The sequence below is a fragment of the Carex rostrata genome, chromosome 1, assembly GCF_964058835.1.
Source record: "Carex rostrata chromosome 1, lpCarRost1.2, whole genome shotgun sequence".
NCBI classification, from domain to species: Eukaryota; Viridiplantae; Streptophyta; class Magnoliopsida; order Poales; family Cyperaceae; genus Carex; species Carex rostrata.
Genome location: NC_135918.1, coordinates 19,240,360 through 19,364,682, shown reverse-complemented (window position 1 = coordinate 19,364,682; position 124,323 = coordinate 19,240,360). Strand labels below are relative to the sequence as shown.

The window sequence follows — 124,323 nt, the reverse complement described above, 5'->3', positions numbered from 1 at the left end:
GCAAAAGTCTATCCCGGCGCTTCCAGATGCCTTTACCGGCGTTTGCCAAACGCCACCCGAAATCACCATTCCCGGCGTTTGAAGGCGCCTGCAATTCTTTTGCCGGCGTTCAGGCAGTCTTTACCGGCGCTTGGCAAACGCCACCCGAAATGATCCTTTCCCGGCGTTTGGTTGTTTTACCGGCGTTTAGTTTAAGCGTTACCGGCGTTTGGGAGTGTCGCCAGATGCCTTTACCGGCGCTTGGTAAACGCCGCCCTAAATGATCCTTTCCCGGCGTTTGGGCATTTTACCGTCGTTTAGAGTAAGCTTTACCGGCGTTTGAGAGCGTCACCTATAGCCTTTCCCGGCGCTTACAAATGCCTTTACCGGCGCTTTGGAGCGCCGCCAATACCTTTGACAGTTTTTTACATGCCCTTTGCCGGCGTTTGAGAGCGCCGCTAAAATATATACCATTTTTCTTTCAGTTTAATAATTAGCGACATTTTTCTTTGGGAGACGTTTTTTCAGACAATATATAACATGCATATATACAGTGAGCGAGCTAATTATGTAAGACATATCTATATATATATAATACAATATAAAAATAGCTATAATTACAAAAACACAATTTAAGTACTCTAAGAATTCTGAAGTTTAAACATATATTTGTTTGTGGCACATACAAAGTATTAAAAAATCTTAAAGCATGCAAAACTTAACATATGTCTATAGCAACTCAAGTAGCACACAATTTAATTATAAATTAAATGATTCCTTAGTTCAACATCAAAACCTCATGATCTTCATTCGCTGGTCTCAACTGATAGCATCTAACTCATCTTTTTTAACTGCAAGCAAAAAAAAATATGTAAATACATGGAACTATAAGGATTTTCATGTACATATACTCATGTTTCTATATATCAGGTAGGCATGTTTAAACAAATATAAAAATAGCCTAAGGTGAAAAATTCAAGTCACTGTCAACACTGGCCCTAATGCATGGATGAAACTGAGGATGCTATGGATCAAGATTATGGGTTAAAAACCTTAATTTTAGTGCATTCTGTGAATTTCTAAAAGGTCAGGGTCATATGTGTAAATTTCTCATAAGGGCACTGTCAGAGTTCTAAAAATGATATAACAATATGGCATGATAGGATAAGGTATATATTAAATTTACTGCATTTTGTAACATAGATCACTGATTCATGGCTGATAAATGCTCACTGTACCAGTGGTACTGTCACACCCCGAAATCTCTAGTAAAAATAGAAGTGAAGAGAGAGAGAAATGGTTCAGGATAATTTGGAAGCGGTGGATGTGAAAATACATATATAATAAAATATGAAAGTTTAAATAAAAATGAAGGTTTACAATTGACCACACATGTCAGAATTGATATTTTGAGATATACCTAATTAAGTCCTTCATATTCATAATATTTAATTCCCTAAATTCCAATATTCAAAAGTTTCTAACTGTTTAAAATTTTCCATACTAGTGTTATAATAATTTGTATTAAATTTCTACTAGTAGCTTAGTTAAAATTTCTCAATTATGTGTTTATGAAAATCCTAGTACAGATACCACCAAAAAAAAAAAAAACATTATTGAGGGCAAATTAAGGTTTCAAAAGGATGAAAATGAAAAATGCATAAAAATTCATATAGCTCATACAGGATATATTAAAGAATGCATACATGCATGCATTTGGACAGTCTCTAGAATTAAAGTAATCAATGATGATCGAGTTCATCTTTTGAAATATTGATGGAAAGTCAACTATGGTCAACTATGGTACACAGAAGCCTAATTGAGATTGAATTGCAGAAATGCATGGTAACCCAAGCTAATTTAGGTTGTTTAGGCAGTACATATTTTTCTCTAGCTAGTTGGAAGAAAGTGAAGCTCGTGGCTTACAGACTTAAAGGGTGTGCTTCTAAAAGGATAACTTATTACATAATTTTGAGCTTACCAAGGATTTTGGCCATGCAATATATGTCCCATCAACCTGATCCATAACTTCGTACGTTCCATAGGGGCGTATCAACGGTTCGTCTGGAACTATCACTTTATCAATAAGAACTTCAACGTATTGTGTCCCAAGTTTTTGTCCACCAATTGTAAAGTCTGGATCATCCATAATAATCCACCCTTCAGCGACAACACTCTTCCTCGTAATCGAATACAGGCGGTACCTTGCCAAATCCTATCAATTCAAAGACCAATTGAAGTATATTGCTACTACACAATTTTGAAATGTAACAAGCTATAAAGCCTATGAAAGCATATATTGGTATCTCATTAAGTCAGAATTTTGTATAAGCTAGCTCTTTTGACAGTTTTGCCCACTCTAAACAGCTGACTTTCAAAAAATTATTGTGGGCAATTGGCTTAACCAAAATTTTGGTTCTTTACATCGAAATCATGGTCAGCTCATGTAGTATATGCTCAAAAAGTTTAAAAAATTATAAAAGTCAGGAGCTATGTTGGATTCTCTGATTTGTGAGAGACAGAACCTATACCAATTTGCTATTTCACACATTATTTTTTTTTTCTATCAGCTAAGATTCAACAATTGACTTATATATAGTTAAAATCCTAAAAATGGTAAATTTGGTACAAGAGCACTTGTCAGATCATGTTCTAACTGTGTATGCAATATCAAATAATTACGTGACCAATAGCTAGGTTCAATTCCCTATCAAAACTCATGTTCAATAGAAAAAATGAGGGTTCAATTCGCTGACAGAAAGTCAAGTTCGAAAGTGCAATTTAGACCTTAGTGTTGTTTTATTTTATTTGCAATTTAGACCAATGTGTGCCTAACCTGATTTACAACATGTTTCACCCTTTTATCAGCATCCTGCTTCCCCACATGTGCCTCCCTTTTACGAGCCTGTTTCAAAAGAAAAACAAATATTAGAAGGTATTGAAAAAGAAAATATAGTATTCACAAATTTATATGAAAAAAACTAGAAAACTAGAAAAGAATGCAGACTTTTTCTGCTTCAAGATTTCTGTTTTTTTTTTTGTAGGTATTGAAAAAGAAAAATGCAAACATGAATTATTGGAGTATGATTGTACCTCTCCTTTTTTTCTTAGAGTTGATTGTACCTCTCCTTTGTCAGTCCTAGGAATAGGACGACGATTTTTTTGATAACCATCACCATGATTCTCCTGTCGATCCACATATCGATAATAAAACAAAGTAGAATAATGACCAACTCTTTAATAGATAAAAATGAAAAGTAAAACCAAAGTGTGCCCAACCTGCTTCAAAACAGGACTCTCCCTTTTACGAGCCTGTTTACAAAAAAATAAATTAGAAAGTATTGAAAAAGATCCAAATATTATATTCACATATTTATGTAGTACGATGCATGAATAATTAATAATGAAAACTACCATGCTGAGGAGTTTCTCTCTTCTGAGGAGTTTACCGGCGCTTGGTAAACGCCGCCCTAAATGATCCTTTCCCGGCGTTTGGGCATTTTACCGTCGTTTAGAGTAAGCTTTACCGGCGTTTGAGAGCGTCACCTATAGCCTTTCCCGGCGCTTACAAATGCCTTTACCGGCGCTTTGGAGCGCCGCCAATACCTTTGACAGTTTTTTACATGCCCTTTGCCGGCGTTTGAGAGCGCCGCTAAAATATATACCATTTTTCTTTCAGTTTAATAATTAGCGACATTTTTCTTTGGGAGACGTTTTTTCAGACAATATATAACATGCATATATACAGTGAGCGAGCTAATTATGTAAGACATATCTATATATATATAATACAATATAAAAATAGCTATAATTACAAAAACACAATTTAAGTACTCTAAGAATTCTGAAGTTTAAACATATATTTGTTTGTGGCACATACAAAGTATTAAAAAATCTTAAAGCATGCAAAACTTAACATATGTCTATAGCAACTCAAGTAGCACACAATTTAATTATAAATTAAATGATTCCTTAGTTCAACATCAAAACCTCATGATCTTCATTCGCTGGTCTCAACTGATAGCATCTAACTCATCTTTTTTAACTGCAAGCAAAAAAAAATATGTAAATACATGGAACTATAAGGATTTTCATGTACATATACTCATGTTTCTATATATCAGGTAGGCATGTTTAAACAAATATAAAAATAGCCTAAGGTGAAAAATTCAAGTCACTGTCAACACTGGCCCTAATGCATGGATGAAACTGAGGATGCTATGGATCAAGATTATGGGTTAAAAACCTTAATTTTAGTGCATTCTGTGAATTTCTAAAAGGTCAGGGTCATATGTGTAAATTTCTCATAAGGGCACTGTCAGAGTTCTAAAAATGATATAACAATATGGCATGATAGGATAAGGTATATATTAAATTTACTGCATTTTGTAACAGAGATCACTGATTCATGGCTGATAAATGCTCACTGTACCAGTGGTACTGTCACACCCCGAAATCTCTAGTAAAAATAGAAGTGAAGAGAGAGAGAAATGGTTCAGGATAATTTGGAAGCGGTGGATGTGAAAATACATATATAATAAAATATGAAAGTTTAAATAAAAATGAAGGTTTACAATTGACCACACATGTCAGAATTGATATTTTGAGATATACCTAATTAAGTCCTTCATATTCATAATATTTAATTCCCTAAATTCCAATATTCAAAAGTTTCTAACTGTTTAAAATTTTCCATACTAGTGTTATAATAATTTGTATTAAATTTCTACTAGTAGCTTAGTTAAAATTTCTCAATTATGTGTTTATGAAAATCCTAGTACAGATACCACCAAAAAAAAAAAAAACATTATTGAGGGCAAATTAAGGTTTCAAAAGGATGAAAATGAAAAATGCATAAAAATTCATATAGCTCATACAGGATATATTAAAGAATGCATACATGCATGCATTTGGACAGTCTCTAGAATTAAAGTAATCAATGATGATCGAGTTCATCTTTTGAAATATTGATGGAAAGTCAACTATGGTCAACTATGGTACACAGAAGCCTAATTGAGATTGAATTGCAGAAATGCATGGTAACCCAAGCTAATTTAGGTTGTTTAGGCAGTACATTTTTTTCTCTAGCTAGTTGGAAGAAAGTGAAGCTCGTGGCTTACAGACTTAAAGGGTGTGCTTCTAAAAGGATAACTTATTACATAATTTTGAGCTTACCAAGGATTTTGGCCATGCAATATATGTCCCATCAACCTGATCCATAACTTCGTACGTTCCATAGGGGCGTATCAACGGTTCGTCTGGAACTATCACTTTATCAATAAGAACTTCAACGTATTGTGTCCCAAGTTTTTGTCCACCAATTGTAAAGTCTGGATCATCCATAATAATCCACCCTTCAGCGACAACACTCTTCCTCGTAATCGAATACAGGCGGTACCTTGCCAAATCCTATCAATTCAAAGACCAATTGAAGTATATTGCTACTACACAATTTTGAAATGTAACAAGCTATAAAGCCTATGAAAGCATATATTGGTATCTCATTAAGTCAGAATTTTGTATAAGCTAGCTCTTTTGACAGTTTTGCCCACTCTAAACAGCTGACTTTCAAAAAATTATTGTGGGCAATTGGCTTAACCAAAATTTTGGTTCTTTACATCGAAATCATGGTCAGCTCATGTAGTATATGCTCAAAAAGTTTAAAAAATTATAAAAGTCAGGAGCTATGTTGGATTCTCTGATTTGTGAGAGACAGAACCTATACCAATTTGCTATTTCACACATTATTTTTTTTTTCTATCAGCTAAGATTCAACAATTGACTTATATATAGTTAAAATCCTAAAAATGGTAAATTTGGTACAAGAGCACTTGTCAGATCATGTTCTAACTGTGTATGCAATATCAAATAATTACGTGACCAATAGCTAGGTTCAATTCCCTATCAAAACTCATGTTCAATAGAAAAAATGAGGGTTCAATTCGCTGACAGAAAGTCAAGTTCGAAAGTGCAATTTAGACCTTAGTGTTGTTTTATTTTATTTGCAATTTAGACCAATGTGTGCCTAACCTGATTTACAACATGTTTCACCCTTTTATCAGCATCCTGCTTCCCCACATGTGCCTCCCTTTTACGAGCCTGTTTCAAAAGAAAAAAAAATATTAGAAGGTATTGAAAAAGAAAATATAGTATTCACAAATTTATATGAAAAAAACTAGAAAACTAGAAAAGAATGCAGACTTTTTCTGCTTCAAGATTTCTGTTTTTTTTTTTGTAGGTATTGAAAAAGAAAAATGCAAACATGAATTATTGGAGTATGATTGTACCTCTCCTTTTTTTCTTAGAGTTGATTGTACCTCTCCTTTGTCAGTCCTAGGAATAGGACGACGATTTTTTTGATAACCATCACCATGATTCTCCTGTCGATCCACATATCGATAATAAAACAAAGTAGAATAATGACCAACTCTTTAATAGATAAAAATGAAAAGTAAAACCAAAGTGTGCCCAACCTGCTTCAAAACAGGACTCTCCCTTTTACGAGCCTGTTTACAAAAAAATAAATTAGAAAGTATTGAAAAAGATCCAAATATTATATTCACATATTTATGTAGTACGATGCATGAATAATTAATAATGAAAACTACCATGCTGAGGAGTTTCTCTCTTCTGATCCTAATTGAATCCTACAAATGTAAAAGGACAAACACATAAATGTAATGAATAAGTATTAAACTAGAATTATTCACAGTTGCACACATCATTTTCCATACAAAATAGAAATCAGCACAACTAAACTAGAATTATACAAATAGAACCATGTAAGTATTCACAATTGCACACATATTGTACATGAGAATTATCCTGACATGCAAACGATTTGGAAGGAAATTGAAATCAGCTCGGGTCACTTCAATTCTTCAAATGGAAAATTAATCTGACACCTGCAAAAGAAACACTATAAAATTAACAATCAATCATAATGAAACACTCGTACCAGTAACCAAACTGATTTGTTCACAAAGAAAAGTACAAACTGACTTGGACAATGGTTATTTTGATAATCTTGATAAATAATTTGTAAAAATAAAATAGAGTAATAATTACAATTAAGGTGGTTCGACATTCATCACATCTTCCACATCTTCCTTTTCTTTGAGCAACTTCTTCAAAGGAGTATCAATAGTTCTTCCTTGTATATCGCTCCTTGTCAAATTCAGATCTTCATCTTCATTCACACTAAATTCTGTCATTGTTGGGACTTCATCCAATCCATCTGCAATATGTTCTTCTGTCTCATCTTCACAATTTTGTGCAGACATATCAAAAAAATCCCTTGGTGTTGTGGGAACTACAAAATGCCAGCTTGTATCTATAGGGTCTTGCACATAGAAAACTTGACGGACTTGTGATGCAAAAACAAACGGTTCATCTGATAAATTGCCATTGTACATTAGCTCACTAAAATTTACCAATGTGGAGCCAAATTGATCCTTTTTTGTTCCTCTACCAATACGCTTCACATCAGCCCAATCACATTTAAACAACACAAATTTCTCTCTTCCACCATAATTCAACTCGAGTATTTCTTTCAACACTCCATAGTATACGACATCACCTCTCATGGGGTTGTTATCCTTCGAACTGGAGAAACTAGAAGTACTTGCAATTACCATGACGCCGCTACTTTGTGTAGTTCTGCCTTCCTCTACATCTTTTATGTGAAATCTACAACCATTGATCAGATAGCCCTTAAAACTCTTGCAATCCCATGTCGGTCCACTTGCCAATAACTTGATATCTTCAGAAATAGTTTCTCCTTTCTCAACCAACATCAAAACCTAGCATATGCACAAGGAAAAAAACAACAATAGCCTTTTAACTAAATTGCAAATATGAGGATTGAACATTCAAAAGGGATGAAGTACTTCATACATAGTCTTTCAACCAATGATGGAATGTCTCATTGTGAGTTCGCTCAATATCTTTCGGTCGAGCCCGACGATTTTTGCTACGGAGTTCTCTAAGATGCTTACTGTAAAAGAATGTCAATTACTCACAATCCAGAGATACAAGAGTCAAAAGAATTACAATTAAAGTAAAAGAATGTCAATTATTGTAAAAGATGCTTACTCAATATAATAGTCAAGAGAACCACAATTAAACAATACATGTCTGTGTGCTTGCGCGTAGCTCGTGTAATCTAAATTGACTGATGTTACACCACCCAAAGGACGTCCGGCTTGTGGAAAGATGCATTCATGCTGCTGGAGTTCATTGCCATCATCATTTCGTCTCAAACGATTTAACTTTGTATCAACTCCTGTCAAATACCGCGAGCAAAACGTCAAGGTCTCTTCAATTAAGTAGCCTTTAGCAATTGAACCTTCTGGTCGAGTCATATTTCGCACATACGACTTGAGAATCATTTGGAACCTATCAAAGGATAAATTCATATATTTTGTTAATTATAAGTAATGGCAGATAGAAGATAATAAGTCAAAAAAATATATGAAGGATGTCATACCTTTCAGGGGGATACATCCATCGAAAATGGACTGGCCCAGCAATTTTAGCCTCTGTGGCGAGATGAATTGGCAAATGGATCATAATATCAAAGAATGATGGCGGAAATATTCGCTCAAGTTGACACAAAGTCAATGCCACTCTTTTCTCCAAATCTTTCAAGTCTGATACACGAAGTACCTTAGAACACAATTCTCTAAAGAAATTACTGATTTCAATAATCGGTCTACTGACAATTGTTGGTGTAATCTTTCTTATTACGAGCGGCAACAAGTACTGTAGCAGAATGTGCCAATCATGAGTTTTAAGACTCAAAATCTTCTTTTCTTTAACACGAACACGACTAGATATATTAGAAGCATATCCATCAGGAAATTTCACACTCCCAAGGAATTCACATAATAAAACCTTTTCCTCCGGACTCAAAGTGAAGCAAGCTGGTGGAAGATATGTTTTACCTTCTTTATCCACTGCCTGAAGTTCCTTTCCAACACCCATTGCTACAAGATCCAAACGGGATTTTGTATTGTCTTTTGACTTAGCCATACCCAAAAATGTATACACCAAGCTCTCAGCAAAATGTCCCTCGATATGCATTGGGTCCAGGTTGTGGCGTAACAAATTGGTCTCCCAGTATGGCAACTCAAAAAAGATGCTCTTCTTTGTCCAGTTAGACAACAACTCCCTTTTTTTCCCTCTTTCGCGCAAGTCTGGTTGCAACTTCCCAAATGTAACATTCAAATGTCTTACTTGCTCCAAAACATCTGATCCGGTGAGCAGTTTGGGTGCTTCTCGAAACTCTTGCGTACCATCAAATGTTCTGGCATCTTGTCTGAATCTATGGGTCCTTTCAAGAAATCTACGATGTCCTCTATAAACTGTCTTATGGCTGTATTTCAAATATTCTGAATGAGTGTTGCCAGCACAATCAGGACACCCATGTTTTCCTTTTGTCATGTAGCCAGATAGTGATGCATAACCAGGAAAATCACTTATGGTCCACAAAAGGGCAGCATGCAGTTGAAACATCTCACCTTTGGATGCATCATAGGTTCTTACTCCATCGGTCCACAGTTCATTCAACTCGTCAATCAGAGGCTGGAGATAGACATCGATGTTATTTCCAGGCGAAGTCTTACCAGGAATGATCATGGACAAAATGAAGTTGGATGACTTCATGCACAACCAAGGAGGGAGGTTATATGGAATTAAAACAACAGGCCATATGGAATATGGTACCATCATACCATAAGGGTTAAATCCGTCACTTGCCAAACCAAGTCTTACATTGCGTGAATCTGATGAAAATTGGGGATGATTCAAATCAAAATCCTTCCATGCTAGGGAGTCCGCAGGATGTCTCAACAACCCATCTTTAGTGCGACCATCCTTGTGCCATCTCATGTTAGCTGCTGTTTTTGAAGACATGAACAACCTTTGTAGTCGTGATTTCAAAGGAAAATACCTCAATATCTTAGCGGGTATCTTTTTTCCCAACTTGAGCTTGCATCTTCCAACTGATTTTTTCCTTTTGATCACCTTGTACCTAGATGCACCGCACACATGACATGTGGTATCATTAGCAAATTCTTTTCGATATAACATGCAATCATTAGGGCATGCATGAATCTCTTCGTATCCTAGGCCTAGATCTTTAACAATTTTATCAGCTTCATAAAAACTGTTCGGAAGGGTATCCAGGTCAGGTAATGCAGTCTTAATTAATTCAAGCAATTGTTCAAAAACTTTGTTGCTTATGCCCCCCATACATTTCAGCTGCATAAGTCTTAATAAAAATGACAACTTCGTGAATTTCTTGCATCCTGGGTATAGTTCTTTATCACCATCTTCACAAAGTCGATAAAATTTCCTCACTTCCTCATCAGGAATCTCATCATAGTCATTGACTCCGAATTCTGATTCAGTGCCTATAGGGTGCATCCCAAATGCATCATGCAACATACTATCGATATGATCACCTTCTGACGGCTCATTTTGAACATTACTACTGGACATATTTTGTGGAATTGAAATGTTTTCACCGTGAAAAACCCAATTGGTGTACTCTTTCGTAAATCCGTTGCATATAATGTGATCACGAATTGCAGTTCTATCCAACCAACAAGTATTCACACAAAAATTGCAAGGACAAAGTATCATATTATCTCTAGATTTGTTTCTAAATGCAAACTCAATAAATTGTTCACACCCGGATTGGTACTCAGATGTAACCCTGCATGTTTGGATTTATTGTATTAAAGAATTACCTAATTAGTGAACCACAAGTAATTATCGAAGTGATTAACAAATACAAAGGAACTATATATATGTTTCATACCTTGGCAGTTTTATCCAAGTCTTGTCCATTAGAAGTGTTTGTGTTTGTGTGTATTTACTTCCAAACAAGTGTAGAACGATTTGGGGGCTGCCTGTTCAAGCTGCTCAAAATTACACCACTTGAACCTACACATTGAAGCAATATGGTACAAGACAATATGGTAACAGTGAAGCAATTATTCATTATTCTCATACTGAATGTAAAAGTATATGAGGGTAAATAGAAAATTGACCCTTCTATTTAATGCTATTCTATTCTTTACTAAGTTTACCAAGAGAGTAGAGACACTTAAAAAAAAAAAAAAAAGCTTTACATTTGATCACTTGGACTTCTAGTATTACCCCTTACCTGCGTACCCTTGAACAGACTTAGCAACCCCAGTTATTTACTTTGTATAAACTTTGATGTAGAAAATACTAAACATGTCTTCCTAATTTCTGTTGCATATGTTAGAAAATTATTCAACAGAAACATGAAAATAAAACCTTAATTGACAAAATTTTGTGTTAGCTGCCTGTCACAATTTTATATAATACTTTAATTAAATTGGGTCATAAATAGGTAATAATAATTTGTTATGCACGTAAATCATTCTCGATTCAAAATCTATTTAATTAGACATTAGTATTGGTATCGTGTTGCATGGCAAGCTGGTAACAAAACCAAAAAGTAACAGTATCAAATGAGGTAAACAAAGAATACAGAGGCAAAATGAGGCCAAAATTATTTCTACATACAAGTTCTATATTGAAATTTGCAATGACTTTAAAACTAATTATAACTTGGAAAATTGAGGCATGCATTGCCAGTATTCAGTTTCAGTTTCACAGAACAGTATTCCTTGTAGTAGTCAGTAAGAACTTTGGTATGGTACTAATGTACCAATTATAAGTATACACTGGTACTGGACCTTCATGCTTGATTCAAAGAAAAATACAGCGACCCCTTTACTTAATATGCTTTAATTTTCTTCATTATTTACTTGATCGAAATGATTGGTACCAAAATATTGTTAATTCTTTCATGAAAAATGGCAAACAATTTCAGGATTTTATTGGCACAATACGATTTGAGAAACTGTGAATAAGGTTGCAATCGAAAGAGCAATTTCCTAGCTAACGAAGACAAAGAATGATTTAATTGAGAAAATATTGCATACCAGAAAATCAGCCTCATTCTAATTAGTTACCTCCTAATGAGCACCTTTTGGTTTTATTGCCAATCAAAGTACAATAATTATGGCAGGCACTAGTTTAACTTGAGGCTTACATGAAACTAACAAGGTCATATGGACATAGTTGCAAACTTTATTTATATTGAAAAGAACATTTCTCTATTATTTTCTGAAATGAATCTTGACGAATCTTGGCGAGTACCCAAACGGTCTATATGCCCATCGGACCAGACTTGGTCTGATGGGCATCGGAATGCCTAACAAATTGCAAAATTGAGAATTAAGAAATACATACCTGTGCTCAGAAGTTGTTCTTCTACCAGCGTTGATTTGTTTAACTTCACCACACACCTAACAAATTCGGCCACGCAATAGAAATCATTCAAACATAGGATCAAATGAACTAGCAATTTCAATAAAAAAAATCAGCTAAGCCGAGTTGATTAAGTGAAGCTTGACTTTCAATTAGAGTATAATAGTAAATTAATTTGAAGGTGTAGAAAGACCTCTCATCTACCTTCCAAGGTTTTCTCGATTAATTGCTCAAATTAGGATGAACAGAGAGAAGAGATTGGGGTAAAATTGAGAAATACTTGGCTCCAAGAAAAAATTGAGCATAAATCCTAATTTCTCGTTGAATAAGCTGGCAGAGAGGCATAGTTTAGAAATGAAATTGACTTAATTACTAGCAAAAGTACCTTTTACCTTTTATCTCGTTGAATAAGTATTGTACTTTGATTGGCAATAAAACCAATATATATGAAACAAGCGGATATATATTGCGGAGAACCTATCGCGCTGGAATTAGATCGCCCAAATTAGATGGAGAGATAATAGATTGCTCAAATTAGATGGATATATACTGCAGATCGCCCAAATTAGATGAAGAGAAATATTAATTAAGAGATCGCCCAAATTAGATCGACGCTAGAGACATGTACCTATGGCGCCGGTAATTTTTATTGACGGACAAATTACAGCGATCGATTTAGACGGCGATTTCATTCGCGCCGCGAAAACCTAAGCAGGCGCTCTCTATCGCGCCGAAGTACTAGCGCCGGCCGATCTAATACATATACCGGCGTTTTCTATCGCGCCGACCGTCTTAGCGCCGTTAATTGCCTAATTTGTTGTAGTGTGGGTTGATAATTAACAGTTTAAATGAGGTGCAAACTATATATGTGCATCACTTTGGTATATACAGAGCTGCATTAACTCAAAAGATCAATTACACGAAACCTTAATTACTGTGAACAATTTCCATTAAATACATAATGAATAATATAGACGGTATGTGTAATGCATCAAATTAAGGAGATGTTTTAATTAGTTGATGCAGCTCTATTTTCATACCTAATAGATTTCTTACAGCAGTTCATTTCACATAATGGGTGCGGATCTGTTGCATGAGTTGAAAAGAAGAGGCTTTTCGCCGGACATGTACGTGTATGATTCTCTTATTAATGAAAATTCTGACATGGGTTTTTTTGACAAGGCCACTGGGTTGTTAGAAGAGATGTTGCAGGTGGGAATTAAGCCTAATTAATTGGTTTTGAAAAGTTTTGTCAGTGGAGGAAAGTACGCAAGGTGCTTGATGAAATGTCACAGAGAGGAATTTCTCCTGAGATGTTTGCGGTTATCTACCGAAGCTTAATTAATGGGCTATGCAAGCAATTAAGGTATGTTTGAAGAAGCTACAAATTAAGGTGTAGGATAAATGGTAGAGAGATATACGGAGCTGAGGAAGTCTCTTCATCGTAAACATAAATGGATTTGAGGAATAACTGAAAACATATTGTAACACGGGTTTAATGCAAGGGCATAACTGTACTTCTATTTTTTTAATTAATATAATTAAGATATGGGTATATTTATAATATAGTTATATTTAGATGGAGAAATAACTAATTTTGATGTTTTGATGGGGAAATATCTAACTAAAGAAGTTATGATGAGTATATATCTAAATTTAAGAGAACGAGAATATATATATGCATAGTACTCCAAATTTTATTGTACCCGACTTTTTTTTTGGTTGTTTTTAAAAGGAAAAATCAAAATTTTGTACCGCTCTCTAAGAGTAATTAACAAAGAATAACCCAACTAGACTGCTTTTCTTATACTCAATCATTGAAATATTAATAAAAGATTTGAAGTTTAAGACAACAATAGTTTTCTATCATTGTAATAAGAAACTAATACAACAACATTTTTTCCTTCCTTGACTATCTAAAGAGTTCAATCTTCTATAAGATCATAAAAATTGTCAAAACCAAATTAAGTGCCAGTGTTGGTCTAAACTTTCTCCATCTTCAAAATAAATTTAGCCTATTTTGCTTGACATTTTGATACCAAATAGCCACATGCTTATCAATGACAAAACTAGACTTAGTATACACATATTTTGATTTTCAGGCATTTTCTAAAATTTTTTTTTTTCTTTTCTAAAGTATAGTTTTTTTTTTCTTTTTTAAGAAAAAATATAGCTTTTTTCCCATTGTGATTCTGGGGCATGTAATACCAATTAACTGTTGATTTTGTACAACCCCCTGTTGAACCATGATTTTCTTTCTATAATGATCTTTTTATTTTTTTTGATGTGCAATTTCAATTTTGACATTTTAGTCTTATATATATATATATATATATATATATATATATACTTATCAACCACAGTGACTCACAAAACCACCAACTGCGGAGCCCACTCTTTTACAATCAGGCCCCTATCTCTGGTTTTGTCTAAGAACCCTTCTGGCAACAATATATCGAGATCCGGCTCAGTAGTTGGTGCGAAGATCATAGCCAGATATTGTGATTTGGTGGGCTCCGCACAACCCACAGGAATCTCTGGCCACTATTTTCTAACCCAATTGCTATCTCTTTGGGTTGCTATATAGCTAGGGAAACAACCCATGCTGCCAAAGCAGAGAAATATGTACCATGCTTTTCTTCAGTTGAGCATCTAGCCATGATAGATATGGATGTTGCTGCTCTTCTTTATTATCTCGACCGGAAATTAGTGGGGGAAGCAGTGGCGTTTTAGCAAGTGCAGAAGACGTGAAGCACACAGATTGCCTTTTCTTTTTTCTTAGTGGACCACATTTGAAAATCACACCGTACGTACTCCAACACCAACAGTAATAAAAAAAAAGGCAGGAATCCTTATCGAATTCAGATTAACAGTCTGTAGTTCTCAGTGAATTACAGAATTCCGATCCCAACTGTTGGTATTTCTCAGGATGCATGTATGAAAATTTACTTTTTTTCAGATCTGCACATAAAAAAGTTTGAACGGTTCATATTGGGATTTAACGATCCTGTAATTCCTCTCGGAACTATATATAGCAGATTCTGACTCTTTTGGATATTAATGGAAATTTCGGCTATCTTTATATATATTCCAATAACATGTTAATAAGTTCGTTTCCAGCTTGTCAAACTTACATTATTATCTTATGAACTTAAAAGAATATGGTACAAATATACTTGAAACATTTTTCAGAAAAATCTTATTATTTCAATAGATGAGATATCATCATGTATGCATGTATTAAAGAAATGTTGTTAGAAATCACAATCTTATCTTATATATATTATATACAATGTCAAAGGTGCAATTAACAAAGAATTAATTAAGCTGCCCATTACATTACAGATCACATGATATTTATATACTAATACATCACATTACAACCGACGAATTAGATTAGATTCTTCTTTTATTATAGTTACTTTTACAAAACAAACCCAAAACAAATAAGAGATGCTCCAAGGCTCCAACTCTTTATACAGTCCATACCAAAATATGGTACTAAACCAAACCAAGATTTTAAGCTCTTGTCAACCAAGGAAGATGAAGAGCAAGAAGGTGGTTTTGTGTGCATGCTCCATGGGTGTAAGCGACCTAGCTTGTGCATGCCTATGGTAGAACTAGCCAAGCAATTTATTAGCCGTGGCATCTCCGTAAGGACCGTAACAATACTGGTGATTAATGTTGGTCCAGCTGTAGATTTCGTCTCAGAAATTTTGTAATTCCGATATTATTCCAAAAGTATAGCTTTTATTCCATTGTGATTCTGGGGCATGTAATACCAATTAACTGTTGATTTTGTACAACCCTGTTGAACCATGATTTTTCTTGTTATAATCATCTTTATTTTTTGATTTGCAATTCAAATTTTTGACATTTAATTTTAGTCCTATATATATACTTATCAATAACAAAACTAGACTTAATTAGCATACACATATGTTTGCTTTTCAGGCATTTTCTAAACTTAATTAATTCTTAACCGATAGGTTCTATATATAGCTTTCTTTTCATTGTGATTCTGTGGCATGTAGAATTTACCAATTAACTGTTGCTTTTACAAAACACTGATAAATTCATGACTCACTAGTTATAATAAATTTGCTTTTTTGTTGTGCAATTCCAATTGGGCCATTTTGTGAAGGTTCATCACAGAGACTTTCCTGATGATGTGAAAAATAAAAAAAATTAATTATCAGCAGCTGGAATTTAGTCAACAGATTATGAACAAAATATGATTTCCTTAGCAACAAGCCAACAACTAGAGGCACAAAATATATATGTTGCTAATTGTGCCACCATGACTCAAAATGTCAGTTAATAGACAATTATCAGCAAGAGAGGATACCAGAAGCAACATATATTATATTTCACTTCACCAAATACTAAAATATAACTGTTTATTTTCACACATATGTATATATTCTTAGTTCAAACATTCTATGAACTCAGCAAAAGCATTGAAAGATGACCCCCCTTCTTTCATGGCCTTAATTGCACTCTCCTTCACCTTCATCATTCGATTCCGGAGTTCCGCACCCCCTTCCGACCCAATGATCCATTTCACTTTAGCTTCTAATTCATCCGCCTGCACGAAACCTTCGTCATACCCCTTTAATTCGATGCCAATCTTCATTTCTTCTACCAAAAACACCTTATTTATCTTCTGATCTACACACAACGGCCAACAAATCATGGGTACACCAAAACTCACCGCCTCCAGTGTCGAGTTCCAACCACAGTGACTCACAAAACCACCAACTGCCTCATGTTTTAGAACCTCAACCAGTGGAGCCCACTGTTTTACAATCAGACCCCGATCTCCGGTTTTGTCTAAGAACCCTTCTGGCAACAATATATCGAGATCCAGCTCAGCAGTTGGTGCAAAGATCATTGCCGGATCGTGATTCACAAAACCACAGTGACTCACAAAACCACCAACTGCGGAGCCCACTCTTTTACAATCAGGCCCCTATCTCTGGTTTTGTCTAAGAACCCTTCTGACAACAATATATCGAGATCCGGCTCAGTAGTTGGTGCGAAGATCATAGCCAGATATTGTGATTTGGTGGGCTCCGCACAACCCACAGGAATCTCTGGCCACTATTTTCTAACCCAATTGCTATCTCTTTGGGTTGCTATATAGCTAGGGAAACAACCCATGCTGCCAAAGCAGAGAAATATGTACCATGCTTTTCTTCAGTTGAGCATCTAGCCATGATAGATATGGATGTTGCTGCTCTTCTTTATTATCTCGACCGGAAATTAGTGGGGGAAGCAGTGGCGTTTTAGCAAGTGCAGAAGACGTGAAGCACACAGATTGCCTTTTCTTTTTTCTTAGTGGACCACATTTGAAAATCACACCGTACGTACTCCAACACCAACAGTAATAAAAAAAAAAGGCAGGAATCCTTATCGAATTCAGATTAACAGTCTGTAGTTCTCAGTGAATTACAGAATTCCGATCCCAACTGTTGGTATTTCTCAGGATGCATGTATGAAAATTTACTTTTTTTCAGATCTGCACATAAAAAAGTTTGAACGTACGGTTGATATTGGGATTTAACGATCCTGTAATTCCTCTCGGAACTATATATAGCAGATTCCGACTCTTTTGGATCAGTACCATCTGATTTGAATCTGCGACAATTCATTCCGAAGTGGAGTGTACACATTCCAAACAACCGATTTGAATCCCGAAACAATCATGTGCGACGGATTCAAATCATACGGATCAGATCCAAAACTCAAAAATTGAGTTACTTTAGGGGATCCGGACACATCCTTAGTCCACCCGTGATTAGGGGTGAGTAATGAGCGAGTTAAAGCGAGCGAATAAATGAGCGAGTCGGAAATGAGCAAGTTTTAAATGAGCGAGTTATGAGCGGCTTATGAATTATGAGTACTAAAATTTAATAAATTGTCATAATTCAATTAAATAAAATAATAACAAAAAATCAACAGTATTAAAAAATAGAATAATAACAACATAAACTAACAATAGCACACTAATAAAAATCCAAGAAGTTATGAGTACTAAGAAAATGAATGTATAAACTATGAGGCGTCTGTTTAAAAAAATAAATAAATGTATAAACTATGAATATTTGGGATTGAATGTGGCGGCGGGATTAGATGTAGCAAATTTTAAATGAGCGAGTTGGAGCATGCTCATACTCGCTCATTTAATAAATAAGCGAGTTGTTAATGAGCGAGTTTAAGTGAGCATTTAGTGAGCGAGTTATGAGCAATTTACTCAGCCCTACCCGTGATATGTAGTACCTTTATTTCTTTAGACTAGATTTTTGAAACTTTGAAAATTTGATTAAAGTGAAGTTAAAAGACTGTGCATCCGTGATTCTTGTTTTTTGGTTTCTTTTTCTGATTTGACTAAAAGTAAAAAACATACTATTATGTGATTTATTATGTGATTTGTTAAAAGACTGCATCCGTGATTCTTTTTTTGGTTTCTTTTTCTGATTTGACTAAAAGTAAAAAAAAACATACTATTATGTGATTTACTAATTTATGTAGCGCATAGTAAGCAGACGCGATAATTAGGTATATAATTATCGTCTATAAAATGATAAGAGAATTAACATTCTAACTTCAAACAAAAAAAACTAACATTCTAAATCAAAGCGAGGAGAAATTTGTTGTAAAAAAATTGTATGATCTGATCATTTCACTTTTGGTGCACCGTGAGCTGTGAACTGCGCGTAGACCAGTTAATTGAGCAAAAATTGGTACCAACTGCAGGACTCGAGAACCTGGGAATTGTGGTTAATGCAACAACCCCTTAACCACTACACCACCTTAATTTTGTTGTTACAATGCAACAGCTATTATATTAAACTTATACAAAATACTTTAATTATTCAGGATTTTTAATATTTAATTTATATAGTAATCAATAATATAATTAAAATAATAAAAAATGACATATAATTGATGTATCGTATCTGAGATTTTTGAAAATTGTTGTATTGTTGTATTACCGTATTTGTATCGTATCTGATACGATACTCGTACCTGTACTCGTCTTTATCATGGATCTCATTCAAAAGTGAAAATTGAGTATAAAACATTCGTAGTTATATATTAACGATTGTCAGAAAAATAGACGAGAATGGTCGAAGGAAAACAAATTAATTAGTGAAATGAATTTTTCTTTTTTTTAGCTTAGAGATAAATTGAGAGAAAAAATAGTTAGGAGATGAACTAGTTAGATTTGAAATTTAAAGGCTTGCTAGTATTACTTTAAAAGATTGGACATGACACTGGATATAGATATATATATAGTTCGGGGATGTTTCAAAGATTAGGTTTGGAGGTAGTTAGTTTGTCCTTTTAAAAAACATAGACCTCACATTTCGGGTAAATTTCGCTGTAGGTCACTAAACTTTGGTATTTGTCACGAATTGGTCACTCAAGTTTGATTTGTTCCTTTTGAGTCACTCAACTTTGTTATTTGTTCCAATCAAGTCCCTCTGTTCTTTTCCATCCAAAATTTTAACAGAATGTTCCTATTCCGTCCAAAAAAATAACGGAATATACCCATTTCATCCAAAATATTAACGGAATGAGCATATTCCATCCAAAATACTAACGGAATTAGCATATTCCGTTAAAATTTTGGATGGAAAATGATAGAGGGACTTGATTGGGACAAATAACAAAGTTAAGTGACTCAAAATGGACAAATCAAACTTGAGTGACCAATTCGTGACAAACACTAGTGGAGAACTTGGAATTAGTGTCGGCTGTTTATGGGTATTAGTGTCGGACATTAGGCGACACTAATCGGGCTGATACTAATACTTTGTAAATAGCCGACACTAAAAGTAAGGCATTAGTGTCGGCTATTTATTAAAAAGCCGACACTAATACTTATTAGTGTCGGCTTTTTAATAAATACCCGACACTAATGTTTTTTTTTTTTTTTTTAAATAAATTTCAAAAATTCACTATAAATCATAGAAAATTCTAAAAATGAAAATTTTTGTTCTGGAATGCTCATATATTTTTGCTGAACTATATATAAAACAAAGATATCAAATAATTCATCATAATTTACAAATAACACTCACTAAATAAAATATCATCCAAATTGCTCATTTATTATTATTCTTATAAATGGTTTGTGCAAACCCTAAAACAGAAAATACATAAAAGACATGACGTCTGTTTAAATACAAATCCGAAAACAGAAAATACATAAAAGATACATAAAAGACCCTAAAAACTCTAAAATTATAAAGAAAGGTCCAAAAGTCCATGAAGGAAGACTCGGATCGCGAATCTGAGCCCACAAAATGGTGAAACAAATCTTCGATTGGTTTCAGATTCGATTTTGGGCTGTGGAGTTCCTGTCAAAATTTCAACCCGATCCGACGGACGGATCAAAAGTTACGCCCCTTTTCGTGAAGCATGCGCAAGACCATATTGCATCACATCTTCTGGTATTCGCCTAGAAGAAGCGGCTAGGTTTGAGAAGATCAGATCGGAGAGAAGCGTGAAGCGAAGTGAAGGCTATGTTTTAAACCCTAGGCGTGTGTTTGAAAGAGGTGCGCGGGACTTAAAATGAAATTTTTTTAGCTTTAGTGTCGGCTGTTTATAAATAGGCGACACTAATAACTGAGAATTAGTGTCGGCTATTTATAAAAAGGCGACACTAATGTATTAGTGTCGGCTGTTTATAAATAGCCGACACTAATTGTTAAGTATTAGTGTCGGTTGTTTATAAATAGCCGACACTAATACATTAGTGTCGCCTTTTTATAAACAACCGACACTAATTCTCAGTTATTAGTATCGCCTACATATAAATAGCCGACACTAATATTATTAGTGTCGGTTTTTTGTAAACAACCGATACTAAAGTATTAGTGTCGGTTTTTTAAGGCGACACTAATTGTATGTTCTCCACTAGTGAAATACCAAAGTTTAGTGACCTACAATGAAATTTACCCTCACATTTCTTTAGGAAAGAATTTTAGTATCAGCATTTTGATAATATGATTAATGGTTGATTATTATAAAAAGTTTAATAATATGATTAATGGTTGATTGTTATACAAAAGTTTAATAATCATTGCAGTAAAAAATTCATAACTCTAGCTTTATTGAAATTGTATGCATGACTTTAATTTCAGTATATCATTAACTAATTTATTGGTTTCCTTTAATCTCTACCAATGACTAAATGCAATTAAGAGTCTCCAACACCATTTATAGTCCTTAGACCTCTCATGAAATGTAAAATAGTACTCCAACTTAAAAAAAAAAAAAACTTAAAACCAGAATTTATTTTCCGGTTTTGGAATTTCAAAACCAAAACCGGTGAATAAATATGTGGTAATTTAGCCTAAAATTGAGAATTTTAATCTCTGGTTTGAACAGATTTCGAAATTCCTTTACATAGAGTGTAGATTTTAAAATTTAATATTTTTTTGGATATTAATAAAAATTTCGGCTATCTTTATATATATACCAATAACATGTTAATAAGTTCGTTTCCAGCTTGTCAAACTTACATTATTATCTTATGAACTTAAAAGAATATGGTACAAATATACTTGAAACATTTTTCAGAAAAATCTTATTATTTCAATAGATGAGATATCATCATGTATGCATGTATTAAAGAAATGTTGTTAGAAATCACAATCTTATATTATTTACAATCTTATCTTATATATATTATATACAATGTCAAAGGTGCAATTAACAAAGAATTAATTAAGCTGCCCATTACATTACAGATCACATGATATTTATATACTAATACATCACATTACAACCGACGAATTAGATTAGATTCTTCTTTTATTATACTTACTTTTACAAAACAAACCCAAAACAAATAAGAGATGCTCCAAGGCTCCAACTCTTTATACAGTCCATACCAAAATATGGTACTAAACCAAACCAAGATTTTAAGCTCTTGTCAACCAAGGAAGATGAAGAGCAAGAAGGTGGTTTTGTGTGCATGCTCCATGGGTGTAAGCGACCTAGCTTGTGCATGCCTATGGTAGAACTAGCCAAGCAATTTATTAGCCGTGGCATCTCCGTAAGGACCGTAACAATACTGGTGATTAATGTTGGTCCAGCTGTAGATTTCGTCTCAGAAATTTTGTAATTCCGATATTATTCCAAAAGTATAGCTTTTATTCCATTGTGATTCTGGGGCATGTAATACCAATTAACTGTTGATTTTGTACAACCCTGTTGAACCATGATTTTTCTTGTTATAATCATCTTTATTTTTTGATTTGCAATTCAAATTTTTGACATTTAATTTTAGTCCTATATATATACTTATCAATAACAAAACTAGACTTAATTAGCATACACATATGTTTGCTTTTCAGGCATTTTCTAAACTTAATTAATTCTTAACCGATAGGTTCTATATATAGCTTTCTTTTCATTGTGATTCTGTGGCATGTAGAATTTACCAATTAACTGTTGCTTTTACAAAACACTGATAAATTCATGACTCACTAGTTATAATAAATTTGCTTTTTTGTTGTGCAATTCCAATTGGGCCATTTTGTGAAGGTTCATCACAGAGACTTTCCTGATGATGTGAAAAATAAAAAAAATTAATTATCAGCAGCTGGAATTTAGTCAACAGATTATGAACAAAATATGATTTCCTTAGCAACAAGCCAACAACTAGAGGCACAAAATATATATGTTGCTAATTGTGCCACCATGACTCAAAATGTCAGTTAATAGACAATTATCAGCAAGAGAGGATACCAGAAGCAACATATATTATATTTCACTTCACCAAATACTAAAATATAACTGTTTATTTTCACACATATGTATATATTCTTAGTTCAAACATTCTATGAACTCAGCAAAAGCATTGAAAGATGACCCCCCTTCTTTCATGGCCTTAATTGCACTCTCCTTCACCTTCATCATTCGATTCCGGAGTTCCGCACCCCCTTCCGACCCAATGATCCATTTCACTTTAGCTTCTAATTCATCCGCCTGCACGAAACCTTCGTCATACCCCTTTAATTCGATGCCGATCTTCATTTCTTCTACCAAAAACACCTTATTTATCTTCTGATCTACACACAACGGCCAACAAATCATGGGTACACCAAAACTCACCGCCTCCAGTGTCGAGTTCCAACCACAGTGACTCACAAAACCACCAACTGCCTCATGTTTTAGAACCTCAACCAGTGGAGCCCACTGTTTTACAATCAGACCCCGATCTCCGGTTTTGTCTAAGAACCCTTCTGGCAACAATATATCGAGATCCAGCTCAGCAGTTGGTGCAAAGATCATTGCCGGATCGTGATTTGGTGGGCTCCGCACAACCCACAGGAATCTCTGGCCACTTTTTTCTAACCCAATTGCAATCTCTTTGAGTTGCTCTATAGGGAAAGAACCCATGCTACCAAAGCAGAGAAATACAACACTTTCCTTCGGTTGAGCATCCAGCCATGACAGACACGGATGCTGTTGCTCTTCTTTATTTTCTCGACCGGCAACTAGAGGGCCGATGCAGTAAATAGATGGTGTGGAACGGTTTGACAAACAAAGCCCATCTTTTAGAGCCATGACAGCTCGAGTCTCCAATGACTCAAATGAGTTAACAAGTATTCCTTTTCCCTCTGGCAATCGATCGAAGATGTTCATGAGAAGTTTATATTGCTCTTTTTCAGGGTCAAAAACTTCGTTTGGGAAATGGTGGAGATGCGATGCTGTTAATGGTGGAACACCATGGAAGAGTAGCGGGGTTTTACCAATGTCCTTTAGAGAGCGCATGGCAAAATAAGTTGTAAGTTGGAAATTTACAGCCAAGTTTGAAGCACAAGATGGCATGAAAAAATAGGCAGGAATGCCTAGTTCAGAAATCACATCTAGTGCATTGACACAAAGAATGTCGAGAACTACACCGGAGATCGGTGATGTCTCAGATTGCTCTATGAGAAAGGAACGGAGACTATCATTGTTGAGTTTCATCATGTTGAATAAGTTAACAATCGGTACCGGGTGTGGATTTAAAGGAGGAACAGTCTCAGGGAGGATGTGGAACGAGATGTTTGGATGATGGGATTTGCAGAAAATTTCTGAGACCAAGTCTGGAGCTGATCCGACATCCATCACCGGTATAGTGACGGTGATGCCGTGACCAACAAAGTGCTTGGCTAGTTCTACCATTGGTACAATGTGGCCTACAAAGACAGAGGGATACAAAATGACCTTCCTGCTCTTCATCATCTTGGTTTGGTACCGAAATTTGATATGGAGTTAGAGGCTCTCTTAATTCAAGCCGAGTTACACCGAGTTGAGCCGATTCTCACTAACCTGGACCGAGTCTCAGCCGGCGGCTGTGCTGTCGTAGGTCGAGAAGTGATTGAAGCTGTGCTGTCGCAGGAGAAGTGATTGAAGAAGGCGCAAGCGCAGGAGAAGGAGAAGGAATTTTAATTGGCAGTGAAGAAGGTGCGGAGCAGGCACTGTAAGAGAAAGAGAGGGACGGAGCGGGGTGGACTGGAGAGGAAAGTGAAAGAGAGCTGGACCCGAATTTTTTATTAAATAGAGTTAATTCCCTTCCCTCCTTGCTCAATCGAATGGATCAAATGGTTCCAATTTTCGTGCTAGATGCATATCCAACGGATGAAACAATTCCAGAATATTATAGAGGTTCTAATTGATATGAATTGGGTGAGTTAATTGGATTTCAATTGAAATTGATTTGAAAATTCGTTAAGAACTATTTGAACTTTATCATTTTAATTTATAATCCGATTAATTTAATATTAAATTATATATATCTAATTAATTATTTATTAATCAATCTAACCGACTAAATTTGAAATTAATTATTTTATAATACGAACTTTTGCGAATGATCTGTGTGAATATTCTAAATTATAGTTCTTTTTATAACTCGTAAAATTCTAATTAGAATCACATCATAATAATTCATCATTTAATTATAGATTTAATATTTGTTTCAAACACATGTTTCGATCCTATTTAGAAATTGTTTTTTAAAAAAAAATTTGTGATGTATACTTAGTTAGTACATTGATCAATTATTATCTAATTAATAAAATTTTAATTAGTCGTAATTTGCAAATCAATCGTTAATTATATGTTTAAATTTTTCGGGTTATAACAGTATTTATTTTAATAGGTCGTAATTTGCAAATCGCTCGTTAATTGGGGGTCTCAATCGGCGCAAGCGCAGGAGAAGGAATTTTAATTGGCGTAGGAGTCCCATTTGAATTTTACAATCCGCCCCTCCTCGTGTTTGCTAAATGTTTTACTCAATTTTACTATTTTATTTGAGTGTAATATTTTGTCAGCTTTTTTACAAATTATTTTTATCAATTTTTTCTTATTTGTTGGCTACAAAACAAGACTTCTACCAAAAATATCCGAGTTACCGATCCGATTCTTCCGATTCCAGCTGATTCATTCGATTTTGACTCGGCGGTCAAAAATCTGATTCCGATTCTGATTTCAGAACCATGGGTATATGTATATGTATGTGTGTGTGTGTGTGTGTGTGTGTGTGTGTTTGTGTATGGTAGTTGTGCTTGATTTTGAAATTTGAGGGGTTTTGGTTTGGTGAGAATTTGTTTAATTTTGCCAATTGTATATTAAAGTATGATGAAGGCATCAAATCATTTGGGATGAGAACAGATTCATGATATTGTGATTAATTAACTAACTAAAAGTGCATGCAGAGCATCATAAAAAAAATTATATGAGTGTAAAACCTCTATTATAATTGTATGTATTATTTTAAACAATAAGAGGCTTCAAAAGCCTCCATTTTTTGTGTTATAACAAGACAACAATTAGAGCTACCTAATGCCTGCTAATTGTGCAAATTAAACAAGAGGGTTGAAATGCCTCCATTTTTAAAATTTAATTTCTCAAAAAACTTAAACATCAAAATAAAATCAGGTACATGTACTCTACATCGTTTTTTCTATACACATGTAAAAAATTACAACATTTCAATCTTATTTTCATTGTTGTTATTAGAAGCTTGCAAAAAATACACACCCATTAAGTGATAATATTCTTGTGCATATAAAATAATAACATAGATCACATCCAACAATTTTTATTCTGGCATTTAAATTTTGTAATTATTATTATTAGAAAATTAAAAAATGGAGACACGAAGGAGACAAAAAAACGGAAGCATTTGAACCCAACTATGACTCAAAATCTCAGTAAATAGACAATCACCAGCAAGAGAGACTGTCTGAAGTAATATATTATATTTCACATCACCAAATACTAAAATAAAACTGTTTATTTTTTTTTCTGAAAGAAAGGGCATAAATGACTTCTTTTTTTTTTACCCGATTCCTATGTAGAAACCAGGATGAATTTTCAGTCTCAGGACTCACATACCTACTTCATTGACAGTCCATTCAACTATTTACTACAACTTTACCAGAAAACCGGTATTTGCTTGATATAGGGACAAATTGCTAAAATGTGTACCAATCTAAGCTAGGTACCCAAACTGAAATTAGACAAACAAAAAATTAGACAGCCTTCAAGATTTAAATTGAAACCATCCAAACATTCAAATTGCACTAAAACAATAATTATACCATCAACTCAAATAATTTGAACAAACATTGTGAAATTAAAATTGACATGTTCAATCTTGTTATTCACGGTAACCACCAAGCTCTCTGTTCAGAGGCATTCAACCAGAAAAGAAAAAAAAAAAAAAACTTTTTTAAACTGAAAGCAAAACGCACTATTACTCTTCAGCAGCGATGACACTGATTTCGCCTTTTGAAAGGAGGTCATAGAAAGTTCTAGTTCTCCTCTGTTCATTCCAGTGATGCATCTTCCAGAAACCGCCGGCAACCAGACCTAGTGTCATCCCGATCCATATCTCCTTTACAACGCTTGGTCCCTTCAGAGTTGCATGTGCTATCTTGTGGGCCCCGGCCATTTTTCTTCAACTACAGTAAATTTAAAAGGACAAATATAAATAGATATTAGAGATGGCGGAGAATATATGATTTCATATTTGCAGGGTAGTACTAAGAAAACTTGAATTTATACACTAAGGTTATCTACAGGGGCGGAACCAGCAAATTGAGAGAGGAGAGGCTGGATAAATAAGTGCTAAATGTAATTTCATTTTTTGAGGGGGCTAATACTAATTTTTTTTGTAAAAATGAAAATTTTAAATGACAAACTGCAAAAATTTAATTTGTAAGGGTCTTTAGCCACCCCTTTCCCTCTATGTACTTCTGCCCCTGGTTATCTATTGGCTGGTGTGGTGCTGGTACTGGTACCAGTGACAATCAGTAGGATGTAGGAGAGCACTGGTATAGGTACAAAATTTAGCTTCATCCTTTTTGAATTGTTCAGCTAATTATAATACCGGAGTGGTATTTGTACTGGTAACAATCAGTCAAATCTAGCAGCAATGCACAGATATAGGTACCAAAACCAACTTCATCCTTTTTTACTTGTTCAGCTAGTTATAATACCGGTGTGGTACATGTAACAATCAGTCGAACCAAGCAGAAATGCACTGATACAGGTAGCAAACTAACTTCATCCTTTTTGACTTGTTCAGCTAATTATAATACCAGTGTGGTACTGGCACCGATAACAATCAGATTAATCTAGAAGCAATGAACTAGTATAGGTACCAAAACCAACTTCATTTTTGAGTTGTTCAGCTAGTTATAGCAGTGTAGTACTGGTACTGGTACTGGTAACAATCAGTCGAATCTAGCAGCAATACACTGGTATAGGTACCAAAACCAACTTCATCCTCTTTGACTTGTTCAGCTATTTATAATACCAGAGTGGTACTGATACTGGTAACAATCTGTCAAATCTAGCAGCAATGCACTTGTATAGGTACCAAAACCAACTTCATCCCTTTTGACTTGTTAAAAAATTAGTTTCCGACAACCAAACAGAATAATCATCGCTCCAGTTCAAATCTTGTCTAATTTCTTTTGTGAAAGAATTGGGGATTAATAGCAGCTTCCTAATTTGCTATCATGGAATTGGGAAAACCCAAACAACACAATATAGGAGAAGCATCAAAACCTAATTTGAAGGTATCATAATCATTCCCATCATTCAGATCAAAAAGAAGAAAAGAAAGAAAATCGATTTGTACCTTAGGAGGCGGAATCAAGGTATGGCGACAAAGAGAGAGAGATCTGAGATGGAGAAGAAAGAAGAGGCGTTTGAACTTTGATGGAGCTTCGATAAATTGAGATTCACACTAGGGTTTTCCAATTAACGGTTGAGATCATCTTACTACATATAAATGTGCGAGCCGAGAACGAATCATCTGAGATATTTCATATTTTGCTCGACTGACATGTCCGGTGTCTATTCGTGGATAGCGCGGGGGCCATCACAATTTGAGCTTTGAGATTCGTGTAAAAGGTCACGCAAAATATGAGATATCTCAGAGGATGCGAATTCTTTAGAGCAGCCTCAATATATTCGGAAATTATACGAAACATTTCAAGTATGGATACTACTATCTAAAGACCAAATTGAATAATTGAGAGGGTTCTTTGTGCAAAAGTTGACAACTTAGTTTACAGGCGTCCGATTTAACGCCTTTCCTCTGAGGTAACTCAAATTTTAAATTTAAATATGGACCGTCCGATTAGGATCACCTGGAATATTCGTGCTAAAAGGAGATCGGACGGCCATTTTCTAGACTCATAATTTTAGTTACTTCAGGTGATATGAATTCCTTTTCCTCGTGTCCATATTCTCTGAGGTAACTCAAATTTTATATTTAAATATTAACCGTCGGATCAGAATCATCTAAAATATGTGTGCTAAAAGGAGATCGGACGGTCATGATATAAGCACAAAATTTGAGTTACTTCAGGTGATATGAATTCCTTTCCGTTGGGGTTTAACAACTGTAACTCGGCGCTCACTGCTCGTAAGTTGTAAACCCAAAAAAGAGAAGAGGGGAAGGAAAGGCGCGAGAAGGAAGATGAATCGCATGATCGTGGCCTCAAAGCAGGCGATTCGAATCACCTTCTCTCATGGTGAGAACAAGCTCTCTCACATTCTATGTATACATACTTGTATTGTATAGTATAAGTGGATGGGATAATGCTGGACCAACTTGCTTGCTAATTGTAGAGAATTTTTTCTATTGGTGGCATTATTTAAGTTTTTTTAGCAATTTATTCTAAGTTCTACAAGTTCTAGAAGAGGTTAACAGTTGATTTTTGCAAAGCTGAAACATTAGGGGGAAATTAATTTTATCAGTATAATTTGTCTGACCATAAAAAATTGTTTTGATTAGGTCAAATAAGACTTTCTTCGGCACCTATCTCGAGATTTTTTAGCACAAATAGAAAGAAGCCACTTCATCAGTGGTATCTCTCACTCTCTCTCTCTCTCTCTCTCTCTCTCTGTATATATATATATAGCTGGGCTATGGTGCATTGCAATGTATAGACCCTCATGAACATTGGACTATAAATCAATGGTTTTGATTTCCAAACAACCGATCCAAACCGTTCAATTTGATATCCATATTAAAAGGTGATTGGAGACCAAATTTTACATTTTTTTTGGAAATTGTTTGTTATTTTTTTAGAATTTTTGAAAATCGTTGTTTTTCTTTGGACCAGAAATTTCTGAAAAATAGCGATTTTCAAAAATTCTAAACAAATAGTAAAAAAATTTCCAAAAAATATAAAATTTGGTCTCGAAGCATATTTTAATATGGAGAACATGTTGAGTCCTTTAGATCGACTGTTTGAACTTCGAATCCAATGGTTTATGGTCCAATGTACAAGAGAGGCTATACATTATATATATATATATATATATATATATATATATAGAGGTAGGCTAATATACAATCGATTGTTCCTGAGGTCTCGTACAACCAAGTTATTTTCCAATTTTTAAAGTTCAAATGATCGATCCAAACCGTTCATCTTGTTCTCCATATTAATATGTACTTGGAGACCAAATTTTATATTTTTCTGAATTTTTTTACTATTTATTAAGCCACTTTGAAAATCGCTGATCCAACGGTGGCTTCTGGTTTTACTGTTTTGTTAAGCTACCATTGGATCAGCGGTTTTCAAAGTGGCTTAATAAATAGTAAAAAACTTCAAAAAAACGTAAAATTTGGTCTCCAAGCACATATTAATATGGAGAACAAGATGAACGGTTTGGATCGATCATTTGGACTTTAAAAATAAAAAAATGACTTGGTTGTACGGAACCTCAGAAACAATCGATTGTATATTAGCCTACCTCTATATATATATATATAGAGAGAGTACGGCTAACGCGCTTCCTCTAGCAGATGGGCCGAAATGCTTCCGGTGGAAATTTGAAATTTCAAAATCCAAAAAGTCGATCTGAACCGTTCATCTTCTTCTCCATATTAATATCTGCTTGGAGACCAAATTTTACATTTTTCTGAAATTTTTTACTATTTATTAAGCCACTTTGAAAATCGCTGATCCAATGGTTTTACTGTTTTGTTAAGCCACCGTTGGATCAGCAATTTTCAAAGTGGCTTAATAAATAGTAAAAAATTTGAGAAAAATGTAAAATTTGGTCTCCAAGCAGATATTAATATGGAGAAGGAGATGAACGGTTCAGATCGACTTTTTAGATTTTGAAATTTCAAATTTCCACCGGAAGTATTTCGGCCCATATGCTACAGGAAGCGCGTTAGCCATACTCTATATATATATATATATATATCTTGCTGCCCCTCTTCTCTTCCCTGTATCTTTCTTAGTAAGTATTATTTATTGTTTTTGCATCTTGCATAGGTCAGGAACAAATAAACGCTGGTCAAACAAACACGGGACAACGCCCTTGTTTGATCAGTTACAGCAAGCCATAAATCAGGAAAGGGAATTGCATGAACAGAAAGATATCTTAGTAGATGATGAATTCGATGAGCTGGGTCCCACTGTTACTTCATCACCCGAAACTCAAAAGGAGGTAATTATAAAATTAAATAATTTTCAAATCCACCCCTTGATCATCCAATTCTTTAACCAATGAAAGCAAATACATACTTTTTTTTTGACAGAGAAAAAGTTTTGAAAGCAGTACCAAATCCAATTTTGAGGAGCTGGGTCCCGCCGTTACTTCATCACCCAAATCCAACTTCACATCATTGCTGGAACTCTCTCAAAAGGAGGTAAATTCTAAAACAAAATACTTTTCAAATTCACCCCTTGATCATCCAATTCTTTGACCTGTGAAAGCAAATACATACCTTTTTTTTGACAGAGAAAGAGTTTTGACAGCAGTACCAAATCCAATTTTGAGGAGCTGGGTCCCGCTGTTACTTCATCACCCAAATCCATCTTCACATCATTGCTGGAAGACTCTCAAAAGGAGGTAAATTCTAAAATAAAATATTTTTCAAATTCACCCCTTGATCATCCAATTCTTTAACCTGTGAAAGCAATTTTTTTTTTTTTGACAGAGAAAGAGTTTTGGAAAGGATGGGTCGAATGGCAATGAAGATGTGCCGATTATGAATAACAAGGGTAAAGATGGAAATGTGAAAATTGGATTTGGTACTGCTGACCTGGTATCTGTTACAATAGATAAAGTACCAATATCTGTTAACAGCGGGCAATTGAGAGATGCCATGCGTGCATTTGGGGAGGTAAAAAATGCTCTTTCTGTTACCTCTGGAAATAATGGTCTTGGCAGCTATAATGTTGAGTTTAAGGTGATTTTTTTTATTTCATTTTATTTTATTTTATTTTCTATTTCTGTTTATGTGGAGCCCACATGGGCACATAAATAAATCTTCAACATCCATTAAAAGAACCCAATTTACACTAATTTCATTGTTAAATTTTCAAATTAACCATAATTTAACTCTTCTCATATAATTAATCTTTGAGTAAAACCAATTTTTCCCCCAATTACCTCCAATTATGATGTGTCAATTTATTCTCTTTTTCCAATTAACCCTAATCTTAACAATTTTCACCTCTCTTAATACTTATTTGTTTTCTTTTAAAACCCTTAGAATAGGGAGTCAAAGAAGAGAGCACTTAGAGCAGGAGAAGTCACTGTTGGAAAGAACACTCTGAGGATAATTGACATAAAGACCCCTCGTTTACTCCGCATTAGAATAAACAAGGTTGATCCTGCGATGTCTGAGCTGGAAATACACAGTATGGTCAGCTCATATGGGTGTGTGACAGGCCTGATCAGTACAAATGATGGTGAAATTGATGTTTTCTTTCAAGTAGATTGCGAAATCGAGGCCGAAAGGCTTGTTAACAAGTAAGAAAATTTTGTTTTCACTTGCACCGCTGTATTCTTGCTATTTGCATACTATCCCCCAAGGTTTTTTTTTTTTTTAATTTCTTCTTCACAAAATACTATACTTTGTTGATTAGATTTAATCCTGGTACCTAGAGGTGGCAGAATATTGACCCAACCCTTTCCATGATTTTTTGTTTTTATTATTGTTATTATTATGGGTATATTTTGGTACTTGTGCCTTTTTATGTTGTCTTCCTGCTAGCTCTAAAATATTGTTTTCTGGTTTAGATGATTAGTAGGATATGGTCAAATAAAACATAGAACTAATTGGCTAAGCTGGTCACAATATGGCCATGTTTGGTTGTGGCATAAGAGGTGGAGTAAACCCCTTACTCCACACTTAAGGCACCATAGGAGTAAATTAGGAGTAAGAGGTGAGTTAATCCAGAATAAGTTACTCCACCTCTCCAGGCGGATTAACTTACTCCACAACTATTATAGGTAGAGGTTCATTTTCAACATCTTACACGCATTAATTTAATGTCATTATTTAAACTACCAAACAAGATGTAACTTATGTGTAACTAAGAACAGTCGTCTCTACTTTACTCCACAACCAAACATTACCATACTGTATATTTGTGTTCAAGTTGCTGTGTATATTGGTTGAAATTGAGATCCTGGCTCTCTCTCTCTCTTGCAGACTGGACAAGAAGTGGACCAGAGAAGTTGAGTTACTGCAGCCCAAAGCTACTGTGAACTCAACCTGCGAGGAAAATGAAATTTATATTGAGAGGATGTTAGGAGAAATGCGGAAGCGACTGGAGTTGCAGCGGATCTATTTGGAGGATTTGGAGCACCTTCATTCTGCCATATCTCATATCAAGGCAAACCCTTACCCGATCAATAATAATTCCTAACCTGGTAGCCTTTTTTATCCTTCACCTTGATTATCTTTTTGTATTTATTATTTGAGTGAGACTATGGTACTATGCATAGCGCAGATTGTTCCGTACTATAGATCAATATTTCATTTTCAAAGTCTAAATAGTCGATCTGAACCGTTCAACTATAGATCAATAATATTTCATTTTCAAAGTCCAAATAGTCGATCTGAACCGTTCAACATGATCTCCATACAAAAATGTACTTGCAAACTAAATTTTACATTTTTTTAGAATTTATTTTTTAGATAGAAAATCCCTACTTTTGAATGGTTTTGAATCTTTAGATTAAGTGATTTTTTACCCATCTAAACAAAATTGTAAAAAATGTAAAATTTGATATACAAATACATTTTCATACGGAGATAATGTTGAACAGTTCAGATCGATTGTTTGGATCTTAAAAATAGAGATATTAATCCATAGTACGGACCAATATGCGCTATGCATAGTACCATAGCCTTAATCTTTTTTAATTTCAAAATCTTTACTTTTGGGTTAGGTATAAGTATATCTCACGCATTTTATTAGCACCATTATATTAGGTTTCAACAGACTTCATTGATGCATGTGAAAAGCACACATGGAGATGAGCAAGCCAATCCTTGATCTATGTCTCTTCACTTTTGATTAGTTGAATCCAATAGAAATTGTCTATGTAATGATCTATATAATGGGAAAAAAAAAACAGAGAATAGAGAGAAACAATTAATCAGTAATCAGTAGGAATCAATCACGAAACCTATTTGAAACTGTTGCATTGTAAGTGTTCAATATGAATCCGGTTGTCTCGGGAAGAAAGGCCACCCACCCGGTGTTAATCTACCCAATCAAGAATCAAGGGATGTAAACCCAATGTAAATTTTGCACTTTGTTTTGATGCAATTAATTAACTGTTGAATGCTGATAATGTTAAGCTGTTGTTTGATTCTCTGCTTGCAGCAGATACCAGTTAGATATGTTTGGGTTGTGAAGGAGTAGCTAGAATAGCGAAAAAAATTGTTTTGCTATTCTACATTTGAATGAAAAGTTAGATGTTCTAAACAATAGGAATAGTTCGGGTTATAGCTCACTATTCTACATTTCTCAAATTCTAGGTTAGCTTGCTATTCTAGCTGACCTCACTTCCTATCCAAACATACAATTTGTTGGGTTCGTGCTATTCTCAAATTTCGGCAACACTCCTTTAGTCTCTTTAAGCCTTCTTTATTTTTCATAATCACTTAATTCTTTCGAACAACAATTCCTTAGTGAGAATTAAGTTCACTCCTTTATCCTCTTCTTGTTTGAAATCTTAGTCACTGTTCGGGTCTTTTAAAGCACCTCTACTTCTCTACTTCTGGATTAAGCTTAAGCATCCTTAGCCTCTATACATCCCAAACACATCTAACTAAGAAAGTATCAATGTATCACAACACACAAACATTGTAAAGCACAAAAGTTTCTGTACTGAAAAGATTGATAAAGAGAGAAAGGGAAGGTAGCACAATTGGTTAGGAAGATATCTTAGAGTTGTTGTACTCAAAGGTCGAGAGTTCGATTCCCTCTCACGACTTCGCAGTCTCTACTAAGGTTTTAAAAAAAAAAAAGATTGAAAAAGAAAACCCAATATTATTTCTAAGCAATAATACCAGCAACAAAATCTAAACTTCACTGGAAACAATTCAGAGCTAAATATCTATAAAAATCAAATGAAACAATTATGTTCAACAGAACCAACAAAACCCCGGCCCTATAACCCGATTAAAATTTAGTCTAATCATGTAAAATGAGTACACAGCAATACAATAATTACCAAACAAAATATTACTGCCACCTACAAACAACACACATAAGAAATCGTTACAAAAACCTTACATCATGAAAAATTTCCTCTACATCTCAACCTTGGTCACCTCTTCCCAATTACCATTTTGCCCTTCCTTCCATAGAGTCACATTCCCCTCTCCATCAGAAATTGACAGCATGGTGCCTGTGAGGGCCCACGAGACTCTCCAAACTGGGACACCAAAGTCTTTTATGGTTTTACCCCTCCAAGCCTCCCCTTCCTTCCCTTTGGTCCATACCACCGCAGTGCCGTCCTGAGAGCAACTCACAATCGTTGATTTCAATCCCAGTCCTGGGGCCCATGCCACGTCTCTAACCCAATCTTTATGTACCTGTGAAATGCTAGCCGCCTCCGGTTGCCACACGCCATTTATCATCTCCCATATCCTGACACTGCTGTCGAAACCGCCAGATGCGATTTTGTGAACAAAATTTCCTGAAAATGCCCCTGGTGCAACAGCTGGTGCCCAAGACACAGATGTCACACCAACTGGATGGGCCCGATCAATCCTAACTGTTTCCCAGGAACCGTCCTGACGTGCCGTGGAAATTGAAATGGACCCGTCAGAGGACCCACATGCCAGGGAAAGCCCGAGTTCATGCGGGGCCCACGAGATGGAGTTCACTGATGATGTATGATCAGTGAACACGTGTACTTGGCTCCATTGATTGGTACCAACAGAGGCTTCCTTCCAGACAATGACTTTGCCATCATACCCGCAGGATGCAAGGAAGGTACCAAACTTGGGGTGGGCCCACGAGGCACGCCAAACGGGTCCATTGTGGCCTGTGAGTGTAGCGAGGAGTTGAGAATTGAGCCCGATGGAGAGTACCTCCACTGTACCATCTGATGAAGCTGTGGCGAGACGCTTCCCATAGTAATCCATGACTGCATCATGGACCATGTCTTGGTGGCCCGTCTCTATCTTTTGAGATGACATGGCAGTATATCTGCAAATTTCCTGCACAGAGGCATTTTATCAAACAGTTTATGGTCAGTATTTCTTGGGCTATCTGAGGACACAAAATTGAAGCAAAATGAAACTTAATTTGACAATTTTAAAGGCAAATTATTAAATTTTTCTCTCAGGGATGCATATAATAAAAGAAAAGAAACTAAACTGTGGAATTAGTTTCAAAAAATCATGTAAGGATCTTGATTCGCAGAGTCAGATTACAACTGATGGTGAATACAAAAAAGAACCTCTAATTTGAAATATCTATTGATGCAAAACCCGATCTTTAATTAATTAAGGATCTGTAATTGACGAGGAATTAAGCATTGATCTCCCTCCCACCTCCTCGTCCCATAAAATACAGATCTTGTTTTGCTAAATTACAATGATAGACACGACATCAACGAAAAATCCATAAGAAACTGTACAAAAAAGAGGCTTAATTGGAGAAATGATCAAGTCAATAAATCTACTAGCTTTCTTCCCCCTAGATCGAATGACAGTAATAGAAGACACGGATCTAGCTCGTACGACAAATCAGACACGGATACTGATCACTCTCTACTAGGAGCACAGATCTATCGAGAGAGAGAGAGAGGGGGGATACCTGGAAGAGATCGGCTGTGCAAAGAAATGGAGGAATCGGAAAACAAGCGAGAGAGGTGATTCTCTTTTCTTTTTTCTTGCCAGATGAGCAGGGAAAAACAATTTGCCAAAGAACCACAAAAGGAATGGGGTAAAGATTTTAACAGAGCAGTTTTGACTTTATGAAGAGTACGGATTATAGAACTAAAACTGCACTGCATATGGTACTTGCGCTGCATGAAGTCGAAACTATTCTGTAACAATTGTTACCCAAAAGAAAGTCTCTCTGAGGCAACAGAATATTTGAGTTTAAATATGGACCGTCCGATTAGAATCGGAGCCAATCTGGGTCGAGGTAGAATGCACGGGACTCTTTGATATTCGTACAAAATCGGATCAAACGGTTCGAATCTAAACTCAACATTTCTGTTACCTCAGACTTTATTAATTCCAAGTGTAGAAGAAAGAAACGGTTTCTTGCTCAAATTTTGGGATTTGCTTTGCGGTGTAAATTTTGGGGTAAATAGTTTAACAGAGCAGTTCTAACTTCATGCAGCGCATGAACCATAAAATCAAAACAACGCTGTATCTGTATGAAGCAAAAAATGCTCTGTTAAAAAATTTACCCCAAATGTGAGAGATGAAATTTGGGCCGGGCCGGATGGGCCAGTAAAGTTGTTTTTCATTTCAATGGAAATCAATTTAACGCCAAGCATTAAATTTAAAACACCCTCAAAATTACTAATTACTAATCAATCAAATGTAATGAACATTTTTTTCTCTCCTCTTCTTTAAATTTTTCCTGTTCTTTAGAAAATTTTAAACCATGTTCAAATAGATGACATCACCAAATATATTTTTCCACTTGGAACATATTGAATTTTGAAGGCATTTTTGTATTTATATTTTATACAAACAAACAAACATTTATCATATCATGGCCCAATTAATAATGATAAATAAATGCCTTCAATACTAATTTCTAACAACAAAACTGTTTATGTACAATTTTTCTTTTCTTTTGTATATTGTTGTTATGTCTATAGATTTACAATTTAAAAACTAAATCAAAATTGTCTCTTTATCCCTCTAAACTTTATATCTTCAACACAATCAACCCTGGATTTTGATGAATTCAACAGCTTGAGCAAATCACTGGCCTTCTGTTTTGTAACACTGTTGCAACCAATTTGTAACAAAACCAACAATTTTTGAAACAAACCAGCTTGAACTGCTTCTGCTGCACAACAATCTCTGTTCTTGCATAATTTCCAGAGTGCTGAAACAGAGAAATCTGTTGCCAAATCGGATACCCGATTCAGTTTTTTGATCAAGAGCGGAATGGTTAGCGGATTTCGGCACCCGATCTCTCTTCCTCTTTCACAGTTGAACAACCCGTCTAGCACCCCTAGCGCCTTCTCGCATGTGCTCTTATCACAATCTATTATCATCTCCGAAACCAAACAACCGATATTCAACTCGGTAAATTTTGCTGCTAATCTGTCATCGGTTGTGACCAAATAGTAAATGATGGCCAATGCCGCCTTTGTCGCTTGATTTGAAATTGGTGTTTGTACCAGTTTCACCAATCCTTCAACTAATCCCTTTGTCTTGGCAACCGAGTTGATCGCCGGTACATCGTGTGATGATACAAATTTTCTAAGTAATATTACGGCATTGATCATACCGGCTAAGTTTCCGTAATTCAAAATCGAAACAATGGTTTTTAAACATGAAGGCGAATTGATGTGTTGCTTTGCTTCTTCATCGAGTGGAAAGAAAAATACCAAAGCCGATAAAATCTCTTCCACAAGTTTTAATTTTGATCCTTCAATGCCTTCACCGGAAAATTCACGAAATGCCGCAGCAAGAACACGTGACCCGCCACACGAAACAATGCACAATTTATTTCTTTCGCTTTCTTTCCCTAAAGATTTTAACTTGGTAACTGATGCGCTACACCGGATCCCATCTCCTCTTACACTCGACAAAGAAATCTCATTCAAGATTTGCAAAGCATGCATCTTACTTAACGGAATTCGTGGAGTCGGTATTCTCTGAATGCCCAAAGCCCGGTTCGCTACACACCATTCTTGAATAAGCCGGCGCAATGCGTGATTCGGGATGAGTTCATCTTGCGTGATGTGTTGATTGGTAGCGGGGCATGTGTTGTTACCCATTTCGAGCCATTTGTCGATGCTTTGTCGGTCATAGGTGATGCCAGTTGAAGCAGTGACCGGGTCGTGCATGAGATCTAGAGAGATCGGGCATCGAAAGTGAATCGGGACAGCTATGTTTGCAATATGCTTTGCTATGAAAGCCATGTTATGTTGTTGAATAGAGAGAGAGAGAGGTGAGAAGAGGAGAGAAAATGAGAAGGAAATTGAGAAGAGAGATGGAGTGAACATAAGATATATAGTCTCTAGTCGCTGTGTATAAATGTGGCATCCCCTAAAGTAACCCAATTTTCGTCATAAGATCAGAACCGTTAGATTAAAGATACCCGTGCTTGGATTGGTCCGGATCTAACCTCAAAAATTGTATTACTTTAGGGAATCCGGAACTGCTGGAAACAGGTAAAGTAAGACTGTAAGAAGTTTGACTGTGGACCGTTGAAGTCAGACTCTTTTGACCGCTGAAACTCTGAATGGGGAGGCAGTGAGCAGCGAACAGCGAATGGCTCCGAATCCCCTAAAGTAATACAATTTTTATTTTATATGAAGACCGTTAGATTCGAGTTCGGGCCTTTAGTCTGACGGCTCGATTAGAATTTAACGGTTAGGATCTAAAATCGAAAAGTGGATTACTTTAGGAGATCCGAACTCGCGGAGCGGTGCGCGTTGATGCTTTGACTTGTCGTGTCATATGTAGAATGTCGTAGAAATTAGAAAAGGCGAAATTTCTCTGGTCCACGAGGCAGTAGGTATAAAGCTTCCAGGGGCGGTCAGATAGGCGTCGGACAAAATTTGGTCCGATACCATGTTATATCCGTATGATCAGCATTAAGAATCACGTGACACGAATTTTGTGCTGATCGGACGGTTTATGCTGGTATCTGGAAAGTGTGGTCCGATACCCATTGGATCATCTCTTCGGGTAGGCACGGCTCATAAAGTAACGAAATAATTAATAATGAAAATATTAAAAAAAGAAAAATAGATATGACCGCACTACCGCACTGGTCTTCCTCTGCGACTATAGTAAAAAAACGTGCTGTGATTTAAGTCAACACTGACTCATATCGTATTGTACCGTGATTAAAATGTTAAGGAGTGATTAAGACATATGTGACTCGCGTGTCGTGATTATTTACGTGCTGTGTTCAAATATAATTAGTTATGTTTTTCACGTTTAACTATTTTTTCATAATTTAAGTTAGTTTATTCAAGATTCACTATTTGATTAACACCTAACGGTTCTAATTACACGTGACTCGTGTGATTACGTACTGTGATCGGATCTTTCGCGTGCAGCCGTGCCGTGCCGTGATCAAAATGTCAAGGGGTGCACGGCACGCGACATGCAAGTCACAGCACGGAATAGTAACACGTGCTGTGCCGTTCCGTGACGGAGCCGGCTCTGCCGTTTCATTTTTCCAACACTATCTGCGACCATCTTTTCTGTGCTTGTATTAACAGAGTCGTTTTGCCTTTGTACAGAGCACAGAGTATAGAACCAAAAGAGCGCTGGATATTGTACATGCACTGCATGAAGCGAAAACTACTTTGTTAAAATTTGTACCCGTTTCATGGCGCTGTCTTTTTATAAGCTAGTATGGTACTATGGTAGAAAATATCATTGAAAAATTGAAAAATGGCGCATTCCATTTTAATAGCAGTGAGAAACTTTATTAATTCATAACATTTTTTACTGCAAAAAATCCTGGCATGGACAGATATGGTAAAACTGGGTTATAAGGGACTAAATTGGAATTTTAAATCTTGAAATTACATATTCCCTCCTCTATAATTCATAATATCATATATACCCCTCTAAATTTCAAAACTCATAGATTAATCAAATTTATGTAATTTTTGAAATTTACAGGGCTAAATATGATATTATGAATTTTAGGGGGGGGGGGGGGAATTACATAATTTTGAGGTTTTTGAGGGGTATACGTGAAATTCACCCTTTTTTCAATGTATTTAACTTTATTTAATGTTATGAACTTAAATTAATCAAATTAATTTTCTTCATTAATTAGGGCCTGGTAACATAGGTTCTTCCTTTGTCAAGTACAATCAGGTATATATATAGGAGCAATGGAAGTTTATCAAGTGGTGTTTAAATTCTGAAGTTTCTATTCAGCTTTGTTTCCTTTCTTGTTTTGTATCAAATTGTTTATATATTGATTTTTATTAATAGAGGTTGCTACATCTGTGCAAATTAAAGAAAAAAAAAATGAGCAAAATGACACTATTTGAAGGAGAACTTGGTGAACTGAAACTAAGTGGTCTTAAAGATTTTGCCAGAATCATCAATTTAAAATTTGTTGGATTGACATTTATGATTTAAGTAAACTGCTTAGTAATTTCTTTTTGATTGTTACAGTATACTGGTAAATATCATCTCTAGCAGGTAAATATGCTTAAGCTTGAATATACCTTCTTATTATTAGTTCATTAATTATTTTGTGGGTATTTCTGGAAATTTCCTTTTCATATTATTAGTTCAATGTAAACAATTCATCATATTTAATTATAATTTCTTCCTGTTCTATACTTCTTAGTTGATTGTTGTCAGTATCAAATCTGGTTTTGCTTTTGATTTGGATGATTCAATCAATAACTCTACTAAGTGTATTTGTTCTTACATTTTGATATGTATTATGAGCAAAATGACAAGCTTTTGATTTGGTTTGCTTGCTTTCTGAGATTTATTTTTAATTAGTTGTCAGATGTAAAAAGAAAAAAGAAAAAAGAAAAAAAGATTGATATTAGTAATTTTTTTGAATGTACGAGATATTTCATAGGTGTTGGTACAAACCTTTTGTAATAGGATCTGACTGGTACCGGTACTGGTACTATCCTTTACCAGTATTACAATTTATACTAGAATGAATTGAACAAGAGATGCTCTGCTTTAGCAAGAAAAGAAAAGTTAATCTGATTTGAAACATGGAGAGAAAAACAATTGAAATATAGTAAAAAAAAAAAAAAAAAGTGTCTTATAAAAATGCAGAAAAATTTATATTCTTGTTCTTTGAATATCCTTTGAATCTTTTTCTTTTTGTTTATTCATGAGAGAAGCATAGTTGACCCAAATCAATTATTTGGGGATCAAAAAGAGCTGTCAATGACACATGAACATGATTAAATGATTGGCATTTTGTAAATGATAAATAATGAAAAAAAAAGTAAAATGATGAGCACGTCATTGTATTAATTGTTTTATGTTAACTCAACCAATGAACTCACCAACCAGTGCCGTCTAATTAATTTGCATAATATATTTACCTCTGAATTAACAAATTACTATATACTAAAATTTAGGCAGGTTTGAACTTTTTTTTTTTTTTTAGAAGAGATTAGAATCAAGCTTTCCAACTATCTAATGTTCATAATGAAATTGATTTTAATCCTTCAATATTTTACATAAATAAAACATTATTTTTTACCACCAAATTAAATGTTGGTTCATAGATAGATTAAACATTTAAACCTGAGAAAGAGTGAGGCAATGATACTTTGTAATGTGCACATAGGTACGTACTGTAAATTTATATCTTTGTTTTTAAAGTTCAAACAGTCGAACCGAATTATTCACATGATATTTATATAAACAAGTATTTGGAACCAAATTTTATATTTGATACAATTTTCTTTTACATATTTTTGATAGGTAAAAAGTTATCTTATCTAAAGATTTTGGATCATCATAAAGTATTGATTTTCTATCTACCTAAAAAATAATAAAAAATATTGATCACTAAATATATTTTTATATAAAAATAATGTTGAGCATTTCGAATCAACTATTTGAACTTTAAATATGAAAATATAAATTCATAACACAGACCGATCTGCACATTGCATACTACCAGTGGCGGAGTCATATTGAACTAGGATTAGCAAAATTGCCCAGCTACCCTTGGATTTTGAAAACGGATTATAGATCTATGTATAATTAGATTATTGTCTATTTTCGGAAAAAAAAATTTGCCTACCTTTAAATAACTTACAGTCTAAATTGATTACCTCACGATAGTCCACAATCCACTGATAATACATATATATTTTTTTACCATATCCACATTCCATGAGAAAATGCAATAGAAATGTTTTGGCCATCAACTTTATATGAATGTGACCACAACGTGGTTTAATTACAACATGAAAAGCCTTCACGTTCCAATTAAAATAACAATTTTATTACATCCATTCATTGATCACGACTAATAATCTTGCACCACTTAATTGGCACTAAACATATTATAGTATCTCAAGTAACTGCCTCTATAAATACAACTACTTACAAAAAAATAAAACCAATTCAAACCAAGGGATCAAAATAAAAAACCAAACAAAAAGTTTAAGCTAATTACTTAAACTAAAATGGCAGATATTAGAGCAATGGTTGTGAGAGTGATGAACAAGTTGTCACAGGTTGCAACTCAAGAAGTGCTTTTGCACGTCAAAGTCGGTGACGACGTGTGTGTTCTCAACAACAAGTTGGCATGGTTGCGAACTTTCTTGGAAGGTGTTGGAGAACGAGGTCGTGCCGGTCGGAAACAAATCGAAGAACTTTGGGTTAAACAAGCCATTGAACTTCTCTTTGAAGCTGAAGACACGCTCGACGAGTTTTTCGGGATGGTTGTAAATCTACTTGATACTTAATTTGCTTTATAAACCTTAAATATATACTAATTTACTAAGCATTGTTTTCTTTTTCATTTTAGGAAAATATACTTGTAGATTGAGTTTCTTATTTTTAGAATTCTTTTACTATTTATTTAGATAGAAAATCCTAGATCAAGATTCTAAATCATTCAAAAGTAGTGTTTTTCTACGTATCTAAAAAACATAAAAATATCTAAAAATAAAAAAAATAATTAGTCTGCAAGTACATTTTGATATGAAAATCATGTTAAATAAATCTGATAGACTATTTGAAATTTGAAAACAAAGATATTAATATAGAGTACAAACCAATATGCGTTTTGCATAGTACCATAACCTCACTCTATGTAAGAATATGGAGTTAAATATATACAAGATAATACGATTAATTAATTATTATGTAATTAAGTGTTGTGTTTGTGTGTGTGTGTATTTGCAGTTACATTTGTGCTAGTAGAATGTATATATGTATTGATTATTTTTTACTATCTTGTCTTAAATTGAAGGTGGAGAAGGCCAGGTTGTCAAGCTACAGGCACTGGAAGGCTTTGTTTAAGTTTCAGTGTTTTGAAGAAATACTGGTAAATCACAAACTGCTAAGAAAGATTGAGGCCTTGAAAGATAAGCTAGAAGAGCTTGACAATCAAAGGACGACTCATCAAATCCAGTTTGATCCTTTATCATGGCAAGTGCCATCCATGAGCAAGACAAGTTTAAAATGGTATGATACTAATTAACCAAATATAAAATAAAAAAATATATATATAAAAACTCAATTTAAGTAGTTCAAAAAGCATTCATACTGTTTTTTTTTTGTGTGTAAAGAATTTGACTTCTTTATTTGGAGTTGTGATATAACTATTAGGAGCTTTAATTATGAATATAACTGTTAAGAACTTTGTAATCATGCAGTGCCCTTACGAAATAAAAGAAATTTGTCAGATTTTTTTGAGGTAGCAAGAGAAATGTATCAGATTAAAGTCAATATTCAAATATCTGTTTTCATTTTTTTTTTCTTTTGGAATTTGAAATGCATGTTGATCAGCCACAATTAGTTTTATTCCTAATAGCTTATGATATTAATTATAGTTCTAATTGCTTTAACCTAAATTAGTATTATATTTTCTTCAAATTTATACTTCTAAACCCTGACTGATACTGATATTCGTCACTGTAAAGGGATGGCCGTGATTCGTACGAACCAGTTGGTTCTGAAGTGCATGTCAATGAACTGAAGGATCAACTTCTGAGAGGTGAAAACAAGAGAAAAGTTATCGCTGTTATCGGTTCTGGCAATGGAATCGCATCATTCGGAAAGAACGTCTACAACAGTGCAGAGGTTAAGAACCATTTCGGGGTTGTTGCCTGGAAGAACTTGCCACTAAAATTCAGCCTGGATGAAACCTTTTCTGACATCTACTGTAAGGTATAAGAAATTATCTGCTATTACTTTCAACCCTATCAGAAATTATCTATTTAGGCAATTATTTATATTTTTCGTTATTCCAAACCAACAAAGTCTTATAAGGCATTGCTGGATGTATCTTTTCAGATTATCTAAGAAATTAACAAAACTTTTTCTCTTGTTTGAGTGTTCTTGCAAAAACCGCTACTCGCTGCATCACGATAATTTCTGACATAAATACTTTCAACCCTAATTTAATGAATATATATATATATAGAGTACGGCTAACGCGCTTCCTCTAGCATATGGGCCGAAATACTTCCGGTGGAAATTTGAAATTTCAAAATCCAAAAAGTCGATCTGAACCGTTCATCTTCTTCTCCATATTAATATCTGCTTGGAGACCAAATTTTACATTTTTCTGAAATTGTTTACTATTTATTAAGCCATTTTGAAAATCGCTGATCCAACGGTAGCTTCTGATTTTTACTGTTTGGTAAGCCACCGTTGGATCAGCAATTTTCAAAGTGGCTTAATAAATAGTAAAAAATTTCAGAAAAATGTAAAATTTGGTCTCCAAGCAGATATTAATATGGAGAAGAAGATGAACGGTTCAGATCGACTTTTTGGATTTTGAAATTTCAAATTTCCACCGGAAGCATTTCAGCCCATATGCTAGAGGAAGCGCGTTAGCCGTACTCTATATATATATATATATATATATAACTAAAGAGAAATGATCTTATATTTCCAGGTGCAAGAGCAAATGGATCAAGAAGAAGTAGACAGTTGCAAGCAAGAGGACGAAGGTGAGGCGCTCTGTGCTCTGTTACGAAAAAGACGGTATCTGGTTGTGTTCAATGGTATAGCGAGTCAAGACGATTGGGAGGAGATCAACAATTTCTTGCCGGATGAAGAGAACGGTAGCAGAGTGCTACTAATCCCAAAGCATGCAAGTGAGGTTGCGATTTTATCTCAATCATCGGATATCATTACTATTCGTCCAGCGGTCGCTTTAAGTCTACGAGAATGCACTGAATTGTTTTCACAAATAGTTTTCGAGAATCGAACCGAAAGTTCTAATGAATTCAATGTTTTCATACCAAAGGTTCATGCCGTAACTAAAGGTGAACGATGGAGTATTTCTCTTTTAGCGCTCCTTTTACGCACAAAACTTTCATCTAAATTATGGAAGAAGGTGTTTACCTATCTCGAGTCTAGCACCGTGCGAAATCCGATTGACCGGTTGTTACCATTAAGTTTTGATTCTCTACCTCACCAAATGAAGTCCTGTTTTTTGTACTTCTCTGCAATGCCAGAGAGTACAGGCTTTGAAGCCGACCGATTGGTGCGCATATGGATCGCAGAGGGATTCGTGGAATCTAGATATAGGAAAACACCCGAGGAAATCGGGGAGGGGTATCTAAAAGAATTGATTTCGAGATCTCTCGTCTATGTTCAAGAAAAGGATGAATTTGGAGGCATTGCAGTTGTTGCTGTCAATGAACGAATTCACACTTTTCTACAATCCGTAGCACACGGGTCTAGCTTTGTTACAATTTGTGACAATGCTAATCTCGTGTCTCCAACCATGATCCGGCGAATCAACGTTCAAAATTATGTTAGTAAATACGTGCAAGTCAAGAACTCATTGCCGAAGCTTCGGTCCTTCATGTGTGATTGTTCGGAAAAATATTCTAAACATCATCCACATCACACAATGAAGTTTCTACTCGAATCAAAGTTTCTCCGAGTGATTGACTTGCACGGATTAATAATAAAAAAATTGCCGAAAAAAGTTGGTAATTTGATCCACTTAAGGTACTTGGGAGTTCATTGCGAAGGTTTACAGAAGCTCCCAAATTCGATCGGTAAGCTTCTAAATCTCCAGACATTAGATATAAGGAAAACCTCAGTTCAAAATTTACCAGAATCATTTTGGGGAATTGAGGCACTGAGACACATAATTGCTGATACCATAAAACTACCGAAACGAGTCGGTGCACTTTACAACTTACAAACCCTACGGACCGCAGATTGCACCTATTGGAACCACCGCAACAAATTCGGATTGTTAGAGAAGATAACAAACATTCGATCATTGAGCCTGGAGCGGCTCACTACTTCTCAAGCAAGAGAAATATCCAAATCGCTCGGTAACTTGCTCTTTTTAAAACACCTGTGCTTGAAAGTAAAGTCGTCTCATGATTTACTTCCATCAACCATTTTTACAAACCCAAATGCGATTTTGCGGTGCCTTCAAATCTTGGAGTTGCACGGGCAGTTAGACGGGCAAGAAGCAGTAGATGAGGAGGAAATCAGTGCTCAGAATACCAGAATCTCAATGCCAAAACTTGTCAGTATAACTCTGATATTGTCGCATATTGACCAACGGTTTATTGACATGCTCTCGAAAATTTATTCTCTCGAAAGGGTTTCTCTTTGCAAGGCGTATACCGGGCAAACGATTCGGTTCCTTTCAAATGGGTTTCAGAATGTGAGAGAGCTAGAATTGAATAATTTGAATGTGTTAAAGAAATGGATAGAGATTGATTCAGAGACATTGCCAAAACTCAGAAAGCTAATTCTATCAGGGTGTACCAAATTAGAAAACCTTCCTGAGGGTTTAGAAGAATTGCAACTGGAAGAGGTGAGAATTTACAATATGGATAGATTAATCATGGAAATTAGAAACCAACAAGGAGAGAATTTTGATAAAATAAAAGATGTACAAATCATTAAAACCAAGCTTTGAGATTCGTGCCAGAATAAAACAGATGGCTCAGATCTCATTCTACACGGTCCGTTCAGCCGTTGGATCTGAATTCTGTTTTGCCAGTAATGAGATGAGGCTGTTTTTTTTTTTTTGCCAGTAATGAGATTTTGAGTAACTATTTATTTTTAAGTTTTTTGTTTTTGTTTTTGTTTTCAGTTGTGAAATTGTAAAATTGTGAAAGTGAATGTAATGATGTGATGTGATTTTGCCAGTAACGAGGTGGTGTCAATACTCAATTAAGTAAATTATCCTAATTAATTCAATCATATCACATTCTTTGAACATCCCTTGTTTTTTATACTTTCAATAATAAAAAAACAAAAATGAAGTCTACCATCTCAATCGCATGAAGGCTCCAGAGATCAAGTATTCTATTATTCTTGTGGCCTTTTGTGTGCTCAACGGACATGCCGGTACCGTGTTGGATCTGAAATTTTTTTTTTAAACTCAAGAGAAAAGTGTAGATGTTGAGTATCTATTTATTTTTAAGTTTTTTTGTTTTTGTTTTCAGTTGTGAAATTGTAAAATTGTGAAAGTGAATGTAATGATGTGATTTTGCCAGTAATGAGGTGGTGTCAATACTTAAAAAAGGTATAAAATCCAGAAAAAAAAAACCAGTACTTCCAAAAAAAAAAAAAATGAAGTCTACCGTCTCAATCGCATGAAAGCTCCAGAGATCCAGCATTGTATTATTCTTGTGGCCTTTTGTGTGCTCAACGGACATGCTGTTTCTGACTTTTCCACTATCGGTGGAAGAAGGAAGAAATAAAATGTTCCACAAAAGCTACACAGACCGCAACAACCATAGAGAACACACGGGATCTATAAAAAAATACAAAATAACTGGCTGAACAGACCGCAACAACCATAGAGAACGCACGGGATATATAAAAATACGAAAGAGAGGTCAACATTTGAATCGTACCTTCCATCCCAGATTTAACGGCTCAGATCACATCAACACATCTAAGAGTTCGGGTAAATTTTTTAACAGAGTAGGTTTAGCTTCATGCAGCGCACAAACCATTTACAGTTCTTTTTTATTCTATAGTCCGTGCGCTTCGTGTGGCAAAATCTTCTCTGTTAAAATCCACCCAAAAATTCCAAGGCAAAGAGAGGAAAATATCAGAAAATAAGAAAAGACAAAAAAGAACGAAATATCAGAGAATCCAAACAACAGGAATTCGCATCCTCTGAGAAATCTCAAACTTGGAGTGTTTTCTGGAAAATCACAACTGTTCAAATACGTTCTGCACGAATCTGAAAGCACAAATACACCGTACACATCCGTCACGCAAAAGTTGAGATATCTCCGTGGATACTTAATATTCGTGTGAACTGTTGTCAATTCTGTGAGCACGGATTTTGAATAGGATCGAACGGTTGTCGATCCTATTGGATCAAAGTAGGTTCAATGGGCATCGGACATACTCGTTTCTCCTCAGAGGATACATAAGCGAACAACAGAGGTGATAGAGAGAGATCTCGTCTTATTCTCAGTTTATTAAAAGGCGGGAGGGGGAGAGAGAGAGAGAGAGGGCGACTGGAGAGTGAGAGAGAGATGGAAAAGGAAGGAGCATGCATCTGCAAAGGGGTGAAGTACGTTCTGATCACCGGCGGTGTGGTTAGCGGTCTCGGCAAGGGAGTCACCGCTAGCAGCATCGGCGTTGTTCTCCAGTCCTGTGGCCTCCGCGTCACCTCCATTAAAATCGGTTATCTCTCTTTATCTCTTTACAACATAAATGGTAAATTTGAAATGTTAGGTCAGATAAAGTGGGAATACATAGGAGGATAATCATAATGTGTAGAGAAATTGAAGGAATTTGAAGATTTTACTTTATTGTCAGTACATCAATTTGTTATCTAATGTGCATGAATTAGTCTCCATTTTGTTATCTTGTATGTTTCCTTTGAACAAATGAAGAATTATTACTTGGATGTGCCTTATTTTGTTGACTGTTTCTATCTTTGGATTATCTGTTGGTGTTTTGTTGCTTTAATGCTTAGATGTAATTGTAGTTTATCTTAGGGTCTTGGTTGTAAGTTTTTGTTTCTATGGAACTGTATGTGGGTATCAACTTCTGATACCTTCATGCAGTTTTTTATTTCTATGAAATCAGTGGAATGATCCACTTATCTTCAAAAAAAGAAAAATTTACTAGGTGGTAAAATGTGTCCTAATTAGCAACTCACATGAATTATAGTTTTCTGATATTACTTTCTCTGCTTATCAAATGTTCAGATCCTTACCTGAACACTGATGCTGGTACAATGTCACCATTTGAACATGGGGAAGTTTTTGTGCTTGATGATGGCGGTGAGGTACCTCCTTTTTTCCCAAAATATTTTTGGTTTTTTCTAAAATGGTTCTTATGTTTTGTCAGTAACTTGTTTTTAATTATAATGGTTTACCTGATTTTGGTACCTTTTTGGTCATTTCATGGTATTTGATAATTATAGCAAGTCTGATATACTGAATTGGTTTTAATCGATCATTTGAGAATGTGCAGGACTAGTTGAATTGCAAAGTTTTTTTTTTTTTTTTTGATGGTTGTCGACAATTTGTTGGCAACTGAATTGCAAAGTTATAAGCTTCGATAAATTACTGGTTTGATACTGATTGTAATACATGTAAATTGTTAGGTCGATTTGGATCTAGGAAACTATGAGCGCTTCTTAGATGTAAAACTGACTAGAGACAACAATATTACCACTGGAAAGATTTACCAGGCAAGTTTTTTGTTTACTTGAAATTATAAAATGTCGCACTTTCTTTCTTGGAAAAACAAGAATGGGCTTTTGCAGGTTATATTTGCAAATAACAAATAACAATCATAGTTGTTAGATTTATGGGATGGAAAAAACTAATTCTGTATATATTTTACGAGTTTTGGCCTATCCCTACCTGTGATGAGTCCATACCACAAAGATTGAGTGTTATTTGAAAATATTGTAAAAAAGGTTTGGCAAAGACAGAAAAAATACAAGTATATGTTGTAGCTATATTTTTTTATTGATTATTATTTATTTATTTTCTTTTTTTGCCTCCTTCAGTCTGTAATTGAAAAGGAGAGAAGGGGTGACTATCTTGGAAAGACTGTTCAGGTATTACTACAATAAGGTTTTCTGTCCATAAAATTTTGACTATGTTGTTATTTTGTAGTTGTTTATTTCTTTTTAAGGTATTAAATGTAGTTATCGGTTATCGTATTTGTTGCAATAGAAAAATTTAATTAGCTTACCTGTTTCAAAAGTGAAAGTTAACTATAAGCATTGCTTGGGTTTCAAATAAGCATTCAAGGGTCAAGTACTCTTCCAATATTGTGCCTTAGTGTACCTTTTGGGGGTATTTTGGTAACTGTGAGTTGCTGTAGGTAGTACCACATATAACTGATGCAATAAGGAATTGGATCGAGTCGGTCTCTTCAATACCAGTTGATGCAAAAGCGGGCCCTGCTGATGTTTGCGTGATAGAGCTGGGTGGAACTGTGGGTAAGGTTTCTTGTTTGATCTAAACATGCAACAAATTATTGAGTTTCTCAGAGATTATTAAAAAAAATTAGTTGGTTTGACTCATTTTTTCTTTCTTTTTGATTTCTTCAGGTGATATTGAATCAATGCCATTTATTGAGGCTTTACGGCAACTCTCCTTTTCTGTCGGTAAGGTTCAAAATTTAGCAATTTTAATGAGAAAGTCTTTGCAAGCAATGCCATTTATTGGGCATAATTAGTTGAATGTAATACCAAATAATTTAATAGATATGTGATATATGTGTTGTTAGTGATCTTTTACAAAATCCCCTCGAGCTCTTGTATATGCAAAGTAAACCAAGGTGAATTGTTATTCACTTGTGTCCTCTTAGATAGACTGTAATTTTGCATGAATGCATGTCATAGTACATTGCTGAATGTACATAAAACCCTCTTTAACTATACATATTTGAACTATTTTCAGGTAAGGAGAATTTCTGCTTAATACATGTTAGCCTAGTACCAGTGATTGGCGTAGTTGGTGAGCAAGTAATTATTTCTTGCCATTTTATTCAAAGTTCTTCACTTTATCTCAAAAAAAATTACTTAATATTTGAAAGACTAGATCAATATAGAGCAAATTCAGAAGTACATGCAAGGCTTGACATGCACAAAATATGGTTTTGGTTCCAATAAAATATTTAATTAAGACTCATATAGTCAAAGTTATTGCTTCAATATAACAATTTGGTATCATTTTGAGTGTTACATGCTTGCTCACCTTTCTGAGAAATTATAATTTCGCTATTATATTTGTAGAAAACAAAGCCAACCCAGCATAGCGTGCGGGAACTGAGAGCACTAGGTTTGACGCCTGATCTGTTAGCTTGTAGGTCCACACAGGTAATACTTATATTCCTTCAACTTTATTTCTGTTATATCTATATTCATTTTTTGGTTTATTTTATTTTATTTTTTTATGTCGAAGAGTTTGAATGTGTACTTCTCAAATTGAATGTGTTTCTTATCAGCCATTGATGGACAGTGTGAAGGTGAAGCTTTCAGAGTTTTGTCATGTCCCAGTAAGTTATTATACTTAAAAAAATATTATGTAATATTCTAAAGAACTATTTCTTATTAATATTTCTTGTTTTATAGGTTGCTAACATTCTGAATATTCATGATGTGCCTAATATATGGCATGTGCCTCTTCTTCTTCAAGTAAGCATGCTATCTTAATTTTGAAAAAATTTCGAGTAGAACCGCCAGTACACCTCAGAAATAGCATGCATACCTGTCAAAATTGTAAGTATCAGGATATCCCTGCAAAATCAAGAATATCTCTCTCTGGTGTTAATTTCTCCTTTGATTAGTGATATTACTAAAAGTTGGAAGAATATCATAATCATATGAGGAAATAATATCTGGTTATAAGAATAAATATTTTATTGAAACTGCATTTGGTAATTCAGTGGTTTTGAATGTTTTGCTGGGTCTACCTGATATTTTTAGGTTGCATGGGCATTCTTGTAATTTCATCTTTTATTTAATAAAAATGTTACTTCCTCTTCATAACTGATTTATTTATTTATTTTTTTCTAGAAACAAAATGCTCATCAGGCTATAATCAAACAACTAGATCTAACCAGGCAAGTTATACAATCATCTACTTTTTCTTTATGACTTGTATTTTAAACTGAAAATAATCAAATGTGGGCATAAATTAAATTAAGAATTCCTACTTTTATCTTGTTTTTGACAATGATTCCATGTGAAAAAACAAAAACCAAATATGAGATATGCTCTGCCTCATTTTTTTCCTTCATATTTCTATAGTAAGGCAGGACCACCCGACTTAAAAGCATGGACCGAAATGGCAGAGAATTATGACAATCTCACTAATTCTGTTAGTATTCCCCTGATGCCTATACTTTTAATGTTAATTTCATAATCTGTCAATAAATTTAATTTTCATTTGTAAATCTTTCAGGTCAAAATTGCTCTTGTTGGAAAATATACTGGCTTGACTGATTCTTATCTGTCTGTTGTAAAGGCAAGAAGCAATTGAGAATCTTGAGAAACAAATTTACATTGGCAATTTATATGTTCTTTGTTTTCTGTACCTAATTTGTTATGGAATTATGATTTTTTATTTTCAAATAGGCCCTTTTACATGCATGTTCGGCGCTTTCCTATAGGCCGTCAATTGAATGGATTGCAGCTTCAGATCTTGAGGATGAATGTGCAAAAACAGTATATATACATATCTCTCTCTCTCTCTCTCTCTCTCTCTATCTATCTATGCATTGGTCTCTCTATGTATTTTTGAGAATTTTTGTATTGATATTATCTCTTTTGAAATGTTAACAGTATAATTGATATATTTTTTTTTTTTAATTTTTTAATTTTTTTAATTTTTTTTATTCAGGCACCAGAAACACATGCAACTGCATGGGAAACTCTCAAGGTAAGAATTTTGATACGCGCCTTTGCCTTGGTAAATCTCATTTTTACATCTCATTGCAAACATGTGATAAAATAAATATTAGGGTTGTTCATGCATATTGATACCTGGTGGATTCGGCGACCGAGGTGTACCAGGAATGATCTTGGCTGCTAAATATGCAAGAGAGAATAAGGTTCCTTATCTTGGTATTTGCTTGGGAATGCAAATATCTGTTATTGAAATTGCCAGATCGGTATATTCCATGTTTCTTATTTCTCTCTTTTTATATTTTTTTTTTTCTTATTTCAATTTTTTGGATTTGCATCCCCTGAGATATCTCAAACTTTGAGTTGATATGTGGAAAATGGACAGTGCAAATACTTTATGCACGAATCTCAAAGCACACTAATACTACCCCCTGCATTCCGAATAGGCACTGAAAAAAAGAAGGCCCGACTTTACATAAACTGAAAAGTTGAGAAATCTCAGAGGATATGGACTCTCAATGTTTCTATGTTATAAACCTTAACTGTCAGAATATAGTTTGCTTGAATAATTTAAACATCATAATTTGAGCTCTCTCTCTCTCTAATTAGGTATTGGGCATGGAGGGAGCGGACAGTGAAGAATTCAATCCAGAATCACCATATCGTGTTATAATGTTCATGCCAGAGGTACACTCTTATTACTGAATCTTATCTATCTATGTTTTCTTTTGTATTCGTTTAACACTTGTTTGACTTCTTTAATAAGTAAAAGAAATAACAACAAAATAATATGGTTATATAAATTCTGATTCCATAATTCGATTAAAGATTTCAACGACGCATATGGGAAGCACAATGCGACTTGGATCTAGAAGAACTTTGTTTCGCCAGCCTGGTTCTCTCACCTCAAAACTGTATTCAAACTCATCTTTTAATTATTTATTTAATGAGCTTTTTGCTTTAATTTTCTCTACTTCAAATTTTCTATTGTAGTAAGTTTTCTTACTTTTACAGATATGGAAATGCTGAGTATGTGGATGAACGTCACCGTCACAGATATGAGGTTTATATCAAAATTTAAATTACTACTATTATTTAGTTACAAGGTTTATTTGTAATTTGTTTATTGGTTATTGAAATGAATGAAATATAGGTAAATCCTGAATTTGTTGTTGAGTTGGAGAAGTCAGGCTTACAGTTTGTTGGATGTGACGAAAGTCAAAATAGAATGGAGGTATCAGTCACTAAAATTTGAATTTATTTTATTTATCATTTCAAACATAAATGATTCAAAAACATGGTGAATTTATTTCTATTTTGCACTGATACTGAACCTGACTGGTACATTTTTGACTATTTTTTGTATTTTTTTTTTACCAGATTATAGAGCTACCTGATCATCCTTACTATGTCGGAGTTCAATTCCATCCAGAATTCAAATCAAGGCCTAGAAAACCTTCTGCTTTGTTTTTAGGTAACTTATTCCTTGCAAAAAAAATTATAATTGGTTCCATTGCAATCATATGCAATTTTAACTAAATAAAGACCATAAGTGTCTCAATTAAGTCTGAATAAGTTACAGATTATGCCTTGACCTGAAATTTATCAAAAAATTGTTTTATTTTTTGTTTGCATAGGACAAGATTTTAATTTGAAATTGCATTAGTTTATAAGAATCAGAACTGTTCAACATGATCTCTATATTTTTTTTAGAAACTTTTGACTATTTTTTTTAGTTAGATAGAAAATCACTACTTTTCAATAGTCCCAAAATCATTAGGTCAATTGATTTTCTGCCTATCTAAAAAAAGTAATAAAAATTCTAAAAATGTATAATTTGGTATCGAAATACAATATATTCTTTTTAATATTGAGATATACTGATTTAATTAAGATTCTGTACAATTTTATGTTTTCTTAGGTCTAATATTGGCAGCAACTGGTCAGCTTGAAGACTACATCCATAGTAATGGAAATATAATTGGGGAAGCGAGTTTTCATTCGTAAATCATTTAAAAAGTAATTACAAACTATATCGTACTTGAGAGAGAAGTTTTGTTAGCTTTTGCCAAAAAGTTTTATTCAATTGTTTAGCTTTGATATATGAAGTTTAAAGAGTTATATTGCGCTTTTTCCAAAAAGTTGGATTGGTTGATGTCATCTCTTTTTTGATATGTTTAAAGAGTTACATTGCGCTTTTGCCAAAAAGTTGGATTGTCTCATGTCATCTTTTTTTTCTTAAAAAGAAAAAAGAAAAAAAAGCACTATTTACTTTTGCTTTTTAGAGTAAAAATAAAAGTCTAGCCTCTATCTTTCTATGACTTCAGTGCTTAAATATAAAATATTTAGGATAATTATAATTTTCTTCATTTATCCATCCTCCATTTTATTTCTCAACTAACTTTCTATTTTAACTATAACTATCATTTCTAACAACATTTATTTATTTCCTTTTTCTCCCTTTCTCTTCCACCTTCATTTTTTTTTTCACCTCTATTTTCTTCTCTCACCTTTTTCTTCCGCCTCCGCCTCCCTCTCCCTCTCCTACTTCTGTCTCTCCCACCTCTCTTCCATCTCCCTCTCCCTCCTTCGCCTCCCACCTCTCTCTTCCACCTTTGTCTTTCACCTCCACCTTCCACACCTCACCTCACCTCCGCCTCTACCTCCCTCTCTCACCTCCGCATCTCACCTCCTCCCCTGCCTCCGTTTTTTCATCGATAAACTCCCTCTCTTACACTTTTACCTTGGTTTTTTTCGTCTATCCATGCTGCTCCCACTCTAGCGAATGTTCTGCCGGAGATCATTCGTCACTCCATACCAATCAAGCACGTCTCTGTCAAGAATGAATACTTCAACGTGTATGAATGAATACTAGAGCACGTCTCTACCGGATCAGATCCATCACTGTCGATCGTATCAAAATAATTTTGTATATGTGGATGCAATTAACCCCTTTCATGTCTATGTTCCATTTTCTCATGAAGTAGTGAGTTTTGCAAAGAACAAAGCTTTATTAATTGTGAATTAGGCCACTGGGTACTAAGTAAATGACATAAAAATAAATTTTGAAAAAAAAATAGAGGGTATATGAATGAATACTTGATGTCTTAGACATTAATACTTGCGTGACAAGATATTAATACTTGTGCAATGGACAACTCGAAAGTATGTCATCATGGATCTCATTTGAAATATAAAATTGTGTAGAAAACGTTCGTGGTTTTAAATTTGCAAAATTCTTCATAGATCGTCAGAAATATTGGTTAGATTGAACGGAGAAAAAAAAACGCACCTCTAAAAACGTGTAAAAGATGGATGAGTGATGTGTCCAGTTTTTATATTTGAACTTGCACGACGAGAATGAATACTTTCTCGATAAGGGATGAATACTTGTGCAACGGACAACTCGAAAATATGTCATCATGGATCTCATTTGAAAGATAAAATTGTGTAGAAAACGTTCGTGGTTTTAGATTTGCAAAATTCCTCACAGATCGTCAGAAATATTGGTTAGATTGAATGGAGAAACAAAAATCACCTCTAAAAACGTGTAAAAGATGGATGAGTGATGTGTCCAGTTTTTATATTTGTACTTGCATGACGATGATGAATATTTTCTCGATAAGGATGAATACTTGTGCAACGGGCAACTCGAAAGTATGTCATCATGGATCTCATTTTAAAGATAAAATTATGTAGAAAACATTCGTGATTTTAGATTTGCAAAATTCTTCACCGATCATCAGAAATATTGATTAGATTGAACGGAGAAAAAAAAACCCACATCTAAAAACGTGTCCACTTTTTTATTTTTAAATACTTGATGTATTATAGATGAATACTTGATGCATTATAGATGAATACTTGCGCGCGCCAGTTGTAAAATCTTTCAAATATTTAGTGATCCCTAAATAGTAAGTGGTCCCCTAAGTAGTTAGTAGTTATTGAAGTAGTTAATGACTGAGAGATAAAATGAGGGATTGTAACGGGGGATAGATAGGTGCTCTCAAATATTTATTATGGAGTTTGGCCTATTGATAGCACAAGGCATTATGCATTATGTACAATCGCCTGGAAGTTCTATCGAATATGCTTCAAACGTTATATTTAAATTATTGAAAACATTATGCTTTGGGAGTGAACGTTTATATACAATGATTATAAATTTTCAAATTTATTTAGTATAAAGTCAATCAATAAAAAATATATATATATAAATTAATATTAATGCATTTATTATTGCTTGATATGAAATGAATTGAAAATTTTCATAATTAACCTAATCGAGAAGTCTATTGAGAAAATTGAACGAAGGATGGAAGGGTAAAATGATATCGTGTGGCAGGAGGTTGCAGTTAGTCAGATCAGTTCTCTCCTCTATACCAATCTATTTCATGACCTATTTGTTTTCTGTTGCCGAAGTGGGTCATGCGACGAATTGAATTGACCACATCAGGCGATCTTTTCTTTGGGGGAACAGTGAAGTACGTGCTAACAGAGGCATCTCCTTCATCAATTGGGAAACCATTTGCTTACTGGTACGATGGGGTTCAGAATATTTGCATACTTCTTGCTCAAGGTGAGGATTCTCACACAAGATCTGATGCAAAAGAGACATATGGGGACGACGACTCTGGTTGAAATTCTGCAATGCGGGCGCTCGTAGAATGATGGGAACAAACCTTTTACCAGAACCGGATTAGCATGGAGTGCGCAGATATGAACTGGCACTGTGTTTACTGACATGTTTTTCTGATGCAACAGGCTTCCAGTATTTTATATATATAGTGCTTGTATTTATACTAAGATGTTGTTTTTCTTACCTGATCGATGTTGTTTTTTTTTTATTAACATACTAATCAAGCTTTGACCAATAAACAAACAGAAAATGAAGTAATTGGAAATGACAACCCAAAACAAATTACCAAACCAAAGTAGATAAAACAATCAAATAAAAAACATCCTTACGTACAGAAATCTCCTTCCCAAATCCTATGGTTTATTTCAACACTGCTAGCTCTTTTCCAGATCTCAAAATTGACACCATTCGTTTCTAATCTACAAAGCACAAACAGAAATATATAAATTAGATTTTTAATACTGAAACTTTCACATATACTATGCATCAAATCCACAACCTAATTAAGAATTGTCGTGTGTCATGTTTCCAAAATTAATTAAAATTGACTCTTTACATGTTGAGTTCCAAACTAAAATCCTTGGATTAGCTGCATTATGACAGAAAACATGTGAAGAACATAAAATCTGTAAAATTCAAGCATTATATATCAGTATACCCTCTTCAATGTAATATAGAACAATTCGTGTTATATATATTTGTTTTGCATTGCATGGATATCGTGCTATTTGAGATAGCCAGTCTGAAATAGTTTTCATTCCTTTAGTTTGTAGTAAATGAAAACCCAGTTGAAATAAGGAATCATGAAAAAGAAAACAGGGGATAAAAAAAGAGAGAACAACAAGCTACTGATCAAAAACTAAGTTCACTTCAGGACTGTGCTGGTATGGTAAAAATTCACTTGAATAGGTGTTTTTTGTACTTGGAACCTAATTAAATAGGTACTGAAATTTGAATACATACCCACCACCCTTGCCTCTTCCCTTTAAATATGTTTCTGATATTTAACTTTTTGAGAAAATTTCTTCAATGACAAATAAAAAATGGCATAAATTGAATCTCATTTTTGAAAAAAAGAGAGTATATGATAATGAATATTAAGCTATAATTAGACCAAATGAAAGAGTTACTATACCTGACAAGAAAGAGTGATGGCAAGATCAAGCTTCTACTCTTGCTGTGACATCATCTCACACCTCTGAACAGAGCCAACCGATCTTGTGCTTACATTGGTGGTGAAACTGAATGGTGTTTTCTGGTAAATGGCATAGAAAGATTCGTCTGATGAATAGATAATAGTCACCTTGAAAATGTGCTTGAATTTGTTCCACTCGGAACCACTATCGGTGACAATTATTGTAAAACACCGTTAATTAATTAGTGTTAAACCTTTATCTCTGACAACTGGAATAGAAAAACTGTCAGTAAATGTTGACTAGCCTTCACTGATCGATGCATGGTTACTTACAGGATTGCTCGAAGCACTGATGATATTTTGTAAGTAACATTTAGTGACAGTTGAAAGGGGAGGTAGTATCACTACTAGAATTTGGGTTTGTACAAAGGGTAGCTTCAATTAGTTACATGGTTGTTTAAGGTCTATGTAAAAGAATTGATATTTTTTATTTCATATATCTTGTTACATGGGCAGTCTCATGCAACAAAGCACCTTTGTAACTGCGTGGCGCTTATCCATGTTATTGTCTCTTATTAGCCAATGTAAATAATATTAGAAGAGCCAACTCCCTCAGATAATATATTTTATTGAAGGCTCATGTAAATAGTTAATCCTATGCTTATGAAAATAGTTGTAAAGTAGTGGAACATACATTTTGCATGGGTGAGCACATGTAATTGTTTTGATGACCTTTTTTATATTATTTTATTCTACAAGTCCATGTTAATACTCGACCACCAGCCCATGTTATTATACAGGTCCATGTAAAGTAGTGGAACATACATTTTGAGTTGGCGTTTGCATGTTCTAGTTTGCCATCTGCTATTACTTTGAACCGTTGGTGATTTATTTTTATATATTTAATTATATGCCTCTATTAGGGACTAGCCTCCATATATATAACACAAGATAAACAACATATATAATCTCTCTCTAGATCTATATATATAGCACAAAATCGAATACAAATAACATGCATCAAATTAAGCAAGATAATATAGAAAACTAATAAACATATATATAGAACAATGCAGCACAAAATTAACCAACATAATTAATCTGCAGAACTAAAATAATTTATGAGATAGCAACATAATTTTTAATTCATAAAGTTTTCTTTTAAAGAAATCACTTTCAAATTATTTCTATTTCTATTTATTCTTGTTTTTTATTTCATAGTAAAAATTGGTGACATGATCACTAAAATAATTGATTAGAAGTTAAATGCAACATGAACAAATTTAAAATGTAGTGTTATGTGCTTTTAATTATTCATCCTAGGCTTACATTTCAAATGGAGCTTTTAAGTTGTGAAAGTTTAATAAATAAAATCAGAACTAAACTAAATGGATATAATTGTTTCTGTTGTAGGGGTGCAAACGGATCGGATAACAAATATTCATAGATATATACATAAATAATTTTATAATATACATTAAATTATATGATATATATTACTGATATAAAAAACGCTAACCATACATGGTCCGAAAAACTAATGATGCACAGTTATACAACTGTACGTATCAGCGAGTATTGTGTATGCAACTTTTGTAATGCAATCCAGTTGTCTGACTTTTAAATAGTAGTAAGATTTTGTAATGCGAAAACAAGAACCATTGATTTGTTACATTTGTCGCACATGCGAAAGCAAGAACCATAAATGTGCTGTCCTTGTTTGAAAAATAAAAACAAATAATCCACACACCTATCACACATGTGCTATTATTTAATTTATTATGATATCCCTTTCCAATCTCTTATTGAGTTATAATTAACCATTTGTTAAACCTTGCAGCTGACAGTTCTTGTAATTAAACTAAATCACATGCATGTATTAGTACATAAAAATTAAATTACACTTAATATTGTTACAATTTTTTTTTTCAGTGACGGATTCTTTTTTGTTTTAATCCTCTTCTTTACAACAAGTTCCATGTTGAACTCCATATGAGAGAGAAACCAGTCAAAATTAACATCGTTTGATTGATTTTGACTTGGCTAGTTTAAACTCAGTTCTGTTTCATTTTTCTAAGTAGTTCAAGAACATGAATTTGTATTTATTCTCTTTACAGTAGAAAATACTATTCCAAATTGCATCCCACAAACAGTAATATATATGAAATTAGAAGCTACGCTCAAAAGAGAACAGAGACCCAATCAGGAAGCATGATATTAATTTATAGAAACAAATTAAGCCAAGACAAAACTATAAATTAATAGATATAATTGATTAGAAAGGCAATTTACAGGATTCTATAATTTTTTATTTATAAATATTGTATACAAATAATGTAAGATAGTGGATGAATTGCTTGAAAATTTTGATTTTATAGACAGCACAAATAAATTGTTTAGAAGAGAAAATTTCAGTTTCTTTACAATTAAGCGCACTAACCACCTCATACATGTCACATATATTCTTATTTCCAAACTAAAAGAACACAAGCTTTTTTTTGTTCCGTCAGAATTGCAATGAAATTACAAACAACTTTAAATTGTCTAAATAACATGGAAAATCAGGCTTAAAATCATGCAACTCAAACAACTCAGATGAAGAATCACATGTTAATGAAGAAAGCAATACAAGGATCACATAACATAAGGATGGTTTGGGAGCTACTTTGCACAGGAGCAATACTGGTACGGTTGGGAATGGATACAGTAACGTGGAGTCGTGGAGACACAACGGATACAAGCTGGTGAGAGAATACTGGCTACTGGTACCGAAAGAGGAAGGGAGAAGACCTGGTACGCACCGCAACCAAAACTGGTAGGGGTTGAACCAGGTACAGGAACCATGGCCCTTATACTGGTACGGTAAGGAGCATGCTGAAGGACTTCACCTCTGTGCAACAACTCCAAAACAGCTGTTTACTGGCATTTATTAAATTTAAAATAATTCCAGGGACTCTTATGTGAATTTTCTGTAACTATTTCAATTTTTTTCCTTTTCCTTTTATCTTTCTTTTCATGATCAAATGTATTGAGCTCTTGTAATTTCCCTGTTTTTTAACTCTAGGTACAAACTTTGTAACTACAATTCATTAATCAAATGTGGGTAAAAGCCAAATTTTTCCTCTAAAATAGAACTCAGATGAATAATTTGCCAAGGTTTGTTCATAAACTGCTTCATTTAAATATCCCAACTTAAAAATCCTTGTCTCAAAAACTAACCGAAATTAATAAGTTATATCTCAACATTTCCAGAAAATAAAAATAAAAAAGGAGGTTCCCACCAAAAAATTACATAAATGCTCACCATACTAAATTACTAATCCACCAATTGTAAAACCCTAACCCTACGCGGGTCCCACAAGAACTCCCTGAGCAGCCCCTTCTTTCTTCCCGCTTGCCTCCTCTCCACTCTCCTCTCTCTCTCCCCTCTTGATTCTAATCTTATACATCAATTCAAATTCCGTCAATTCTTTCTTCTTCTTCTCTAACGCCTCATTTAACCTCGCAATCACCTCTTCGATTCCTTCTCTGTTTCTCTTCACCGCTGGTAAAACCTCTTTTACGGTTCTTTCTACCAAAACACCCCCAACCATGCGGTAACAACGCCTGGTGGGGTCCAGTGGTTCAATTGCACCCATTACAAGATTGTGCTCGTTCACCTCCATTTCTAGTTCGGTGATTTTTGAGTAGATTTGGTTTATCTCGGATCGCATGGAAGCATATACGTTCGCTATTTGTTGTTCAGTTATTTTCTGCTCCATGTTTGCCATTTCCTTTATGAACAAGAAGAAATATACAACAAAAACAACTAAGACAAGCAAGCCAAGGAAAATAAATAAATCAAGAGTTCTACATTTTACATATGATAATTCATGAAAAATTCAATAAAATTGGGGGTTAAGGGGGGGTATATAAAATATATTAACTGTAACACTCAGTAGTCCCCAGTAGAGAAAACAAGTACAGGTACAGTATTAGCTGGCTCCAATAAATTTGTAGTATTTGTACCAGACTTCACTGTTAGTAAATAAAACCCGGTAACAAAATTTTTGACAAATGTAAAAATAAAGAGAAACTAAAAATTGCAACCCCTATGATGCATGCTATCCTGATCCTGATCAGCTTTATACTGGTAACTATTGAAACATTAATGGCACAATTAAATAAATATTAAAACAGAAACAAAGAAAAAAGCACTAAAAATACCTTTTACTGGTTCCTAATATGCAATTCAATACCAAAGATCCTGAGCAAAAGCTTGCATGCAAAATGGTACATGACAGAACTGATTTCATTCTAAGTTTGATTTGTACCAAAGAGACTCTAAATTCAAAAACCCTAATTTCCCTTTTTTTTTTTTAACTTATTTCCTATGGAACTTTAACATAGGAGTACAAATTTCAGACAGAACCAATCTTATAAACCCTGCTTATTCCATCACAAATGATAAAGAAGAAGGCTTTAATACCAACTAGGATGAATCAACCCTAAATTTAACATTTTTTTTTCAATTCAAAAACCGTGCAATTCAGTGACTGAATTAGCATAGACTTAGCAAGCAATAGTTACTCCATTGTTGCTTTGCCTCCATGCTTTCAAAAATCTACCTATATATCTATCTATCTAAGCCCTTTTCCGATCCGATTCCTAAAGAATGAACGCTTAAATGGAATCAGAAGAGACTCACCGAGGATTCCGAGAGACTAATTCTTCGTTGGATTTGATTTTGTTTTGCGATTGATTGATTGTTGGAAAGGTTGATGGCGATTTATGATCGGAATAGAGAGATTTGGAATAGCGTCGTCAGTCAAGTAGGTTTTGCTAATCAATTCAAGAGAAAGAAGATGGCTCTGTTCTCTGTTTGTCAGGACTGGATCCGATTAGAGTTTATTGGGCCGGCGATTAGAATCTTTTGGGCCGTCCATTAGAGCTTGTTGGGCCGGTAATAAAAAATAGACATAATGGGATAGAATGGTCACTGCTCCACCCACAAAATTCTGACCGTCAGATTACAAATTTACAGTCTAGAAGCCTGTCATTGCAGTGAGGTACCGCAGAGAATGAGAAGCTTCTTCTTCTGATAAGGGTCATGTGGATTAATCTGAACCATTCAATGTGGTACAAATTTATATTCAATAACATTTCATACAGTTATTAAGAGTAAAATTAGGGTGTTTTTAAGCTCACTGAGGTGTTTGATGAGCTTAACTCCAAAAATATTATATTAGTTTCAAACAACAAATTTAAGTTGATGAAATCCATCTACTTCACAAGTGATGGATTTACATACAAATATTTTAATTTTTCGAATTATTTTAGTATAAAATCAAACGGTCAAAATTAGAATATTTATAAATTAATTTTAGTGCATTCAACTTTTTTAAAAAAAATTTCCACTTGACTTTATACAAAATTAATTCGAAATTCTAAAAACTTTACATGTAAATTCATCACTCGTGAATTCAAGTAAATCAGTTTCAACAGTTTAGATTTATTATTTGAAGCTCATCAATAGATTTGGGAGTTAAGCTCACCAAACACTTTGGTGAACAAACACCCTAGTTTTACTTCTTATATAATACTTTTTTGTATTATTATATTCAACTATCCACAAGGGCACTCTTACTTAAAACTACTTCAAAAATCATAATATTGATGTATTTTGTAAATATATTTCTTATTAGTAACTAGACTGAAATGGATACATGTCTAAATAAAGAAATATCCATATTTCGAATTCATGACATGTGCAACAAATTCATATTTATCTATTTTTGAAATTTTTAAAAATAGTTGATCTAAACAGTTAAATGTCATTTTCATATGAAAATGTACTTAGAAATTCCATTTTACATTTTTTAAATGTTATAAATAATTATAACATACTAGAATTTATTAGTAATTATTTTAGTTGACATTATATGCAGTAACAATGTAAAAAAATAAGAGGGTTCAAATGCCTCCATTTTTTGTGCCTCCATCATGCCTCCATTTTTAAAAACTTAAATAACTCAAAGTTTAAAACTTAAACGTCAAAATAAAACCATTAGATGTAATCTATGTTATTTTCTCTATGTGCCCATAACAAATTATCACATTTTGATTTTGCTTTTATATGAATCAATAAGTTGAAAAGTCAACGTCTAAAAATTATTCACATTTGTATATATTTTTACAAGCTCAAGATGACAATCAAAACAAAGTTGAAATGCCATAATTTTTTACATGTGCATAGATAAAATGATATAATTCATATCCAATGGTTTTATTTTGAATTTTAGGATATAAATTTTGAGTTATTAAAGTTTTTAAAAATGGAGGCATGATGGAGGCACAAAAAATGGAGGCATTTGAACCCTCCTCAAAAAATAATGGTGATTAACTTTATATCAATAATTTGAATTTAACAATTTCTAATCCAATTGTTGATCTAATATTCAAATTGCATGAAATTTTGATAGTCTTTTCGCTAACTAAACAAACACCTAAGCAGTGTCTGAATAGCTGGATTTCTCCAGTTGTTCACAGACTGGAGGGAGGATGTACCGAATCATGCTGAACTTAATTATCTAACTTGTACAATTATAATTACTTCCAACTGAGTCAAATCTGAATAACTATTATTACATTTTTTTTCATCATTCTTTCTTTTTTCTTCTTAATTTGTTATTAACCGAAGCTAGAAAGCGACAATGCCAAACTTTCTCCTTTGATCTTTCTTATTTCATTTAATCTCCAATGCAGTTATATCCATGTAACTAATTTGATGAATTTGAATTTTGAAACACATTTTTTTCTTTTTGAGCTTACATGAAGATATAGTTGCCAGCAAAGAGAATATAAATAATCTAGACAATATTGAAGATCCCCATGCAACCCAATCCACTAATAGGTTCTGACAAGCTCCAATTAGCAAATTTACAGTTTGATCACTACAGTTTGGTAATATACACTGTAATCAAATCTTGCTTGTAATTGGCCTATAAATACGCCTCTGTTAAATATGTAAATAATCAATTCATAGATAGAGCAGTCAATTGATAGACCTCAAATATTCTTAATAGAAAAGAAACAGCCATTTCACAGTCAGTGTAACCTCTTCAGTTAATAGAAAGAACATGGATTTTAGACCACCCAGAAAATGACATTATTGCTTTCTCTTATGACACTGAAAATCTAGAATGAAACATCTCAAAAAAAAAAATACAATTACACTAAAAGGGAGAAATTCTCCTCTAAGTACTTAACCAAGTAAAAAAACGAAAATGGCATACTTATAAAACAAAATGTGGTAACATGTTCCTTACATTTCTTACTTGCAAAAAAAAGAAAAAAAAAAAGATAAACAAAAAAGATATAATGTAGATACCAAAATAGCCACCTGAATAATTTGAAGACCAAAAATTTCAGAAATATGTGCTGCCGTGCTGGTCTTGATCCTGACACTTTATGACAACTCAGAGCTCGTACCACAATCATCAAAGATTGTGTTTGCTAAATCACTAGGCTATTGACACCATGAGGTGGCTTCATACAGTTACTGCATTTGCCATTTAATTATTTTCAAGTCAAATCCCACCAAAATCAATTTATGAAAATTATTAATTAATGCAACAAAGCAGTGATTTTCTGCTCTGAGACTAATCCAAATATCTTTTGCTAATTTGTAACTGCCGTCTTCTACATTTTGGTAATATATATAGAGAAAACAGGATTTGTGCAAGTGGTGCTGCTATATCAATCCTTTCTGTAAATATCTAATTTGTTAGAAGAAAGGGATTATACCTTGAGGAGTTGTCATACAGCAAGAAAGTGGTGATCTCAGCATTATTTGGTCCTGTGTCATTAGATCGGCATACTAGCCAGAACCTGCGAGGCAAATACCAACAAAATCATTTAGTTATATTGTCTTCGATCTATAGTTCTATGATTTTCATTTTTACTTGTCACGTTGTTTCAAGTTAATTTGGATGGAATATGATTTGTTAAAGTTTTACATTAATTCCAGAAGACATTTTGGGTATTGTACTTGTCATCCCAGTATTAATTGAGTGCAAATTCTATGAAGTAATTACATACTCAATATCTGCAGCCACAAAACCATCACCATATATTTGCATCAACAGAAGTAAAGTAACATTAAAAAAGAGTTAACGGAAAAGATGGTAACAAAATTATTTGGTTACCTGGAATAACTCATTGATAATATATCTCATCATATGAGATTCTGTAATTCTGGAAAATTACCTGAAAAACGAGTCAGGAAGATGAATATTTAAGACAATAAATATATATAGGCTATTTTACTCACTTTACTTCTAAATCTTATATTATCATTCAGTTTTATCTATATATGGCTGTCTTAGAATTAATTAAGAAAACAAAATGATAGAAACAAATGATGACAAGTAAATGGGTACGTACCAGCATACTGCAAAATGATAGAAGCCAACAGCTTGCCTTATATGCTTTGGTTCATCCATGAAGTACCAGCATACTGCAAAAAGATCTTCTGACATAGAACACGAGGTACCTAGAAACGAATAATAGATAGATGAGTGAACTATTGAGAAAAAAGAAATGATATTATCAATGAATTCATGAATACGAATACAAAGAAAAACAGAGAAAAGATACATGATTATCTTGGGCATCTTTAAAGTATAATCAAGGGTGTCAATAATGCTCTGTCAGTGGTTGGTATGATGAGGTTGATTCAGATCCAGTGAAGTAACCCAATCTTTGGGTGTCAATAATGCTCGAGCGACGGATCCGGACCCCCTGAAATAAGTATCATGCTCACCTTCATTGTTCTTGGGGCCTTCACACAAGAAAAAAGGGGCCCGATCTGTTACATAGAAAATAACATCTAAGATGCTATATCAATATGGAGGTACACTAATTCATTAGGAATCAAGATGTCTGACACTCTAACTTAATTAATCCAGATCGAATAACAAACATTATATTGTGCTATCCAATTTCTTTTTGTATGCATCTCATTTCGAATTTATGCAAACACTCACAAGAAACTTATTTGAAATTATATATACTCTTACTACAATGTCCAAGCATATAAAATCTGCAAGAAATTGCAGGGGAGTATAGATAAAATTTGCCTTTTAAGAGGAAAAAACTTAGATGAATTTTGATATAAAATTAGTAATGGACCTGAATGTATAATGACATCAAAGGGGAGATCTCCTTTTTAATATTGCCCTTAATAATCCCATATATTTTCTCTCGCCATAAACCGCTTGCTGCTGCATGAAAAGCAAGGCAAGGTACTTGGCCTCTACTACACGCACAGACTCAGATGTGTACCTTCAAATTTAAGTTGATCTTTGATAGCTCTGCATATATAACAAACAAGACATAATAATGTATATTGTGTACAAATATTTTCCTCAAAGGAATGGAAAAATGCATAGATCGAGATGACAGTTTTCTTTTATAAGTGGGTTATATTCTCACTAGAACGATAAAAATAAGCAAAAAATCAAGGGTGGGATAAATGGTTGATGATGAATGATACATTTCGATACTGAATCTGAATGATCATGTGCTTGATTTGAAGAAGAATAGGCATGATCATGTGCTTGAGATATTGCCAATAGGCAAGATTCTTAGTGTGCTCCTCATTCTGCAAATATAACATTCACAAATTAAATGTCATTCTTTCTTTAAAAACAGAGACCAAATTAGGATGAAAACAGTTATCGATCATTCCCATGTTGGTATACCATCAACAGTTCACCACAAAAAATATCATTTTTCAAGTTTGTTATGGGATATATTTTGCTTCAAGTACAAAAAGATCCACAAAATATTTGTATTGTATATATAAACTCTAATAAGCAGACTGAAAGAGTAACCTCAATGGCAGAGATGACTAGCTGCCTCAAAAGACTTCCAATTCAGAAGGCACTGGTAAATGAGGTAGCTGCTGCAACTGGCTTGCCCTAGCTGAATCTCAGATTCTTATTACCCACAGTTTTTGAGCGTATCAACAGTCTCCTGCACAGATCAAACTATATCAGAACCAATTAACAATTAAAATCAAACAAATCATTATGCTCGTAACTAATGCAGTACAAAACAAGATTATTGATTAAATAAGATAATTTACGCTCAACAGCAATTAGACCTTCTTTCATATTACACATTGAATTTGTTTAGAAATGAGAATTACGTCTACCAGATGTTGTGTTCCAAATAAAATAATATTTCAAAATATATAAAAAAAAGACAGCATTATACCCCGCACAAAGGAATATATGAAGCCACCTTGTCTTGATCCTGACACTTTCGGACAACACTGAGTTTGTATCACTATCATCAAAAGTTTGTGTTTGCTACATCACTCGGCTATTGGCCCCATCAGGTGGCTTCGTATAGTGACTACATTTGTAATTTATTTTCATGTCAAATCTCACAAAAATAAATTTCGGAAATTTTTTTATTTTCTTATATCCAACTGGTGTAGGATAATTACTGCTTGCTGTTCAATTAATATTTCTAAATCTAGGTGGGCAGCAATATCAGCCTGCCTCCATTCAACCAAAAAATAAGTTCCACAAATATCATTGTAAAATTAAAAGAAAAAATACAAGTACAAATCTCAAAATTGGAATCTCAAATGCAATTAGCCCTTTGTTCTTAAGCACAAATTGAACTAGTTCAGAAATCAGAATAGCCGTAAGCAGAGCATTCGGGCAAACAAATTACAATTTTTTCCAATTTACAAGCGAAATATGAATCATGCATAATTTCCAAAAAAGGGATGTGTGTGTGTGTGTGTCTTATTGGCATATACACTCTAATACTGGATTTGGATTGCACCAAAGTTACTAATTTGTCCTATATTTATAATATTCTATGTGAGAAGATTTCTCTGTCTTACTCTATGAAATATGAGAAAATGAGAAATTATATAGCAAGTAGATAATGTACCTTTCAAATGAAGATATCTTTAGGACTGCACAGACAAACAAGGGATTTTGCATGATGAAATCAACCGATCTAGTTAGATATCAATTATTTACAAATTGTATATCAGAGATTAACTGCGAGTGCTTGCCCTTCTTTCGGATATCCATTTTTCCAAGAGGGGACACTCACCGATCAATATTTCATCAGGACTCCTTAATCGCTGTAATAGGCCTTCTGGAAGGATCCTTATTTTGGGGCAGCACCATATTTGAAGATCCTTGAGTGCTTCAAGCCCTTGCATCCCTTCCGGCAGAGATGATAGGTTGATGCATTCCTCAATATGGAGCATTTCAAGAGCAATGAGGCATCCTATGCTTGATGGAAAGGAGTTCAAACTTTCTAATAAATAAATTTGTAGCTGTTTGAGAGCCACCAGACTACCTAACCATTCTGGTAAGCATTCTAGCTTTGGGCAAGCACTAATTTTCAATTTCTCAAGGGATCTCGGGAGTTTGGGAATTTCAGCCATCTTTGGGCAATTATCAATTGTAAAATCTTTAAGTTTGGGCAATAGGGCATGCCTTGTTGGTGTCTCTGACAGCGGCTCTGCTGGTGATCCGAGAAAGTTTCTGCACATATTCACATCCATCTTTTGTAGGTAGATGAGATTACTGAGCTCTTCCTCTGGCCAAGAGGTAAAACCGTCGCAATCTTCGATCTCAAGAACTTCAACAAATCTGAAGCACTTCCAAACCCATAGGGGTGAATTTGATGAAATAGGTGAGAACCAAAAGTTGCATTTATGTATCTCTAGTTGAAGAAGAGCTGTTGTATTAACATCAACACTCAACTCCTCACTTTCACTTCCAATTGTTGGTGGTATGATGTGGTTGAATCCATGGATATATAAACGCTGGAGAGACACCCAAGGTTTAAAAGAGAGATTTTCATCAATTTCACCACTGCCATAAAGATAAAGTCTCTGGATAGTTGTTATTCCAGTTGTAAGGTTTGACAGGGTCTTGTTTCCATGAACTACCATTGTTTTCAGTAAAGACGTGACAGGTATGGCACTTAGTTTGGGACATTCCATGATTAATAGATCACTTAGCACAGGAAAAGTTAGCAGTGACTTATCTCCAATATCCCCTTCATACCAGCAATCCAAATTTGCCATTTCATGTAAATTGAAGGATTTCAGTGAAGGAAAAGTTATGGCTGAAACTTCACCACTTTCCTCACTCATAAATACACCACAACAGAGTTGCCTCAAATTATCCATACGCTTTATGTGCAAGACTTGGAGAAGAGGTAGCCTATGTAATGGTGGTAAATTGGTGCACCTTCTACATTCAATTATATATAGCTCAACTAGGTTTTCCAGCATATGATACTCTGTCATCCAGATGGGAAAATTATCACCTATATATCCATTGATTTCTAGAGCCTTTAACTTACTACAAGGTTTAAGAGCATCCAGCACATCAAAAGGATCAACTACAGTTGTCTTTGAACCATTAGATTCGACATCCTGTACAGAACTGTTACGCATTCCCCAACAAAGAGTCAAATGATCCAAATTTGGTTTAGATGCCATATTTGCCTCTTTTGCATCCCTAACATCACTAATTTCCCTAAGATTATACACCTCTAGCCGGCCTCCTAGATTTAAGGTATTGAGCTCCCCAATTTTATTTCCTTCACCAATGCCTACTATGTAATATGATAGTGTCTGTAAAAATTTTAGCTCTCCCAGGCTTGGTGGCATGCACTGCAATTTAGAGCGACCTTCAATGTAGAGATGTCGAAGGCTCATCATATATCTCATTCCTTTAGGCAGTTCGGAAAGAGAATAACAATCATAGAGCCTAAAAGTTTGCAAAAGATAAAGCGTGGTAATTGCATCCGGTAATGTTTCCATTTCCATGCAGGAAAGATTAAGATATCTTAGGTGCTTTAACTTTCCAAAGGGTATTGTCTCCAGTATTTTACTGCATCTAGGAAGGTCTAATACTCGCAAGGAGTTGGATTTTGGAACTTTAATTTTCTCCTTTGTGTCTATCACGGTACCTTTATTAAAAATGAGACTACGGGCAACAGGAAAGCATTCAATGGCTTCTTCAATTTGCATGGGACAATATTCCCATGAGATATGTCGCACATTGCATTGTGGTGTATTATGAATTTGTGATGTTTCTCGCAACGAAAGACATTCATCTCTCATCACGGACTGAGCAAGGTCGTGCATAAGATCGTGCATTTTGCACGTGGTCATATTATATTCATATCCTTGTTCATCTAAAACATCTTGGAAGAAGGACCTCCAAGCCAACTCGTCGAAAATATCACTACCCGTCATTTCCAGGTTGCCTGGCCTTTCAGACGGAATAAATCCATTGGCCATCCAATACTGCACCAATTTTTCTTTTTCCATCACAAAATCCTTTGGAAAAATCGCACAGAAGGCAAAACATTGTTTCATGTATGAAGGCAAGTGGTCGTAGCTTAGCCTCAGTATGGGCAAAACCTCATTTTTAGTAAGCTTATGTTTCCATGTTGTGCTTTGTTCGAGTACTGCTGACCACTCACGTACGTCATGCTTATTTCTCATTAAGCCACCGAGTGTTTTAATTGCTAGCGGTAATCCCCCACAATTTTGCACCAACTTCTTGCCAATCACAACCAGCTCTAGTCGCTCCTTTATCCCCTTTGTAAATGCCCTCTTGTGAAACAGGTTCCAGGAATCCTCCTCACCTAAGCATCCCAAACTGTTACTCTGCACCGTGCCCATTATAGATGCCACTCTAACGTCCCTTGTGGTAACTAGTACGGTGCTCCCTAAATCACCGCAGTTCAAAAGAACTCTCAGTTGTTCCCACTTTTCCTCTTTATCATTCCAAACATCATCCAATACAAGCAGATATTGTTGTCCACTTATCTCCTGACGTAAGCGATTCTGGAGCAGCTCCATGTTGTCACAGGGAACATTGGAGTCTCCTTTAATCACGGTATCGATGATCAATTTAATGAGATGGAGAACTTCAAATTTCTCAGACACACAAACCCAGATGAGTAATTTGAAGTGTTCTTTTACCCGAGGATCATTATAGACCATCTGAGCAAGGGTGGTTTTTCCGATCCCCCCCATGCCAACAATTGGTAAGACTGTGAGATTATTAGTCGGACTCGCCTCAGTTAATAATTTCACTAATTTTTCCTTATCTTCCCCCCTCCCTACAACATCCAACTCATTTACATAAGAATGGGTTGGGTCACGATTAACAACTGGCTGATCTTTCCGGCCTTGAACAAACTTAAACCTCTTCATCTCAGTGACAAGATCATCAATTCTCCCCACAACATCCTTCAACTTTCTACTCATCTTGAACCGAAACAGACCTGGAAACCGAACAATTCCCTTGCCTGTCTTGTGCCCGCGTTTGACAGCATCCTGACGTAGCTCCTCGTAACGGAACTCATCAAGAACATCATCTGCATCATAGGCAGCTGATTTTAGGTTGGCCAGCCAGGATTTCACGGCCGGTTTAGCTTGTCGTGAAGCTTGTTCCTCGGCATCGGTAAGTACGTCCTGGACAGCAAGCAGCTTGTCGTGAAGCTTCTTGCACTGGTCATCAATGCCCCACATCAAGCCGATACGCTGCGCCAGTAAATCTGCTGATTTCCTCATCAAGATTGGGATCAGAGCTGATAGCACCAGTTCCGCCATTGCACGCTGATTTGAAAATTTGAAATTAAAAACTTGAGCGAGAAGAAGAAGAAGATAGGGAGTTTGGAAAAGAGATATGGTTTAGAGAAAGAAGTGTAAATTTTGTGATTCACAGTTCCATTCTGGCGTGGAGGCAAGATCCACAGTTCAATCCCCGAGATGAAGAATTAATTTTTATTATATCTTTGTATTATAATATGTTTGGTTTAATAAAGAATAAATATCTTAGGCTTAGGCGTGGGAGGCAAGATCCACAGTTCTCTCCCCGAGATGAAGAATCTTAGACTTGGGAGGCATGCAAGATCCACACTTCACTCCTTGAGATATATCATGCATGAGCTGCTGCTAATAATTAATTAATGTCTAGTCACCCGTTGTTATTCTTATTTTTTACTTCAAATTTGCTCTATTGTTTTTTTTATGTATTTGCTATACAATATTAATTATACTTTTGTTGAATGCAAAACTTCTTCAGCACAAAGTATTGTATTAAGATTATTGTGTTCTTAATTTATTAAAACATGTTTTAGATTGATTGCAAACTAATTCCACCTACCACACATAAGCAAGCCTTAGTGACAAAAATAATAATAATTTTTTATTAATGGTTCAGTAAATGTACCAGCCTATAACGCTAAATGGTAATAGTTTTACAATAATCTGTAACTATCTGCAAGGGAAAAATGATTATTGTCTAAGGTAAGCCAACATGAATTCTCATTTCTATAAATATTGTTATTACCGAAAAAAGTATCCGTGATGACACAGCAGTAAAATACTTTTACTCTTGCGAATAGCGACATATTCTTATAGTACGACATCATGCAAATTATGACCTTAATTAACTAGAATTCATATCATCTGATTTTACTCATATTTAATTTGATCTTGGATCTGGACCGTCATATCTGCATTGCCATGAATATTGAAGGGACTTCGTGCATTCCAGCGTAGATAATCGGATGGTCCAGATCTAAACTTAAAATTTGAATTACTTCAGAGGATACAGACTCATTTAACTCTAGCTAGCTAGAACACCTAGGGTAACATTGAAAATATTATATAGCAATTTATATAAATCATGTTTTACTATACCATTTTTTTTAATGAAAATTAAATAAAAGGAATCAAGTCTCGGAGCTTTATCAACTCCTGAGTCCTGAAGATAAACAACTCCTTTTATTTCTTCTTAAGAAATTTTTTGTTCTAATTACAATCTAACAGTTAGTATTTTGTTTTCATGATTTGCACAAAAATCAGTGTTCAGCTGTCTTAGCACTATATATATACTAAATTTTTAGTGTGCTTAATTGTAGTAAACATCTGTGAAACCAGAATTTCCTTATCATAAGCTATGTTATATAAATTAGGATAAACATTATGTAAGGTACAATTCCCAATTCATTTATCAAGCCAAAACCTAATTATAGAATTCCCATTTCCAACCTACCAATCAGTACTAACCACAACAATATCTTTATTTCCCATATTGCCTTTCCAAAAAGGGGAAAGGGAACCATAAATACCTATAGTACTATATTTTTTGCACCAGAATTTGTTTCCAACTACCTGAAATGTTATCATCTAGAAATCCCATGAGCCACTTAGCCAATAAAGTTTTATTCATTAGTTGTAAATCAAGAACACCTAAACCACCTAACTTTTTACTCCTACAAACCCTACTCCATACTTTTAACTTACAAATTTTAACACTATTTTTCATTTTTCCGAAATTGTATTGTTAAATATTTTAGTCTAAATATTAATAATTGCTATTTGACTAAATGCAAGATATATGTAAGACCTTGAGATAGTTAAAGATTGAAACCTAGATTTAATCCTGGATACGTAAAAATTGTTCCAAGCCCGACAATCTGCCTAATTTACTTAAACTAGAATTCAGATCACTAAACGATGTACACAAATCTTATTAACAGATAACGATCTGACCAGATCTAAAGCAATTACCGAAACAAAAGGCACACACTCTAAGATATGAAACTAACAAATCTCCCGACAGAACTATTCATAGCATCTAGTCATCAACATACATATATGTGTGTGTATATATATATGTATATGTATATGTATATATGTACATACATATCTCTATATATAGGGAGAGAGAGATGGGCTATGGTGCATTACAATGCATGGGCACTTTTGTGCATTGGACTATAAATCACCGATTCAAAGTCCAAATGACCGATCCAAACCGTTCATTTTGTTCTCCATATTAATATGTGCTTGGAGACCAAATTTTACATTTTTTGAAATTTTTTTACTATTTATTAAGCCACTTTGAAAATCGCCGATCCAGTGGTCCAGAAATTTTTACTGTTCACCCGGATTTTCAGATTTCCAAAGTGGCTTAATAAATAGTAAAAAAATTCAAAAAAATGTAAAATTTGGTCTCCAAGCACATATTAATATGGAGAACAAAATGAACGGTTTGGATCGGTCATTTGGACTTTGAATCGGTGATTTATAGTCCAATGCACAAGAGTGCCCATGCATTGTAATGTACCATAGCCCATCTCTCTCTCTCTCTCTCTATATATATATATATAGATATATATATATATATAGAGAGAGAGAGAGAGAGATAGGCTAATGTGCTTTCGGTAGCATATGGGTTGAAATACATACGGTCCAAATTTTAAATTTCAAAATCCAAAAAGTCGATCTGAACCTTCATCTTGTTCTCCATATTAATATGTGCTTGGAGACCAAATTTTACATTTTTATGAATTTTTTTACTATTTATTAAGCCACTTTGAAAATCGCCGATCCAACGGTTTTACTGTTTTGTTAAGCCACCGTTGGATCAACAATTTTCAAAGTGGCTTAATAAATAGTAAAAAAATTCAGAAAAATGTAAAATTTGGTCTCCAAGTACATATTAATATGTAGAACAAGATGAACGGTTCAGATCGAATTTTTGAATTTTGAAATTTCAAATTTGGACCGCGTGTATTTCGGTCCATATGCTACCGAAAGCACATTAGCCTGTCTCTCTCTCTCTCTCTCTCTCTATATATATATATATATAGACGTGAGTGAGTCTATGGTACTATGCATATTACGATTTGGCACCGTGCTACGGCTCTATATTTGAGTTTTCAAATTCTAACGGTCGATCCGAACCGTTCATCTTGTTCTCCATATTAACATGTGTTTGGAGACCAAATTTTACATTTTTTGAAATTTTTTTACTATTTTTTTAGATTTATTGAAAATCACTGTTTTTGACGGTCCAGAATTTTGAAAAGTCGAATATTGAGCCGTAGCACGGGAGGCCTCTTAGCTACCCATAGCATCGTAGCCAAGTCCTATATATATATATATATATATATATATATATATATAGATATACATATATAAACTGAAAAAGTTGTGAAATTAGTACAAAAAAAAGAAGAAGAAAAAGAGATGCTGATAATAAAAGAGAAAATGTAGAGATAAGTTCCAAAAAGAGAGATGCTTGTCTTCGTCTTTATGGCTCTTTCTTCAAATGCTGTGGAGGCTAATTAGAAAACTAAGGAGATTTATAGAGGTTAGTGGTCAAGTGGGCAAGAGAAGACTACACAGATCCTCTGCTACGTACGCATTCAAAGTTTCTCGGTGTAGCGAGCTATATAGATTGGACTATTATATTTATATATGTTTGGTTAGCTAGAAAAGGTCGCTAATAATTTTCTTTATTATACTTGATTTTCCTTTAAATTTATCCTCTATCTTTGGTTAAATATTGAAAAAGTTTGAGCTGAACAAAATAATTTGAGAAAAGCAATTACACGTTGTGGAAATCTAAATACAAATACATAGTATTTTGAACCATTATATACATACATACATATATATATATTTATAAGTAGAAGTACTAGGGCGCTTTTCAGCTAATAATTTTAAACTATTGAAATAGATTTACTTCACGAATGATGTGTTTAAAGTCAAGCATTCAAATAATCATCCTTTAATCTAGTGCATCTCTCTCAGATAGAGAAATCTTTATAGACATTAAAATGAAATTTGGTAGGCTATATCTCTTTCAATTTAATAAAGAAAATTTAAAAAAATGATGAAAAATAAAGTCTTTAAAATATTAGTTTATTTTTTAAATCTATTTTCAGATTGAGTATATAAGAATGCAACATTGTCTTCCATGTTTTGTTAATAGTAGAGACGGAAGAAAATTTTATAATTATTCTTTAATGGGATGAAGTATAGGATGGAATACGATTTGAAGGAGTCGTATATATATTATTGTTATATTTATAAGAAAAAAAAAAAACAACTACAGACTGTATCCAATCAAGAGCCATCATGAATATATAATAATCTACAGTTCTCGGAAATGACATGTTTGACAGCGTAATATCAACTTCTAATATCAAACTAAAAAAATTATCAGACGTTGACTTTGTATATCCAATTTTTGTGTGTCGAATTGTGCATTAATTATATGTGAAAAGAGTTGTTACAGGAAAGATATTAGGTAGACAAAACAGATCAGCTGCATCAATTCTGTTTGAAATTATATCCACAGATTATGTATCTCCTTTGTTTCTCACGTTGGCACGTCGTATCAAATTAAAAAAAAAAATGATATCTCACGTTGACAAGAAATGTTAAACTAGCACGACGAAATTTTTTATATATAAAAAATAATTTAATTTGTATTTCATTTTTATTTATTAATAATAAATCTTATATGTATTTTATATTCAACAGATAACATTATCGGATAAAAAATTAATAATAAATGAATAACGAATAATTATAGCATTATAGTTAGTTTATTACTATATATTTACAAGTTAGATCACAAAACTCATTCATTTCACTAATATAAGAATGCAATATTTTTTTTCCATGTTTTGTTAGTAGTAGAGGCGGAAGAAAATTTTATTGTTTTTCTTAAAAGACATTCAAAAGGAGCCATCATGATTGATCCATAATTCTCGGTAATGACATCGTGTTTGACAGCGTAAATGTGTAATATATATCAATTATGTATCAACTGCTAATATCAAACAGATCAGGCGTTGACTTTTATCGACAATTTTTGGTACGTCCAATTAGGAGGGTTCCAATACCTACCTCTTTCATACCTCATATTGTCTATCTCTCTTTTCAAAGTTCAAATTGTCGATCCGAACCGTTTAACATGATTTTCATACTAAAATATGCTTAGTGATGAAATTTTATAATTTTTGGAAACTTTTTCCTATTTTTTTAGATAGGCAGAAAATCACTGTTTTTTAACATGGAACAATAAACGCTTCGGTTTTTACATATTCAAAGTCCAAACAGTCGATCCAAACCGTTCAATATTAAATCTGTATTAAAATGTGTTTGGAGACCAAATTTTACATTTTTTAAATTTTTTTTACTATTTACTAAGCCACTTTGAAAATCGCTAATTCAACGGTGGCTTAACCACTTTAAAACCAGAAGGCACCGTTAGATCAGCGATTTTCAAAGTGGCTTAATAAATATAAAAAAATTCCAAAAAATGTAAAATTTGGTCTCCAAGTACATTTCTTGCTGCAATTACATAGGAACTAGAATTAGTAAGGGGGGCAATGAGCTGGCTTGTCACGAGTTGGGTCTAGCTTTAACTCGTTACGAGTTGGCTCGTCCAAATCACGAGTGAGCTGACTTTAGAGATCTGAGTTGAAATTAAAGCTTGAAATCATCATGAGCTGAACTGAGCTAGCTTGTGAGTTGACTAGTTGGCTCACTGGGTTTGGCTGAATCTTGTTTTCATAATAAAATAAATTTTACAAACTCTTTCAACCGAGCTGTTTTCACAAATTTAACAAATAAGTTTTTAAAAAAAATTAAGTTTCAATATACAATATAATATGCACACACAAATTCACAAATTGATGTTTAGCCGAGCTAGCTCGCGAACTGGCGAGCGAATTAGACCCAGCTTGAACTTGTTAATTTTGGATCCAGTTAGTGCTCGCCACTAACTCAGTCCGATAATGAATGACCTATTAGCGAACGAGTCAGCTACGAGTCACAATCAAGCCACAAGTCCTTTTGTCAACCCTAGAATTAGCCATCATAATAAAATATTCATTACGTTGTAATATTCGGAATGTATATTGAGCATATATCTTGATTTTAGTTTCCTCCAATAGAGAAGAATGCATTATATAATAATAGAGGAGAATCAACTAATTATAATTAATGGTAAGAAATGATTCACAACTTTTTTTTCTCATGCATTATATACCTTCCAACTACTTATAGCACACCATATATATATAATACCGTTGCATTTTTCAAATTAATATTGCTCATATCATTTTCATCATGCAAATTACTCCACAAATTTCTACATTAAATTAACTTAATGCTCTAAATTATAATTAAAGTTACCCAAAAAAAGAAAAGAAAACAAAAATAGCATGGCAACAATTAAGATCTTTCATGCATTTAATTTGTAAGTTTTTTTTTTTCCACATAGCGAGCATCTTTGAAATTTGTAATTAACGGTTTAGATGTTCTCCATCTATCTACTAACATAAAATAATAAAACTCAGATCTGAAACATTTCATACAGTTTCTTATATAATTCTTTTTGGAGGATAGATCAACTTACATTGTTTTTGGTGACACCCGATTACACCTTACATTTGCAAAGTTTTTAAAGTCTAAACAATTGATCCAAATCGTTCAACATGATGAATGTAATAAAATGTGCTTCCAGATCAAATTTTACATTTTTTATTTCTCTTACTATTTATTAAGTATTTTACAAAATCGTTGTTTTCAGACCATTGAATTTTTGTATCCATCTTAATAAATAGAAAAATAAAATAAAAAATAAAAAATTTAATATGCAAGAATATTTTAATATATCCATCACGTTGAACGGTTTGGATCAACTGTTTAGACTTTGAAAATGTAAGATTTAATCCGGTGTCACTAAAAAATGGTGCACGTAGATTCCTCCTCTTCTTTTTGTTATATTCAATTATTCATGTAACTTTTCACAGCGGTGCTCTTACTTAAAAGCAGTGTTCTAAATAGCTAACTATAGCTATGCTATAGCTGCGCTATAGCTTTTTCGGGCCCTAAAAGCTATGACGCTATGTGCGATATATAACTAGCTACTTAGTGCAATCGCTTATTTTTTTTAACCGTCTCGCTATACCGCTATAATCGTTATTTAAACCATTGCTTAAAAGTACTTCAAAAATTAGATATTGAAATATTTCGTACATGTATTTCTCATTAGTAACTAGACTGAAATGAATATATATAAAGAGTGAGGCTAATATGTATATTACACATCAACCTGGCTATAGATTTATATTTCTTTATTTTTTTAATTTCAAAAAGTCAATTGGAATAGTTAAACGTGATTTCATATGAAAATGTATCTAGAAACTGAATTTTACATTTATTAAATGTTATAAATAATTATAACAGAGTATGATTTATTAATAATTATTTTAATTGACGTTATATACAATTGAAAAAATGATATATATATGGATCGAGTAATATGCAAATTGTACAACCTTCTGAGCGGCTCGGATGCCGAGCCTGTTATTATTTTGAATAATGGTCCGTTGAGGCATGAGGTTACGCAATTTGTTACGCAATTTGCTGAGTCCGGTGGTGTAAATATTTATGTACAACTCTTTTTATTTCTTTAATGAAATAGTCGGTAAGCGCTCGCTAACTGACCTTCAAAAAAAGATGCAGACACCTAATCAGTCTCTGAACAGCTGGATTTCTCCAGTTGTTCACAGACTGGAGGGAGATGTGCCGAGTCATGCTGAACTTAATTATCTAACTTGTACAATTATTATTACTTCCAACTGAGTCAAATCAGAAGCTTACGCATAGTGTGTTTCAATTTATTCCTCAAATAACTATTATTACATTTCTTTCATCATTCCTTTTCATTTCTTCTTAATTTGTTATCAACCGAAGCTAGAAAGCGACAATACCAAACTTTCTCCTTAATTTGATCTTTCTTATTTCATTTAATCTCCAATGCAGTTACATCCATGTAATTAATTAATTTGATGAATTTGAATTTTGAAATACATTTTTCTTTTTGAGCTTGCATGAAGATATAGTTGCCAGCAAAGAGAATTTAAATAATCTGACAATATTGGAGATCCCCATGCAACCCGATCCAATAAAAGGTTCTGACAAGCTCCAATCAGCAAATTTACAGCTTAATCCCTACAGTTTGGTAATATATACTAATAAAATCTTGCTTGTAATTGGCCTATAAATACGCCTCTGTTAAATATGTAAATAATCAATTCATAGATAGAGCATTCAATTGATAGACCTCAAATATTCTTAATAGAAAGGAGAGCCATTTCACAGTCAGTGTAACCTCTTCAGTTAATAGAAAGAACATGGATTTTAGACCACACAGAAAATGACATTATTGCTTTCTCTTATGACACTGAAAATCTAGAATGAAACATCTCAAAAAAAAAAAAAAAAAAAAAAATACAATTACACTAAAAAGGAGAAGTTCTCCTCTTAAGTACTTAACCAAGTAAAAAAACGAAAATGGCATACTTATAAAACAAAATGTGGTAACATGTTCCTTAAATTTCTTAATTGCCAAAAATAAAAAAATAAATAAACAAAAAAGATGACCCACATGAGAGTGTTATTTAGTGCTTGATAGTATAGATACCAAAATAGCCACCTCAATAATTTGAAGAGCAAAAATTTCAGAAATATCTGCTTGTCTTGATTCTGACACTTTTTTATGACAACTCAAAGATTGTGCTTGCTAAATCACTAGGCTATTGACACCATGAGATGGCTTTCATATAGTTGCTGCATTTGCCATTTATTTTCAAGTCAAATCCCACCAAAATCAATTTATGAAAATTATTAATTAATGCAACAAAGCAGTGATTTTCTGCTCTGAGACTAATCCGAATATCTTTTGCTAATTTGTAACTGCCATTTTCTACATTTTGGTAATATATATAGAGAAAACAGGATTTGTGCAAGTGGTGCTGCTATGTCAATCCTTTCTGTAAATATCTTTGTTAGAAGTAAGCGATTATACCTTGAGGAGTTGTCATCCAACAAGAAAGTGGTGACCTGTGTCATTAGATCGGCATACTAGCCAGAACCTGCGAGGCAAATGCCAACAAAATCATTTAGTTATATGTCTTCTATAGTTGTATAATTTTCATTTTTACTTGTCACAGTGTTTCATGTTTGGATGGAATTTTACATTCCATAAGACATTTTGGGTATTGTACTTGTCAGTTGTCATCCCGGTATTAATTGGGTGCATCAACAGAAGTAACATTAAAAAAGAGTTAACGGAAAAGATGGTAACAAAATTATTTGTTTACCTGGAATAACTCATTGTTAATATATCTCATCATATGAGATTCTGTACTTCTAGAAAATTACCTGAAAAACGAGTCAGGAAGATGAATATTTTAGTCAATATATATAAGCTATTCTATATAAGTCACTTTACTTTTCAATCTTATATTATCATTCAATTTTATCTATATATGGCTGTCTTAGAATTAATTAAGCACACAAATGATAGAAACAAATGATGACAAGTATATGGGTACGTACCAAGAAGCCAACACCGTGCCTTATATGCTTTGGTTCATCCATCAAGTACCAGCATACTACAAAAAGAGATCAGCATGTCAACCAAATTGCTAAGGGTTTGTGAAGGCCTCTTATTGATTAGTTGGTGAATGAAAAGTCAACCGTACTGTATACTAGCAATCTACTTATTTCAGGTTTTGCCTTGTAAGTTGTAACACCATAATTTCAGGTCGGCAAGACCAGCTTTGACATTTTCTCCCTTGCTGAAAGCACTCACAACCAAGAAGTATGCTGCATATATAGCATCAACATTGTATTGTGGATAGTACCAAATCTACCAATTACAAATAACTAGGAGTAGAGTTGTTCCAAAAAAAATTTCTCTTGTAATGCACATGTTAAGTTCAATGGATCAAAAATAAATTAAATTCAAATCAAATTTATCAAAAAATTATTACTTTTGAATATCTGGACATTAATGTAGGATAATATTTGGGTAAAGATCTTCTGACATAGAACAGGAGGTCCCTAGAAAGGAATAATAGTTATATGAGTGAACTATTGAGAAAAAAGAAATGATATCGTCAATGAATTCATGTATATGAGTACAAAGAAAAACGTAGAAAAGATACATGATTATCTTGGAGCAATAATCGAGGGTGTCAATAATGCTCTGTCAGTGGTTTGATACTTTGATTCCCTACAGACCGACCAGAAATACGTATCATACTCACCTTCATTGTTCTTGGGGCCTTCACACAAGAAAAAATGGGCCTGATCTGTTACATACATAGAAAATAACATCTAAGATGCTATATCAACATGGAGGTACACTAATTCATTTGGAATCAAGACGTCCGACACTCTGACTTAACAAATCCAGCTCGAACAACAAACATTATATTGTGCTGTATATCCAATTTCTTTCTGTATGCATCTCATTTCGAATTTATGTAAACTCTCACATGAAACTTATTTGAAATTATATATACTCTTACTACAATGTCCAAGCATATAAAATCTGCAAGAAATTGCAGGGGAGTATAGATAAAATTTGCCTTTTAAGAGGAAAAAACTTAGATGAATTTTGATATAAAATTAGTAATGGACCTGAATGTATAATGACATTAAAGGGGAGATCTCCTTTTTAATATTGCCCTTAATAATCCCATATATTTTCTCTCGCCATAAACCGGTAGCTGCTGCATGAAAAGCAAGGCAGGGTACTTGGCCTCTACTACACGCACAAACTCTGTACCTTCAAATTTAAGTTGATGTTTCATAGCTCTGCATAACAAACAAGACAAAATAATGTATATTATGTACGAATATTTTCCTCAACCACTAAATAATGACATATATATATATATATATATAGAGTAATGCTGGGGTGCTATGGATAGCATAGAGGCCTCTATGCTACGGCTCAATATTCAAGTTTTCAAAATCCAAACGGTCGATCCGAACCGTTCATCTTATTCTCCATATTAATATCTGCTTGGAGACCAAATTTTATAATTTTCTGAATTTTTTTACTATTTATTAAGTCACTTTGAAAATCGCTAATCCAACGGTTTTACTGTTTTGTGTAGCCACCGTTAGATCAACAATTTTGTAAAATACTTAATAAATAGTAAAAAAATTCAGAAAAATGTAAAATTTGGTCTCCAAGCAGATATTAATATGGAGAATAAGACACTACAGCAAATATGAGTTTCAGCGACCGGAATTCCGGTCGCTGAAACTAATAGCGCCGGTCGCTGATACTCAATCCGGTCGCTGAAAGTTGATTCCGGTCGCTGATTCGCCGGTCGCTGAAAGCCTTGTCGCAGATACTCTTTTGATGATGTCACCGGTCGCTGAATGACGTCAGCCGGTCGCTGATAATTTTTCTGCGACCAATTGTTTTTGTCGCTGTTATTTTTGCTGACGTCAAAAAAAAGGGTATCTGCGGCCAAACAAGCGGTCGTTGATAGTCAAAACCGGTCGCTGATGCTTCTATCGGCATTTTTTTTGTATATTTTGTTTTTTACATTTCTCCATGCCATTTCAACATACAACATTACATCAAAAAACATAAATAAGAGAACAAATAACATAATAATTCCACATTAATTTATATCACATTTACATAATTCAAATTTTACTAAATAACACAATATTAATATCACATTTTCACAATACTAATTACATGAGCTAATTCCACAAACACTAAAATTTTCTTGTGACCTAGAATTAATTGATAACCTGTTTAATTATGTTCTTGTTGACAAGCTGTAGATGGTATGCCTGAAAAAAGATCCAATTACATCTGTTACATCATGCTTAATTCTGAAGCACTAATTATTATAATCAAGCATTCAAAATTTTGGTGTGGAAGCAATAACTTCATATCTCATCATGTTAAGATATTCTAATTAAAACCCCCATATATACAAAGAGCAAGATTTGCATATCAATCAATCTATCAGCATAGAAAACTAGAGATTAATAATTACAAATGGTTGAAAGTTTATTGTGTTTGCTACTTAAAAATATCATTTAATTTCTTTGTTTGATTTATATATATCATACTTAATAGTACCTTTCTAACATGTATTTCTGTCAAGGCTGTCTCCAACTTCTTCTCTGCAGTCTTGAATTCTTTAGCATGTAATTCAATTGACAAGGCACTCAACTGGTACAAGAGATGCACAAGATGACCAGTATCAGAAAATTGAATAGAACAATCAGCTACAGGGACCAAATGACAAAACCAAGGATACAGTCAAATAAAGGACTTCAAAACACACAATTAGACCAAACAATTTATATTTTTAGGATTTTTTAAGCATTTTTTAAGCATTTTTAAATTTCACATTCTCAAAATACAAAAACTGCTTATTTCTGGATTATTTACCAAATCTGCCCCCGTCTTTCAAGCACTGTTAAGTGCTGTTCTGCATTTCTAAAAATTCTAAAAATTGGCAAAACTACTTAAATAAAGTATGTGCAGGTATCAAATAAAGTACCTCGTCTCCTGGGTTTCATATTCGGGTGAAGTCGCAAGGCTAAGTTTTTGTATGCCTTCTTTATCTCTTACTGTGTTGCTATTCTCTCTACCCCTAAAATATGTTAATAAAAATAGCAATTAATTAGTAATTAATTCACCTAGAGTTCCCCTTGCATAGTTGCATAATTAGTAATTAATTCAAGTGTATTTCAGCTAAAACAATTAAAAAAAATGCCCTTAAACTTTTTTAAAGCACTACAGGCCCTTGTATCACAAAAGTTGTGATGTTATATAAATTTAACATCTACAGGCCCTTGTACTACATCTTCTTTATTTTCCTGCACAAGCTCAGTAGCAGTACATACCAGTAAGAACTGATTTCTGAAAGAAAAAAAAAACATATGAACCCAACAGCACAAGCTCAGTAGCAGTACATACCTATAAATCTCTTTTAGATGGGCTGTGCAAGAATAGTGAAATTACTCAATTTCAGGTCCAAATAACACAATCCCTCAACGTATCTACCGCACTTGGTCGATTCCTATTTTCTGTTGGCTTTTGGTATAGCTCAAGATGCAAATGAAATTAATTACCTCACTACTTAAACACACAATAAATCATGCCAAAGCATTTGTAAAATTAACAGTGCTAGATCAGTTAACCCAGTACCCGGGTCTGTCTAAGTTGTATTTACCAGAGCAACTCAAAACCCAATCCCAAATTGAGCCAAAAAGGTTAATTCAGAATGTAAAACCAAAGTAAATTATATTCCTAGAAACTAACACAAACCTAAAACAGTACTACCAATCAATTGAACTCTGTCATTACTAAACAGCTCAAGAACCAAATGAGGTGTCAAAGAAGTTGATCCCAAGGTCGAAATTGATTAACGATAAAAAAAAAAAAAATTAGACTAAATTTAAGAGGAAACTGTGAGCAAACTCAGTTCCGACAACAACCGTACCTTTTCTAGTTATCGCCGAGAAAACCGGTGCTAACAGTTCCTTCTTCTTCCGCTCGACTTTGCTGCGCTCCTTTCTGCACAAATTTCCTGCGCAAGTCTTCTGCCAAAATTGCGATTGGGGAAAAAGAGAGAGGCGAGAGAAGCTATCGGCGCACCATTTGGAAAAAGGATCGGCGGATCGGCGTAGATTTTTTTTTTTTTTTGGCTAACCTAAACCTAAAACGCGGGAGGAAAAAGAGAGAGGCGAGAGAGGCGCGTTTTTCTTTTTTGTCTCCGATGCTTTAACTCTTTTTTTTGTTTTTTTGTTTTTTGAGTGTTTTCAGCGACCGGCGACTAGACCGGTCTCTGATACCGGTCGCTGAAAACTAATTTTGTTGTAGTGAGATGAACGGTTCGGATCGACCGTTTGGATTTTGAAAACTTGAATATTGAGCCGTAGCATAGAGGCCTCTATGCTATCCATAGCACCCAAGCCTTACTCTATATATATATATATATATATATACACTTGTACTTGAGCCATACTGCCAAATAAAGATGTAAGTGAGGACCTTAAAAAAATGTAAGTGAGGCTTTGAGGCTCTTTTGAGGAAAGAGTAGACATGATGTTCGTGATAGCCAATAGGCAAGATTCTTAGTGTGCTCCTTATTCTGCAAATATAACATTCACAAATTAAATGTCATTCTTTTAAAAACAGAGACCAAATTAGGATGAAAACAGTTATCGATCATTCCCATGTTGGTATACCATCATTACAATAGATTATATTTCAAGTTTGTTATGGGATATATTTTGCTTCAAGTACAAAAAGATCCACAAAATAGTTGTATTTGTATAAACTCTAATAATCAGACTGAAAGAGTAACCTAGCTCCATGGCAGAGACAACTAGCTGCCTCAATAGACTTCCAATTCAAAAGGCACATGTAAATGTGGTAGCTGCTGCAACTGGCTTGTCCTAGCTGAATCTCAGATTCTTACCCACACAGTTTTTGAGTGTATCAGCAGTCTCCTGCACAGATCAAATTAATTATATCAAAACCAATTAACAATTAAAATCAAACAAATCATTATGCTCGTAACTAATGCAGTACAAAACAAGATTAATGGTTAAATAAGATAATTTACGCTTAACTGCAATTAGCCTTCTTTCATATTACATATTGAATTTGTTTAGAAATGAGAATTAAGTCTACCAGAAGTTGTGTTCCAAATAAAATAATATTTCAAAATATATAAAAAAAATACAGAATTATACTCCGCAGTCTGCACAAAGGAATATATGAAGCCACTTGTCTTGATCCTGACACTTTCGGACAACACTGAACTTTTATCACTATCACCATCATCAAAAGTTTGTGTTTGCTACATCACTCGGCTATTGGCCCCATGAGGTGGCTTCATATAGTGACTACATTTGCAATTTATTTTCATGTCAAATCCCACACAAATAAATTTAGGGATTTTTTTTATTTTCTTATATCCAAATGGTGTAGGATAATTACTAATTGCTGTTGAATTAATATTTCTAAATCCCAGCAATATCAGCCTGCCTCCATTCAACTAAAAAGTAAATCCCACAAATATCATTGTAAAATTAAAAGAAAAAATACAAGTACAAATCTCAAAATTGGAATCTCAAATGCAATTAGCCCTTTGTTCTTAAGCACAAATTGAACTAGTTCAGAAATCAGAATAGCCGTAAGCAGAGCATTCGGGCAAACAAATTACAATTTTTTCCAATTTACAAGCGAAATATGAATCATGCATAATTTTCAAAAAAAGCATGTGCGTGTATGTGTGTGTGTGGGGGTCTTATTGGCATATACGCTCTAATACTGTTTTTGGATTGCACCAAAGTTACTAAATTGTCCTATATTTATAATATTCTACGTGAGAAGATTTCTCTGTCTTACTCTATAAAATATGAGAAAATGAAAAATTATATAGCAAGTAGATAACGTACCTTTCAAATGAAGATATCTTTAGGACTGCACAGACAAACAAGGGATTTTGCATGATGAAATCAATCGATCTAGTTAGATCTCAATTATTTACCAATTGTATATCAGAGATTAACTGCGAGTGCTTGCCCTTCTTTCGGACATCCATTTTTCCAAGAGGGGACACGCATCGATCCTTAAATAATCAAGACTTCTTAATCGCTGTAATAGGCCTTCTGGAAGGATCCTTATTTTGGGGCACCTCCATATTTTAAGATCCTTGAGTGCTTCAAGCCCTTGCATCCCTTCCGGCAGAGATGATAGGTTGATGCATTCCGCAATATGGAGCATTTCAAGAGCAATGAGGCATCCTATGCTTGATGGAATGGAGTTCAAACTTTCTAAGAAAACAATTTCTAGCTGTTTGAGAGCCACCAGACTACCTAACCATTCTGGTAAGCATTCTAGCATTGGACACCAATTAATTTTCAATTTCTCAAGGGATCTCGGGAGTTTGGGAATTTCAGCCATCTTCGGGCAATTAAAAATTGTAAAATATTTAAGTTTGGGCAATAGGGAATGCCTTGTTGGTGTCTCTGACAGGGGCTCCGACGGTGATCCGAGAAAGTTTGTGCAACTACTAACATCCATCTTTCGTAGGTAGATGAGATTACTGAGCTCTTCCTCTGGCCAAGAGGTAAAACTGTCACAATCTTCAATCTCAAGGACTTCAACAAATCTGAAGCACTTCCAAACCCATAAGTTGCATGAAGATATCTTTAGTTGAAAAAGAGCTGTTGTATTAACATCAACACTCAACTCCTCACTTTCACTTCCCATTGTTGGTGGTATGATGTGGTTGAATCCACTGATATGTAAATACTGGAGAGACACCCAAGGTTTAAAAGAAAGATTTTCAATTGGAAGGTACGACAGGGCCTTGTTTCCTTGAACTTCCATTGTTTTCAGTAAAGGTGTGACAGGTATGGCACTTAGCTTGGGACATTCCTTGATCGACAGATAACTTAGCACAGGAAAAATTAGCAGTGACTTATTTCCAATATCCCCTTCATACCAGCTAACCAAATTTGCCATTTCATATAAATAGAAGGATTTCAGTGAAGGAAAAGTTATAACTGAAACTTCACCACCTTCCGCACTCATAAATACACCACAACAGAGTTGCCTCAAATTATCCATACACTCTATGTGCAAGACTTGGAGAAGAGGTAGCCTATGTAATGGTGGTAAATTGGTGCACCTTCTACATTCAATTATAGATAGCTCAACAAGGTTTTCCAATCCTGTCATCCAGATGGGAAAATTATCACATATATATCCATTGATTTCAAGAGCCTTTAACTTACTACAAGGTTTAAGAGCATCCAGCACGTCAAAAGGATCAACTACAATTGTCTTTTTTGCATTCCCCAACAAAGATTCGACATCCGGTACAGAATAGTTACGCTTATGCATTCCCCAACAAAGAGTCAAACGATCCAAATTTGGTTTAGATGCCATATTTGCCTTTTTTGCATCTCTAACATCACTAATTTCCCTTAGATTATACACCTCTAGTTGGCCTCCTAGATTTAAGGTATTGAGATCCCCAATTTTGTTTCCTTCACCAATGCCTACTATGTAATATGATATTGTCTGTAAAAATTTTAGCTCTCCCAGGCTTGGTGGCATGCTCTGCAATTGAGAGCAACCATCAATGTAGAGATGCCGAAGGCTCGTCATATATCTCATTCCTTTAGGCAGTTCGGAAAGAGAATAACAATCAGAGAGGCTAAAAGTTTGCAAAAGATAAAGCGTGGTAATTGCATCCGGTAATGTTTCCATATAAGTGCAGGAAAGATTAAGATATCTTAGGTGCTTTAACTTTCCAAAGGGTATTGCCATCTCCAGTTTTTTAAGGTCTCCAGGAAGGTCTAATACTCGCAAGGAGTTGGACTTTGGAACTTTAATTTTCTCCTTTGTGTCTCTCTTGCCACGTTTATAAAAAATGAAACTACGGGCAACAGGAAAGCATTCAATGGCTTCATCGACATGCATGGGAAGACATTCCCATGAGATATGTCTCACATTGCATTGTGGTGTATTATGAATCTGTGATGATTCTTGCAATGAAAGACATTCATCTTTCATCACGGACTGAGCAAGGTCGTGCATAAGATCGTGCATTTTGCATGTGGTCCAATTAGATTGATATCCAGGCCAACTCGTCGAAAATTGTTTAACATCTTGGAAGAAGGACCTCCAAGCCAACTCGTCGAAAATATCACTACCCGTCATTTCTAGGTTGCCCGGCATTTCAGACGGAATAAATCCATTGGCCATCCAATACTGCACCAATTTTTCTTTTTCCATCACAAAATCCTTTGGAAAAACCGCACAGAAGGCAAAACATTGTTTCATGTATGAAGGCAAGTGGTCGTAGCTTAGCCTCAGTATGGGTAAAACCTCATTATTAGCAAGCTTATGTTTCCATGTTGTGCTTTGTTCGAGTACTGCTGACCACTCACGTGTGTCATGCTTATTACTCATTAAGCCACCGAGTGTTTTAATGGCTAGCGGTAGTCCCCCACAATTTTTCACCAAGTTCTTGCCAATCTCAACTAGCAATAGTCGCTCCTTTACCCCCTTTGTAAATGCCCTCTTGTGAAATAGGTTCCACGAATCCTCCTCACCTAAGCATCCCAAATTGTTACTCTGCACCGCGCCCATTATAGATGCCACTGTAACGTTCCTTGTAGTAACTAGTACGGTGCTCCCTAAATGACCACAGTTCAAAAGAACTCTTAGTTGTTCCCACTTATCCTCTTTATCATTCCAAACATCATCCAATACAAGAAGATATCGTTGTCCGCTTATCTCCTTACGTAAACGATTCTGGAGCAGCTCCATGTTGTCACAGGGAACATTGGAGTCTCCTTTAATCACGGTATCGATGATCAATTTAATGAGATGGAGAACTTCAAATTTCTCAGACACACAAACCCAGATGAGTAATTTGAAGTGTTGTTTTACCCGAGGATCATTATAGACCATCTTTGCAAGGGTGGTTTTTCCGAGCCCCCCCATGCCAACAATTGGTAAGACTGTGAGTTTATTAGTCGGACTCGCCTCAGTTAATAATTTCACTAATTTTTCCTTATCTTCCCCCCTCCCTACAACCTCCGACTCAATTACATAAGAATGGGTTGGGTCACGATTAACAACTGGTTGATCTTTCCGGCCTTGAACAAACTTAAACCTCTTCATCTCAGTGACAAGATCATCAATTCTCCCCACAACATCCTTCAACTTTCTACTCATCTTGAACCGAAACAGACCTGGAAACCGAACAATTCCCTTGCCTGCCTTGTGCCCGCGTTTGACAGCATCCTGACGTAGCTCCTCATAACGGAACTCATCAAGAACATCATCTGCATCATAGGCAGCTGATTTTAGGTTGGCCAGCCAGGATTTCATGGCCGGTTTAGATTGTCGTGAAGCTTGTTCCTCGGCATCGGTAAGTACGTCCTGGACAGCAAGCAGCTTGTCTTGAAGCTTCTTGCACTGGTCATCAATGCCCCACATCATGCCGACATGCTGCGCCAGTAAATCTGCTGATTTCCCCATCAGGATTGGGATCAGAGCTGATAGCAGCAGGTCTGCCATTGCTGATTTGAAAATTGGAAGTTAAAAACTTAAACGATAATAAAGAAGAAGATAGAGAGTTTGGAAAAGAGATATGGGTTAGAGAACTGTAAATTTTGTGATTCACAGTTCCATTCAAGTGTCGAGGCAAGATCCACAGTTAAGAATTAATTTTTATTATATCTTTGTATTGTAAACACGTACCAAAATAGTGATTGAGAGAACAGATTGACAATGAAGATAGCAAAATGCAGATTGAGTAATAAGCAAAAGTGTTTGACAAAAATATTTGTGATGTTAATAAGCAAGAGAGATGAGAAATAGAGATTTGGAAAATATAAACACATACTCTACGGCAAGAGATCAGAGAGAGTCCGAAACAGAGATTGCAAGATAGATTGAATAGAGATAGCTGGGGATTGAATTTGGTTGTGTAAAAGGTGGATAGAACGCACGAGTCTAGAACTCTAGATCTTGACTTTAAAATCTCAAGTCTTCTGCATTATTGTAGAATGACAGATGCTATGTTGGCATTCACAGAGTTACAATATATGAATACAAACAAGTAGTTGTCTGGTACCGAATTTTTTATTAATATATATCCAAATTTTATATTAAATTTAAAAAAATATCCGAACCGGCTGTTATTTTCGAAATCTACCCATTCCAGAAATTTTTTTTCCGGAAACTCGGTTCTAACTCCGGAAAAAAAATTTCCGGAATTAGGATTTTTTTTTTGCTATTTCCGGATTTAGTTTTTTTTTTTTTTTCTATTTCCGGAAAAAAAATTTCCGGATTTAGGATTTTTTTTAGGAAATTTTTTTTTCCGAAATTTTTTTTTTTTTGTCAGTTTCTATTTATAATTTATTTATTTTTTGTATTGAAGTATTACAAATATTTAATATATTTTTTAAAAAATAGATGGAATACTATATAATTTGATTTATTCGAAAGACTGTTACAAATAATCCGGATCAATATTTTTTATGCCGGATTTTTTACGGCCGTAAAAAAAAATAATATAATATAATATATGTATAGTATATGTATATGTATATGTATATGTATATGTATATGTATATGTATATGTATATGTATATGTATATGTATATGTATATGTATATGTATATGTATATGTATATGTATATGTATATGTATATGTATATGTATATCTAATATAATATAATATAATATATGTATATATAATATAATATAATATAATATGAGACATATATAAAAAATATGAGGTATTGGAACCCTCGGTTAGTGCCTCAAAAATTCAGTTTAAGTTTTTGTTCAACGGTAGGCATTTAACGATCGGTATTTTCAAAGTTTTCAGAGTCCAAACAGATCGTTGAATGCCTACCGTTGAACGAAAACTTAAACTGAGAATTTTTGAGGCACTAACCGAGGGTTCCAATACCTCATATTTTTTATACCTCATCATAGCTCATATTTTATATCTTCATTTTCAGATATATTATATTATATATACATATATATACATATATTATATTATATTATATATAGAGATAGGCTACGGTGAGTTGCGAAGTAAAATGCGTTTCTACTTCACGCCGTATTTTTATTTTGAAAGCCCAAACGACCGATCCGAACTGTTAGATGTTTAATCCATATTGAAATGTGCTTGGAGACCAAATTTTACATTTTTTGGAATTTTTTTACTATTTATTAAGCATTTTTGAAAACTGCTGTTTTGCTGTGAACAGTAAAAAACAGTAAAATTTTGTGAACCCTCAGATCAGCGGCATTCAAAATTGCTTAATAAATAGTAAAAAAATTCCAAAAAATGTAAAATTTGGTCTCCAAGCACATTTCAATATGGAGAACAAGATGAACGGTTCGGATCTACATTTTGAACTTTAAAATCACAAAATATGAGCGTGAAGTAAAATAGTCATTTTACTTCGCAACTCACCGTAGCCCAGCTCATTATATATATATATATATATATATATATATATACATATATTATATTATATTACATATACATATATTATATTATATTATATTTTTTTTTACGGCCGTAAAAATTCCGGCATTAAAAATATTGATCCGAATTATTTGTAGCAGTCTTTCGAATAAATCAAATTATATAGTATTCCATCTATTTTTTAAAAAATATATTAAATATTTGTAATACTTCAATACAAAAAATAAATAAATTATAAATAGAAACTGAAAAAAAAAAAATATCCTAAATCCGGAAAAAAAATTTCCGGCAATAGCAAAAAAAAAAATCCTAAATACGGAAAAAAAATTTCCGGAAACTCAGTTTAATTCCGGAAAAAAAATTTCCGGAATAAGTAGATTTCGAAAATAACAGCTAGTTCAGATATTTTTTTAAATTTAATATAAAATTTGGATATTAATAAAAAATTCGGTGTCTGGTAGCTGGTACTTAGTAAAGGCAAAATGGATGCGTCAGTGACCCGCCACATTGTAAATAATGCTGTATTGGATTTTGGGAGAGTCCGTGTCCCCCCATGTAATTGATGTACAATTTTAAACAATGAACGGTCCAGATTAATCTCATCTGAATCAAATTTTAAACAATTTTAAACAATGTTACTTACAAAATATGGATCGTCAGTGCTTCCAGCAATCTTCTAAGTGAAGGCTGGTCAACTCACTAAGAGTTTTTCTATTCCAGTTGTCAGATGATTTCAACTTATTTATCTGTTTGCCACCAAGGTTTAACATTAATTAATTAATTAATTAATTAACGGTATCCATATAAGTATTTGCAAGGATACGAATACGGTACTATAGATATAATTCAGACTGCAAAAATAATTTTTGTAATGTTAAATTTGTTTTGTCATTATAAAATATACACTTACGTATAATAAATATGGGTAAATTCAAATATAAACTGGTACATCAACTAAAAGAAATTTAGGTGTCAAATACGAATACAATAATATTACCTTATTTATTTATCCATATATAATAAATGTTTTGTACTTAAAAGATAGCAATAAAAAATTGTAGCATGTAACAGACCTTTTGAGAATTGCAAGACGCCAGACATCAAAAATTGTAGCCATGACTGGCCTTCTGATCTTTGTACGGGCTTCAAGGAAAGTTTAGAAAAGTAGCAAGAAATTAATGGTTTGAGGTGAGATAGTAATGTAGGAAATCTCTATGTTCTCTCTTTTTCTCTCTTTTTCTTTCGTTTTATAGTTTAAAATTAGAACAACGGTGTTGAGACTTGAGAGGAAAGTTGAGGAAAGTGGAGAGAAATGGTACCACGTAAGATAATGTATTAAATTTTGTGGGTGGATAGATGAAAGGACTTACACTAATTAATTAATTAATTTAATTATCGTGTGATATACAGATTTCTTCTGGCGAAGCTGTACAAATTCTGTGGTAGAGATGAAAACTGAAAGTTGTACCTTTGAAGAATGTTAAATCACATATTCTTGGCTACTGCATGCATGTTGCACAGGATAATGCATGTAACCTCTCCAACTCCAATTGTAGCAGGTAGGAGGTGGGAATTGACAACCCATTCCACCCACTTAATTTGGAGCCTACCCTCAAATCTCTTCTTTTAAGACAATTCCATTATTTATGTACTTATTTTTCTCTATCAAGCTACCGACTTCTTTTTGTTTTTTGTTTCTAATTAATACGACCATAACAAGGGTCGGCAAGGGTGAGAACGATCCACATACTACAATGTGCTGTGGAAACTAAAAATCCCACCAAAGGTGAGAATTTTTTTATGGCTAATGATGGACAATAAAATTCTCACTCAGGAGGTGCTCACGATCAGAGGGTGTCAGGTGCAGAGGGGGTGCAAGCTGTGCAATAGCTCTGATCTGGAGACCAGGACCACATTTTCTGGGAATGCCCGTACGCAACAAGATTCTGGAGAGGCCTGACGGCCCAACAAAACATCAGGCGGGCCGCGGGTACAAATCCTATTGATATCTGGTGGAACCAAAGACGGACAATGGAAAAGGAGCAGAGGTCGAGATGGGACGTGACATGGGCGGCAGGAACATGGGCGCTGTGGAAAGAAAGGAACTGCCGAACCTTCACGGCTGAACACAAACCGGAGCACGTTCTGATTAATGCAGCGGCTATCGATGTACACAACTGGTTTCTATTTAGTTAGGGTATCATTCTCTAGAACTGGGGAAAAAAAGGGAATCGGGTAGGGAGGTAGGCTAGAGAGATTACTGTGTAAATAACATTTAATTTTAGAGTGGACTAGCGACTACTGTGGGTAGTTCGGTCATATGTAAATGACTTTTTTATAAATATATCTTTTAGTGGGACTTTCCCACTAAACTTCAAAAAAAAAAAAAAACAAGGGTCGGCAAGGACTAATTAAAATAAAGAAGAAGATAAGAAATCTTATTTGCCTCCCTTCCTTCTTCATTCCCTTCTATATTCTTTCTCAATGATAACATATTTTCCCTCAAATAAAGAAGAACATATGAAATATTAATTCTCTCAATATATAAATTGCTCGCTTATCTCCCGAAATTTTTATTAATAAGAAATATAATAAAAAAATATCCAGATTAGAGAACGCTTTTCGTTTTTTTTCAGATATAAGGAAAACGTTTTTAAATATCGCGGCCACTGGCCGTTGTGGCTTATCACGGCCATACTTAGTGTCTTATTAACCGTTTTAACTACATTAACAATTCTAATTGAACCAGAGAAAAAACCGGAAAAAAACCCTGTCCGTTATGGATAGAAACGGCCAGTGCGGAAAAAAAAAAAAAATTGCTGTCCGCGATGGATAGCAACGGCCATCGTCTGATCCTAGGTATTTTTCTAATCGCTATTTTCTTATCTAGTGATCGTGATCAGTATTATTTCCTTTTATCCTTGTGAGCCCTCTTTTACTTGGGTCGATTCCATGCGAGGTGCGATCCTCCAGCTAGTGCAATACGTGAAAATCTCAATTTAATCCCATTAGTTTTACCATACGAATTGTACTAATTGGTTCAATTTTTATTGTGCAGCGATTGACAGCGATTTTAGTATTATGAAATCGAGAAGCTCTTGATAAGGGATAATACTTATTTTAGCCGAAATAAGGAGACGATGTCAGGTGGAGAAGTTCGTAAAGTTTCTCGACAAGATATACAGCTGGTGAGAAAGAAAAAAAAAAAAAAACACTCATATTAGTGATAAAAATAATTAAGTCAAGTTAGACCTAAAAAATAATAGCTTCTTTTTTTTCGCTGGCTGTTGCTATCCATCACGGACAGCATTTTCGGAATTTTTTTTTTTTTTTTTGCTGGCCGTTGCTATCCATCGCGGACAGCAATTTTGTTTTTTTTTTTTTCCGCGCTGGCCGTTTCTATCCATAACGGACAAGGTTTTTTTCCGGTTTTTTCTCTGGTTCAATTAGAATTGTTAATGTAGTTAAAACGGTTAATAAGGCACTAAGTATGGCCGTGATAAGCCACAACGGCCAGTGGCCGCGATATTTAAAAACGTTTTCCCTATATCTGAAAAAAAACGAAAAGCGTTCTCTAATCTGAATATTTTTTTATTATATTTCTTATTAATAAAAATTTCGGCGCTTATCTCCCTTCGTTCTCTCATATTTCCTCCTATCTCAAAAATAAACTTATTTACGCACTTTGGAATTTGACTAGTATAACATCAGTGTTATTTCAGTTTATATATATAATACCAACTTCAAAACCTATCGAATCAACTTCAAACGGTGAATCTAAACCGTTCAAAACCGATCTACTTCATTAGTTGTCCGTTTACACGCAAAATTTATAAAATTTTGATTTATTTAGTATCAAGTCAAGCGGTCAAATATGTGAGTTTTTAAGTTAATTTTAATACATTTATATTTCAACATTTTTATTGTTTGATTTGATACTAAAAGAACTCGAAAATATAAAAAAAAAAATTGCATGTAAACGCATTACTCATAAAATAAATCAGTTCAACGGTTTAGATTAATATCAGTTCAACATTTTTAAGTCTATTTAATTAATTTTGATATTAGTATAATATGGCATCAATGTCATACTAGACGAACTCTCCACTATGTTCAATATGTAAATTGGGTCGTTGTTAGCTATCTTTAGAGTGAGTTCCCATCGCTTAGTATTTGGGCCTTGATATTGGTTGGGCCTGTTTATTTCTAGATTAAACAGTCAATTATTCCTACTTGGATCAAAGCAACAGGAATTATCTCTGTGTAGTCAGTTTCCTTTATTGCAGAAGGGGAAAATGAAAGAAACAAATTAGTTTGTGGTTTAATATGTGAAGACTGTTAATAGCACTGTATATTTGTAATATTGTGCATGTTATTAGATACATGTCATGTACTTCATTTATTGTTAAATTAGTAATTTTTTTTTAAATAAGTTACTGAACTGCACTCATAATAACTCAATTAATTAATGGATTTTTAAATGTTTATATAATCAGTTTATAATTTAGTAGCAAATAGCAACACTCTTCGTGTCAGAGTTCGTCAATTTGCAAATCAATATAAAAGTACTTCTTGCACATTAAATAAAAGTTGATAAACTAGACCTTCACGTTCCTATATAAAAAAATAACAAACTTTATGCACTCGGAATTTTTAATTTGTGCTTTCCAATTTTCTACTATGCTCTTTTCAATGATTAAATGAGAGACGTTGAAGGGTAGATTAAGGCAAATACATTTACTGGGTTAACAGATATCCATTTAATTAATATTTACCAAAATATCAAACCAAACATGCTTCATGCTTCAAATAAAATCAAGCATGATGTTAAAAAGTAAAAACTGAAATCAAGATAACTTCAAAGTTCAAACCATTACCATGTCCCGTCAGACTAGGCACAACAATATATTTATTAAAGAGGGAACTGATTTAGAGCATATTAGAAGTCAGCACGAAGATTGGAGCAACTGTCAATGTTATTGCGGCCCGCAACAGAACAAGTCAGAGCCCCTTCATTCCTGCACATTTATTGCGGCCCGCAACCATACCCATTGCGGCCCGTAATGACTTCTACAGTTTCTGCGCGACAAGTTGTTAACTGCCTCCATTCATTGCGGCCCGCAATAAGTCGGTTCAGAGTCCGAATTTGCTATTTTTAGTGATTTATTTTTAGGTTTTGGTAGGGGTATAAAAGGGAAACTTGTAGAACAGATTAAAAACAGGTTTTTTTAGACATAATTTCTGGTTTTAACAAGGAGAAGAAAGGAAAAGAGAAGAATGGAGAAGAGAACATCATCGATCAACCGGTTTTATTATTTGCTTTCCTTTGGAACTCTTTTACTCTTTTGATTTCATTTATGTTTTAGCTATGACTGGCTAAAGGCTTTTCTAGGGTTTATTAGGGCTGTACTTGAAACTTTTGTTATGATTTAGTTGGTTTTATTTCATATGTTCTTGTTCTTTGTTATGATATATTCTTTATTTTAATTGATTGTGAAGATTTAATCGAAATCACATGAAATCTTAGGATTTGGTATTTGCAATTGAGAAATTGAATGTTAAGTTCGGACCATAAGAAATAGAGTATTTGATAGGCTAAGTACCGAGAGGTGATGCTTGTCTTATACGGACTTTACCTAATAGTTTAGACAAATTGTGCCAAGTACTGAGAGGTGAAAGACGGTTTTCTAGATTAATTGGGACAGTAAGAACTTAATGACTTTAGATTAGCGTAGCCAAGTACCGAGAGGTAACATTTATTCTAATTTAAATATGGTATTAATATAGAGATATCACTTTGTACCTACGACATCCAACTGTGCTTTCATAATTAAAAGAACAAATTTAATAAACCAATTAGTCATAACACTAGTGGATAGAAACCCTAAGAAATCATAATTTCTCATACTTGTTAAAAATCAAATTTTGCTTTAAGACTTTAGTTTAATTCATTTTAATCGAAACCAAACCAACCTTTGAACAAACAAAAACATTTTTACTTTCTTTTACTAAATTAAATTGTTAGGTTAGAATTTGATATTCCAACTTGTCCGCCCTGTGAAAATGATCCCTAAGTACTACTCGACAAGGTTGTACACTTGCAACCGAATTGAGCGTAATTAGGATTTATTGCTTGTAAAAATCACATCAGTAAATCATCAATTCATAGATGGAGCATTCAATTGATGGACCTCAAATATTCTTAATAGAAAAGAAAGAGCCATTTCACAGTCAGTGTAACCTCTTCAGTGAATAGAAAGAACATGGATTTTAGACCACACAAAAAATGACATTATTGCTTTCTCTTATGGCACTGAAAATCTAGAATGAAGCATCTCAAAAAAAAAAAAAAAAAAAAATACCAATACAAATACACAAAAAAGGAGAAATTCTCCTCTAAGTACTTAACCAAGTAAAAAAAGACGAAAATGGCATACATATAAAACAAAATGTGGTAACATGTTCCTTACATTTCTTACTTGCAAAAAAAAAAAATGACCCACATGAGAGTGTTATTTAGTGCATGATAGTATAGATACCAAAATAGCCACCTGAATAATTTGAAGAGCAAAAATTTCAGAAATATCTGCTTGTCTTGATTCTGACACTTTATGACAACTCAGAGCTCGTACCACAATCATCAAAGATTGTGTTTGCTAAATCACTAGGCTATTGACACCATGAGGTGGCTTCATACAGTTACTGCATTTGCCATTTAATTATTTTCAAGTCAAATCCCACCAAAATCAATTTATGATAATTATTAATTAATGCAACAAAGCACTGATTTTCTTCTCTGAGACAAATCCAAATATCTTTTGCTAATTTGTAACTGCCATTTTCTACATTTTGGTAATATATATAGAGAAAACAGGATTTGTGCAAGTGGTGCTGCTATGTCAATCCTTTCTGTAAATATCTTTGTTAGAAGTAAGCGATTATACCTTGAGGAGTTGTCATCCAACAAGAAAGTGGTGACCTGTGTCATTAGATCGGCATACTAGCCAGAACCTGCGAGGCAAATGCCAACAAAATCATTTAGTTATATGTCTTCTATAGTTGTATAATTTTCATTTTTACTTGTCACAGTGTTTCATGTTTGGATGGAATTTTACATTCCATAAGACATTTTGGGTATTGTACTTGTCAGTTGTCATCCCGGTATTAATTGGGTGCATCAACAGAAGTAACATTAAAAAAGAGTTAACGGAAAAGATGGTAACAAAATTTTGTTTACCTGGAATAACTCATTGTTAATATATCTCATCATATGAAATTCTGTACTTCTAGAAAATTACCTGAAAAACGAGTCAGGAAGATGAATATTTTAGTCAATATATATAGGCTATTCTATATAAGTCACTTTACTTTTCAATCTTATATTATCATTCAGTTTTATCTATATATGGCTGTCTTAGAATTAATTAATTAAGCACACAAAATGATAGAAACAAATGATGACAACTAAATGGGTACGTACCAAGAAGCCAACAGCGTGCCTTATATGCTTTGGTTCATCCATCAAGTACCAGCATACTACAAAAAGAGATCAGCATGTCAACCAAATTGCTAAGGATTTGCGAAGGCCTCTTCTTGACTAGTTGGTTAATGAAAAGTCAACCGTACTGTATACTAGCATAGAAGGAAATATCGGTATCGGGATCGGGATCGGTGTATCGGCCGGTATCGACTGATTCGGATCGGAAAATCGGACTTTTTGGTCAGAACCTTGTTTTACACTAAAAAATAGGAAAAATTTGGTAAAAAAATAATTTTTCAATAATTTATGTTTAGATAAATGATTACAATCAAATAATCCACTAATACAATATAATACAAGCATTAAAACTATAAACACACTCTTTCATTACCAAAAACTATGTCGTGTTGGCTGAATCACTTCATCGTCATCTGTATTATGATAAAAATGGAGATATTGTTGTCAAGAACCAAAAAAAGAAACATTGTAAACTCAAATGAAAGATTATTAACATCTTCATATCCATATGCATATATAGTTGATACACTATTTAACCAATCACGGGTTCATAGTTGATACTCTATTTAATCAATGAATGTGACGAGTTTTCAGCATGTGCATAGTTTATACTATATTTAATCAATCACAGGTTCAAGTTTTCAGACGAATAATGACCAGAATCGGACCAAAATGGCAGAAATTGGACGAAAAACACAAAATCCGCTAGTATAGGATCAGTATCGGATCGGTCCCGGCCGATACCGATACGTATCGGCTGATCCAGATCGGTATCGGCCAATATTTCCTTCTATGCTTGTAACACCATAATTTCAGGTCGGCAAGACCAGCTCTGACATTTTCACCCTTGCTTAAATCACTCAAGACGAAGAAGTATGCTGCATATATAGCATCAACATTGTATTGTGGATAGTACTAATTACAAATAACTAGGAGTAGAGTTGTTCCAATTTTTTTTTTTTTTCTTATAATGCACATGTTAAGTTCAACGGATAAAAAATAAATCAAATTCAAATCAAATTTATGAAAAATATTATTACCTATTGAATAGATGGACATTAATGTAGGAGAATATTTGGGTAAAGATCTTCTGACATAGAACAGGAGGTACCTAGAAAGGAATAATAGTTATATGAGTTACTATTGAGAAAAAAAGAAATGATATCATCAATGAATTCATGTATACGAGTACAAAGAAAAACATAGAAAAGATACATGATTATCTTGGAGCATCTTTAAAGTATAATCAAGGGTGTCAATAATGTTCTGTCAGTGGTTGGTATGATGAGGTTGATTCCCTACTGACCGACCTGAAATACGTATCATGCTCAACTTCATTGTTCTTGGGGCCTTCACACAAGAAAAAAGGGGCCTGATCGGCTGATCTGTTACATAGAAAATAACACAAGAAAATAACATCTCCTTTTTAATATTGCCCTTAATAATCCCATATTTTTTCTCTCGCCATAAACCAGTAGCTGCTGCATGAAAAGCAAGGCAGGGTACTTGGCCTCTCCTACACGCACAAACTCTGTACCTTCAAATTTAAATTGATGTTTGATAGCTCTGCATATATAACAAACAAGAAATAATAATGTATATTATGTACAAATATTTTCCTCAAAGGAATGGAAAAATGCATAGATCGAGATGACAGTTTTCTTTTATAAGTGGGTTATATTCTCACTACAATGATAAAAAATAAGCAAAAAAATCAAGGGTGGGATAAATGGTTAACGATGAATGATACATTTGGATACTGAATCTGAATTTAGTAAATTAGGATGGAAACAGTTATCGATCATTCCCATGTTGGTATACCATGCATCACCACAATAGATTATTTTTCAAGTTTGTTATGGGATATATTTTGCTTCAACTACAAAAAGATCCACAAAATAGTTGTATTGTATAAACTCTAATAAGCAGACTGAAAGAGTAACCTAGCTCAATGGCAGACATGACTAGCTAGCTGCCTCAAAAGATTTCCAATTCAGAAGGCACTGGTAAATGTGGTAGCTGCTGCAATTGGCTTGCCCTAGCTGAATCTCAGATTTTTACCCACACAGTTTTTGAACGTATCAAAAGTCTCCTGCACAGAAAAAATTAATTATATCAGAACCATAGAAGAAAATATCGGTATCGGGATCGGTCCCGGCCGATACCGATCCAGGATCAGTGTATCGGCCGGTATCGGCCGATTTGGATCGGAAAATCGGACTTTTTGGCCAGAAGCTTGTTTTACACTAAAAAAATAGGAAAAAATTGATAAAAAAATAATTTGTCAATAATTTATGTTTAGATAAATGATTACAATCAAATAATCCACTAATACAATATTAAACAAGCACACACTCTTTCACTGTCAGAAACTATGTCGTGCTGGCTGGATCATTTCATCGTCGTCTGTATTATGATAAAAATGGAGATATTGTTGTCCGGAACAAAAAAAAAAAAGACATTGTAGATCAAAATGAAGGATTGTTAACATCTTCATATCCATATTTTCAGCATGTGCATATATAGTTGATACACTATTTAACCAATCACGGGTTCATAGTTGATACTCTATTTAATCAATGAATGTGAGGAGTTTTCAACATGTGCATAGTTTATACTCTATTTAATCAATCACGGGTTCAAGTTTTCAGATGAATAATAACCAGAATCGAACCAGAATGACATAAATTGGACTAAAAACACAAAATCCGTGAGTGTCCGACTAGTATCGAATCGGTCCCGACTGATACCGATACGTATCGGCCAATCCGGATTGGTATCGGCTTATATTTCCTTCTATGATCAGAACCAATTAACAATTAAAATCAAACAAATCATTATGTTCGTAACTAATGCAGTACAAAACAGGATTATTGATTAAATAAGATAATTTACGCTCAACTGCAATTAGCCCTTCTTTCATATTACACATTGAATTAATTTGTTTAGAAATGAGAACTAAGTCTACCAGCAGTTGTGTTATAAATAAAATAATATTTCAAAATATATAAAAAAAGACAGAATTATACTCTGCACAAAGGAATATATGAAGCCATCTTGTCTTGATCCTGACACTTTTGGACAACACTGAGCTTGTATCACTATCATCAAAAGTTTGTGTTTGCTACATCACTCGGCTATTGGCCCCATGAGGTGGCTTCATATAGTCACTACATTTGCAATTTATTTTCATGTTAAATCTCACAGAAATAAATTTAGGAATTTTTTTTTATTTAATTACATCCAAATGGTGTAGGATAATTACTGATTGCTGTTGAATTAATATTTCTAAATCTAGGTGGGCAGCAATATCAGCCTGCCTCCATTCAACCAAAAAATAAATCCCACAAATATCTTTGTAAAATTAAAAAAAAAAATACAAGTACAAATTTCAAAATTGGAATTTCAACTGCAACGAGCCCTTTGTTCTGAGCACAAATTGAACTAGTTTAGAAATTGAACCGTAAGCAGAGCATTCGGGCAAACAAATTACAATGATTCCCAAGTTACAACCAAAATATGAATCATGCATAATTTCCAAAAAAACGTGTGTGTGTGTGGGGGGGGGGGGGGGGGGGGATATACACTCTAATACTGGATTTGGATTGCACCAAAGTTACTAATTTGTCCTATATTTATAATATTCTATTTGAGAAGATTTCTCTGTCCTACTCTATGAAATATGAGAAAATGAGAAATTATATAGCAAGTATATAACGTACCTTTCAAATGAAGATATCTTTAGGACTGCACAGACAAACAAGGGATTTTGCATGATGAAATCAACCGATCGAGTTAGATCTCAATTATTTACAAATTGTATATCAGAGATTAAATGTGAGTACTCTCCCCTCTTTCGGATATCCATTTTTCCAAGAGGGGATCGGACACCCATCGATGTTTAAACGATCAAGACTCCTTAATCGCTGTGATAGGCCTTCTGGAAGGATCCTTATTTTGGGGCAGTTCTTTATTTCAAGATCCTTGAGCGCTTCAAGCCCTTGCATCCCTTCTGGCAGAGATCCTAGGTTGATGCAATCCACAATATAGAGCGTTTTAAGAGCAATGAGGCATCCTATGCTTGATTGAAAGGAGTTCAAACTTTATAAGCGAATAAGTACTAGCTCTTTGAGAGCCACCAGACTACCTAACCATGCTGGTAAGCATTCTAGCTTTGGGCAATTAATAATATCCAATATCTCAAGGGATCTCGGGAGTTTGGGAATTTCAGCCATCTTCGGGCATTTATCAATTCTAAAATATTGAAGTTTGGGCAATAGGGCATGCCTTGTTGGTGTCTCTGACAGCGGCTCCGACGGTGATCCGAGAAAGTTTATGCAACTACTCACATTCATCTTTCGTAGGTATATGAGATTACTGAGCTCTTCCTCTGGCCAAGAGGTAAAACCGTCACAATCATTGATATGAAGAACTTCAACAAATCTGAAGCACTTCCAAACCCATAGGGGTGAATTTGATGAAATAGGTGAGAACCAAAAGTTGCATGAAGATATATCTAAATGAACAAGAGCTGTTGTATTAACATCAACACTCAACTCCTCACTTTCACTTCCAATTGTTGGTGGTATGATGTGGTTGAATCCACGGATACGTAAATACTTGAGAGACACCCAAGGTTTAAAAGAGAGATTTTCACCACTGCCTACAAGATCAAGGTTTTGGATAGTTGTTATTCCAGTTGTAAGGTTCGACACTTCGACAGGGTCTTGTTTCCAGTAAAGGTGTGACAGGTATGGCACTTAGCTTGGGACAGTCCCTGATATCCAGATAATTTAGCACAGGAAAAATTAGCCGTGACTTATCTCCAATATCCCCTTCATACCAGCAATTCAAATTTGCCATTTCATGTAACTCCAAGGATTTCAGTGAAGGAAAAGTTATGGCTGAAACTTCACCACCTTCCGCACTCATAAATACACCACAACAGAGTTGCCTCAAATTATCCAAATATTTTATGTGCAAGACTTGGAGAAGAGGTAGCCTATGTAATGGTGGTAAATTGGTGCACCTTCTACATTTAATTATATATAGCTCAACCAGGTTTTCAAGCCCTGTCCTCCAGATGGGAAAATTATCACCTATATATCCGTTGATTTCTAGAGCCTTTAACTTGCTACAAGGTTTAAGAGCATCCAGCACGTCAAAAGGATCAACTACAATTGTCTTTGAACCATTAGATTCGACATCCTGTACAGAACTGTTACGCATTCCCCAACAAAGAATCAAACGATCCAAATTTTGTTTAGATGCCATATTTGCCTCTTTTGCATCTCTAACATCACTAATTTCCCTTAGATTATACACCTCTAGTTGGCCTCCTAGATTTAAGGTATTGAGCTCCCCAATTTTATTTCCTTCACCAATGCCTACTATGTAACATGATAGTGTCTGTAAAAATTTTAGCTCTCCCAGGCTTGGTGGCATGCTCTGCAATTGAGAGCAACCTTCAATATAGAGATGTCGAAGGCTCATCATATATCTCATTCCTTTAGGCAGTTCGGAAAGATGAAAACAATTATGGAGCCTAAAAGTTTGCAAAAGATAAAGCGTGGTAATTGCATCCGGTAATGTTCTCATAATCCTGCAGGAAAGATTAAGATATCTTAGGTGCTTTAACTTTCCAAAGGGTACTATTTCCATCACCAGTTCTTTATGGTATATGGGAAGGTCTAATACTCGCAAGGAGTTGGATTTTGGAACTTTATTTTTCTCCTTTGTGCCTATCACGTCACCTTTATTAATAATGAGACTACGGGCAACAGGAAAGCATTCAAAGGCTTTATAAATATGTATGGAAACACATTCCCATGAGATATGTCGCACATTGCATTGTGGTGTATTATGAATTTGTGATGATTCTTGCAACGAAAGACATTCATCTCTCATCACGGACTGAGCAAGGTCGTGCATAAGATCGTGCATTTTGCACGTGGTCTTATTAGGTTGATATCCATGTTCACCTAAAACTTGCTTAACATCTTGGAAGAAGGACCTCCAAGCCAACTCATCGAAAATATCACTACCCGTCATTTCCAGGTTGCCCGGCATTTCAGACGGAATAAATCCATTGGCCATCCAATACTGCACCAATTTTTCTTTTACCATCACAAAATCCTTTGGAAAAACTGCACAGAACGCAAAACATTGTTTCATGTATGAAGGCAAGTGGTCATAGCTTAGCCTCAGTATGGGCAAAACCTCATTGTTCCATGTTGTGCTTTGTTCGAGTACTGCTGACCACTCATGTACGTCATGCTTATTACTCATTAAGCCACCGAGTGTTTTAATGGCTAGCGGTAATCCCCCACAATTTTGCACCAAGTTCTTGCCAATCTCAACCAGCTCTAGTCGCTCCTTTATCCCCTCTGTAAATGCCCTCTTGTGAAACAGGGTCCACGAATCCTCCTCACCTAAGCATCCCAAAATGTTACTCTGCACCGTGCCCATTATAGATGCCACTCTAACATCCCTTGTGGTAACTATTACGGTTCTCCCTAAATCACCGCAGTTCAAAAGAACTCTCAGTTGTTCCCACTTATCCTTTTTATCATTCCAAACATCATCCAATACAAGAAGATATCGTTGTCCGCTTATCTCCTTACGTAAACGATTCTGGAGCAGCTGCATGTTGTCACAGGGAACTTTGGAGTCTTCATTAATCACAGTATCGATAATCAATTTAATGAGATGGGGAACTCGAAATTCCTGAGAAACACAAACCCAGATGAGTAATTTGAAGTGTTTTTCTACCCGAGGATCATTATAGACCATCTGAGCAAGGGTGGTTTTTCCGAGGCCCCCCATGCCGATAATCGGTAAGACTCTGAGATTATTAGTCGGACTTGCCTCAGTTAATAATTTCACTAATTTTTCCTTATCTTCCCCCCTCCCTACAACCTCTGACTCAATTACATAAGAATGGGTTGGGTCACGATTAACAACTTGCTCATCTTGCGGGCCTTTATCAAACGAGGTGACAAGGTCATCAATTCTCCCCACAACATCCTTCAACTTTCTACTCATATTGTACCGAAACAGACCTGGAAACCGAAAAATTCCCTTGCCTTCCTTGTGCCCGCGTTTGACAGCATTCTGACGTAGCTCCTAGTAACGGAACTCATCAAGAACATCATCTGCATCATAGGCAGCTGATTTTAGGTTGGCCAGCCCGGATTTCACAGCCGGTTCAGCTTCCCCCTTTTTCTCGGCATCGGTAAGTATGTTCTGGACAGCGAGCAGCTTGTCGTGAAGCTTCTTGCACTGGTCATCAATGCCCCACATCATGCCGACATGCTGCGCCAGTAAAACTGCTGATTTCCCCATCAGGATTGGGATCAGAGCTGATAGCAGCAGGTCCGCCATTGCTGATTTGAAAATTGGAAGTTAAAAACTGAAACGATAATAAAGAAGAAGATAGAGAGTTTGGAAAAGAGATATGGGTTAGAGAACTGTAAATTTTGTGATTCACAGTTCCATTCAAGCGTGGAGGCAAGATCCACAGTTAAGAATTAATTTTTATTATATCTTTGTATTGTAAACACGTACCAAAATAGTGATTGAGAGAACAGATTGAGAATGAAGATAGCAAAATGCAGATGAGTAATAAGCAAAAGTGCTTTGTTTTCATGATTTGCAGAAGGCCAGACCAAAGCTAGCTATTAAGCAGCTTCGTGTAGATACTTGATTTCCGAGGGGATAATTGGTTTTTGGCTTTGGGATCCTAAGAGAATGGCTTGTATTTTTGGAGAGGATACAGATATGGTTGAGACTCCAATGATTAACAAATAGTGAAGAAATGAATAGTAGAGCACTTGTTTGGGAAAGGAAAAATAATAATTGACAGGCCAGTCTTACTGGAAATAATTAAGTCAAAAAAAACAGGCGGACGTGTAGAAAAATAAACCAAAATGAAGTTGCTACAATAATTCATTTCTGACTTGTATGGCTCACAATATTAACTCAAAGCGCATCCAGATTTTCTTCAAACGAAAATATCGTGACAAAAAATGTGTGGTTCAAAAGAAATTTTGCTTGATTTGTACATTGGTCCTGATTCTTTTTTTTTTTCTTTATTTCATTTGTCAAATGAATTATTCTAATATCTTGGTTTTATACTACTTGACAATTTCTGCAATTATTCTTTGAGGAAGCTAACTAATATTTGTACCCAACGAGTTATACCTAGTTTTTATCCAAAAAATGTCATTTGACTTACTCGAATACTATAAAACTCCATATTTCATACTCGAATACTATAAAACTCCATATTTCAGTGTAAACAATATATTCAAATTTATTTGGGCTTTAGGTGAAGAAAAGGAAAAAAAAAGGGCTTTAGCCAGCCGTGAAATAAAAGAAGTGACAAAAAAAAAAAAAAATAACAGTCTTGGTCTAGAACATTTGAATAATTAATATAATCTGAATTGGATCATTTTTAAAATATTGATTTCTATTATTAATATCATCTTTCAGTTCAGATCTTATTTGGTTGATAAGTTTAATTCAAATGGTTCGGTTTTGTTTTTTAAAAACTGAACAAAACTTCAGTTTAAAAATCAGAGATAAAAGGATGTTTGACATGTTTTGGGCAAGAAAACAATGGGGTATTTGTGCCCTTCTCATAAACTATTAGTATAGGACTAAAGACTTGATTGTTGTATTAATATTTTTTTAAAGCTAAAGTTGAAGATGAAGCCACCTAATTATTTAAGGCAACTTGCTTTGATAAAATAATACTAGAATCCAATTGTGGTCTTCTCTGGTCTTTCGGAGAAGTCAAATTAAATCAGCGAAGGTAAGATTGTTACACAACTAGGAAGTTTCTTCAGCAGAAACTGTCAATTATATCACTATAGTCTAAGAGACAAACCTTATCTAATCATGTCCACAAGTGTTCTATCCTATCTTACAAGAAATACTCCTATTTCATGTGTGGTTTCGTGTCCACTTATGTTCTATCCGATCTTCCTGATACAAGAAAATACTATTTTTTTTTTCCACAAAATTTTAAAAAAGAATTGGTTGCATTTGACCCAAACTAATCTGTGTGTAATCAAGCTTTATTTAGCAATACAAGCAGTTAATTGTAGATTAGGAAATAAAACGGCTAGTAATTAATTAGCCTATATAAGTATATGCAATCAGTGTAAACAGTATATTCAAACAGGAGCACTATATACGCCTTCTTTTTGCTTCAAGACTATTATTGGGCCCTTATTGGGCATTTTGACCCAGTAACAGCAGTTTGCATTTTTTTCCCACAAAAACTAAAGCAAGATGGATGGCGATCACATTTTTCAAGCCTTAAATTGTCTTCGCGGCCGCCATCGCTGCTGAGAAACTCTTCAAAACTGTCCGAAATTGTAGCAAAACGAGTTACTATACAAACAATTAATTAGTGATATCCTGTTCGGGTAACTGCAATATCAAACTTTCTTATTCATACATGAATAAAAAGAGAAAAAATGTGTTACCTATATCTCCGTTTGTATATCATAATTTAATAACTCTACATTTGGCACCTAGTCTTCCAGAGAATATACCTCATATTTTTCGCAACATGCATGCTGCAACCATGAAATAGATGAGTTATCAAAGGTGTTCGATGAAATGCCAAGGGCCGATGTATAACCCAATGAGATCAGTTATTGCATTTTAGCAAAAGCCTATGAACTGGAACTGTACTATTAGTTTCTTTTTACCTCCTAATAGGTTCATTGTTAAAGGATTCCAAGGGTTTTCATTTGTTTCTTTGGTACTATTAGTTGATGTTAAACTTTAGTAGAGCCATTTTGTTTACAATCTTATTTTGTATGCTCAAAAGTAAATATAGTGTACTTGGATGTTTGTTTGGTGTTTCGCGAAAGAAAATATACATTCCTTTCTTTGACTCGCTTATTTCTTTTTATTTTAGTTGTTTCTGTGAGGTATATATGGTGAGCAACTGAACTCTCTCCGAATTCATTTAAATAATTCCGAATCATACATAACACGTGTACATTAATTACTAGTACATGCAGGTGACAATTATTGTAAAACACCGTTAATTAATTAATCAATGTCAAACCTTGGTGGCAAATAGATAAATAAGTTGAAATCATCACCGACAACTGGAATAGAAAAACAGCTATATATATATATATATATATATATATATATATATATGAGTTTGGCTAATATAACATCAGTACGTGTCATTTTATGCCCAAAGATTATATATTTTTATGCAATTGGTCATAAGCTGCAAGTTTTTACTTTTGAATAGCTTCTATTAGCTTCTTTTTACCTCCTAATTAATAGAATAGGTTCATTGTTAAAGGATTCCAAGGGTTTTCATTTGTTTCTTTGGTACTATTAGTTGATGTTAAACTTTAGTAGAGCCATTTTGTTTACAATCTTATTTTGTATGCTCAAATGTAAATATAGTGTACTTGGATGTTTGTTTGGTGTTTCAGAAAGTGAAAAGTGGATTTTATACTTTAATTAGCTTCTAATCGAGAAAGAAAATATACATTCCTTTCTCTGACTCGTTATATATTTTTTTTATTTTAGTTGTTTCTGTGAGGTATGGTGGGCAACTGAACTCTCTCCTTCGCTATGCCCATCATTTTATTTCATTCTTCTTAAATCCTTTAACTAATATTTTCTTTTCTTGTAGAATTTGGTTGATTTGGCGCGATCAAAGCGGGTGGCAAAAACAGGTGCAGTGGTTCAATTGCACCCACTAATTACAAGATTGTGCTTGTTCACCTCCATTTCTAGTTCGGTGATTTTTGAGTAGATTTGATTTATCTCGGATTGCATCGAAGCATATATGTTCGCTATTTGTTGTGCAGTTATTTTCTGCTCCATGTTCGCCATTTTCTTTATGAACAAGAAGAAATATATAACAAAAACAACTAAGACAGGCAAGCCAAAGAAAAAAAAAATCAAGAGTTCTACATTTTTATATTTGATAATTCATGAAAAATTCAAGTAGATGGCAATTTATGATCGGAATAGAGAGATTTGGAATAGTGTCGTCAGTCAAGTAGGTTTTGCTAATCAAGAGGAAGAAGATGGCTCTGTTCTCTGTTTGTCCGACTGGATCCGATTAGAGTTTATTGGGCCGGCGATTAGAATCTTTTGGGCCGTCCATTAGAATTTGTTGGGCCGGTAATAAAAAATAGACATAATGGGATAGAATGGTCACTCCTCCACCCACAAATTCTGACCGTCAGATTACAAATTTACAGTCTAGAAGCCTGTCATTGCAGTGAGGTACCGCAGAGAATGAGAAGCTGCTGCTTCTGAGAACGATCATGTGGATTAATCTGAACCATTCAATGTGGTACAAATTTATATTCAATAACATTTCATACAGTTATTAAGAGTAAAATTAGGATGTTTTTAAGCTCACTAAGGTGTTTAATGAGCTTAATTCCAAAAATATTATATTGGTTTCAAACAACAAATTTAAGCTGATGAAATCCATCTACTTCACAAGTGATGGATTTATATACAAATATTTTAATTTTTTGAATTATTTTAGTATAAAATCAAGCGGTCAAAATTAGAATATTTATAAATTAATTTTAGTGCATTCAACTTTTTTTAAAAAAAATTATCACTTTATACAAAATTAATTCGAAATTCTAAAAACTTTACATGTAAATTCATCACTCGTGAATTCAAGTAAATCAGTTTCAACAGTTTGAATTTATTATTTGAAGCTCATCAATAGATTTTGGAGTTAAGCTCACCAAACACTTTGGTGAACAAACACCCTAGTTTTACTTCTTATATAATACTTTTTTGTATTATTATATTCAACTATCCACAAGGGCACTCTTACTTAAAACTACTTCAAAAATCATAATATTGATGTATTTTGTAAATATATTTCTTTTTAGTAACTAGACTGAAATGGATACATGTCTATATAAAGAAATATCCATATTTCGAATTCATGACATGTGCTACAAATTCATATTTATCTATTTTTGAAATTTTTAAAAATAGTTGATCTAAATAGTTAAATGTCATTTTCATATGAAAATGTACTTAGAAATTGCATTTTACATTTTTTAAATGTTATTAATAATTATAACATACTAGAATTTATTAGTAATTATTTTAGTTGACATTAAATACAGTGACAATGTAAAAAAAATAATGGTGATTTTAACTTTATATCAATAATTTGAACTTAACAATTTCTAATCCAATTGTTGATCTAATATTCAAATTGCATGAAATTTTGATGGTCTTCTCGCCAACTATACAGTCATAGAGGATTTAGCCTTTTATATACTATTGAAGAAATGATATATGTGGAGCGTTCATATGTAAATTGTACAACCTTCTGAGCCAATTATTTTGAATAATCGACCGGTAGAGCGGTCCGTTAGGGCATGCGGTTACGCAATTTGTTACAATAAACACAGGGCTCCAGTTAAATGTGATGCAGACACCTAAGCAGTCTCTGAACGGCTGATTTATCCAGTTGTTCACAGACTGGAGGGAGATGTACACTTGTACAGAATCATGGTGAACTTAATTATCTAACTTGTACAATATTATTACTTCCAACTGAGTTAACTCAGAAGCTTACGCATAGCGAATTTCAATAATCTGACAATATTGAAGATCGCCATGCAACCCGATCAAATAATAGGTTCTGACAGGCTCCAATTAGCAAATTTACAGTTTGATCCCTACAGTTTGGTAATATACACTGTAATCAAATCTTGCTTCTAATTGGCCTATAAATACGCCTCTGTTAAATATGTAAATAATCAATTCATAGACAGCATTCAATTGATAGACCTCAAATATTCTTAATAGAAAGGAGAGAGCCATTTCACAGTCAGTGTAACCTCTTCAGTTAATAGAAAGAACATGGATTTTAGACCACACAGAAAATGACATTATTGCTTTCTATTTCTCAAAAAAAAAAAAATACAAATACAAATACAAATACACTAAAAAGGAGAAATTCTCCTCTAAGTACTTAACCAAGTAAAAAGACGAAAATGGCATACTTATAAAACAAAATGTGGTAACATGTTCCTTAAATTTCTTACTTGCCAAAAAAAAAAAGATAAACAAAAAAGATGACCCAAATGAGAGTGTTATTTAGTGCATGATAGTATAGATACCAAAATAGCCACCTCAATAATTTGAAGAGCAAAAAGATAAGAAATATGCATGTGCTAGTCTTGATCCTGACACTTTGTGATAACTCAGAGCTCGTACCACAATCATCAAAGATTGTGCTTGCTAAATCACTAGGCTATTGACACCATGAGGTGGATTCATATAGTTACTGCATTTGCCATTTATTTTCAAGTCAAATCCCACCAAAATCAATTTATGAAAATTATTAATTAATGCAACGTACAAAGCAGTGATTTTCTGAGACTAATCCAAATATCTTTTGGTAATTTGTAACTGCCATTTTCTACATTTTGGTAATATATATAGAGAAAACAGGATTTGTGCAAGTGGTGCTGCTATATCAATCCTTTCTGTAAATATCTAATTTGTTAGAAGTAAGGGATTATACCTTGAGGAGTTGTCATCTAGCGAGAAAGTGGTGATCTCAGCATTTTCCAGTCCTGTGACATTAGATTGGCATACTAGCCAGAACCTGCGAGGCAAATACCAACAAAATCATTTAGTTATATGTCTTCTATAGTTGTATAGTTTTCATTTTTACTTGTCACGGCCGGTGTTTCATGTTTGGATGACAACTCATTGATAATCTATCTCAAAATTATTTGGTTACCTGGAATAACTCATTGATAATCTATCTCATCATATGAGATTCTGTACTTCTGAAAAATCACCTGAAAAACGAGTCAGGAATTAAGATGAATATTTAAGTCAATTAATATATGCAGTTTTATCTATATATGGCTGTCTTAGAATTAATTAAGCACACAAAATGATAGAAACAATTGATGACAAGTAAATGGGTACGTACCAAGAAGCCAACAGTGTGCTTTATATGCTTTGATTCATCCATGAAGTAAGAGTACTACATAAAGATCTTCTGACATAGAACAGGAGGTACCTAGAAAGGAATAATAGTTATATGAGTGAACTATTGAGAAAACAGAAATGATATCATTAATGAATTTATGTACACGAGTACAAAGAAAATCATAGGAAAGATACATGATTATCTTGGAGCATCTTTAAAGTATAATCAAGGGTGTCAATAATGCTCTGTCAGTGGTTGGTATGATGAGGTTGATTCTCTACTGACCGACCTGAAATACGTATCATGCTCACCTTCATTGTTCTTGGAGCCTTCACATTAAAATGCTATATCAACAATGCATTTAGAATCAAGACGTCTGACGCTCCAATGCAGATCGAATAACAAACATTATATTGTGCTATATATCCAATTTCTTTCTGTATGCATCTCATTTCGAATTTATGTAAACTCTCACATGAAACTTATTTGAAATTATATATACTCTTACTACAATGTCCAAGCATATAAAATCTGCAAGAAATTGCATGGGAATATAGATAAAATTTGCCATTTAAGAGGAAAAAACTTAGATGAATTTTGATATAAAATTAATAATGAACCTGAATGTATAATGATATTAAAGGGGAGATCTCCTCTTTAATATTGCCCTTAATAATCCCATATATTTTCTCTCGCCATAAACCGGTAGCTGCTGCATGAAAAGCAAGGCAAGGTACTTGGCCTCTACTACACACACAAACTCAGATCTGTACCTTCAAATTTAAGTTGATCTTTGATAGCTCTGCATATATAACAAACAAGACATAATAATGTATATTATGTACAAATATTTTCCTCAAAGGAATGGAAAAATGGATAGATCGAGATGACAGTTTGTTTTTATAAGTGGAATATATTCTCACTAGAACGATAAAAATAAGCAAAAAATCAAGGGTGGGATAATGTTTGATGATGAGTGATACATTTGGATACTGAATCTGAATTAATTGGTAAACTACTAATTAATAATGACATATATACTTGAGCCATACTGCCAAATAAAGATGTAAAGTGAGGACCTTAAAAAAAATAAGGGAGGGTTTGAGGCTTTGAGGCTCTTTTAATTTGAAGAAAGAGTAGACATGATCATGTGCTTGATATATAGCCAATAGACAAGATTCTTAGTGTGCTCCTCATTCTGCAAATATAACATTCACAAATTAAATGTCATTCTTTCTTTAAAAACAGAGACCAAATTAGGATGAAAACAGTTATCGATCATTCCCATGCCACAATAGATTATTTTTCAAGTTTGTTATGGGATATATATATTTTGCTTCAAGTAAAAAAAGATCCACAAAATAGTTGTATTGTATAAACTCTAATTAATAAGCAGATTGAAAGAGTAACCTAGCTGCCTCAAAAGACTTCAAATTCAGAAGGCACTTGTAAATGTGGTAGCTAGCTGAATCTCAGATTCTTACCCACACAGTTTTTGAGCGTATCAAGAGTCTCCTGCACATATCAAATTAATTATATTAGAACCAATTAACAATTAAAATCAAACAAATCATTATGCTCGTAACTAATGCAGTACAAAACAGGATTATTGATTAAATAAGATAATTTACGCTCAACTGCAATTAGCCCTTCTTTCATATTACACATTGAATTAATTTGTTTACAAATTAATGAGAATTAAGTCTACCAGAAGTTGTGTTCCAAATAAAATAATAATTCAAAATATATAAAAAAAGACAGAAATATATATTCAGCACAAAGGAATATATGAACCCACCTTATCGATCTTAATCCTGACACTTTCGGAAAACACTGAGCTTGTGTCACTATCATCAAAAGTTTGTTTTTGCTACATCACTCGGCTATTGGCCCGATGAGGTGGCTTCATATAGTCACTACATTTGCAATTTATTTTCATGTCAAATCCCACAGAAATAAATTTAGGAAATTTTTTATTTTCTTATATCCAAATGGTGTAGGATAATTACTGATTGCAAAATATGAATCATGCATAATTTCCAAAAAAAAGCATTTGTGTGTATGTGTGTGTGTGTGGGTGGGTCTTATTGGCATATACGCTCTAATATTGGATTTGGATTGCACCAAAGTTACTAATTTGTCCTATATTTATAATATTCTATGTGAGAAGATTTCTCTGTCTTACTCTATGAAATATGAGAAAATGAGAAATTATATAGCAAGTAGATAATGTACCTTTCAAATGAAGATATCTTTAGGACCGCACAGACAAACAAGGGATTTTGCATGATGAAATCAACCGATCTAGTTAGATATCAATTATTTACAAACTGTATATCAGAGATTAACTGCGAGTGCTTGCCCTTCTTTCGGATATCCATTTTTCCAAGAGGGGACACTTACGGATCCATAAATCATCAGGACTCCTTAATCGCTGTAATAGGCCTTCTGGAAGGATCCTTATTTTGGGGCAGCACGATATTTGAAGATCCTTGAGTGCTTCAAGCCCTTGCATCCCTTCCGGCAGAGATGATAGGTTGATGCATTCCCCAATATGGAGCGTTTCAAGAGCAATGAGGCATCCAATGCTTGATGGAAAAGAGTTCAAACTTTCTAATAAATTAATTTCTAACTGTTTGAGAGCCACCAGACTACCTAACCATTCTGGTAAGCATTCTAGCTTTGGGCACCCACTAATTTTCAATTTCTCAAGGGATCTCGGGAGTTTGGGAATTTCAGCCATCTTTGGGCAATTATAAATTGTAAAATCTTTAAGTTTGGGCAATAGGGAATGCCTTGTTGGTGTCTCTGACAGGGGCTCCGATGGTGATCCGAGAAAGTTTGTGCAACTACTAACATCCATCTTTCGTAGGTAGATGAGATTACTGAGCTCTTCCTCTGGCCAAGAGGTAAAACTGTCACAATCTTCAATCTCAAGGACTTCAACAAATCTGAAGCACTTCCAAACCCATAGGGATGAATTTGATGAAATAGGTGAGACCCAAAAGTTGCATGAAGATATCCTTAGTTCAAGAAGAGCTGTTGTATTAACATCAACACTCAACTCCTCACTTTCACTTCCAATTGTTGGTGGTATGATGTGGTTGAATCCATGGATACGTAACTTTTCAAGAGACACCCAAGGTTTAAAAGAGAGATTTTCACCACTGCCTACAAGATCAAGATTCTGGATAGTTGTTATTCCAGTTGTAAGGTTTGACAGGGTCTTGTTTCCTTGAACTACCATTTTTTTCAGTAAAGGTGTGACAGGTATGGCACTTAGTTTGGGACATTCCATGATCTCCAGATAACTTAGCACAGGAAAAGTTAGCAGTGACTTATCTCCAATATCCCCTTCATACCAGCAATCCAAATTTGCCATTTTATGCAATTCGAAAGATTTCAGTGAAGGAAAAGTTATGGCTGAAACTTCACCATCTTCCGCACTCATAAATACACCACAGCAGAGTTGCCTCAAATTATCCATTCCCTTTATGTGCAAGACTTGGAGAAGAGGTAGCCTATGTAATGGTGGTAAATTGGTGCACCTTCTACATTCAATTATACGTAGCTCAACTAGGTTTTCCAGCATATGATACTCTGTCATCCAGATGGGAAACTTATCACCTATATATCCTTTGATTTCCAGAGCCTTTAACTTACTACAAGGTTTAAGAGCATCCAGCACGTCACAAGGATCAACTACAATTGTCTTTGAACCATTAGATTCGACATCCTCTACAGAACTGCCACGCATTCCCCAACAAAGAATCAAACGATCCAAATTTTGTTTAGATGCCATATTTGCCTCTTTTGCATCTCTAACATCACTAACTTCCCTTAGATTATACACCGCTAGTTGGCCTCCTAGATTTAAGGTATTGAGATCCCCAATTTTGTTTCCTTCACCAATGCCTACTATGTAATATGATAGTGTCTGTAAAAATTTTAGCTCTCCCAAGCTTGGTGGCATGCACTGCAATTTAGAGAGACCTTCAATGTAGAGATGTCGAAGGCTCATCATATATCTCATTCCTTTAGGCAGTTCGGAAAGACAATAACAATTATAGAGCCTAAAAGTTTGCAAAAGATAAAGCGTGGTAATTGCATCCGGTAATGTTTTCATATCCATGTTAGAAAGATTAAGATATCTTAGGTGCTTTAACTTTCCAAAGGGTATCTCCAGTGTTTTAGGGTATTGCTTTAATACTCGCAAGGAGTTGGATTTTGGAACTTTAATTTTCTCCTTTGTGAGCATGTGGTAAATTTCATTAAAAATGAGACTACGGGCAGCAGGAAAGCATTCAATGGCTTTATTACCATTCACGGGAAGACAGTCCCATGAGATATGTCGCACATTGCATTGTGGTGTATTATGAATTTGTGATGATTCTTGCAACGAAAGACATTCATCTCTCATCACGGACTGAGCAAGGTCGTGCATAAGATCGTGCATTTTGCACGTGGTCCTATTAGATTCATATCCATGTTCACCTAAAACAAATTTAACATCTTGGAAGAAGGACCTCCAAGCCAACTCGTCGAAAATATCACTACCCGTCATTTCCAGGTTGCCCGGCATTTCAGACGGAATAAATCCATTGGCCATCCAATACTGCACCAATTCTTCTTTTACCATCCCAAAATCCTTTGGAAAAACAGCACAGAAAGCAAAACATTGTTTCACGTATGAAGGCAAGTGGTCGTAGCTTAGCCTCAGTATGGGCAAAACCTCATTATTAGCAAGCTTATGTTTCCATGTTTTGCTTTGTTCGAGTACTGCTGACCACTCACGTACGTCATGCTTATTACTCATTAAGCCACCGAGTGTTTTAATAGCTAGCGGTAATCCCCCACAATTTTGCACCAAGTTCTTACCAATCTCAACCAGGTCTAGTCGCTCCTTTATCCCCTTTGTAAATGCCCTCTTGCGAAACAGGTCCCACGAATCCTCCTCACCTAAACATCCCAAATTGTTACTCTGCACCGCGCCCATTATAGATGCCACTGTAACGTTCCTTGTGGTAACTAGTACGGTGCTCCCTAAATCACCGCAGTTCAAAAGAACTCTCAATTGATCCCACCTATCCTCTTTATCATTCCAAACATCATCCAATACAAGAAGATAGCGCTGTCCACCTATCTCCTGACGTAAACGATTCTGGAGCAGCTCCATGTTGTCACGGGGAACTTCAGAGTCTTTTTTAATCACTGTATCGATGATCAATCTAATGAGATGGAGAACTTCAAATTTCTCAGACACACAAACCCAGATGAGTAATTTGAAGTGTTCTTTTACCCGAGGATCATTATAGACCATCTGAGCAAGGGTGGTTTTTCCGAGCCCCCCCATTCCGACAATCGGTAAGACTGTGAGAATATTAGTTGGACTCGCCTCAGTTAATAATTTCACTAATTCTTCCTTATCTTCCCCCCTCCCTACAACCTCCGACTCAATTACATAAGAATGGGTTTTGACACGATCAATGACTGGCTGATCTTTCCGGCCTTGAACAAATTCAAACGTCTTCATCTCAGTGACAAGATCATCAATTCTCCCCACAACATCCTTCAACTTTCTACTCATCTTGAACCGAAACAGACCTGAAAACCAAACAATTCCCTTGCCTGCCTTGTGCCCACGTTTGACAGCATCCTGACGTAGCTCCTCGTAACGGAACTCATCAAGAACATCATCTGCATCATAGGCAGCTGATTTTAGGTTGGCCAGCCAGGATTTCACGGCCGGTTTAGCTTCCCCTTGTTCCTCGGCATCGGTAATTACGTCCTGGACAGCGAGCAGCTTGTCGTGAAGCTTCTTGCACTGATCATCAATGCCCCACATCATGCCGATACGCTGCGCCAGTAAATCTGCTGATTTCCTCATCAGGATTGTGATCAGAGCTGATAGCACCTGGTCTGCCATTGCTGATTTGAAAATTGGAAGTTAAAAACTTAAACGATGATAAAGAAGAAGATAGAGAGTTTGGAAAAGAGATATGGGTTAGAGAAGTGTAAATTTTGTGATTCACAGTTCCATTCAAGCGTGGAGGCAAGATCCACAGTTAAGAATTAATTTTTATTATATCTTTGTATTGTAAACACGTACCAAAATAGTGATTGAGAGAACAGATTGAGAATGAAGATAGCAAAATGCAGATGAGTAATAAGCAAAAGTGTTTGACGAAAATATTTGTGATGTTAATAAGCAAGAGAGATGAGAAATAGAGATTTGGAAAATATAAACACGTACTCTACGGCAAGAGATGAGAGAGAGTCCGAAACAGAGATTGCAAGATAGATTGAATAGAGATGAAGATGAATAGAGATAGCTGGGGATTGAATTTGATTGTGTAAAAGGTGGATAGAACGCACTAGTCTAGAACTCTAGAACTTGACTTAAAAATCTCGAGTCTTCTGCATTATTGTAAAATGACAGATGCTATGTTGGCATTCACAGAGTTACAATCCCTGCTGGATATGAATACAAAACAAGTAGTTACCTGGTAGCTGGTACTTGGTAAAGGCAAAGTAAATGCGTCAGTGACCCGCCACAGTGTAAATAATGCTGTATTGGATTTTGGGTGAAACACTTTTTTGGTGGAAACACTTATTGGTGGAAGGAATCTGGAAACACTTTTTTGTCATGCGAGGAGCACTTTATTCCATCAAGAACAGGATATCCTACTCCTCTGCAATCCTTGTACTGATGTTCATAAACTTGTTTCAATTATAATTTTTTATATATAAAAGAAGCACGTTTTAATTGAACTTGTAGACTTGCTTAATGGATCAAAAAAATAATTTAATAAAAAAATGAATTTTTATAGAGGATAATAAAAAAAACAATTGGATTAGGAAGTGGGCTTTCACAAAATCTAAAATATCAGTAAAAAAATTAGTCGAGTTCCGCCTCTCGTTAAAGTCGAGTTTTGTATGATTTTTATCTGATTAGCTTTTCTATACTAGAAGTCGAATTCTACCTCTAATCGTACGAGTCTGTGTCCCCCCATGTATTTGATGTACAATTTTAAACAACGAACGGTCCAGATTAATCCCATTCAAATCAAATTCAATCAATTGCCATTGAGATTGTAGGGGATATTTTTGAGATTCGTGCAAGTTAAAAGAATAGTTCTGATTTCTCACTTGCACCTCAGATACCTGGGTGATACAGATTCTAATCGTACTGAAGCATCTGACATGCAATAGTAATTCTGATGTATCTGACACTTCTAACGCATCTAACAATTCTGGTTAGGTATAGACCAGACAGACACAATAATTCTGACGTGCTGATGTATTTGACGTTTAGCAATAACAATGACAATTGTAATGGTCAAAACCATTTTTTATTAATAGAAAAAAAATAAAAATATATTGAAATAGGAGTAGGTTTTTATGAAATTTTGAAATGTAAGAAGAACATAATGGTTTATCATGTCCATTGAACGGAATAAATCAACCCATCCAGTTAAAAAGAAAAATTCTGGACGG

The 124,323-nt window shown here is 34.3% G+C and overlaps 10 protein-coding genes, 2 long non-coding RNA genes and 3 pseudogenes across 21 annotated transcripts; 3 read left to right on the top strand and 12 right to left on the bottom strand.

Moving 5' to 3' along the window:
* Positions 1 to 6,785: 6,785 nt before the first annotated feature.
* Positions 6,786 to 11,131, bottom strand: LOC144562824 (uncharacterized). Its single transcript, XM_078312126.1, has 6 exons — positions 10,805 to 11,131; positions 8,468 to 10,699; positions 8,074 to 8,376; positions 7,876 to 7,975; positions 7,048 to 7,781; positions 6,786 to 6,884 (listed from the first exon to the last, which is right to left on the bottom strand). The coding sequence occupies exons 1-5, from the start codon at positions 10,831 to 10,833 to the stop codon at positions 7,050 to 7,052; spliced, it is 3,396 nt and encodes a 1,131-aa protein (XP_078168252.1). The 5' UTR covers positions 10,834 to 11,131; the 3' UTR covers positions 6,786 to 6,884; positions 7,048 to 7,049.
* Positions 11,132 to 23,073: 11,942 nt separating this feature from the next.
* Positions 23,074 to 24,803, bottom strand: LOC144562873 (anthocyanidin 5,3-O-glucosyltransferase pseudogene; annotated as a pseudogene). Its single transcript, XR_013514220.1, has one exon. The product of XR_013514220.1 is annotated as an anthocyanidin 5,3-O-glucosyltransferase pseudogene (transcript).
* Positions 24,804 to 26,883: 2,080 nt separating this feature from the next.
* Positions 26,884 to 28,587, bottom strand: LOC144562816 (putative cytochrome c oxidase subunit 5C-1 pseudogene; annotated as a pseudogene). The gene is made up of 2 exons (XR_013514216.1): positions 28,454 to 28,587; positions 26,884 to 27,269 (listed from the first exon to the last, which is right to left on the bottom strand). The product of XR_013514216.1 is annotated as a putative cytochrome c oxidase subunit 5C-1 pseudogene (transcript).
* A 660-nt stretch (positions 28,588 to 29,247) lies between these two features.
* LOC144562879 (uncharacterized) lies at positions 29,248 to 34,191 on the top strand. Of its 4 annotated transcripts, none has more exons than XM_078312211.1 (9): positions 29,248 to 29,354; positions 29,618 to 29,690; positions 31,116 to 31,290; positions 31,382 to 31,492; positions 31,585 to 31,695; positions 31,784 to 32,035; positions 32,342 to 32,601; positions 33,287 to 33,470; positions 34,073 to 34,191. In XM_078312211.1, the coding sequence occupies exons 1-9, from the start codon at positions 29,300 to 29,302 to the stop codon at positions 34,118 to 34,120; spliced, it is 1,269 nt and encodes a 422-aa protein (XP_078168337.1). In that variant the 5' UTR covers positions 29,248 to 29,299; the 3' UTR covers positions 34,121 to 34,191. The 4 variants fall into 4 exon arrangements, with proteins under 4 accessions (XP_078168337.1, XP_078168355.1, XP_078168346.1 ...); XM_078312229.1 differs by having other exon boundaries at positions 33,287 to 33,507; positions 34,083 to 34,191; XM_078312220.1 differs by having other exon boundaries at positions 33,287 to 33,507.
* Positions 34,192 to 35,262: 1,071 nt separating this feature from the next.
* On the bottom strand, positions 35,263 to 37,064 carry LOC144562899 (protein transport protein SEC13 homolog A pseudogene; annotated as a pseudogene). 2 transcript variants are annotated; one of them, XR_013514224.1, is made up of 2 exons: positions 36,918 to 37,064; positions 35,263 to 36,316 (listed from the first exon to the last, which is right to left on the bottom strand). The product of XR_013514224.1 is annotated as a protein transport protein SEC13 homolog A pseudogene, transcript variant X1 (transcript). The 2 variants fall into 2 exon arrangements; XR_013514227.1 differs by having other exon boundaries at positions 35,263 to 36,305; positions 36,918 to 37,058.
* A 781-nt stretch (positions 37,065 to 37,845) lies between these two features.
* LOC144562808 (U-box domain-containing protein 21-like) lies at positions 37,846 to 39,285 on the bottom strand. Its single transcript, XM_078312103.1, has one exon. It carries the CDS (start codon positions 39,217 to 39,219, stop codon positions 37,963 to 37,965), a length of 1,257 nt encoding a protein of 418 aa, XP_078168229.1. The 5' UTR covers positions 39,220 to 39,285; the 3' UTR covers positions 37,846 to 37,962.
* A 4,167-nt stretch (positions 39,286 to 43,452) lies between these two features.
* LOC144564027 (disease resistance protein RPM1-like) lies at positions 43,453 to 48,202 on the top strand. The gene is made up of 4 exons (XM_078313523.1): positions 43,453 to 43,710; positions 44,244 to 44,458; positions 44,917 to 45,163; positions 45,897 to 48,202. Exons 1-4 carry the CDS (start codon positions 43,453 to 43,455, stop codon positions 47,895 to 47,897), a joined length of 2,721 nt encoding a protein of 906 aa, XP_078169649.1. The 3' UTR covers positions 47,898 to 48,202.
* Positions 48,203 to 49,398: 1,196 nt separating this feature from the next.
* Positions 49,399 to 56,013, top strand: LOC144562835 (uncharacterized). Of its 2 annotated transcripts, none has more exons than XM_078312137.1 (22): positions 49,399 to 49,630; positions 50,161 to 50,240; positions 50,562 to 50,648; positions 50,973 to 51,023; positions 51,293 to 51,410; positions 51,522 to 51,583; positions 51,879 to 51,938; positions 52,209 to 52,292; positions 52,421 to 52,471; positions 52,548 to 52,610; positions 52,992 to 53,038; positions 53,226 to 53,295; positions 53,380 to 53,442; positions 53,553 to 53,642; positions 53,818 to 53,856; positions 53,939 to 54,088; positions 54,432 to 54,509; positions 54,651 to 54,736; positions 54,837 to 54,885; positions 54,976 to 55,056; positions 55,203 to 55,296; positions 55,744 to 56,013. In XM_078312137.1, exons 1-22 carry the CDS (start codon positions 49,480 to 49,482, stop codon positions 55,827 to 55,829), a joined length of 1,740 nt encoding a protein of 579 aa, XP_078168263.1. In that variant the 5' UTR covers positions 49,399 to 49,479; the 3' UTR covers positions 55,830 to 56,013. The 2 variants fall into 2 exon arrangements, with proteins under 2 accessions (XP_078168263.1, XP_078168272.1); XM_078312146.1 differs by having other exon boundaries at positions 52,992 to 53,042; positions 53,230 to 53,295.
* Positions 56,014 to 62,753: 6,740 nt separating this feature from the next.
* Positions 62,754 to 64,418, bottom strand: PDF2 (prefoldin 2). The gene is made up of 2 exons (XM_078312094.1): positions 64,284 to 64,418; positions 62,754 to 63,369 (listed from the first exon to the last, which is right to left on the bottom strand). Exon 2 carries the CDS (start codon positions 63,364 to 63,366, stop codon positions 62,941 to 62,943), a length of 426 nt encoding a protein of 141 aa, XP_078168220.1. The 5' UTR covers positions 63,367 to 63,369; positions 64,284 to 64,418; the 3' UTR covers positions 62,754 to 62,940.
* Positions 64,419 to 66,977: 2,559 nt separating this feature from the next.
* LOC144562786 (uncharacterized) lies at positions 66,978 to 84,110 on the bottom strand. Of its 2 annotated transcripts, none has more exons than XR_013514209.1 (5): positions 84,018 to 84,110; positions 83,865 to 83,953; positions 83,627 to 83,687; positions 83,332 to 83,398; positions 66,978 to 67,136 (listed from the first exon to the last, which is right to left on the bottom strand). It is a non-coding gene; the product is annotated as an uncharacterized LOC144562786 (long non-coding RNA). The 2 variants fall into 2 exon arrangements; XR_013514207.1 differs by lacking the exons at positions 83,332 to 83,398; positions 83,627 to 83,687 and adding exons at positions 67,382 to 67,465; positions 67,783 to 67,843.
* On the bottom strand, positions 69,136 to 74,411 carry LOC144562767 (disease resistance protein RGA2-like). Its single transcript, XM_078312040.1, has 3 exons — positions 70,550 to 74,411; positions 69,472 to 69,613; positions 69,136 to 69,239 (listed from the first exon to the last, which is right to left on the bottom strand). Exon 1 carries the CDS (start codon positions 74,253 to 74,255, stop codon positions 70,659 to 70,661), a length of 3,597 nt encoding a protein of 1,198 aa, XP_078168166.1. The 5' UTR covers positions 74,256 to 74,411; the 3' UTR covers positions 69,136 to 69,239; positions 69,472 to 69,613; positions 70,550 to 70,658.
* A 657-nt stretch (positions 84,111 to 84,767) lies between the features above and the next one.
* On the bottom strand, positions 84,768 to 93,797 carry LOC144572694 (disease resistance protein RGA2-like). Its single transcript, XM_078322392.1, has 4 exons — positions 93,737 to 93,797; positions 89,766 to 93,410; positions 88,667 to 88,811; positions 84,768 to 85,130 (listed from the first exon to the last, which is right to left on the bottom strand). Exon 2 carries the CDS (start codon positions 93,406 to 93,408, stop codon positions 89,875 to 89,877), a length of 3,534 nt encoding a protein of 1,177 aa, XP_078178518.1. The 5' UTR covers positions 93,409 to 93,410; positions 93,737 to 93,797; the 3' UTR covers positions 84,768 to 85,130; positions 88,667 to 88,811; positions 89,766 to 89,874.
* A 7,864-nt stretch (positions 93,798 to 101,661) lies between these two features.
* LOC144562774 (disease resistance protein RGA2-like) lies at positions 101,662 to 110,680 on the bottom strand. Its single transcript, XM_078312052.1, has 10 exons — positions 110,406 to 110,680; positions 106,562 to 110,224; positions 105,869 to 106,009; positions 104,783 to 104,931; positions 104,055 to 104,405; positions 103,880 to 103,950; positions 102,822 to 103,252; positions 102,579 to 102,639; positions 102,286 to 102,352; positions 101,662 to 102,043 (listed from the first exon to the last, which is right to left on the bottom strand). The coding sequence occupies exon 2, from the start codon at positions 109,881 to 109,883 to the stop codon at positions 107,511 to 107,513; it is 2,373 nt and encodes a 790-aa protein (XP_078168178.1). The 5' UTR covers positions 109,884 to 110,224; positions 110,406 to 110,680; the 3' UTR covers positions 101,662 to 102,043; positions 102,286 to 102,352; positions 102,579 to 102,639; positions 102,822 to 103,252; positions 103,880 to 103,950; positions 104,055 to 104,405; positions 104,783 to 104,931; positions 105,869 to 106,009; positions 106,562 to 107,510.
* Positions 110,681 to 116,260: 5,580 nt separating this feature from the next.
* Positions 116,261 to 117,711, bottom strand: LOC144562792 (uncharacterized). Its single transcript, XR_013514210.1, has 5 exons — positions 117,447 to 117,711; positions 117,021 to 117,155; positions 116,827 to 116,916; positions 116,629 to 116,689; positions 116,261 to 116,490 (listed from the first exon to the last, which is right to left on the bottom strand). It is a non-coding gene; the product is annotated as an uncharacterized LOC144562792 (long non-coding RNA).
* A 203-nt stretch (positions 117,712 to 117,914) lies between these two features.
* LOC144562783 (putative disease resistance protein RGA4) lies at positions 117,915 to 122,887 on the bottom strand. The gene is made up of 4 exons (XM_078312064.1): positions 119,062 to 122,887; positions 118,625 to 118,742; positions 118,237 to 118,341; positions 117,915 to 118,024 (listed from the first exon to the last, which is right to left on the bottom strand). The coding sequence occupies exon 1, from the start codon at positions 122,750 to 122,752 to the stop codon at positions 119,171 to 119,173; it is 3,582 nt and encodes a 1,193-aa protein (XP_078168190.1). The 5' UTR covers positions 122,753 to 122,887; the 3' UTR covers positions 117,915 to 118,024; positions 118,237 to 118,341; positions 118,625 to 118,742; positions 119,062 to 119,170.
* Between the last annotated feature and the right edge of the window lie 1,436 nt (positions 122,888 to 124,323).

Bases quoted from the DNA above. Each gene is read 5' to 3' on its own strand.
- LOC144572694 (XM_078322392.1), bottom strand. From the start codon at position 93,408: ATGGCAGACCTGCTGCTATCAGCTCTGATCCCAATCCTGATGGGGAAA.
- LOC144562835 (XM_078312137.1), top strand. From the start codon at position 49,480: ATGGAAAAGGAAGGAGCATGCATCTGCAAAGGGGTGAAGTACGTTCTG. The intron at 51,411-51,521 runs GTAAGGTTTCTT...TGATTTCTTCAG, and splicing joins AGAGCTGGGTGGAACTGTGG to GTGATATTGAATCAATGCCA. The intron at 52,611-52,991 runs GTAAGCATGCTA...ATTTTTTTCTAG, and splicing joins ATGTGCCTCTTCTTCTTCAA to AAACAAAATGCTCATCAGGC.
- LOC144564027 (XM_078313523.1), top strand. From the start codon at position 43,453: ATGGCAGATATTAGAGCAATGGTTGTGAGAGTGATGAACAAGTTGTCA. The intron at 43,711-44,243 runs GTTGTAAATCTA...CTTAAATTGAAG, and splicing joins TCGACGAGTTTTTCGGGATG to GTGGAGAAGGCCAGGTTGTC. The intron at 44,459-44,916 runs GTATGATACTAA...GTCACTGTAAAG, and splicing joins AGCAAGACAAGTTTAAAATG to GGATGGCCGTGATTCGTACG.
- LOC144562783 (XM_078312064.1), bottom strand. From the start codon at position 122,752: ATGGCAGACCAGGTGCTATCAGCTCTGATCACAATCCTGATGAGGAAA.
- LOC144562879 (XM_078312211.1), top strand. From the start codon at position 29,300: ATGAATCGCATGATCGTGGCCTCAAAGCAGGCGATTCGAATCACCTTC. The intron at 29,355-29,617 runs GTGAGAACAAGC...TGTTTTGATTAG, and splicing joins TCGAATCACCTTCTCTCATG to GTCAAATAAGACTTTCTTCG. The intron at 31,493-31,584 runs GTAAATTCTAAA...TTTTTTTGACAG, and splicing joins TGGAACTCTCTCAAAAGGAG to AGAAAGAGTTTTGACAGCAG.
- LOC144562774 (XM_078312052.1), bottom strand. From the start codon at position 109,883: ATGAGTAGAAAGTTGAAGGATGTTGTGGGGAGAATTGATGACCTTGTC.
- LOC144562824 (XM_078312126.1), bottom strand. From the start codon at position 10,833: ATGGACAAGACTTGGATAAAACTGCCAAG. The intron at 7,976-8,073 runs GTAAGCATCTTT...ATTCTTTTACAG, and splicing joins TCTCTTGACTATTATATTGA to TAAGCATCTTAGAGAACTCC. The intron at 7,782-7,875 runs GTATGAAGTACT...TGCATATGCTAG, and splicing joins ATCATTGGTTGAAAGACTAT to GTTTTGATGTTGGTTGAGAA.
- LOC144562808 (XM_078312103.1), bottom strand. From the start codon at position 39,219: ATGGCTTTCATAGCAAAGCATATTGCAAACATAGCTGTCCCGATTCAC.
- PDF2 (XM_078312094.1), bottom strand. From the start codon at position 63,366: ATGGCAAACATGGAGCAGAAAATAACTGAACAACAAATAGCGAACGTA.
- LOC144562767 (XM_078312040.1), bottom strand. From the start codon at position 74,255: ATGGCGGAACTGGTGCTATCAGCTCTGATCCCAATCTTGATGAGGAAA.